General features: G+C 43.3%; 2 protein-coding genes and 1 long non-coding RNA gene across 3 annotated transcripts; all 3 read left to right on the top strand.

The window, feature by feature from the left end:
- The first annotated feature begins 27,165 nt into the window (after positions 1–27,165).
- On the top strand, positions 27,166–90,808 carry LOC311106948 (rho guanine nucleotide exchange factor TIAM2-like). The gene is made up of 26 exons (XM_084149354.1): positions 27,166–27,221; positions 41,641–41,752; positions 60,264–60,484; positions 60,777–62,111; positions 63,888–64,365; positions 66,351–66,526; positions 67,763–67,987; positions 69,922–70,107; positions 70,367–70,513; positions 73,391–73,453; positions 74,962–75,129; positions 75,682–75,786; positions 76,040–76,118; positions 76,302–76,391; positions 76,743–76,955; positions 77,947–78,050; positions 82,609–82,812; positions 83,345–83,413; positions 85,398–85,523; positions 86,452–86,560; positions 86,706–86,885; positions 87,080–87,198; positions 87,400–87,508; positions 87,640–87,698; positions 87,809–87,984; positions 88,115–90,808. The coding sequence occupies exons 4-26, from the start codon at positions 60,783–60,785 to the stop codon at positions 88,791–88,793; spliced, it is 5,193 nt and encodes a 1,730-aa protein (XP_084005480.1). The 5' UTR covers positions 27,166–27,221; positions 41,641–41,752; positions 60,264–60,484; positions 60,777–60,782; the 3' UTR covers positions 88,794–90,808.
- Positions 90,809–101,690: 10,882 nt separating this feature from the next.
- LOC311106668 (claudin-20-like) lies at positions 101,691–102,632 on the top strand (the record flags this gene model as incomplete). The annotated part of the gene is made up of 1 exon (XM_084149062.1): positions 101,691–102,632. The coding sequence occupies one exon, from the start codon at positions 101,691–101,693 to the stop codon at positions 102,630–102,632; it is 942 nt and encodes a 313-aa protein (XP_084005188.1).
- Positions 102,633–113,212: 10,580 nt separating this feature from the next.
- Positions 113,213–117,699, top strand: LOC311106421. Its single transcript, XR_014610326.1, has 3 exons — positions 113,213–113,301; positions 113,503–113,542; positions 117,211–117,699. It is a non-coding gene; the product is annotated as an uncharacterized lncRNA (long non-coding RNA).
- Positions 117,700–144,179: the final 26,480 nt, after the last annotated feature.

A 144,179-nucleotide genomic window follows, 5' to 3' on the forward strand; every position in this document is an offset into this window, starting at 1 on the left:
TCCTCCATGCAGTTCTCCTCTAGAGCAGTGAGGTTTTGGGGCTGTCGCTGGGCAACACGGACTTTCAACTCCCTCCAAAGATTTTCTATGGGGTTGAGATCTGGAGACTGGCTAGGCCACTCCAGGACCTTGAAATGCTTCTTACGAAGCCACTCCTTCGTTGCCCGGGCGGTGTGTTTGGGATCATTGTCATGCTGAAAGACCCAGCCACGTTTCATCTTCAATGCCCTTGCTGATGGAAGGAGGTTTTCACTCAAAATCTCACGATACATGGCCCCATTCATTCTTTCCTTTACACGGATCAGTCGTCCTGGTCCCTTTGCAGAAAAACAGCCCCAAAGCATGATGTTTCCACCCCCATGCTTCACAGTAGGTATGGTGTTCTTTGGATGCAACTCAGCATTCTTTGTCCTCCAAACACGACGAGTTGAGTTTTTACCAAAAAGTTATATTTTGGTTTCATCTGACCATATGACATTCTCCCAATCCTCTTCTGGATCATCCAAATGCACTCTAGCAAACTTCAGACGGGCCTGGACATGTACTGGCTTAAGCAGGGGGACACGTCTGGCACTGCAGGATTTGAGTCACTGGCGGCGTAGTGTGTTACTGATGGTAGGCTTTGTTACTTTGGTCCCAGCTCTCTGCAGGTCATTCACTAGGTCCCCCCGTGTGGTTCTGGGATTTTTGCTCACTGTTCTTGTGATCATTTTGACCCCACGGGGTGAGATCTTGTGTGGAGCCCCAGATCGAGGGAGATTATCAGTGGTCTTGTATGTCTTCCATTTCCTAATAATTGCTCCCACAGTTGATTTCTTCAAACCAAGCTGCTTACCTATTGCAGATTCAGTCTTCCCAGCCTGGTGCAGGTCTACAATTTTGTTTCTGGTGTCCTTTGACAGCTCTTTGGTCTTGGCCATAGTGGAGTTTGGAGTGTGACTGTTTGAGGTTGTGGACAGGTGTCTTTTATACTGATAACAAGTTCAAACAGGTGCCATTAATACAGGTAACGAGTGGAGGACAGAGGAGCCTCTTAAAGAAGAAGTTACAGGTCTGTGAGAGCCAGAAATCTTGCTTGTTTGTAGGTGACCAAATACTTATTTTCCACCATAATTTGCAAATAAATTCATTAAAAATCCTACTATGTGATTTTCTGGATTTTTTTTCCTCATTTTGTCTATAATAGTTGACGTGTACCTATGATGAAAATTACAGGCCTCTCTCATCTTTTTAAGTGGGAGAACTTGCACAATTGGTGGCTGACTAAATACTTTTTTTCCCCACTGTATATATATATATATATATTTGGCATTACTGCTATTAGCCCACACAAACGCATTGAATAACAGATTCACTACATGGAGCAACAGATAGTCTCCCCCAAAAAATCTAAAGGAAGATTGTTCTGAATTGTCTGTCCCATATCTGAGCGATATTAGAAAGATCAGGAAACATTTATTTTTTTGACATATATTTAAGCCCTTATTTTTTGTAATAAACAATCTAAACCCTTGAAGTATTAACAAAATGAAGTTTGTTCTGAAGTGTCTGTCCTATATCTGAGAGATAGGAGATTAGGAATTATTTTTTTTAGTTTTACATGTATTTAACCCCTTATTTTTGGCACTAAACAGTCTCAAACAGTTAATCAGTTTGGCTGATTGGACAGGTCAGAGTCTGTTTTAGGTTGTTGAGTGGTTTACAGAGTAAAGAGAACAACAGTAGCAACTGTAATTGAGTACTGGCAGTGTCTGCTGTGGCAGGTGGGAAGCTGCAAGTTACCTGAAAAATATCTAATCTCTCAATGTTCGAATCTCTCAATGTTCATCTCAAAGTGCACCAAATTCATGCATTTAGCTGTTGAAATTCATTTTGTGGGGGACCGGGGGAGAATGCCCCCAGACCCCCATACTGGCTTTGGGCTAAGCCCCCAATATCTTCAAATGCTAGAAATGCCCCTAGTCTGGAATCAAGGATTTAGGCTGACTAACTTATTGGTATACACTATGCAGGTCAGACAGGCAGGCAGCCCACGTCTGGAAAGGGGTTTAGTTGCTAATTGGAGCACAAATCCCAGATAAAGTATCTTATGAGAGGAATGCATGTAATGTAATGTGATCATATACCTAAAGAGTAAGGCCTATGTGTTCTGAAGGGAACTATTACATTTTTTTCAGCCTGCATTCATTTGATTCTCACGTACCTAGTAGCCTGCCGACAGTATGCAGACTTTAAGAACTACGGCGACACCCAGTGGCCGATGACAGAACAGCATATCATTATTAGGGCGCCTGCACAGAGGAAACTGAGCAATTTTGAACCAAATACAAGATTAAGAATAATATGTGATTGAATTTATAGAATTACATTTTATACATAAATCACATACAATTACTGATCAACTCCATAAGTTAAAAGGTAGCCTAGGCAGAGATAGTAGATTAGTGTGCTATGTTTAGGCTACCTTCTCTGGACTAGGTGATCGGGTTGTCGACATTGTTGAGCGGAATTGTGGAAGGAGAACCATGCTGAAGTCAAAGAGAGGACATTGGATAAATCACAACAGTTGGGTGGCAGACGAAACTGATTCTGACAAGAGTGAGGATGAATTAACTGCGGTGGTAGGTGTGGTGAAGACGGCCGAGGTCGAGCCTCGTCCAAATGATGATAAAGATGATTCTGGCCCAGTGGGAGTGAGATTTTTGGAGAGAATGGATCCTTGTCTTTTGGCTGATCCATATGTGGTGTCAGGTTGGGTGGAGGATATGTTGGGGACTGTTGGGTCGGTGAAAGTGACTCGAAGTGGACTTGTGATGATTTTTTTGTGATTCTACAGTTCAGAGGGAGCGGGCGCTGCGGACCACTCAACTAGGAGCAAGAACTGTGACTTGCTTTACTCTCCGGAGCAGGGCGCCGTTGAAAGGAGTGATAACTGGAGTAGCATTAAGTGTTATAGAGGATCAACTGAAAATGATGATTCCCTTTGTCTGTGACACCCGCCGTTTGGTGTGACGCAGACCCGGTGGAGAGCGTGATGAAACGGAGAAGACAATGCATGTCCTGCTGAATTTTGATGCAGAGTCTTTACCTGACAAAGTCAAGTTAGGATGTGTCAGTTATCCCACGAGAGCTTTTGTCCCAAACCCATTACGGTGTTTTAGGTGCCAAGCTTATGGTCATTTTGCAGCAGTGTGTAGGAGGGAGATTCCTAGATGTGAGAAGTGTGCAGGAGGGCATGAGACAAAGGAATGTGTAGTATCGGTGGAAAAAGTTGTGTGTGTTAACTGTAGGGGTACTCATAGTGCTGGAGATCAGATGTGTCCGGTGAGAGAAAGGCAGGTTGAGGTAGACAAGATCAGAGTAGTGCAGAAGGCGTGGTATGCTGAGGCAGTGAAAATAGTAGTAGAGGAAGATGGGTACAGGGCGAGGGATCCTGAGAGGATTCCTGTGAGTAGGCATAAGCCAATAGAGAGGGATAAGAATAAAATGTGCTTCAGTAAGGTTGGTTTCTTAGCGTTCATAGCCATGGTTATCAACTGTACCACAGAAATGGAATGTAAGTCACAGAAAATAGATGTTGTGATGGCAGCTGCAGAGAAGTACTTGGGATTATATTTTACTGCAGAAGAGTTACAAGGGGTGGTGAATGGTAGTGTCCCGTCCTCCAGGCAGTCGGTCTGGTGTAGGATTAGATAGGTTTAAAATAGTGGAATGGGGTGGTGTTTTTTAATGAGGGTTAATAGGTGGCAGGGTATTTTTTCCTTTTCCATTTTGCCATTTTTGTACAGTGGGTGGCGGCTTGCATCTCTAACGTTTGTTTGCGGACCGCCATAATACTGAAGAAGAAGAAGAAGAACTTGTTTTTTTAATATATTTTATTATTATTATTCATTATACAAAACTATCAACAACTTACATCCCTACATCAAACATGTCTAACAAACCAAAACACAAGTATAAACAAGAAAATACTAAATACATGTTTTTTTAATGCAATTGTATTCACTCAGAAAAAATCTCATTATAATGATTCAGGAAGATGTTATTCTTTTTGTTTTTCAATATGGATAATGTCTTAATAAGACGATTCAATTCAATGAAAAATATTTGTAATTTTGGTATAGAATTCTGGCTGTCACGATCGTCGACTGATGAAGACACGGACCAAGGCGCAGCGTGATAAGCGTACATTTTATTTAATTAACGTACTTAACACACAAACAAAAACAACAAACCAAACGATACGTGAAGTCCTAGGTTAACACCAAAACAAACCTTACGGAACAAGATCCCACAATGACTAGTGAAAACAGGCTGCCTAAGTATGGTCCCCAATCAGAGACAACGAGCTACAGCTGCCTCTGATTGGGAACCACCCTGGCCAACATAGATCTAAACGATCTAGAACGAAAACATAGAAAAACTAAACATAGAAAATCCACACCCTAGCTCAACATTTAAGAGTCCCCAGAGCCAGGGCGTGACAGTACCCCCTCCCAAAGGCGTGGACTGCGACCGCGCCACACAAACACAAGAGGGTAGGGACCGGGTGGGCATTCCGCCTCGGAGGCGGATTCGGCTCCGGGCGTGACCACCACTCTCTCTCCACCCCCCCCCGTTGCGCCCCTGATCTGGTCTGGCCCCGCTGGCCGGAGCTGGACTGGACACTGGTGGAGCGGATTGCTCTGGCTCCGGAGTGGAGCCGCTGACCGGTGCCGTACCAGGCACCGGTGGAACAGGCACGGGCCGTGCCGGACTGGACACACGTACCACTGGCTTGGTGCGGGGAGCAGGAATGGGCCGGACCGGGCTGACGACGCGCACCACTGGCTTGGTGCGGGGAGCAGGAACGGGCCGGGCCGGACCGGGCTGACGACGCGCACCACTGGCTTGGTGCGGGGAGCAGGAACGGGCCGGACCGGGCTGATGACGCGCACCACTGGCTTGGTGCGGGGAGCAGGAACGGGCCGGACCGGGCTGACGACGCGCACCACTGGCTTGGTGCGAGGGACAGGAACAGGCTGGACCGGGCTGGCGACGCGCACCACTGGCTTGGTGCGAGGGACAGGAACAGGCCGGACCGGGCTGGCGACGCGCACCACTGGCTTGGTGCGAGGGACAGGAACAGGCCGGACCGGGCTGGCGACGCGCACCACTGGTTTGGTGCGAGGGACAGGAAGAGGCCGGACCGGGCTGGCGACGCGCACCAATGGCTTGGTGCGAGGGACACGGGACAGGCCGGACCGGGCTGGCGACGCGCACCACTGGCTTGGTGCGAGGAGCAGGAACAGGACGGATCGGGCTGACGATGCGCACCACAGGCTTGGTGCGAGGGGCAGGAACAGGCCGGACCGGGCTGGCGACGCGCACCACAGGCTGGGTGCGAGGGACAGGAACAGGTCGGGCCGTACTGGGAACATGCACCACTAACTTAGTGCGGGGAGCAGGAACGGGCCGGACCGTACTGGGAACACACACCACTGGCCTTGTGCGGGAATCAGGAACGGGCCGGACCGTACTGGGAACACACACCACTGGCTTGGTGCGAGGGACAGGAACAGGTCGGGCCGTACTGGGAACATGCACCACTAACTTAGTGCGGGGAGCAGGAACAGGCCGGACCGTACTGGGAACACACACCACTGGCCTTGTGCGGGAATCAGGAACGGGCCGGACGGGACTGGTGACACACACCACTTGCTTGGTGCGAGGAGCGGGACTGGGTTTCCTTATAAACCTCTGCTCCCTCTGCTGCCTAACCAGTTCCTCTCGCCTTGCCTCTACACTCTCCTTCTCCCTCATGACCAATAGCCCCCGTAACCTGGTCGCCTCCTCTCCTAGTCCGCAGATTCGCCCTGTAGCTGCCTCCTGCTGCCCCATCGTCCACGCCGTGTGCCCCCCCCCAAAAAATTATTGGGGTTGCCTCTCGCGTGTCCGTCGTCGGCGCGATTTCTCCTCTCCTGCCTGGGCCTTTACCTTTGCCCATGGCCCTCTGCCAGCGAATATCTCCTCCCAAGACCACCATTTGCCCATCTGCGACATCGCCATCTTCTCCTCCTGGGCACGCTGCTTGGTCCTCTTATGGTGGGATCTTCTGTCACGATCGTCGACTGATGAAGACACGGACCAAGGCGCAGCGTGATAAGCGTACATTTTATTTAATTAACGTACTTAACACACAAACAAAAACAACAAACCAAACGATACGTGAAGTCCTAGGTTAACACCAAAACAAACCTTACGGAACAAGATCCCACAATGACTAGTGAAAACAGGCTGCCTAAGTATGGTCCCCAATCAGAGACAACGAGCTACAGCTGCCTCTGATTGGGAACCACCCTGGCCAACATAGATCTAAACGATCTAGAACGAAAACATAGAAAAACTAAACATAGAAAATCCACACCCTGGCTCAACATTTAAGAGTCCCCAGAGCCAGGGCGTGACACTGGCATTTTTGTTTGTGTATAAAGTATTTGTCAAAAACATGGGTGGTGTTCAAAAAGGTAAATAAGTATTTTCCCAAAAATCTATCACAGATTTACATTCATAGAACAAGATTTTCACCTTCTTTTTTACAGAAAACGCAGATATCATCAATATCAACAAATTTGCACAACATAGAATTACATAGATATATCTTAGGTAGAATCTTAAAGTGCACTTCCTTACATTTTTTGGTATACAATTTTTGTAAGGCATCAACCAAGCTTTTTTCCAGACAACGTCAGGAATAAGCATGTTCCAGAAAATGTTTCCTCTGGGCGTAAGTTGGTTCCATGAATGGAAAATTGTTCTCATGAATTTGTTACAACAAGATTTCTCAAGTAAGCCCACACCTTCCAAGCGGAGTTGTGGATAAGCTCTGTGATCATCACCAAAGCTAAGTTGAGTTTTCATTAGTGAAGTTAGACCACTGGGAATGGATTTGATCGCAGAAATAAACTCTCTGAAAGGTATTGGAAACTCATTCAATGTTATAAATATACCCGTTGTCGAAAACATCAAGAACAAAGTCAATATTCCTCTCATGCCAGCTAGGGTAGAACAAGTACTTATTCCTTACAGTTATGTCTGAATTATTCCACAAAAGAGCTTTATGTGGGCAAAAGTTGTGCAGGAAACATATTTTCCAGGACATTAAAGGTTGTTGGTGAAACCTAACCAATTTAGCGGGTAGTCTTTCAAGAATATAATTAAATTTCAGTAAAAACTGAAGACCGCCCAACTTATTAAACACATTGTTTGGAATGAAATACCAAATTGATTCTGTATTGACCAATCATCTTTCAACCAATTGATCTTGAAAGTGTTATTTATGTCAACAAAATCCAGACCTCCTTCAGATCTTTTATTTGAGAGAACTGACTTTTTTTAGTTTGTGAGATTTATCTTTCTAGATGAAGTCAAGAAAGGTCTTGTTGATCTCTTTACAGGTAGAGGGATCTACAAATAAAGATAATGAGGGGTACTCAAAGCGAGACAGTCCCTCTGCCTTGGACAGAAACACTCTCCCAAGTATAGACGGCGGCAGGTAGCTTAGTGGTTAAGAGCGTTGTGGCAGTAACCGAAAGGTCGCTGGTTCTAATCCCTGAGCCGACTAGGTGAAAAATCTGTCGATGTGCCTTTGAGCAAGGCACTTAACCCTAACTGCTCCTGTAAGTCGCTCTGGATAAGAGTGTCTGCTAAATGACTTTTTTTTTTTAAATAGAAAGACCCCTCTTTAGCCACTTATTAAATATATTCTTGGTTTTCCTAATTTTAGGAGAGAAATTCATATGTTGTCTGACTAAGTGGTTTTTTGATAGATGTATTCCTAAATATTTAACACAGTCCTTTACAGGAATATTTTCTATTTCTTTATCATCAGAGTCATATAAACATTTCACATTTAGAAACGTTCAGTTTTAATCCAGATGCAATAGAGAATGCAGTGATAGCATTAAGGGCATGGGCGACCTGGTCTTTGTCTTAAAAAAAAAAAAAGAGTAGTGTCATCAGCCAGTTGCAAAATTTTGATTTCTCTGTTAAAAATGGATAAGCCATGCAGATTTGCATTATTCAGAATATCTAGATAGAAGTTCCACTACAAAATAAATAAAAAGGGTGAAATTGGGCATCCCTGTCGTACACTTCTGTTGATACTGAATCTTTTAGATGTATTAAGGTTTAGTATCACATAACTATTTATATCTTTGTAAAACATGCAAATGACTTTGATAAAATGTTCACCGAAACCAAAAAGTTTAAGAGACCGAAAGATAAATTAATGTTCAATTGTGTCAAAGGCTTTACAGAAGTCCAAAAATAAAACAACAGCATCTGAATAATCTAAAAGGTCCAAGAATAAACGAATGTTGGAATTTATGTGACGGCCCTTCATAAAGCCTGTTTCGTCTAATTTATAATGGGATCTATTCCTTTCTTTCATCTTTTGGCATAAACCAGAGCAATCAATTTGTAATCAATATTTAATAAAGTAATTGGTCTCCAATTGTCAATGAGAGAAGGGTCTTTATCAGGCTTCGGAATCAGTCAAATAAAGCCCTGTTTCATAGTGGAGACCATTTCCAATGCAATCTTGAAACATTAAAAATAGGGTGTTCTAGTAACTTCCAAAACTGCCTATAGAATTCAACTGACAGGCCATCAGGGCCAGGTGATTTCCCTTTTTTCATTGAATTCAGAGCCTCTCTAATTTCTTCGATTGACACAGGTGATTCGCAAACTGAGTGGAAATCATCCTTAATTACAGGGACATAATTCTGAACGTGGTAAATGTAGCTTTCACAACCATAGAAGAAGAAGAAGACTAGGGATCAGCAGGTGTAGTTGAGTGACGTGACCAGAACTCGTTCTTCTTGACTCTAAAATAGCGTCTTTTCATGTATTTGCTGTCCTTTGCGAAGAACAAAACTGCTTTCGAAGGATGGGTTGGATAATGCACTTTTTCAAAAGTTTGTTACAGGGTAAAAAAAAAAAGATACGTTGTGTAGAAGTCATTAGTTCAAAAGAAACCCGCCAATTGTCTGATCGAATTAATTCAGCCAATCACTACTCAGAAGTACGATGTATTACGTATCCGTGTTTAATTGACCCTTTTTATGCATGACCCTCGTTAGACACTTTATAAATTATATCTAAATAACACACTGCGTTCATATTCAATGACCCCCGTCACACATCTAGACTAATATTAAGGTGTTTTAGTTTTTCTCTTATGGGTAAAGGTATTTTCAATATGTTGCCCCTTCAAACTCATCTCTGGACCTCGAAGCCAGTTCCACTGCATTTTTTAATTGTTCCCCTCTAATCAAGGGCTGATTTAGACATGGGACACCAGGTGTGCAATTATTTATCAGGTAGAACAGAACCAGCAGGCTCCGGACCTCGTAGGGTAGGAGTTGAATTAACCTGCGTTAGCCTAATGCAAGTAGAACTATAAACGCAACATGTTACAATTTCCAAGATTTTACTGAGTTACCGTTTATTTAAGGAAATCAGTCAATTGAAATGAATTCATTAGGCCCTAATCTATGGATTTCACATGACTGGGAATACATATGCATCTTTTGGTCATAGCTACCTTTAAAAAAGGTAGGGACGTGGACCAGAAAACCAGAATTACCTCATGTAGCGCGACATCTCCTTCGCATAGTTGATCAGGCTGTTGATTGTGGCTTGTGGAACATTCTCACTCTTCAATGGCTGTGCGAAATTGCCGGATAATGACGGGAACTGGAACAAGTTGTCGATCCAGACCATCTAACACATGTTCAACGGGTGACATGTCTGGTATGAATGCAGGCCATGGAAGAACTGGGACATTTTCAGCTTCCAGGAATTGTGTACAGATCCTTGCGACATTGGGCCGTGCATTATCATGCCGAAACATGAGGTGATTGCGGCAGATGAATGGCACGACAATGGGCCTCCGGATCTCGTCACGGTATCTCTGTACATTGAAATTGCCATCGATAAAATGCAATTGTGTTCGTTGTCCGTAGCTTATGCCTGCCCATACCATAACCACACAGGGCACTCTGTTCACAATGTTGACGCCAGCAAACCGCTCGTCCACACAACACCATACTGCCCAGTACAGTTGAAACCGGGATTCATCCATAAAGAGCATACTACTCCAGCGTGCACACTAAAACGACATTGGTGGTGGATTATGGTAAAGAAATTAACATTACATTCTCTGACAACAGCTCTGGTGGACATTCATACAGTCAGCATGCCAACTGCCCGCTCCCTCAAAACTTGAGACATCTGTGGCATTGTGTTGCATGACAAAACTCCACATTTTAGTGGCTGTTTGTTGTCCCCGCACAAGGTGCACCTGTGTAATGATCATGCTGTTTAATCATCTTCTTGATATGCCATCTGTCAGGTGGATGGATTATCTTGGCAAAGGAGAAATGCTCACTAACAGGGATGTATGAAAATATATGCACTCACTACTGTAAGTTGCTCTGGATGTGAGTGTCTGCTAAATTACTCAAATGTTAATGTAAAATGAGAAATGCTCACTAACAGGAATGTAAATACATTTGTGCACAACATTTTAGAGGAATGAGCTTTTTGTGCATATGGAACATTTCTGGAAACGTTTATTTCAGCTCATAAAACATGGGACCAACACTTTACCTGTTGCGTTTTATATTTTTGTTTAGAATAGTTGGACTAGGGACCTACTTGTTATAGGCCTACTCTCAATTCACCCTTGCAGTCAGCTCCTCTCACTCCTATTTGTCTCTAGAGCAGCAGGTCCCAAACGTTTCTGTTCCGGGACCACCAAATCACTGTCAAGATATTAAGGACCACCATTGGCAGAGTCTGTTTGTTTTTTACATAAAATATCTTGGCAGTCAAATGTAGTCCATTTTAGCATTGAATGTAACAAATTAAAGCCTATTATTATAAACAAATTGCATTATGAAAAGTAATGTAAAATTGCTTATAATACTCACCACAAACTGTTATTCTTTCTGGAAGAAAAAATTAATAAAATCAACAACAAATCGCAGACCACCTGCAGTACCCCAGGTTAAAAAACACTGCCTAGAATGTAGTCTTAATTTGATCTCTTGCATGTAACGCTATTTTGATTAACCTCAAATACACTGAATATACCAAACATTAGGAACACCTTCCTAATATTTAGTTGCACTGCCACCCACTTTTGCCCTCAGAACAGCCTCAATTAGTCGGGGAATGGACTCTACAAGGTGTCAAGTGTTCCACAGGGATGCTGGCCCATGTTGACTCCAATGCTTCCCACAGTTGTGTCAAGTTGGCTGGATGTCCTTTGGGTGGTGGACCATTCTTGATACACACTGGAAACTGTTGAGCATGAAAAACCCAGCAGCATTGCAGTTCTTGACACAAACCGGTGCGCCTGTCACCTACTACCATAACCCGTTCAAAGGCACTTACATCTTTTGTCTTGCCCATTCACCCTCTGAATGGCACACATACAAATCAAATGGTATTTGTCACATACACGTGTTTAGCAGATGTTATTGCGGGTGTAGCGAAATGCTTGTGCTTCTAGCTCCGACAGTGCAGTAATATCTAACAAGTAATATCTAACAATTTCACAACATATACCCAATACACACAAATCTAAGTAATGGAATTTAAGAATATATACATATATGGACAAGCAATGACAGAGCGGCATGGACTAAGATACAGTAGAATATTATAGAATACAGTATATACATATGAGATGAGTAATGCAAGATATGTAAACATTATTAAAGTGACTAGTGTTCCATTTCTTAAAGTGGCCAGTGATTTCAATAGGCAGCAGCAGCCTCTAGTGTGTTAGTGATGGCTATTTAACAGTCTGATGGCCTTAAGATATAAGTTGTTTTTCATTCTCTCGGTCCCAGCTTTGATGAACCTGTACTGACCTCGCCTTCTGGATGATAGCGGGGTGAACAGGCAGTGGCTCGGGTGGTTGATGTCCTTGATTATCTTTTTGGCCTTCCTGTGACATCGGGTGCTGTAGGTGTCCTGGAGGGCGGATAGTTTGCCCCCGGTAATGCGTTCGGCAGACCGCACCACCCTCTGGAGAGCCCTGCGGTTGCGGGCGGTGCAGTTGCTGTACCAGGCGGTGATACAGCCCGACAGGATGCTCTCAATTGTGCATCTGTAAAAGTTTGTGAAGGTTTTAGGTGCCAAGCCAAATTTCTTCAGCCTCCTGAGGTTGAAGAGACTCTGTTGCGCCTTCTTCACCACACTGTCTGTGTGGGTGGACCATTTAAGTTTGTTAGTGATGTGTACGCCAAGGAACTTGAAACTTTCCACCTTCTCCACTGCGGTCCCGTCGATGTGGATAAGGGGGTGCACCCTCTGCTGTTTTCTGAAGTCCACGTTCATCTCCTCTGTTTTGTTGAGGTTGAGTGAGATGTTATTTTCCTGGCACCACACTCCCAGAGCCCTCACCTCCTCCCTGTAGGCTGTCTCGTCATTGTTGGTAATCAAGCCTACTACTGTTGTGTTGTCTGAAAACTTGATGATTGAGTTGGAGGCGTGCTTGGCCACGCAGTCATTGGTGAACAGGGAGTACAGGAGGGGATCTCATACCATGTCTCAATTGTCTCAAGGCTTAAAAATCCTTCTTTAACCTGTCTCCTCCCCTTTATCCACAGTGACCACATGCGGACAGTATTCCGGATAGTAGCTCATATCCCACTTAAGGTTTTATTTGGGATAAGCTGTTTACATGAGTATCCCTGTACCATGAATAAACAGAATATTCCTCATTTACGTTCATATGGGTTAAATGGAATAGAAACTGAAATATGGACATCAACTGTAGGCCTATAACCTCTCACGTGTAGCATAATATCAACTCCTGCAGAATTATGCATTTCTTGCAGTGAAATTATACAACAAATGCTAATTATGTCTTGGGAACAGGAGTGGAGAAATATGATTTATTTCTTTCAGCATCTCTTGAGAAAATGTGAATGTGCGTGTAATGTGTTGTCTTTGACACTGTTATGCAAGCAGACAGTATTTCAACCGCATAAAATATGCACCCAAGATCAACTGAAGTCTTATCAGAAACAAGTTGTCGTTTTCTCAGCTTTGCATTTCCGTAAAGGTGAAACTGATGACATTTGGGAATTTTGCACAGGACCAATCTTTCCACTGTTTTGGAGCTATTGCGTTTTCTCACCGGTCCCTAAACGAAACAGCCGAATTTACCGGTGTTAACTTGATTACTAATGCATTCAGCCCTACTTTATTTAGTCTTCTGGGGCAACAAGTTATGACAGAAGAGAAGCTGCATGTATCTAACTATAGTTGACAAACAAATGGCCTGCCAAATGTCAAAAATTCTAATTTGGCCTACACAATGTAGGAAATTATAAGCAGAAACTATTACATTAATTATAGTAGGCTAAATTATTTTGGTTGATCGAACTGCGCAGGTAGCCTACTTTTTGACAATCGGATGAAAACATCACACAACACCCATGATATGCGAAACTGAGCCTGCACAGACCACTAAAACAACAGTAAACGGGATAAGATGTTTACATGCCACAGTATCCGTCTTAGATCAGCATATCCCAGGCATCTTATCCGGGTTTCTCATAACCAGGATACAAGCTGTTTCGGGTTATTGTAAACGGGATATGATGTTTATATGCGTCAAATCAAAAACAGAATATTGGAGTATCCCGAATAATAACGTGATATTGGTGTGCACATCGTCGCTGATTTCAGTAGATTTAAGAAGTTACATTAATAAGGGATCATAGCTTTCACCTGAATTCACGGTATGCTACTCGGTGTATATTTTGGTTGATAAATGCTTGAAGTATATCATTTTGTAACATTTTTGGACAAAAATTCAGAGATAGACGCTGTTGTCATATGAAACAGGATGTTCTGTAGTCTGTGAGTTTAGTGCTTGGTGGTCCAAGCATTAGGGGTGTATGTGAATGTTGGACTGTATAGTCGTGGTCAAAAGTTTTGAGAATGACACAAATACTAATTTTCACAAAGTCTGCTGCCTCAGTTTTGATGATGGTAATATGCATATACTCCAGAATGTCATGAAGAGTGATCAGATGAATTGCAAAATCCCTCTTTGCCATGAAAATGAATTTAATCCCAAAAAAACATTTCCACTGAATTTCAGCCCTGCCACAAAAGGACCAGCTGCCTTCATGTCAGTGATTCTCCCATTAACACAGGTGAGAGTGTTGACGAGGACAAGGCTGGAGATCACTCTGTCATGCTGATTGAGTTAGAATAACAGACTGGAAGCTTTAAAAGGAGGGTGGTGCTTGAAATCATTGTTCTTCCTCTGTTAACCATGGTTACCTGCAAGGAAACAAAAAGGGCTTCACATACAAGGATATTGCTGCTAGTAAGATTGCACCTAAATCAACCATTTATCGGTTCATCAAGAACTTCAAGGAGAGAGGTTCAATTGTTGTGAAGAAGGGGTCAGGGTGCCCAAGAAAGTCCAGCAAGTGCCAGGACCGTCTCCTAACGTTGATTCAGCTGCGGGATCGGGGCACCACCAGTGCAGAGCTTGCTCAGGAATGGTAGCAGGCAGGTGTGAGTGCATCTGCACACACAGTGAGGCAAAGACTTTTGGAGGATGGCAGCAAAGAAGCCACTTCTCTCCAGGAAAAACATCAGGGACAGACTGATATTCTTTAAAAAAAGATACAGGGATTGGACTGCTGAGGACTGGGGTAAAGTCATTTTCTCTGATGAATCCCCTTTCCGATTGTTTGGGGCATCCGGAAAACACCTTGTCCGGAGAAGACAAGGTGAGCGCTACCGTCAGTCCTGTGTCATGCCAACAGTAAAGCATCCTGAGACCATTCATGTGTGGGGTTGCTTCTCAGCCAAGGGAGTGGGCTCACTCACAACTTTGCCTAAGAACACAGCCATAAATAAAGAATGGTACCAACACATTCTCCGAGAGCAACTTCTCCCAACCATCCAAGAACAATTTGGTGACGACCAATGCCTTTTCCAGCATGATGGAGCACCTTGCCATAAGGCAAAAGTGATAACTAAGTGGCTCGGGGAACAAAACATCGACATTTTGGGTCCATAGCCAGGAAACTCCCCAGACCTTAATCCCATTGAGAACTTGTGGTCGATCCTCAAGCGGGTGGACAAACAAAACCCCACAAATTTGGACAAACTCCAAGCATTGATTATGCAAGAATGGGCTGCCATCAGTCAGGATGTGGCCCAGAAGTTAACTGACAGCATGCCAGGGCGGATTGCAGAGGTCTTGAAAAAGAAGGGTCAACACTGCAAATATTGTCTCTTTGCATAAACTTAATGTAATTGTCAATAAAAGCCTTTGACACTTATGGAATGCTTGTAATTATACTTCAATATACCATAGTAACATCTGACAATAATATCTCATAACACTGAATCAGCTAACTTTGTGAAGACCAATACTTGTGTCATTCTCAAAACTTTTGACCACGACTGTACAAAGCCCTACATGTAGGCTACATGTGGTTGGACTGAGGGAGGCAGGGGAATTGTATGCTTTTTATTTGAAGCCTGTTGTCATTCTGAGAGTCTGTATGAGCTGTTGTGACTAATGCCTCCAGATTTAGAATGCTGCTGAGAAGCTGCTTTAATGTGAACTATGTTCTCCTGTGCATCTCTCCTCCCTGGATCAAGCTCTCCTGCCACTTTACCTTCAGGACAGAGGTTGGAGGTCAAATGGATGCCGGATCAATACTTCTCAGCGTTTCTCTATTAAATCAAACTTGTACTAAATAACAATGCGCTACTTTCTCTAGATGGTGAATTGTTTTATTTCAACTAAAGGTCTGGATGACATTGTCACATGGTTTCAGTTAATTAATACCCTAATGAGGAGGGACATGTCGTTTTTTCCGTCTGTCTGTTCCATTGCTAATGTTGCTGTGTCTGTCTGTAGGGCCCATACCTGTAGGTGATGCAGCGATGAGCCAGCGCAGGGTGTCTGTGAAGGAGCTAGGTCAGGTGGGCTGCCAGGGCTGGCTCTACAGGAAGAAGGAGAGCAAGGGCTTCCTGGGAACCAAATGGAAGAAGTACTGGTTTGTTCTGAAGAAGACCTCCCTTTACTGGTATACCTGTCAGATAGTGAGTTGTGTTGGGGCTGAGTCAGTAAACATTTTATTAGCTAAATCTCAGAATGCTTTAGTTAAGGGGATACAGAAATGTATGCTCGTATTGACCGTCATGGCAGACACCAGCAAAATAATTGGATGAGAATGGCTTGTGTAGTATTCAAGGCTTAAAACAGTAATGTGTGCTACTCTCCCAGGCAATGTTTATCCAACCAAGCATTCACTTGTCTTGTCACAACATATAATCCTTATGCATGTTATTTTTGTTTCTCTCTGTCACTTCTTGGTCTGTAAACTGAGAAAGCAGAAGGATACATCAACATCTCAGACTTCACTGTCAACCAAGCAACAGAGTCAGCTGAAAGCTTCCCCCTTGAACAGCACACTTCCCCGGTTGCAGGGAATTGCTGGGCTTTTGCACACGTCAAAATTAAATGTAGTCTTTTGTACAGTAAGTTTCCCTTGCTGTCCAATATCTGTCCAGTATCTTTCAAACGGTGGTGTGTATTATCACACTTGGCCTGTATTATCTTGTTTCCTCTGTGTAAGTTGTCGTTGCTTTGATCTAAAGATATGCATGCATAACGCATTCAATAACTGCTGGTCTGCTGTTGACCCCATTTTGTGGTTTCACTATCGTTTCACTAAGGTTTTAGTTAAAACACTTGGCATACCACTCAAAACACATGACATAGTATTTGTTGATCTGACAGCCATTTTTGAGTCGTACCTGGCCTGTTCCAGTGCTATGAAGGCCAGCCATCCACAGGTTGTGACGCTTTACTTTGCCACTGAGAGTCTGAAGGAGATAAACAAGTGAGTGTAAAAGAGATGGAGAGAGAAGAAAGGAGGGAAGTGGATGCAGGCCGGGAGGTTGTAGCCTACTTGTGCTATGCTGAGGTCAAAGGCATACTTACTGGGACAGGATGTGGGCAGATACTGTGAAAATAGAGCTGGATTTGTGTGAACACTATGGTTCTTCTGTTCACATGGTGTGAAGGTTGCATGTTATTGTATGTTCTCTTAGTTAAACTTGGTCTCATGGGGCCATATTAAAATGTCCATTAGTTAGCCATCATGATCTGGAAGCTATTTGAGGAAGCATGTGCAAAGAGACCGTTTGTACTACTAAGTACATAAAACATTGGACGTATCGGTTAGGTATTAGGGTTTTTAAGGCATGGCTTCTCCATGTTACAGATGGCTGTCTAAACTGTCCACGGCAGCTCCTGCTACACTGAATGAGTTGTCAGAGAAGAACACCAGAGGTATTAGTCTCTCAAGGGATTACATGGATCTTTCATTACATTTTCGAAGGATTTTCCCCAGTGTTATTGATGAGGATAGACAGAAATGAGCTGGGATACGGAGGGAACATAGTGTGACGACTGGTGAGGCTGGGGATCGCATATGTGCTGAGGGCGATGGCCTTAACCGCTCGACCAACCTCGGGCGTTACATGGATTTTTCTAACAAATTACTCTCCATAATTTGTGTGGGTGGGTGGGTGGGTGGGTGGCTAGAGTGCTTCAGTGAGGCAAGTGACCAAGAAGAGGTTGTCATTGGAGACAATCTGCCCCTTTTTACTCTGAGCAGCTGACCAAAAACTCTGTTAATGTGGGTGCTCTTTGCCCCATTCAACTACTTTGTTGACACATGCTGAGTTGTAAGCATTGATGCTAATGTTTGCTAGTTGGAGTGTGATATCTTTACACAATAAGTAGACTCAGACTCCATGTCTGCTGTTTTAGATGAAACAATGAGAGCCTCATGTTAACCCAGTGTGAATGTTGTTTTGACTCTAGTATTTCTGCTCAATTTATACCCACCCAGGGATGTGTATCCCTGCCTCGCTCCACCTCGTCCCCCTGTCACTCCACTGTCCCTGTGTCTGCCCCTACCAGCATTATGACGCCAGAGAGCATTGAGTCCAACTGGCTGGATGTCCCTTCTCCAGAGAGGGCAGTGGGACAGGGTCCTCCCCTCAGACTGGAAGAGGAGGATGGTTCGGGGGCCGAGGCCCAGGGTGGAAAGGAGGGTGAGCTGTGTTAGCTTTTCTGTATCGACACCCCACATCATCCTCTGACTATCCCGGATTGACACACAAGATGGTGTAGCAGCCTAGTTAACACCCACACATCTAAACTGAGTGTTCTTATGAAATTATAATAGAGTTGATAAACTTATTTTGAATGATAACAAATGTAAATGATAGCATATTTCAATGCCAGATCTTGATATATTATTGTTATGATTTTTAGAGGCTCATCTGATGAGATGGAGGCACTGTCCATCAATCTAAAGCAGGCCAGACTATCTCCAACTGGAGAACTGAAGAGGGATGTCAGAGGGTCATTAATTTGATGCTGCAGAAATGACAAAATCAATGAGAAGCTGCATCTGGTCAGGACCCTCAACAGCACTTTAAAGGTGAGTCCACCCTTATATGATGATGTCACTATATAACAGGGTCATGTTCACTAAGGCATTCCATAGCAAAACATTTTGCAATTGAAAACGTAAAGAAGTGTTTCTCATTGAACAAGTTCAGGTAGTAGCTCCCCGTTTCACTCGTTTTCAGCGCGTTTTCTTCCTACTGGGCACAACCCTGATCAGTTGTGTAATTTGTCAATCACAAACTAAAAATATACAAAGTTGAGTCTGCTTATGTTATTAATTTTAATTCCTGGGCTACAGTATCATGCACCTGCAAATGAATTCCTGTTAAAAGTTGAGCTTGCCTGAATTTTCAACTCTGTAGTTGTCACCTGTGGTATCTGTTTCATAAGCCAAAGAAGCCGACCTGTTGGCTATAGAACAAGTGCTGGCAGATCCCATGCTCACTGCACAGAGTTATCTTCAGTGGAGGGTTGGCAACGTGTTGCTACTGCAGGAGATCAATCACCACAAGAAAGGACCACCAAGTGGCAGCAGAGAGCTGTCTTTCCCTCTCAGAGCTCCACGGACCCCCGGCATCGCTGAAACCAGCGTGGGACCTCCACAGAACAATGGAGGCATCAAGGTCCGTATGTATAAACGAGTAGGAGTGCCGATCTAGGATCAGTTTTGCCTTTTGGATCATAATTAATATGATTTTATGGACTGGGGACCTGATCCTAGATCAGCAGCCCTACTCTAAGACGCTTTGTGAACACAGTCCAGATGCTTTTGTTCAGGCAGGTGCAAAGATTCAGTAGCTTATTTAAAAGACAAACATATTGTTGAAGGTGACATTTTATTGAGGATATTCCAGAAAATGTGCAGTGGGTATTCCTAGGCTTTCTTGTAGAAATGGTTATATATGTTTTAATAAAATTATATGATTTTAAGAATGTGTTTTGCAGTGCATAATAGGGCATATTTATTCAGTCTGATATTCAACTAACTAAATGAGTTTGCTAGATAACAGGGTCCATAAAGTACACAATCCATTGTTATACTATTTTTCCCCACTGTTTGTTACACTGAAATGAGAGCAGTTTAGTCGAGGTACACACCTATTTATGTACACACCTAGTTTAATTACTGTAGTGTAACATCCCTGAGTCTAGAGTTGTAAAGGAAGCATTGGCCTAAGGTAATGTTATTTAGACAATATACTATCATAAAGAAATTACAGAATTACCTTTAATATTTAGGACTATATATATATTATCGTAATAGTTTTGTACATTGTGTATGGGTTTTGTTGAAGTAACTTGTACTGTTTACATTTTGTATCAATCTAACAAGAATATGCAGTACAAAACAAAAGTCTGCGCTTTTGAAATGATGTATTGACTTATCTGTAGGCTAGAATGGCTCCAAATAGACCTGCTGGTATTTCTATACAGCAACATTCACACACTGAAATTAGTATTAAAGCACACCATCTGCGGTGACCATGAAATGGTCTATGTATTGTAAAGAAACTGCATATAAATGCTAAAAAAACACAAAGTTCTGTGAATTAAGTTGACAGAAAGTAGCCTCGAAGATGCAGATATCTTAGCCATCTGTTGCTGGCCCTTTGTGTCAAAGCACAAAGGAGACGACTTTGCTGGCTGCCCTCCCTGTCAACCTCACCGCTCTAACACCAACTTATTTGAATGAGAATGAATGAGGAATGGGGGTGTTATTTAGTCTTTCTGCACTAGAAGTGTCATGCCTGATGGAGGGCCTGTCAATCCCAGCCAGTCAATCCTCGCTGTAGTCCTCGGGGTAGGTAGGGGGAACTAACAATGCAACTTGAAGGTAAACCGAATTTAAATGTGTTTACTAGGAAAGCACCTATGTTATTCATGGGTGTTATCCTATAGGCCTATAACTCCCCCTCAGGGCTAACACACTAGATATTTAACTGGGGTCAGATGGAAGGCAAGGCAACAGAGAGGGAAGCCTGCTGCAGTAGCGTTATTGGATGACTACCTAATATAACACTGCCATGTGTTTATTATGTTTTCAAACTGACTACTGTAAATTGGAGTGGTTGTGTTGTTCTTGGTAATGTATGCTTGCATGAGCTAGAGTTGTGAAATAAATAGTGACGTTCTGAAGACATTACACACGATATCTAAATGTACAATAGAGAGTGAGACTTAATAAACATGGCAAATCATTTAAGTGCAAGTGTTTTCAACAAACATGTTAGAAACACAAACCACGTTTCCATCCACAATTTGTACGCGTAAAGTCATACCGTATTAAAAAAAAATCATGACAGCTGCGAGGGGAACGGATCGTTTCAGTACAATTGTATAAACGCCCGACACATCATTTGTTCGTTTGACCTGGTGCGATCTTTTTGTTGGTCAAATTAATTATGCAAGAAATGGTGGTGGAAACTCCTTTATGCGCAAATATTGATATAATAACCATGATATCGAAATAAACGTGGATTCACACAATGATATGGTGTGTGTGTGGTCCTCCCACTTCGACTCTGGAAACCATGGAGTTTATTAGGCTACAGATGAAATAAATTATGATGAACTTCACTTATTCTGGTGACATGATGATTGATGCTTGACTGCCATTTGACAAATAAACATATTCTCGCTCTTATCAATAATAATCTCATGTAGACTAGCCTACCACTACAGCCTACTGCACTGTAGGCCTATCTGCAAGCTGCTGGCTAGAGCGCACCTGCCAAGACCAGAGTAGCCACATTTGCTATTGTTGGGGCCAGAGGAGTTAACACAGCCTATTCATATCCAACTATCGCACACTTTCTTACAACTGTAAAATGCAGTGGAGGCTGGTGGGAGAAGCTATAGGAGGACGGGCTCATTGTAATGGCTGAAATGGAATCAATGGAACGGTAACAAACATATGGAAATGGTCTCAAAATGATTTAATCATGAGAGGATTTGGGTGCATGGCTGCCTGTTTCCAAAGCAGTTTTCTGCATGAATAGATTTAGCAATGTCCTGTGAATCCCTGGGCTATATGCATATTTAGCAGACTCAGACCTTCTCCACTCAAGTGTACAGAGAGCAATGTCAACAGCAACTTTAATGTTGTTCCATTCATTAATCTGTATCTGAGGTGCTCAGTCACACACACACACACTGGTGGTGATGGGGTATACATCATACACTGGCACATTAGATTAGGTTAAATTAACGACATACGGTTTAACAATCCAAATAAACATTATTCTATATCATGGTTGACAATCACAGCCGGATAAAATTCCTTTCCCTAGAGTTATCGCATTATGTCAATGTTATTGGGCTCTTTGGAATGAGTAAACAGCCTTGAACAATAAATGTAATGAAAATGAAATGATACACTGTGTGAGAGAGATGTGGGCCCTAGTAATCTACATAACCATGATAATGTGAGGAAAACATCAGCTATTTGTATTGGCATGTGTCCATCCCGAAGAATGTCCTAGGTTAACATGAGGTTGGTACAAGAAGGGCTATTTCTTAGTCGTTGTTTTTTTTTTTTTTTTAGCAGACGCTCTTATCCAGAGCGATTTACAGGAGCAATTAGGGTTAAGTGCCTTGCTCAAGGGCACATCGACAGATTTTTCACCTAGTCAGCTCAGGGATTAGAACCAGCGACCTTTCGGTTACTGGCACAACGCTCTTAACCACTAAGCTACCTGCCACTAAGCTACCTGCCGCCCTCTGTAGGTTATGTTCATGTATGTATTTTGGAAACAGATTAATCTCTTGACCTCTATGTCCACAGTACCATCACTGTGTGAATTGAAGCTCGTAATAAAGACTATTCTCTAAATTACCTAAAATCAGGGCCCTATTCACAAAGAGTCTCAGAAGTGTGGATCTATGAACAGATGATATGGACAGGGGGGACCTGATCCCCTGATCCTAGATCACCACTTATATGGACAGGGGGGACCTGATCCTGTGGATCTATGAACAGATGATATGGACAGGGGGGACCTGATCCTGTGGATCTATGAACAGATGATATGGACAGGGGGGACCTGATCCTGTGGATCTATGAACAGATGATATGGACAGGGGGGACCTGATCCTGTGGATCTATGAACAGATGATATGGACAGGGGGGACCTGATCCTGTGGATCTATGAACAGATGATATGGACAGGGGGGACCTGATCCTGTGGATCTATGAACAGATGATATGGACAGGGGGGACCTGATCCTGTGGATCTATGAACAGATGATATGGACAGGGGGGACCTGATCCTAGATCACCACTCTTACTCTGAGATGCTTTGTGAATATGGGCTCAGTTAGTCTTCTTTGAGTTGATTCAGAATCAGACTTGGAGTTGCTCAGATGACAATGCCACACATTCCTAAGGATGTCTGTGGTGTAGTCTTGTGCTCCGTGTAGGGTCAGACCAGCTATTTTTCTCTCTCACTGCAATCCGCAGTGAAGGAGCAACAAAGGGATGGTTAATTCTTATGCTCTAGATGCATTGTTTACTACTTTGAACAACCTCAAAACAACAACATTCCAGACATCATTTTGTCACAGGAAATTTGATTTTCTTGGAAGATGATTTGTCAGGCTGTGTTATGAGTTTCGGCTTGCCACACAGATACAGTATGTTCATTATGATAAAGTCAACAATGACTATAGGACAGTCTAGACACGCTCATCCCAAAGGCCACAGCCTCACCCTTCCCTCTAGCTCAACCAACCAGTCTTGAATGCAAATGCAGATAATCACATGCAAATGTATGAAAAACATCCATGAGGAAAAGCACTTCCCAAGATCTGCCTAGCCGCCTGGGCTAAACTACAGTCAGTTTCCCCAGAGGGACCTCCTCAATCTGTCCTCATCCCATCAGTCAATATCAGCAGTGATGATGTTTCTTCGTAAATGGACACACAGAGTGCGTCCAAATAGCACCCTATTCCAGGGGCGGTGTGTTCAATAGGGCGATATGGGCGACGCACAGCCAAACGGGAAAAGGAAGAGATTTTTTTTCTAATCAATTATATCACGGCAACAGTAGTTATCAGTGTTCTAATCTGATCTGACTGCCACTAAATGTCAAATCAGGCTAAAGTCGTGCTTCAAATGGCCCCGCCCGTTTTTGGGGCGATTTCAGTCAAGTTGAAAATCGCCCAGAAGTCTGTCATAGACTCTGATGTAAAATCTATTTTTTTCAAATTTCAAAGCTTTCAATACAATCTCTATGTGTTTCTGAGGGCTTGCACTTACGCGCTTTCGTCATACGTGACGTAACCATGAACGTAACTAAGAAAATAGCGGCTAGCAGCGTCTCTGTTGCGACCTGCAGTGTGGCGTTATCTTATGTTTTTAATTTGTACACTTAGTGGCGTTATTTTATGTTTTTAATTTGTACACTTAGTTTACAAACATTCTGCCAACCATGGATTTCCAGTGGTGGGTTTTGGACTGATCTTGTTGATCGTGTACATACCCGCTACGAACGGACTAAATAATGAAAACGCTGCTGGCAGCGGAATCCAATACAGCTGGGAGACTTGGCTGGATGACAGAGTCCCGTACAGAGAAGTGGAGCCGGCCGGCTTCACCCTGGTCAGAGCGGACCGCGATCTGAGTGACAGTCACAGGGAAAATCGATCCTGGTAAGAGAGCGACTCTGTACCCCCGACATTGAACTGCTTTCTGTGTCACTGCGACCTTACTATCTGCCCCGTGAGTTCCCCCAATTGTTTGTTACCGTTGTGTACTGTTGATAATCACAAGTTTACTGGAGAACTGAGACCAAGTAGAGACTTTGGACAGGGTGGATATGGTATAATAAAGGCAGTTTATTCAGAGGTAAAGATATCTGGAATCGCGTGCACGGACTCGTTCGTCAAACTCTTAGGGAGCTATCTGAAGAGAGCCCCGAAAACATTGTGTGCAGACATTTTATACAATAAATGATGTAGGTTGAATCTAGTAGTTCTGATCTTCTGATTGGTCCTGATGAGTTGGGCGAGGTCCCCTCCACTGTTGCATTGGCTCTGAGTCGGGTTCTCTGTCTTCAAATGTTCAGCCTAAAGAGAGGGGATTTTTGTGTGTGTGTGTGTGTGTGTGTTTAACAGTGATGATGTGTGTGTGTGTGTGTGTGTTATCAGTGATGATGTGTGTGTGTGTGTGTGTGTGTGTGTCCTCAGAGCAAGAACTCGTGAGTTGGAAGAACTGAGAGACCTATGGCGTGGGTGTTGTCCTTGGCCACCTGCTGACAAGGCTGACAAGATAGGACTCTTTTGTCCATTGTTATAGGATAGGAACAGCATTGATTGAAAACAAACGCCCAACACAAAATGGGTCATGCACAAGATTTTAGTCAGACCAAGCTATAACATTATATATTTACTACGACAGTACATTCAACCAAAAGCTAATATAACAAAGGCATCAGAGATTATTTATAATCTGTCACAGAAACTGGAATCCATCTCCCCAGATCAGTCAATAAATGCTTCTGGTATTGACTTATATGCTGCCCCTGTCTTCATGTTGTTGCTGGACATATCTTTTTTAAAATGTGTGTAGGTCACCTAAATCATCAGAAAAATTGCCCCTCCTGAGAATTTTTTCAGGAGCCGCCACTGCCCTATTCCCTATATGGTGCACCAAATTTGACCAAAGCCTATGGGTGCACTACATAGTGAATAGGGTGCCATTTGGGACGCAACCATAGGAATATTAATGTTGATTGTTCCTAAATGCTGACAGTGCTGCCGACGGGCAGTCCAGATCCCCTGTGAGTCGAACAGGCTCCTCTCTCACTGGTTCTATATCTTTATATGATTACATTTTCTCATCATTTTTTGGGCCTTGTGTCTAAATGCCCTGTGGCAATGATTACATCGTATGAGTGTTTGTCATGCCATTAAAACAAGGTTATGGTGTTAGACAGTTAGAAGCTATGCTCAGGTCTCTGTGGGGTACAGACAATAAAAGTAAAGCCAGCTCCAATGATAGCTAGACTGTATCAGGCCCTGTGGCTTACTTGGAAGCTATGTACTGAAATATAATACATGTGGCTGTGTGTGTGGATTTGAAAGCTTGAACAGAGATGAGGGGACCTTCCCTTAGGCTGGAAATGATGACATCCTTGACAATGACAACCGTGTTGAAGGTCGAAAGACCAAAGCGGTGAACTGGATCCAGCAAACACCAGATATAAGATGTTTCAACTTGGGTGGTTTCTTTAAAACAAGGACTACAGGGACTGATGAACCAAGTCACAGTAGATAGTAACTGTAAATTCTCTATCCTTAGGGCTTTTATATTCTGTGCCGAGATGGGATCAGTGAGGATAAGTAGCCCACTCATGAGTGAACCAACCCCACTCTGACTGTGTCCCAATTGGCACCCTAGTCCCTATGGGCCCTGGTAAAAAGTAGTGCACTATATAGGGTGCCATTTGGGAACGCAGTCTCTGTCTGGTTCCATGCCCAGCCTGTCACCTCTCACCACCACTCACCTTGCCCCGGAGAACTCCACTGTAAATGGGAAACGTGAGTCCAGGTTTACACCTACCCACAGGGTTTCATTTCACAGCCTAGCCAGGTGAACAGAGCGGTTTGTGAGGACTGGAGGGGGGGAGGCGGAGAGGAGAGGAGGCTGGCACGATGTCAAGCAGGTAGCGAACAGATATATGGAGTGTTGTTGTACCTATGGGAAGATAGACATAGAAAAATGCATGAAACAAACATGAAAACATTCACTTATACAGTACACTGCCAATAAAAACAGCATTACAAATTCCAGCCCTCTGTTTTGAGTCGTCAATCATGGTTCCATCTATTCCCTCACTCCACTTGATGGAAAAAATCTCGTCCTTGATTAGTGGAAATCAATGAAATGACCGTTCAAAGTGTGTACCCAGAATGGTTCTAGTTGCCGTCTTTGTGTGTGCATTGTTGAAAGGGACTGTTGAGAGGAGCAAACCCTAATTTAGATCAGGCTTCTCTGGTTAGCAGATTACAGAACAGTTCATGACTTAATTTGTGTTTACAAGGCTAGTGTGGAATTCCCCTGCTTTTCTTAGCCAGGACCAACCCAAATGAATACATCCCTATGTAACACTTGAATTGATTTGGGAGCTCAGTTCTAGGGTCCACTTGACTTGGTCACACTTAACATTACAGTGTCCTCAAATCCTTATTACTGTATAAAGAAATACAATTATTCAACTATGACCATTTATGGGAACAGGGATCCATAAAGTCTCTATTGTCTTGTAGAAGGATGAAGAATGAGGCATAGCATACGTGAATTTGAGAAACTATATGTTGTCAATGTTACAATTCGTGTGAAAATGCATTACGTAATGCCTTTTCTCTCTAGATGAATGACGAGATGCGTCTGTCCGGTCAGAACGACGGGGGTGTGGTTTCCACCGATACAGCTACTTGAGGAAGCCTACTGCGCCCTCAATGTATTGATGAGCATAATACTGTACATTTGTTGAATAATATGATAGGCTATACTGTTCATTGCTTCGACAACATTTTAATATCCGGGAGTTGTTAAGATCGAACAGTCAGAGTTTTGTTGATTGGGACTCCAGCAAAGTTTTGTATAATTTGAATATCTTAAATGGTTGAAGAAATGATGGAGTAACTGCAATGCTAAACAACCTTCGAACTTCCCGTGGGTTAAAAACTGGTGAGTTGAACTATTGGTAAATTGTGATTATATTGTTTCAGCATAGAAACATTTATCAGGTAAAAATGTTATTTTTGCTTCTGGAAAATGTGTTTTCGGACACCTTGGTTAGGCCTGCTCTTTTAGTTTTTCTCACTGATCGACTCATATTATCCAGAAATTAGTCATCCTCTCAAGTTTGTGGATCAAATGAAGGTGTTCAAATTAAACGTAAAACCTTTCCTGGAAGTTTTTACTCTTTGAGCAACTTCACCGTGGTGTGAGGTCACAAACAGTGCGCGCTTGGTTTATGCACGTGACTGTTTCTGTTGTAAGCTTCACTTGACAGCTGTTTCAGGAGATATCATGGATGGAAGGATTCATTGATTAAAGTTGCCTTACTGTTAAATACGTGGTGAGAAACATAAAATGGTTATATAACGGTGAGAAAATTGAAGATTATTGGGTAGCACTTTTATATTAATTCCGACATGATGGCTATTGTAGGCCTAGTTGTATCTTGTGTTTGAACAGAGAGAGAGCAGAGCATAGGACATAGCGGCCACTGGTGGGTGATCTGGATGCAATTATAGGGGCCAAACCAAGACTATGAATAACGGTGGCTCTTAAAATAGTGTCCAATGAGTCTTGACAGTCTTATTTATTTTTCTGAATGGCATATGGAAAAAACATGATCAGTTAAGATGCCATTACAACTGTACTTAGATAGTTTATGCTCATTAAAAAGATACTTACAAACTGTGCCAAAGGTTAACATTGCATTTCAATGACACTTAAAAGTCCGATACTAGTAACGTACCCTTTATCTCATTAGCAAAACATAGGAGCATGAAGCCAGGTTTAGAAACCAACAAACCATTCAGCCCATTATTCATTAACTTGCTCCAAAACAATGTTGTTAAGTCATTAGGAAAAATATGGGGAACTAAGTCTTCACTGAAGGTGCACCTCCTCCTACTCAACTATAAAACTCTCATTGTGCATGTAACCTTTAAGAGTACAAGACAGGAATAACTAATGACTAATGCATCTACATAACGTTGTGATGTGGTGGGAACAAAGACATTTTTTATAGGTCAGTCAGTTTATCTAAAATGTCAAACAGGTTTGATATGCAAACTCACAAAGATGCTTCATGGAGCTGAATAGCTGGCCATTGTAATAGCTGGCCATTGACCAAATGGCCATTGAGGTGGTGACCTCTTGGACATAGAGTGCAAAGACTGCTGTCAAATGAGCAAAAAAGAGCAAGTTATCATGTGTGACCCTCTGCGGTAAGGGCAATACGGAACAGTGTAATTGAACAGTATGGCCATTGTCCAACCTTATTTCGTTGGACCACATGAAAACCAACCTCTTGAAAGAATGTTGGATGACTTGTGGTTCAAGCTATCCTAGTTGCAGAGAAACTCCTTGCCTTTGGGTCAAGTTTCATCATAATATTTATTTGGTATAGTAGAAGAAAGCGGACATAACACAAAAGAGCCAGAGAGGTCAAATCTTTGCACAACAACAATCATTGCCATAAGTCAGGGGTCGGTAACAGGTGGCCCGTGGGCCAAAACCGACCCGCAACTGATTTTGTTTGGCCCCCCAAAGTTGTATTATTATTTTTTTTTAGAAGTATTGCGTTCTCTGACACACTAGAAGTTGGAAACTGAACTGTTTACTCACTGGTCCCTTGCTGACAGCTGAGCCCAGTCAGAAAAACGGATCAGCCCAAAGCAAACAAAGAGCCAGTCCAATGTATTGGACACCAATCAAAGTGGAGGATATTGGACTCGTGCAACATTCCAACAGCTATGCTAGACCGACATATGCTTACAATCTTACAACAATAATCAGGTGAACCAACCAACCAACGTCATTAGCCAGACCTGGCCAACACTGGGCCAGCCAGGTATGCTTCCAGATAACCAGATGTAAATGGCCTGTGCTCACGCTCAATTGAAGTCAAACACTGGGTCCAATTGGCTGCAATCAGGAGATAACATCAACCAATTCGCTAAGGCAAATTTGCTTTAGTAAAGTAGAGCTGGCACCAGACTCCTTAGTACAAAATCATTATTCATAAGCACAATTTATTTTCTCAACATCTATCCTTGATAAATCCACATTATTATACACATTATTTCCAAAGAACAATAGCCTCTAAAAAGTCTACCCTCTAATCTAAACGCTGTACCCTATAGTGTGGCTAGCAGCATCCCAAATAATAGACCATGTGTGTGTGCAGATGCAGTTCCGAACTTCCAACAGATGGATAAAGCCAAGGCAGTGGAGTGGTTAGTTACTACCGGCTTGGGTTTCCACGACAGTGCTCTCTTTGTGCCCGTCGGTCGGCAGCATGCCCCAGCCTTCCATCATGTGGCGGTGTGCTGTGTTTGCTCTGCCTACCGCCACTCTCCAGGACTCCAGTGGGCCTTTTGTGTGCTCTGTCGTCTGCCCAAGCCCCACACACTCTCAGCTGCAGCACAACAAAGCCACATTAGGGGGTGGGGGTATTCCAGCCACTTATAAGAGGCTGAAAAGAAAGAGACGGTTTTACGGCCAACATGAGGTGAATTTCCTGCTGAATTTCTTTCTTCATAAATCAGTAAAAGAGAAGAGGGTGGCAAGCAACAAGCATCTTAATTGCCTTGTCATCATATGAAAGTGCACATGTTGTGTGAATGTGAATGGTTAAGTGGATGGCGTATACAGTAAAAGGATAGCAGGTGCCTTTGTCAGCAATATAATTAATGAAGAGAGATGTTGTGGCTGGGAGAGGATGGACAGAACAAACAGAGGTCTGTGAGTAACACAGTTCAGTCTTGAATCAAATATTATTCCCCATCAGTCAATGTAATTAAATTGAATATAGCTGTGAGCAGCAATGAATGGGGTTCACAGAATAAGAGAAAGGACACAAGATCAGTTGGATAACAAATCAAGCACTCTATCATGTAGGAACTATCTTCCTTTATCAGAAATCAGTGAAAGCATTACCATGTTTACAGTGGTGTAAAGTACTTAAGTAAAAATACTGTCAAGTACTACTTAAGTAGTTTTTTTGGGTATCTGTACTTTACTTTACTATTTATATTTTTGACAACTTTTACTTTTACTCCACTACATTCCTAAAGAAAATAATGTACTTTTTACTCCATACATTTTCCCTGACACCCAAAAGTACTCGTTACATTTTGAATTCACACACTTATCAAGAGAACATCCCTGCTCATCCCTACCGCCTTTGATCTGACGGACTCACTAAACACAAATGCTTAGTTTGTAAATTATGTCCCTGGCTAAATAAAAAAAACAAGAAAATCGTGCCGTCTGTTTGCCTAATATAAGGAATTTTTAATTATTTATACTTTTACTTTTACTTTTGATACTTAAGTATATTTTTGAAATTACATTTACTTTTGATACTTAAGTATATTTAATCAAATACTTTTAGACTTTTACTCAAGTAGTATTTTACTGGTTGACTTTCACTTTTACTTGAGTCATTTTCTGTTAAGGTATCTTTACTTTTACTCAAGTATGGCAATTGGGTACTTTTTCCATCACTGCAAGTTTATCTCTCAATGTCACAAGTGTGACGCAAGTGAAGTTTAGTCTAGTTCTGTAGGTTGGTTATCTTTGAATGCAGCAGGTAATCATTCTTAAAGCCATTACTTAATGTATTTAGTTTATATACCAATTATGGGGTCTATGATTTGTTAAATATTTTCAGCGTTAGTGTATAGTATATTGCAGTCATCTTTGAATTCTGGGATTTATTTTGTCTAAATCTGTTAGTCTAAATTTTTTAAATCTCAGTTTGTACACTCCACTTTAGCATTCCAAAATACTTCAATACACTCACAGCTGTAATACGCTGACTGCGCAAGTGGCAGAACCTCTGGTTTCAAATTTTCCTGAATACAATATGCACTTTCCACTATGTTCAGACCACATAATAGGGCAACAATATGAGATTATACAGATACTCACAATATTTCACATTGTTAATCTGCATTATTTAAATCTGACAATCATTTGCATGATACAAAGTACTCTTGATCAATAGGTATTGCTCTAGTATACTATGGTGCCACTGGTGCCAATGACATCTATAGTACCATCAACTGGTCTGGTGCAGCCATCTAAGGTTGCAGTTACTTTTTATTCACACAGCTTCTAAGGACATACAGTGAGGGAAAAAAGTATTTGATCCCCTGCTGATTTTGTACGTTTGCCCACTGACAAAGAAATGATCTGTCTATAAGTTTAATGGTAGGTTTATTTGAACAGTGAGAGACAGAATAACAACAAAAAAATCCTGAAAAACGCATGTCAAAAATGTTTTAAATTGATTTGCATTTTAATGAGGGAAATAAGTATTTGACCCCCTCTCAATGAGATATTTCTGGCTCCCAGGTGTCTTTTATACAGGTAACGAGCTGAGATTAGGAGCACACTCTTAAAGGGAGTGCTGCTAATCTCAGTTTGTTACCTGTATAAAAGACACCTGTCCACAGAAGCAATCAATCAATCAGATTCCAAACTCTCCACCATGGCCAAGACCAAAGAGCTCTCCAAGGATGTCAGGGACAAGATTGTAGACCTACACAAGGCTGGAATGGGCTACAAGACCATCGCCAAGCAGCTTGGTGAGAAGGTGACAACAGTTGGTGCAATTATTCGCAAATGGAAGAAACACAAAATAACTGTCAATCTCCCTCGGCCTGGGGCTCCATGCAAGATCTCACCTTGTGGAGTTGCAATGATCATGAGAACGGTGAGGAATCAGCCCAGAACTACACGGGAGGATCTTGTCAATGATCTCAAGGCAGCTGGGACCATAGTCACCAAGAAAACAATTGGTAACACACTACGCCGTGAAGGACTGAAATCCTGCAGCGCCCGCAAGGTCCCCCTGCTCAAGAAAGCACATATACATGCCCATCTGAAGTTTGCCAATGAACATCTGAATGATTCAGAGGAGAACTGGGTGAAAGTGTTGTTGTCAAATGAGACCAAAATGGAGCTCTTTGGCATCAACTCAACTCATGTGTTTGGAGGAGGAGGAATGCTGCCTATGACCCCAAGAACACCATCCCCACTGTCAAACATGGAGGTGGAAACATTATGCTTTGGGGGTGTTTTTCTGCTAAGGGGACAGGACAACTTCACCGCATCAAAGGGACGATGGAAGGGGCCATGTACCGTCAAATCTTGGGTGAGAACCTCCTTCCCTCAGCCAGGGCATTGAAAATGGGTCGTGGATGGGTATTCCAGCATGACAATGACCCAAAACACACGGCCAAGGCAACAAAGGAGTGGCTCAAGAAGAAGCACATTAAGGTCCTGGAGTGGCCTAGCCAGTCTCCAGACCTTAATCCCATAGAAAATCTGTGGAGGGAGCTGAAGGTTCGAGTTGCCAAATGTTAGCCTCGAAACCTTAATGACTTGGAGAAGATCTGCAAAGAGGAGTGGGACAAAATCCAAACCTGGTGGCCAACTACAAGAAACGTCTGACCTCTGTGATTGCCAACAAGGGTTTTGCCACCAAGTACTAAGTCATGTTTTGCAGAGGGGTCAAATACTTATTTCCCTCATTAAAATGCAAATCAATTTATAACATTTTTGACATGCGTTTTTCTGGATTTTTTTGTTGTTATTCTGTCTCTCACTGTTCAAATAAACCTACCATTAAAATTATAGACTGATAATTTCTTTGTCAGTGGGCAAATGTACAAAATCAGCAGGGGATCAAATACTTTTTTCACTCACTGTATACACTGAGTGTACAAAACATTTTCCATGACATAGACTGACCAGGAGAATCCAGGTGAAAGCTATGATCCCTCATTGATGTCACCTGTTAAATCCACTTCAATCAGTGTAGATGAAGGGGAGGAGACAGATTAAAGAAGGATTTTTAAGCCTTGAGACATGGATTCTGTGTGTGCCATACAGAGGGTGAATGGGCAAGACAAAATATTTAAGTGCCTTTGAACGGGGTATGGTAGTAGGTGGCAGGTGCACCGGTTTGAGTAGGTCAAGAACTGCAACACTGCTGGGTTTTTCACTCTCAACAGTTTCCCGTGTGTATCAAGAATGGTCCACCACCCAAAGGACATCCAGCCAACTTGACACAACTGTGGGAAGCTTTGGTGTCAACATGGGCCAGCATCCCTGTGGAACGCGTTCGACACCTTTTAAAGTCCACGTCCTGATGAATTGAGGCTGTTCTGAGGGCAAAAGGGGGTGTACTCAGTGTACATAAGGTTTACATACCAAATTTCATTGCCCCATGTGCATCGGTTCAGTTCGTATAGCCCCATGTCCATCAGTTCAGTTCGTAAATCCCATGTCCATCGGTTCAGTTCGTATAGCCCTGGTGTGATATGGTGCCATCTATTGGTGTAGCATGGCCGACTTTGAATGAAGCAACTATTTTTCCTCAAATTCATTAGAGTCTAATTCATTGAGTCTATATACCAAATCCGGAAGGCAATCTGACATATGGTTGATGAGGAGAAGATGATTGCAGATGATTTTGAGCATTAGCATTACATATACAAATAATTAGTTGTTAATAGTTTCTTTGTTTTTTGAAATATCCCATACCAAATTCAGTTTTATTCAGTTAAATAGACAGGTGTGTGCCTTTCCAAATCATATCCAATCAATTGAATTTACCACAGGTGGACTCCAATCAAGTTGTAGAAACATCTCAATGGAAGCAGAGCACCTGAGCTCAATTTCGAGTCTCATAGCAAAGGGTCTGAATACTTATGTGAATAAGGTATTTCTGTTTTAATTTTTAATACATTTGCAAACATTTCTAAAAACCAGTTTTTGCTTTGTCATTATGGGGTATTGTGTGTTGATTGATGAGGGAAAAAAAAGTATTTAATCCATTTTAGAATAAGGCCATAACGTAACAAAATGTGGAAAAAGTGAAGGGGTCTGAATACTTTCCGAAAGCACTGTATATGTTCTTGGAAGTTCTCCTATGTGAGAGCTCCTAAGAGCGCCTTCTCAGAGATGACTTTGAGTGATACATATAAAGACGATAAGCTCCATCAACAGGTGAAGTCCTTGGGTAGTGGGTACATTTTTCCAGTGGTAGTCAGCACGGGCACGTAGCCCAGCAGCCTCATCCAGCCCAGATCTAGTGGTGAAGTGCCTTGATGTCTTTTGTGGGCCCGGTGCAGAAGAAGGGTCCTCTGTGTTCAGCTATCTGAACTGCTGCCGTGTGGAATGTGCGGTGGATTTTCTACCCAATTAACGCATATTTTCTCATGCAAGCCGGCACTTTTTTACGATGGAAGAATGCGATATAGGCTTAGCTGTCCTGGGTTTTGTTGTTTTCGCTAAGTCCTCTTGCGCACAACATTAACACTGGGTGTACCGAGCATGAAGAGGCCTTGTAATCCCACAATGGAGACCCATTATACATGGGGTATTATAAGGCACGAGAGCAGCCCTGATACCATCTTATTTCACTCATGTAAAACTCAATTATGGCAGGCAGAACTATTATACTATTAAAATGCCCCTGGCCAATAAACATAATTGGATTCACATTTTCTTCATAATAAAGAGTTTATTGTTGACCTCGAAGAGGTCGGACATTGGAATGAATAATAAAACATTAAAACAAAATATTAGATTGTTTACATTAAGATCAAAATCAGACAGTGATAGTAATATAAATCTATCATTTCTCTTGGGGAGTCATCTGGATAGAAGAACAAAGGTTGTTCATTATCTTGTTGTTAATATCACGGACAAGATGTTCCACCCAATGTTGATAACCAATGTTGATATAAATTGAGACTAGTATGAAAAATGTATGCACTCACTAACTGTAAGTCGCTCTGGATAAGAGCGTCTGCTAAATGACTCAAATGTAAAATGTAAATGTAATGTAAAGTGGAGCGTTGCTCTATTGTGCTGGCTATGCCAAAGGCACGTGTCTGGCTCTAGGTAGGTGAAAAAGCCCACATTTTGGGAACCAAAGAACCCATTGAGTGTCATAGAATATATGATGCTGAAAGTCAACATTGAGAGGAAGGGAAGGGTACTGTCAGAGAGCATACCTTAACCCAAATGAAACAAGGCAAATACTGTTATTGGCAAAACACCCTCCATTTTTTTGTTCAGACGTCGTAGAAAAGCGAGTTGCTGTGAAAACATCTGAATGGAGTGTTTCAGTGTTTGAAGTCATTTCAGAGGCTGGCATTAGCCTAGTGGGGAATCTCTGACAGCAACTAAGAGCCAGACTTTAAAGGACCCTAATATGAATTAGTCATACGTAATTGCTCTCTCACTTCAACATATTATCCTTTAATGTGTAACAGCCAATCTGAGATTCTGTTACTATGGCTGCATATTCTGAAGCGCTTCAAGCTACAGGTAACTGCCAAAATAAAGGAAACACCAACATAAAGTGTCTTTGTTGGAGGGACAATTCTTCCACAAGAAATTCCATCATTTGGTGTTTTGTTGATGGTGGTGGAAAACGCTGTCTCAGGCGCCGCTCCAGAATCTCCCATAAGTGTTCAATTGGGTTGAGATCTGGTGACTGAGACATACACACAAACACATGCACACACACACACACACACCCTTTAAACCCCCTTTTCTCATTTGAGACCCCGCTTTCAAAGTAACTGATCTCTTCTTCTAGCCATGGTAGCCATAATAATTGCCAGCTGGGCATTTTTATGCATGACCCTAAGCATGATGGGATGTTAATTGCTTGATTAACTCAGGAACCACACCTGTGTGGAAGCACCTCCCACTGGGCACAGACGTCAGTTCAATGTCTAGTTTTGATTTACATTTGGTTGAGTTGTCAACTAATGTGAAATCAACGTAAAATCAACAAAAAAATACACCATGTCATTGGATTTACTTTATGTTAAACATTGGGTAAAAAAAAGAGGAAATGCCCTTACATTGATGACTTTTTGCAAATCCAATCAGTTTTCCATGTTGATTCAACGTCATCACAATTTTTTTTGGGGTTGAAATGACGTGGAAACAACGTTGATTCAACCAGTTTTTGCCCAGTGGGCTTCTTTCAATATACTTTGTATTCCTCATTTACTCAAGTGTTTCCTTTATTTTGGCATCTATCTGTATGTTGTCATGCAGTTGGTGGCGATATACACTGAGTGTACAAAACATTAAGAACACCTTCCTAATATTGAAGTTGCACTCCCTTTTGCCCTCAGAACAGCCTCAATTAATCGGGGCATGGACTCTACAAGGTGTCGAAAGCATTCCACAGGGATGTTGGCCCATGTTGACTCCAATGCTTCACACAGTTGTGTCAAGTTGTCTGGATGTCCTTTGGGTGGTGGACCATTCTTGATACACACCGGAAACTGTTGAGCGTAAAAAAACCCAGCAGCGTTGTAGTTCTTGACACACTCAAACCTGTGCGCTTGGCACCTACTACCATACACCGTTCAAAGGCACTTAAATATTTTGTCTTGCCCATTCACCCTCTGAATGGCACACATCATACATAATCCATGTCAACAAGGCTTAAAAATAGATGTTTTATCTGTCTCCTCCCCTTCATCTACACTGATTGAAGTGGATTTAACAAGTGACATGAATAAGGGATCATAGCTTTCACCTGGATTCACCTAGTCAGTCTATGTCATGGAAAGAGCATGTGTTCCTAATGTTTTGTACACTCAGTGTAGTTCACTCTCTCTCAACTATGAGACATTAATATGCACTCTCTCTCAACTATGAGACATAAAGTCTATGCCTAAAGCACGCTTAGCTAATCTGAATTTCCAAAACATAGACATGGATTGCCACAGGTCCCTCACACATATATACATTATTTCCAGGAAAGAGGAAATCACCTACATATAACTCATGATAATGTGGATTACTTTGTGGCCCACAGCTGTAATTTAGGTCATCCTCTGTCTCCATGGTCTCCACCACTGGGCCCACTGGCTTTGCTGGAGACCTGAATGGGGGAGAGAGGGGAACGAGGGGATGGGGGGGGTTTCGTTAAGGGGTAAAGTTTTTTTCCTGACTGGGCTGTAAAAACAGCCTGCGATACGTACCACAGTCCTCCATCCTCCAGCCACACTGAAAACTCATGGCTCGCATTAGGGTCTCTCCACGATGCCATTTCACAGCAAATCTTATCAATTTCCCATTTGGGATAATGAGGGTCCATTGCACCCGTGTATTCATTCTTTTTTTGTGTGCGTGCATGTGTGGCATTAGAACAGAATCGAATCTGGTCCAGCCGCAGCGCTGTAACCCACTCTTAACAAGGCAGCCGCTTGCCCAGACCAGACCAGACCACAGATGGGCCAAGGAGGTTTGTTCCCATCTCTGAAATTAGTGTCAAGTTGACTGACCCCATCAAACATGTTAATTGTTCTATTCCTCAGTGTGTATTAGTAGAGCTCCCTCAGGGAGGCATGTCATCCTCTCTTATCTTTTAATGGTGTCTTTTGAGCATTTTTCAATATAGGCACTTTTTTTTTTTTTTTGAAGTGCTTTCACAATACAACCCCGATCTCCATTCGTACTCAAAAGTAGCCTAGATTGGTGGCTTACACTGCTTCGTGCGATGAAGTTGTTGTTGTGCAGAAGTGAGGGACAGCTACTCTGTTAGGTGTCCTCCTCAGTGTTATTACATCATCACCAGGTTTTTCCCACTCTCAGACCTCCACCTATCTTCGAATAGGAGTTAGTGATGAGCGATTAGTGCTTTTTGATGTTGTTTTGGTTTGATTATTACAAAATAATAACAGTTTTTGATTTCGATAAACAAATGTAAACATGTAAGTCATCTCATCAACAAAGTCATCTCATCTCTATGAATCCAATCTATGCTGTCTGACAAAATCACTATTTTAGTAGTTGTTACTTTTATGACTGCATACTTTTCTGACAGCTGAATAATCAATCAATCAAATGTATTTATAAAGCCCTTTTTACATCAGCAGATGTCACAAAGTGCTATACAGAAACCCAGCTTAAAACCCTAAACAGCAAGCAATGCAGATGTAGAAGCACGGTGGCTAGGAACAACTCCCTAGAAAGGCAGAAACCTAGGAAGAAACCTAGAGAGGAACCAGGCTCTGTGGGGTGGCCAGTTCCCTTCTGGCTGTGCCGGGTGGAGATTATAACAGTACATGGCCATTAAGGCCAGATGTTTCTCCAAGATGTTCAAACATTCATAGATGACCAGCAGGGTCAAATAATAATCACAGTGGTTGTAGAGGTTGCAACAGGTCAGTACATCAGGAGTAAATGTCACTTGGCTTTTCATAGGTTGAAATAGCAGGTGCGGTAGAGAGAGAGAGTTGAAAACAGCAGGTCTGGGACAAGGTAGCATGTCCGGTGAACAGGTCAGGGTTCCATAGCCGCAGGCAGAAGAGTTGAAACTGGAGCAGTAGCATGACCAGGTGGACTGGGGACAGCAAGGAGTCATCAGGCCAGGTAGTCCTGAGGCATGGTCCTAGGGCTCAGGTACTCAATCACTTAGATCATGTATTTTCAGGTAGAGATACCTTGCGAAGCAACTGCTGTCTGTCTATCCCTCTCAATCACACATTCTTCTGTCTCTTTTACGTAGCAGGCGTAAAAGAAACACAGACCGGACAAGTAAGCGCACAATGTATTATGGTCATTGTAGTTAATTACCACGTTTTCTGCGCTAAACTATGTAGAATATTGGCTCCCTACTACATCGCACAGTTCAGGCTTGATCTGATTTATCTCCAGAGAAACTGCCAATGTGCGCATTGAGCTCACAGAAAAAAACCGAACTAAATGGAATTAAAATAATTGAACTGATGTTGGTCAATTAGTTTTTTTTTTAATGAAGAAAAATAACCGACATTTCGGTTAATCACTCAGCACTAACGAGAGTCTTTATGGGCCTGACTGGGCCACAGCTGCATTTCATTACTGATCTATTAGTCCTACATTATGCTCTCCAATCTCCTCTACTCCCTGTTCCCACACAAGATAAGTCCCCTCACCTCTTTTTAAGATTAAGATTAAAGGGTAATTCCACCACTTTTCAACCAATATATTAATTGTCTCCAGCACCATGCCTGTGTTTACATATGAAAATGGGGCGTTTCTATGATACGTGGGTAAAAAGATAAGAAGAAAGATCCTAAAAAATGCTTCTCAGTGACATCACAGGGTAGGATTAAAAGTAAGAAAAACAGTGATTTTCAAAACCTGCAACAAGTTTCTTGCCAGAGGGAGAGTATTTTCTTGCTCCCCACGTCATCGCGAATTTCATAGTGTTAGAAAATCACTGTTTTTAAAATGTTTTAACTTTTGATGATGCCATCGGGTAGAACTTTACTGTATCTTTTTTTTCTACAAAACGTAGAAATGCACCGTTTTTCAAATATGTACACACTAGTATTGTGCTGGAGATAATGAAATGAGGTTGAAAAGTGGTGGAATTGCCCTTTAAGATCACCCAAAATGTGCCTTCCACTTTTAACCCAAGACCCAACCCCTCTGAAAGGCATACATACTATAGGTTATGGAGAGGTGCAGGGGGCTGCCACACTTGGTGCCCGGGGAGCTGTTGTTGTGGGGGGTTAAGTGCCTTGCTTAAAGGCACAAAGGCAGGCAATAGCATCTAGGATTTTATAACAGTAGCCCTCCGGTTGCCAGCTCACTTCTTGTCGGACCCGGGATTTGGAATTGGCAACCCTCCGGTTGCTGGCTCGCCTCTCTAACCGCTAGGCAACCTGCCACCCACTCACCACACATACACACAGAGGCATGTACAAACACACATTTACGAGAACACCCACACTTCAGAGCACAAAAAGTGCCTGTGCTTATTTTCAAACAAAGACGTACGCTCATATTTATAGCCTCTATGTGTCACTTAAGCATACATCCTCAAACAAATGTCCTTTTAATGTGGACACACAGAATGTCACAGTTGTTAATATCCTGCTCTCTCTGGTCGCCCAACGCACTCATCCATCTCCCCAACCCCAGCAGAGACGCCTATTCCCTGATGAGGGGGACAGGGAGAGAGCCTAGGGGAGTGTGTCTCAAATGGCTCCCTATGTAGTGCACTACTTTTGACCAGGGCCCATAGGTTTCTGGTCCAGGGCCCATAGGGATCTGGTCAAAAGTAGTGCACTATATAGGGAATAGGGTACTATGGGCCCTGGTCAAAAGTAGTGCACTACATAGGGAATAGGGTTCCATTTTGGACACAGCCTAGATTAGCCTAGGTGTGTTATGTGTTGTCTGCTGCATAGACAGGGTTAGGGTTAGTGGCCCTGCAAGGCTGGAGCACCCAGACAACGGTCTCTCATTGAACAGAGGTTTAGCCTGAGGGGGGAAATACTGGGTAGCCTCATGAGTTTAATTCCCCCCAGATTAAGGATTTAATGTGTAGAGAACACCCCCCTCCTCCCTCTCCTCCTCTCTCTCTCTCTCCTTCCCACAGTGGATTTATGGTAACCTTGCCTGACCTATAATTTATGACTCTCTTTTGCATTTGAACACTGGGGTGGTGAGGGTTAAATGTTTCAATGCTTGGTACAAACCATGCAATAAATGCAAGGGGTTATTTATTCAGTTATTCACCTGAATAAATGAATAAATAAACAGCATGTGTTTGTGTTGGAGTGGATGAACGAGTGTATGTGAGTCAGAGTGTGTTTCCCCTGTGTGTCAGTTTTTCCCACTCCCCCCTCTTTCGTTTTCTTCTTCTTCTCATTTCTTCTCCAGCAGCACACACTGTACAGTGGTCTCGCTCTCAGTTGATTTTTTGGCAGCATGTCCTGCCCGTTTCTGGCTCCAACCCTCATTGTTTTCCATTCTGTGCGGCTGGATCTGCAGCCTCTCCCAGTGTTGCGTAAGAGAGGAGTGAGTGAGGCGCTCCTGACTTCTCTCCTGAGTTCCCATTCTCCACCCTTCTGCCAAAATGGACACTTGCACACTTTCTCGCATGTATTTAACAATGGTGGAAACTCACTCCAGCCAATGTTTACGTAAATCATATGCTTTTAAATCCATAACCGGGAGTGTGTAAGTGCAGAAAAGGGTGGAGAATTGTGACTAAGCTGCTGTGGTTACTGGTGAGCTCAGCTCCGTGACTCTCTGGATGGGCGGCCTCTTACGTAAGCCAGGGAAGGGGTTGGTTTTGGATTTGTTTACATGTTCCCCTCAAACGAGAGAAGAGTCCGAAGTCAGAAGACAACTTGGTGAAGTGCTGCTGCACTTTTCCATTTTCAGTACAGAACCTGAAGGATAATTCTAAAATCTTGAACATGTTTTTCTGAATTCCTCAAAGCAGTCAGCAGGAATAGGTGTACTGTGTGTGTACTGGGTCTGCGATAGCTCTCATGTAGGCTATTCAGATGAAGCTTCAGTTGTATTTTGTTCCCAGGTTCTACCCTACAGCACTACAATGACAGCGTCACAGGAACACAAGTGGACGGGATGTTTGACCTTCTGAGACCTGTGAGTCACACTTAGAGAAGAAGGGAGCCCTGCTATTGGTGAGTGACCAGCTGAGCCGAAGTAGCCCTACCCTGACACAGGAAGTGACTGTGTCCTGAGTGTGTATGTTGTGTGTACTGTATAGTCAGTGTGTGCCTGCGTGCCTTGATGTGTGTGTGTGTGTGCTTGCGTGCCTGTGTGTGTTTCTAGGTCCTGTAGGATTGTGTGCGCTGCAGTGCACGTGAGAAAGAGGAAAGGGAATGGATTTGTCCAGCCTCACCTCTCAGTTCTCATAACTGACCGGTCAGCAGAATTCCCAAGCTGTGTGTGCACAGTGTGTGTGGCTGGAAGCCAATCGGACTCTGCAAGCCTTGGTCTTCAGTGAGTGTCAGAGGTGTTTTTGCATAGCCGATCAAACAAGGAGAACAGGGCTGGGCCCTACTGCCCTCTCAGATCACCGTCATTTCCATGGCTGTGGACCTCTGTCAGCCATACTGCCACGCTAAGGCTGCACCGTCTACAATAGAAACGATGAACTATTAAATTAAAACCGAGCACACAATTGGGGGATGTGGTCCAGAGGTTTTTAGCTGTTTTTAGCTGCTTTACAGCACATTACCAAGTCTACTATAAAAGTCTACAGCATTCCTCTACGGCTAAATGGGTATTTACCAGTGACCTTCTGGTGAAATAGTATTAAACCTTAAGCCATTAAATCCACTTAGTTCTACAAATTTGCCTTTTCCCTGTTTTTTGTTGGTTGCACTGGAAAGAAAACACTTTTTGTTCTCTCATTCTCTCATTTGGCATCCAACCAGCAGATCAATACTGTTAATGTACTCCTTTAAGACTTCACTGACCAACAACACTGTTCCACAGAGAAAATAAATACTGAATTGACTCAAAGACCAAAGTACTTAGGTAGACTGGTGTGTGTGTGTGTCTGTCTGTGTGTGTGTTTGTGTGTGCGTTTTTGTGTGTGTATCTGTGTGTGAGGGAATGCATCGGGTTTGCCTGTGGGATCCCTATGTTTACATGGGCTTAGCCTTTTAATTTTGTTCTTTTTTTTATTTTACCTTTATTTAACTAGGCAAGTCAGTTAAGAACAAATTCTTATTTACAATGACGGCCTACACCGGCCAAACCCGGACGACGCTGGGCCAATTGTGCGCCGCCCTGGGAGCCTTAACCACCACATCCTGCTCATTAGTGTGTGTAGTGGTACACAGCGGTACATAGCTCAGACCCAGGTGCTAAGCTATTGCTGGAGCAAACCCAGCAAAATCAGCCCGTGGCTGAATCTAGTTGGGGATCCCTGTCCTATGGAATTGGGTACAGCTGAAGAACCCTTTTAGGTTTTAATCTAGATAGCAACTTTTTTTCTAAGAGGGTAGAAATGCACACCCAGAGGGTGCTGCTGGCATTTAAGTGGTTCCTAGCAGGTTTTTGTTCCAATTGCTATTAGCACATTCACTTGACAATAGGGAAAACCGCCTGAAACTGCCTCAATCGCCAGTGACAGTCCATTCAATCCTGTTCATTTTATATTACATGGGCATCTTTTGAAAGTATAGTTGCCAACATGGCTCCTCCTTTCAAAGACACTGAACAGCCATCATCATCACTGTCACCAGCAACACTGTGGCACACCTCTCGTTCAGTGAGACTGGCATTGTGTACACAGTATCCAATGTCTGAGGGTTGCCTTTACGTCACTAAGCTCATCAGTAGTTCCTATGGAGCTTCTCAGATAGCATTAACTACAAGATCCTCCTTCTGACCTACAAAGCCCTTCACCACCTTGCCCCCGCTTACCTTTCCGAACGTATTTTCTGCTCACTCCGTTCCATCACAGCAGGCCACCTTGCCATTCCCAAGTCCAAGCTCCAGAGCTTCGGCGACAGGGCCTTTTCCAGGGTTGCTCCAAGGCTCTGGAACTCTCACCCTCCAGCCATCCGTGACTCTTGAGTCCATCACCATCTTTCAGTCCCTCCTAAAGCCCCACCTCTTCACCTTGGACTACCCCTAAGCCCCCCCCCCCCACACACACACTCTCTCCCACACACACTCACTCTCTCACACACACACACCCTCAACACCTGTTCACTCACTCATACACTGACACATCACACTCTTTCCCCTTCTCTAAACCCCTCCCCCTTCTCTTTGTTTCATGTTTCTGTTTCTTCTGGCTGTTAGTCTGGCCTTCTTGTTTTGATTTCCGTTTTTTGTTTAGTTTCTACAATAGTAAAGCGACTTTGGGTCTTTGAAAAGTCCCATGTAGTATTATTAGAATTTTATTGATGGATGTTTTGAAGGGCAAAGGGGCTTGATACTGGCATCTGGACAGGAGGCTGAACAGAAGAGCCCGCGCCAGGCAGCCGTCCCTGCTTTGTGTGGCCCTCTCTGGCCCCCTCTCTCTCACTTTCTTTCTCTCTCTTCTGAGACAATGGAGCTGGAAGAAAGGAGTGTGTGTGCTCAGTGGAGAGAGAGAGAAAGAGAGAAAGAGCCAAACTACCATCCATCTCTCCCCTTTCACTATGAAGGGTATGAAGAGTTAGTTATTTATCTCTAGATGGCTTTTAGGATAATTTCTCACTGTATTTCTCACTAGTCTAAAATGTTCAGCACCAAACTGTAACATCAAGGCAAAACCTATGTTCTAAACACAGGATCTACTTACAGTATAGGACATACAGATGCAATATAAAGAGGTGCGCGTCACAAAGGGTTGGAGACTGTCATCAATCGGTGTACCAACTAACCTAACCCAAACCTGGGTCAAAATGCGCCATAGAAAGTCACCGCATAGAACTGGCCAAACACCTATGTGCCCTGGTTAAAATGAGTGCACTAAATAGGGAATAGGGTGATATTTGGGATGCAACCTGTGTCCTCAACTCACCCCCCATTATATTTGCTAACAACAGAATGCTCAGCTGCAGTGATGGATCAATGGGGTCCAACTCTAATTGACAGCTAACTTCGTTAACCATTTTCACTGGTGTTGGAGAAATTGACAGATTGAGGCAGAGGGTGGAAATGGGCTGGAAGGTGGCTAAAGAGTTTGTTTAATTTGATTTGGTACCAGGTCGAATATAGTCTGGTTAGCAGACAAGGGGTCAACATTGTTTGGTGAACAGAGGATGAATAAGAGAAGCAGTGCATACTAGTAAACCATGGGCTCTATTTTAACAAACCTAACGCAATGGTCAATCTATGCGCTGGCGGTAGCACTATAGGTCCTGGGGTGTGTCCGAAATAGTTTTGCTATTTTCACAACCGGAATTATGAGCACAATAGCTGTCAGTGGCGCGAAAGGGCTGGGTTTTGATGAATAAACAAGTTGTAGGTGTGATGAGGGCTTGGCCACTCACTGGCCAATCAACGTGTTCCATGGCTTAATACTGCATGCAGTTGTCTCAAGTTCTGTAGGTTATTGCCGGTTTTTGTGTTGTCATCGACTCCAATTCTTCTGGGGGCACAGAATATTCTCCTCCTGGTCCATTGTGGATTATACTACAGGACAGTTTATTAAATATCATAGGTTACATCAACGAGTAATAGCAACAGTAAAAAAATTATAAAGAAAGGTCAACATTGTAATTGGTGTCAATGAGCCTAGCCTACATGTCTTTACACATTGCACTTCTCATCAAATAAAAATACTAGGCTCCTGTCAATTGTATTGTATGTGTGAGGCACGTTCTCACTAAACAAGATATATCCTAGGCCTACCTTTTGATACTGCATTATAGGACTGAATAATTTAAATAAGTTGGGAGGAGCGCATCTTTGGTAACTGGATGAGAGGCACTCTTTGGAGATGTGGATGCATACTTGACCAAGCAAAATGAAGTATGCAGGTAGGCATATGTGTGTATGTTTTTGGATGTGCAGTATATTTTCAGTTCAAGGCACTGACGAATAGACCATTTAAACACTTTTTATGGATAGGCTACTTTTCCAGGCCAGGATAATACACAATGCATTGCTGTTGAACCAGCCTTCGATATAGTAGCTTAGGCCTAGGGTAGCCTATGGAGGGCTTGGTTTCTAATCATATGAAATGGAAAACAAGGAATCTGTTTTTGAAAACAACAACAATATTTCGAAGTAGGGTGGGGTCAGAAGCGCGATATCATAAATTGCTTCTCTCGTTCCATGGCACTGTGTGCACATGTAGGCCTAAACGTCTTTATGCATAACATTCGTACGTCTATACAAAATACTAGGCTCCTGTCAATTGTATCATTGCAGATTCTCAAAAAATCCACTGTTGATATGGCATTATAGGAGGAGTGAATCGTTTGGAGGAGCTGGGAGCGTGTCTTTGGTAATCAGATGAGGGGTGTTCTTTGAAAATGGGGATGGATAGTCTACTTCAACAAGTGAAATGCAGTTATGTGAATTGTGAATAATAAAAAAGCATGAGGGAAAAAAACTCAACTACTTCAAAGCACTCTCAGTAGACCATTTAAAACCCCTTTATTCATAGGCTACTTGGCTAATGACCAGGATAAAAAGACAATGCAATGCTGATAAACCAGCCTTGATTAAGGGGAGGGTAGACTATGCTTGTTTTTTTTATAAAATTAAACTAAATGGGGGGGGAAACAATACTTAATATGAGATTCAAAAGGCACATCATTCCTTCCATGGGCACTGTGCGTCATGGCTGGATAGGCTGCGCTTCCGCTCTCAAATTCCATGCTATTATTGACTGCGTTACCGGTGGGCCTTAAAACTTCCCATTAGCGCTGCATGAAATTGTCAATTTTGCATTTAAACTCAGCAAAAAAAGAAACATCCCTTTTTCAGGACCCTGTCTTTCAAAGATAATTAGTAAAAATCAAAATAACTTCACAGATCTTCATTGTAAAAGGTTTAAACCTGTTTCCCATGCTTGTTCAATGAACCATAAACAATTAATGATCATGTACCTGTGGAACGGTCGTTAAGACACTAACAGCTTACAGTTGGTAGGCAATTAAGGTCACAGTTATGAAAACTTAGAACACTAAAGAGGCCTTTCTACTGACTCTGAAAAACACCAAAAGAAAGATGCCCAGGGTCCCTGCTCATCTGTGTGAACGTGCCTTAGGCATGCTGCAAGAAGGCTTGAGGACTGCAGATGTGGCCATGGCAATACATTGCAATGTCCGTACTGTGAGACGCCTAAGACAGCTCTACAGGGAGACAGGACGGACAGCTGATTGTCCTCGCAGTGGCAGACCACGTGTAACAACACCTGCACAGGATCGGTACATCCAAACATCACACCTGCGGGACAGGTACAGGATGGCAACAACAACTGCCCAAATTACACCAGGAACGCACAATCCCTCCTTCAGTGCTCAGACTGTCCGCACTAGGCTGAGAGAGGCTGGACTGAGGGCTTGTAGGCCTGTTGTAAGGCAGGTCCTCACCAAACATCACCGGCAACAACGTCGCCTATGGGCACAAACCCACCGTTGCTGGACCAGACAGGACTGGCAAAAAGTGCTCTTCACTGACGAGTCGCGGTTTTGTCTCACCAGGGGTGATGGTTGGATTCGCATTTATCGTCCAAGGAATGAGCGTTACACCGAGGCCTGTACTCTGGAGCGGGATCGATTTGGAGGTGGAGGGTCCGTCATGGTCTGGGGCGGTGTGTCACAGCATCATCGGACTGAGCTTGTTGTCATTGCAGGCAATCTCAATGCTGTGCGCTACAGGGAAGACATCCTCCTCCCTCATGTGGTACCCTTCCTGCAGGCTCATCCTGACATGCCCCTCCAGCATGACAATGCCACCAGCCATACTGCTCGTTCTGTGCGTGATTTCCTGCAAGACAGGAATGTCAGTGTTCTGCCATGGCCAGCGAAGAGCCCGGATCTCAATCCCATTGAGCACGTCTGGGACCTGTTGGATCGGAAGGTGAGGGCTAGGGCCATTCCCCCAGAAATGTCCGGGAACTTGCAGGTGCCTTGGTGGGGTAACATCTCACAGCAAGAACTGGCAAACTGGTGCAGTCCATGAGGAGGAGATGCACTGCAGTACTTAATGCAGCTGGTGGCCACACCAGATACTGACTGTTACTTTTGATTTTGACCCCTCCTTTGTTCAAGGACACATTATTCAATTTATGTTAGTCACATGTCTGTGGAACTGGTTCAGTTTATGTCTCAGTTGTTGAATCTTGTTATGTTCATACAAATATTTACACATATTAAGTTTGCTGAAAATAAACGCAGTTGACAATGAGAGGACTTTTCTTTTTTTGCTGAGTTTATTATCCAGTCAGGTTACCTCATTCAGAATGCTGCATACAGTGGGGAAAAACAGTATTTAGTCAGCCACCAATTGTGCAAGTTCTCCCACTTAAAAAGATGAGAGAGGCCTGTAATTTTCATCATAGGTACACGTCAACTATGACAGACAAAATGAGATTTTTTTTCTCCAGAAAATCACATTGTAGGATTTTTAATGAATTTATTTACAAATTATGGTGGAAAATAAGTATTTGGTCAATAACAAAAGTTTCTCAATACTTTGTTATATACCCTTTGTTGGCAATGACACAGGTCAAACATTTTCTGTAAGTCTTCACAAGGTTTTCACACACTGTTGCTGGTATTTTGGCCCATTCCTCCATGCAGATCTCCTCTAGAGCAGTGATGTTTTGGGGCTGTCGCTGGGCAACACAGATTTTCAACTCCCTCCAAAGATTTTCTATGGGGTTGAGATCTGGAGACTGGCTAGGCCACTCCAAGACCTTGAAATGCTTCTTACGAAGCCACTCCTTCGTTGCCCGGGCGGTGTGTTTGGGATCATTGTCATGCTGAAAGACCCAGCCACGTTTCATCTTCAATGCCCTTGCTGATGGAGGGAGGTTTTCACTCAAAATCTCACGATACATGGCCCCATTCATTATTTCCTTTACACGGATCAGTCGTCCTGGTCCCTTTGCAGAAAAACAGCCCCAAAGCATGATGTTTCCACCCCCATGCTTCACAGTAGGTATGGTGTTCTTTGGATGCAACTCAGCATTCTTTGTCCTCCAAACACGACGAGTTGAGTTTTTACCAAAAAGTTCTCCCAATCCTCTTCTGGATCATCCAAATGCACTCTAGCAAACTTCAGACGGGCCTGGACATGTACTGGCTTAACATTTTACATTTACATTTTAGTCATTTAGCAGACGCTCTTATCCAGAGCGACTTACAGTTAGTGAATACAAATATATATATTTTTTATACTGGCCCCCGTGGGAATCGAACCCACAACCCTGGCGTTGCAAACGCCATGCTCTATCAACTGAGCTACATCCCTGCCGGCCATTCCCTCCCCTACCCTGGACGACGCTGGGCCAATTGTGCGCCGCCCATGAGTCTCCAGGTCGCGGCCGGCTGCGACAGAGCCTGGATTCGAACCAGGATCTCTAAGCAGGGGGACACGTCTGGCACTGCAGGATTTGAGTCCCTGGCGGCGTAGTGTATTACTGATGGTAGGCTTTGTTACTTTGGTCCCAGCTCTCTGCAGGTAATTCACTAGGTCCCCCCGTGTGGTTCTGGGATTTTTGCTCACCATTCTTGTGATCATTTTGACCCCACGGGGTGAGATCTTGCGTGGAGCCCCAAATCGAGGGAGATTATCAGTGGTCTTGTATATCTTCCATTTCCTAATAATTGCTCCCACAGTTGATTTCTTCAAACCAAGCTGCCTACCTATTGCAGATTCAGTCTTCCCAGCCTGGTGCAGGTCTACAATTTTGTTTCTGGGTCCTTTGACAGCTCTTTGGTCTTGGCCATAGTGGAGTTTGGAGTGTGACTGTTTGAGGTTGTGGACAGGTGTATTTTATACTGATAACAAGTTCAAACAGGTGCCATTAATAAAGGTAACGAGTGGAGGACAGAGGAGCCTCTTAAAGAAGAAGTTTCAGGTCTGTGAGAGCCAGAAATCTTGCTTGTTTGTAGGTGACCAAATACTTATTTTCCACCATAATTTGCAAATAAATTCATTAAAAATCCTACAATGTGATTTTCTGGAAAAATATTTCTCAATTTGTCTGTCATAGTTGACGTGTACCTATGATGAAAATTACAGGCCTCTCTCATCTTTTTAAGTGGGAGAACTTGCACAATTGGTGGCTGACTAAATACTTTTTTCCCCCACTCTATATAAGAAGGGTCCCAAATCACACCCTATTCCCTATATAGTGCACTACTTTTGACCAGGGCCCAGAGGGAGAATTGGGTGCCATTTTGGACACCGCCATTATCCCTCTGCCCTGAATGATCTGATGCAGTCCAGGGGCCCCACCCATCTGCCCATGCTGGGAGCACAAGAGGCCTTCTCAGACACAGCTGGGCTGGGGAGGAAGCAGGCCCTCTCTCCCTCCACTTCCCTCCAGGCCCTCTCTCCCTCTCCCTCCACTTCCTCTTTCTGACAGAGAGCAGTTCCCTGGATGCTGGGTCCCTGGTTCCAGGCGCCCAACCTCCCTCCCTGCCTGCCTGTTTGACTCTTATCGAAGCTACTTTGTGCTTTCCCATGGGAAATGGAGCGGTCACTGCTCTCTGCCCTCTGTCCCCAAATAACCGACCCACAACCCAGGCTGCGTCGCAAATGGCAACCTATTCCCTACATAGTGCAGAACTTTTGACAAGGGAACATAGGGCTCTGGTCAAAAGAAGTGCACTATATAGGGAATAAGGTGTCATTTGGGACACAACCCCAGTCTACCCTCTTCGCATAGCCCCAACTCAAAGTCTACCCTCTCCCAATGTAACCTAGCCACAGCATCTCCCACCCCCAGCTACCAGCCTGGGAGGTGAGCTAAGGCTGAGCCAACCCACCTCACTCAGAGTGACAGCCGGGAGAGTTGAGTATAGTGGTTTCAGATTGGGTTGGATTGTTGTCTGGTTCCCATGGCTGGTTTCCTGTGGCTGTGTAAGAGGATACGATGGAGGTGAGAGTTATATCTGCTTGCCCACACACTGCTGCCAGATATGACTTCATTTGAGTGAGAACAATGCACTGCAGCAACACTAAATATGCGTCCAAATGGCACCCTATTCCCTAAGGGCCCTGGTCAAAAGTAGTGCACTACATAGGGAATAGGGTGCCATTTGGGACGGAACGTAAAAGTGTTTGTAAAACTGTTGTTGGCTATTTCATTAGTATGATGCTATTCGATACTTCTCTTAGAGAGCTCTGTTGATACACATGCTGTCTGCCCACCCTGACAGCTAGGCAATTGTTTGGAAATGAATAAATGTACTGGCTGGCAGAGCGCGAGGGGGAAATCATTTCCTGGATTGTCTGGTGTTTTTTGTCCTGTGTAGTCAGTCAGTCACCCTCTGGCTTGGGAGAGATACAGCAGGATAATATAATTTACAATTAGTTTCTTTGTCTGAATAGAGAAGCTTAAAATAACAGACTAATATGTGTGAGAGGAGAGATGGACTTTAGGTATGTCCTCTTCCTGTCTGTGCCCTTTCATCTAAACCAGGGGTCCAATCCTGCCCATGGGTGGTTGGAGTGGGGGGAAAAAAAGGGGGGGGGGGGGGGGGGGGGGTTGTACAGAAGATAGCCTTATTTGGTAAAAGACCAAGTCCATATTATTGCAAGAACAGCTCAAATAAGCAAAGAGAAACGACCATCCATCATTACATTAAGACATGAAGGTCAGTCAATACGGAAAATATCAAGAACTTTGAAAGTTTCCTCAAGTGCAGTTGCAAAAACCATCAATCGCTATGATGAAACTGGCTCTCATGAGGACCGCCACAGGAATGGAAGACCCAGAGTTACCTCTGCTGCAAAGGATAACTTGTTTTTAACTAGGACAGAAGAATTCATAACTGATTTTTTCCGACATAACATAGGTACAGCAACTCCCCTTATTGTATCGGACACCTTTAAATGTGCCTTTAGAGGCCATGCAATTCAGTACTCATCTCAAAAACAAAAGCAATTTAAGTCAAGAGTCCATAGTAACAAAGGTAATAGAAGGTCTAACAGAACAGATAGATAGCAATAAAAACTGTAACATAGAGGCTCAGAATATATTAGAGGAAAAACAAAAAAAAATGGAGAAACTTATTCAAGAAAGATCAAGTGTAATATATTATAAAATAAAAAATTAAGCAAACTGGATGGAATATGGGGAAAAATGCACCAAATTCTTCTTTTTTAATCTTCAGCATAGGAATGCTACCAAAAAGAATTCACTGAAACTGGTTACAAATGACGGAGTCACCCATGATTCACCAAATTATATTTTGAAGGAGGAAACAAAGTACTTTAAGCATATGTTTTCGTTTCAGTCGCCTCCATCTCCTCTAACTGAAGCTAATTGTATAGATTTGTTTTCTATTGATAATGCAAAATTAACAGCCATACAGAAAGACTCATGTGAAGGTGAAATTACAGAGGAGGAACTTCTGGATGTAATTAAAGACTTTAAGTCCGGGAAAACTCCAGGGTTGGATGGCATACCAGTCGAGGTATACCAAACCTTTTTTGATATACTCAGAGGACCGTTATTAGCATGTTTTAACCACTCCTATGTAAATGGTAGATTATCAGACACTCAAGAAGAAGGTCTGATTTCATTATTACTGAAACAGGATACAAGTGGAAAATACAAAGATCCAGTCCGTTAAAAAAATTGGAGGCCCCTTACACTTCAGTGTTGTGATGCAAAGATTCTAGCAAAATGTATAGCTCATAGAATTAAAAAGGTATTGTCGGACATTATTCATTCTAATCAGACAGGTTTTTTACATGGAAGATACATTGAAAGATAATATAAGGCAAGTACTGGAAACAATAGAACACTAATAAAAAATGTGGGAAACCAGGACTGCTATTCATAGCAGACTTCGAAAAGACATTTGATAAAGTACGACTAGGGTTTATATATAAATGCCTGGAGCATTTCAATTTTGGAGAATGTCTAATAAAATGGGTTTAAATCATGTACAGTAACCCTAGGTGTAAAATAGTAAATAATGGCTATTTCTCAGAAAGTTTTAAACTGTCAAGAGGAGTGAAACAAGGTTGTCCACTATCGGCATATCTATTTATTATGGCCATCGAGATGTTAGCTATTAAAATCAGATCCAACAATAATATCAAAGGTTTAGAAATCCAGGGCTTAAAAACAAAGGTGTCATTGTACGCTGATGATTCATGTTTTCTTTTAAATCCACAACTTGAATCCCTCCACAGCCTCATAGAGGATCTAGATACATGTTCTAACCTCTCTGGATTACAACCAAATTATGATAAATGTACTATATTACGTATTGGATCACTAAATAATAAATCATTTACATTACCATGTAGTTTACCAATAAAATGGTCTGATGGTGATGTGGATATACTCGAAATACATATCCCAAATGAAATAAATGATCTCACTCCAATACATTTTAATAGAAAGTTAGCAAAAATAGATAAGATCTTGCTACCATGGAAAGGTAAATACCTGTCAATTTGTGGGAAAATCACCTTGATTAACTCTTTAGTATTATCCCAATTTACCTATTTGCTTATGGTCTTGCCTACACCTAGCGAACAGTTTTTAAAATTATATGAGAAAAATATATTCCATTTTATTTGGAACAGCAAGCCAGACAAAATTAAACGGGCCTATTTATATAATGAATATGAATTCGGAGGACAGAAATTATTAAATATTAAAGCATTAGACCTATCACTAAAAGCTTCAGTCATACAAAAGTTATACTTAAATCCGAACTGGTTCTCTAGCAAATTAGTAAGATTGTCTCACCCAATGTTCAAGACTGGCCTTTTTCCCTTTATTCAGATTACAACCTCACACTTTCAGTTATTTGAAAAGGAAATAATCTCCCAAATATCACTATTTCTAAAACAAGCCATAGAAAGTTGGTTGTAATTTCAATTTAATCCTCCAGAAACGACAGAACAAATAATGCAACAAATATTGTGGTTAAACTCAAATATAGTAATTGAAAAAAAAACATTTTTTTTACACAATGTTTAAAAAAGGTATAATCTTCGTAAATGATATCATCGGTAGGACTGGTGGAGTTATGTCGCACATGCAGCTAACAAAAACATATGGAAATGTCTGCTCTACCCAAAATTACAACCAAATAATTGCAGCATTACCGCAAAAATGGAAGAGGAAAGTGGAAGGGGGAAAATGTAAGGAACTTGTCTGTCGGCCTTGCATTAAAGAACATAATTGGTTAAAGAAAACTGTGATAAATAACAAAGTATTCCAGTTTCATTTAAGGACCAAAGGATTGACAGCCATCCCATATACAGTGGGGAGAACAAGTATTTGATACACTGCTGATTTTGCAGGTTTTCCTACTTACAAAGTATGTAGAGGTCTGTATTTTTTATCATAGGTACACTTCAACTGTGAGAGACGGAATCTAAAACAAAAATCCAGAAAATCACATTGTATGATTTTTAAGTAATTAATTTGTATTTTATTGCATGACATAAGTATTTGATCACCTACCAACCAGTAAGAATTCCGGCTCTCACAGACCTGTTAGTTTTTCTTTAAGAAGCCCTCCTGTTCTCCACTCATTACCTGTATTAACTGCACCTGTTTGAACTCTTTACCTGTATAAAATACACCTGTCCACACACTCAATCAAACAGACTCCAACCTCTCCACAATCGCCAAGACCAGAGAGCTGTGTAAGGACATCAGGGATAAAATTGTAGACCTGCACAAGGCTGGGATGGGCGCAATTATTAGAAAATGAAAGAAGTTCAAGATGACGGTCAATCACCCTCGGTCTGGGGCTCCATGCAAGATCTCACCTCGTGGGGCATCAATGATCATGAGGAAGGTGAGGGATCAGCCCAGAACTACATGGCAGGACCTGGTCAATGACCTGAAGAGAGCTGGGACCACAGTCTCAAAGAAAACCATTAGTAACACACTACGCCATCATGGATTAAAATCCTGCAGCGCACGCAAGGTCCCCCTGCTCAAGCCAGCGCATGTCCAGGCCCATCTGAAGTTTGCCAATGACCATCTGGATGATCCAGAGGAGGAATGGGAGAAGGTCATGTGGTCTGATGAGGCAAAAATAGAGCTTTTTGGTCTAAACTCCACTCGCCGTGTTTGAAGGAAGAAGAAGGATGAGTACAACCCCAAGAACACCATCCCAACCGTGAAGCATGGAGGTGGAAACATCATTCTTTGGGGATGCTTTTCTGCAAAGGGGACAGGACGACTGCACCGTATTGAGGGGAGGATGGATGGGGCCATGTATCGCGAGATCTTGGCCAACAACCTCCTTCCCTCAGTAAGAGCATTGAAGATGGGTCGTGGCTGGGTCTTCCAGCATGACAACGACCCGAAACACACAGCCAGGGCAACTAAGGAGTGGCTCCGTAAGATGCATCTCAAGGATCCTGGAGTGGCCTAGCCAGTCTCCAGACCTGAACCCAATAGAAAATATTTGGAGGGAGCTGAAAGTCCGTATTGCCCAGCGACAGCCCCGAAACCTGAAGGATCTGGAGAAGGTCTGTATAGAGGAGTGGGCCAAAATCCCTGCTGCAGTGTGTGCAAACCTGGTCAAGACCTACAGGAAACGTATGATCTCTGTAATTGCAAACAAAGGTTTCTGTACCAAATATTAAGTTCTGCTTTTCTGATGTATCAAATACTTATGTCATGTAATAAAATGCAAATGAATTACTTAAAAATCATACAATGTGATTTTCTGGATTTTTTTTGATTCCGTCTCTCACAGTTGAAGTGTACCTATGATAAAAATTACAGACCTCTACATGCTTTGTAAGTAGGAAAACCTGCAAAATCGGCAGTGTATCAAATATTTGTTCTCCCCACTGTAGATTGCAAAATATTTGGGAAGAGATTTTTGATGTACCGATCCCATGGCATAGTGTTTATGAACTGATACGCAAAACGACGCCGGATTCAAAACTTATAATTAAATTATTATATAAAATTCTTGCTACCAATAAAATGTTATTTATATGGGGGATACAATCTTCCCAGCTCTGCAGATTTTGCTGCGAAGAGACAGAATCATTAGATCATTTGTTTTGGTACTGTCCATTTGTAGCTTGTTTCAACAGTACAGTTGAAAAATATATGGCAAATAGAAATCCAATATGGATGGTGTTAAGAGATAGATGGGTGGTGTTGAATGGAGTTGAAGGATGGGACTAATAACAACTAACAACAACTAATAACAACAAGATAACTAATAATGTAAGCATACTGTGTCCATAATAAGTATATAGGTTATAGGTTGAGAGCTTTTGTGAAAGAGCACAGTTAGAAAGATATGGCATATAGAAGCAAACCGGATGGACATCATGAAAATGATCGGAGAGGTTGAGGGTAGAGGAAGTTCAGGAGTAAAAATAAACAAAATAGAATTATTGTAAAATTGACTGTGTCCATAAAATGTATATAGTATGTATAAGCTGGAAGTAGAGGCCTAAGCATTGTTGTTCACTAGTTTACTCCAATTAGGGAAGGGGTGGTGGGGTTGGAAAGTAATAAAGGGAAATATATTTTTAAAAAGGAAATGTATATGTATGTGTGTGTGTGTGTATATATATATATATATATATATATTTGCGAGAAAGAAAAACATATGAGGGATTGGAAATTATGCAGACAATTACATTGATGGAAGTTACAATCTATCTGCAATATTAAAGCTGATCTACCCCCCCCCCCAAAAAAAGGATACGTTTATTAAAGTTATCAGCCTCAGAAATTGCAGCCCAAATAAATGCTTCACAGAGTTCAAGTAACAGACACATCTCAACATCATCTGTTCAGAGGGGACTGTGTGAATCAGGCCTTCATGGTCGAATTGGTGCAAAGAAACCACTACTAAAGGACACCAATAAGAAGAAGAAACCTGCTTGGGCCAAGAAACACGAACAATGGACATTAGACCGGTGGAAATGTGTCCTTTGGTCTGGAGTCCAAATTGGAGATTTTTGGTTCCAACCGCCATGTCTTTGTGAGACGCGGTGTGGGTGAACGGATGATCTCCACATGTGTAGTTCCCACCGTAAAGCATGGAGGAGGAGGTGTTATGGTGTGGGGGTGCTTTGCTGGTGACACTGTCTGTGATTTATTTAGAATTCACACTTAACCAGCATGGCTACCACAGCATTCTGCAGCGATACGCCATCCCATCTGGTTTGGGCTTAGTGGGATTATCATTTGTTTCTCAACAGTACAATTACCCAATACACCTCCAGGCTGTGTAAGGGCTATTTTACCAAGAAGCAGAGTGATGGAGTGCTGCATCAGATGACCTGGCCTCCACAATCCCCCGACCTCAACCCAATTGAGATGGTTTGGAATGAGTCGGACCGCAGAGTGAAGGAAAAGCAGCCAACAAGTGCTCAGCATATGTGGGAACTCCTTCAAGACTGTTGGAAAAGCATTCCAGGTGAAGCTGGTTGAGAGAATGCCAAGAGTGTGCAACGCTGTCATCAGGGCAAAGGGTGGCTATTTGAAGAATCTCAAATATAAAATATATTTTGATTTGTTTAACACTTTTTTGGTTACTACATGATTCCATATGTGTTATTTCATAGTTTTGATGTCTTTACTATTATTCTACAATGTAGAAAATAGTAAAAATAAAGAAAACCCTTGAAAGAGTAGGTGTGTCCAAACCTTTGACTGGTACTGTATATATAATCACAGGCGGCCGGGTGGCGAGTTGGGGGATGGGGGGGGACAACCTCAATATACTTTAAAATGACTAAAATATATTGTCCAGCTCGCTAATAATCACTTAAATGAAGGCTAGACAGTCAGGGAGCATCGAAAATTCCCAAAACGATGGATAGAGGACTATTAATTTTGACGGCGAGGAAATACAACCAATTTTTAATGCGGCCCTCGGGACCTCATTGAAGAATGAATGCGGCCCCCGGGGCAAAATGAGTTTGACACCCCTCATCTAAACCATCATAGCCAAATAACAACAATGGCCCCCTTCTTCTCTCTCTGTTTTTCTTCCACTGACTCCCTGATCCTCCTCCAAGTGTATGTGCGGAACTGCACTATTGCCTGCATGTGCGTGATGTCCTCTACATTCCTTCCTGAGTGTTTGTGTGTGTCCAGTCTCCTATGCTGTGGCATGATAGTTTGTATGAGAGAGAGAGCGAGAGAGAGACACCATAGCATCAGTCCTGAGGGAGGTAGGTGTCTCTGTTTCCTTCTCTTTATGATCTATCTGTTCTTCCTGCTTCCTCTATCCGGTTGCTGAAGGAGAAATGATGCACTGGGTTTTGGCTCCATCCATAGTAGGCTACACATGCTGCTGCTGCTGCTGACACAGTGTGGGGATTTGAATCTAGCAAACATATTTTTTCTTTAAAAAAACATCTACATTCATGCCTCCTACAGTTTTGATCTGTTTGAAAAAACGTTATAAGTTTCATTTATTTAATCATGTTGAATTTTGCTGTGAAAGTGACCGTTTACAATGAACAATTCCATTGTACGATGACTCATATGTACTGTAGTCGTAAACTTGGGCAGTTGGGCTTTTGTGTTATTACAATATTAGATCATAGCAGTAGATTTTTAGTCGGGAGTTCTTGGCCGCAGCAGATGTGCTCTAACGACATTCATGTGACAAACATAAAGTGGATGAAGAGAAGGGCCTGTACCTTGTTTTAACGGTCTGTTTTGGAACACTGTCAGGATGCTCTCTCTCTGTGCTTTATCCCCTTATGGAAGGTTGTGTGAAGTATGTGGGGCCTGGCTGATACAATGGGTGCTTCCCAAATGGCACCCTATTCCCTATATAGTGCACTACTTTTGACCAGGGCCCATGCCCATATAGTGCACTACTTCTGACCAGGGATATAGAGCCCTGGTCAAAAGGAGTGCACTATATAGGGAATAGGGTGCCATTTGGGACGTAGTTAGTGTTTAGCAGGCCCATGTAAGCACAGCAACAGGAAAGGGATCAGGAGGAGGAAAGAGGCATAGAGGCTGCTGGGACAAGAGAGAGAGCAAGATAGTAAGTGGGATTCAGATTGAACTTGTTTCGTAGTACTGTATTTGGTGAACAAAAGACAATTATGTTCTTCACTGAAATAGAAATGAAAGGTTTGAACTGTTGGTTTTGAACTGCTCTGATATCATGGAATAAATAGTGCAGGTGGCATTCCTCCACATGAACACACACGCACCCCCCCCCCCCCAAAAAAAAAACTTCAAACAAGAGCACGTCCCTATTTTCAGCCCTGATGCATTCCACTGCAGTATGGCTGGCCTGGAGTTCTGCACGGGGGGCTCATTGTGCTTGAAGAATGCCAGGGTCGAGGGTGACAGGGCTTCCCCAGCGAGGGAGCAGATGGCCTATAGGAGAGGCACAACAAAAGTGTCGACCACCGCCTCTACCTTTAGCCATTCACGGCCTCCTTGTCTGCCGCGCAAGCCGACAACCGTGTCACAAAGCACCCCGTTCCACGGTTCCGCCCAGCCCACTGCACAGGCCCATAGTCTGGAGCCCTGGCTGAGTGGCAGACCATTGGCTGGCTGAAAGCGTTCGTCTTCTTTTTACGCACACAGCGAGTGTCGAATACAACCTGTCACACTGCTGGCCATTCTTCTGTCCTCCTCAACATTCTAGCTTAATGACTGGAGACAACAAGTTGCTCTTTCCTCTGCCGTCTGACTGGGTGTTTCAGCTTCCAAGGTTTCCCCATCGGTGCTTCCTGTTGGGTTTAAATGAAGGGGTCAAGGGTCGTTGATGTGTTTAGGGTCAGCAGTGTGATGTATTCTCACCCTGCTTTGTGTAGCCAGGGCTCTGTCCTCCTCTCCTCTACTCCTCCTCACCTCCTCTCCTTCCGTTCTTCCTTTCCACTCCTCTCCTCCTCTTCAGTATGAATGAACCCAGGACAGGATAGGCGTAGTGCTGCTATAGTTTACTGCTGGAACAGTGAACCTTGGGCCACTCTAACCTCTGACCCCTCTCTGTCTCTCAGGAAATGAGAACTCTGGGCAAGATGTAAAAAGTCTCTGAGGCTTTATCTGTTTCAGGAAAGACTGGGGTTGATGTAATTTCTTTGCAATGTCATATTGTATTTCAAAATGTCCGTAATGGTTTTACCTTGAGGATATGTTCTCTGTCATACTTCTTGGCTTGAACTTGATCTGATGTGAGATTTCTAACTTGTGTTATTTTTTGAAAGTTTAAATCTGACTTTATGAAGCGCTAAGAGACATTGCTTGCGGTGACGCTCCAAATAGCCTTGTCTGATGACTTCAACTCAACCGTCTTTTTTTTTTAAAGAAGAGAAAATTGCTCCGAATTCCTGAGAACCAAAATAAACATGCGACAGAATGAAGTCTGCTTTTAAAAAGCCCCTTCAGCAGCTCAGTAGTAGTACGTCATGGAAGGAGGCTGAGTGGAGTGGGGGGATGGCCAAGCCAAGGAAGAAGGGGTGTTTAGATTTGGGGTGGGGCTCTAACCACAGTAGGCTCACACACAAGGCAGACTGTGTGTGGAACTGACCGAAGCCCCTCCCTCCTCTGTTTCCCTACAGATGAGCCGGAGAGAGAGAGAGAGAGAGCGAGCGAGTGAGAGAGAGTGAGAGTAGGAGAGAGAGTGAGCAGCTGTGTGAGTGTGAGTGTGTGAGAGAGAGAGGTGCTCAGTCCTGAAGAGATCACACAACGGCACAGAGCCCAGCTAGCGCTGCTGAGACGTAGCCCATAGGAGTATGCAGAGTAGTATCTAAGTTTGTCCTGAGGACAGACACCGCAACTGGTAAGATAACTTTACAGCTGGTGTGTATAAAGTCATTTTTTTATGTGCTTTCATTTCATTTACCTTATGTGATTTCATTTTGTTTTATTTAACATTGTCTTTATGTGATTTTATTTCATTTTATTTTTTGTGATGTCATTTTATTTTGTTTAACCTCATGTGAGTTCATTTCCTTTCATATTTTTTTTTTTTACCTGGGAAGTCAGTTAACAACCTATTATTTTTCCATTACAATGAAATGCATCCTCTCTTGATTATCTCTCATTCTGATGTTTTGTCTTCTGCCCAGCAGATCAGAATGGGAAACACTGACAGCCAGTACAGCAGCTTTAACGTCCCTGGGAAACCCAAACCCTGCTCTCTAAAGTTCCACTCCACTAAAGAGGAGGCCCTGTCCCCCCATAGCTGGTGGAGGGGCAGCGAGGGGAGCAGCCAGGGATACAGAACCAGAGGCAAGGGAGGGAGGGGCTGCCTGCCCCAGCACAAGATCACTCACAACCAGCCTTATGGCTCTTCGCAACACTATGAGCACCACATCACTAAGGAGGGCAGGGAACTGGGGGGGTCCCCGGGAGCCAAGCTGAAGCATAGCTCTTCACAGAGGTGTGGCAGAGGGGACGGTTCCCAAGTGACCAGGAAAAATGTCTGTCATACCGGTTACAGTTACCTGGAGAGTAGTGGGGAGAGTGTTAACAGTCTCGGGGCTAACGGACAGCGCACCCCCGAAAGGACTTCTCCGTGTGAGCACGGGGGGCCCCTAGAGAGCCGCAGCAGCCCCAAGGTGCTCCTCAGTAAGGACGGCAGCATGCGTGTTGAGTTCACCAACGGCAGGCGGATGTCACTGGAGCCCCAGGGTCTGTCAGGCCACAGCCACCCTGTGGAAGCCGCCCCAGAGGCCTCTCTGACTAGGACCAGCAAGGGCAGCTCCCTGAGCTCCGAGGGCTCCTGGTACGACTCTCCCTGGGGGAACGCCACGGAGCTCAACGACAATGTATTCACCTGTAGTCAGACCGTAGCGGGGGACAACAGCAGCGGCTACACCACCTACTCCTCCACGCGCACCGAGGAGACTGGCTGCGGCTACAACACCTTCTCGTCCGCCCGCACTGAGGACATCTCCCCGGGGTTCAATCCCAGCCTCCTCTTCCAGACTGTGGATAGTAACGGTCAATATACAAGCCGAGGGTTTAACAGCAACGGGTATAACACTTGCTCTTCGGGCCGCACTGAGGACAGTGGTATCGGGGACTCCATGATCCTTCACCCGGAGCAGAGTCAGTTTAGCCTCATGTCCCCTCCCGTGTCCCTGTCTGACCTCTACTCTGACCCCAGCGTGGCGGCTGTGTTCCCCACTACTCAGTTCCAGGACGTTCCCCAGCAACGGGGGTCGCTGGCTTCGGTACTGACCCTGGACGCGGTCATCCAGGAGGAGAGTTCGGGGTTGTACGACCAGCGCTACTCCTCCTCTCACAGTCACACGCTGCCATGCAGGAGGGTCGCCGCCACGGCGGCCACCGAGCCCTCCGCCATCGTGGTCGGTAACAGCAGGAAGGACCACCTGAAGAGCCGCATCAGGCGCCTCAGCGACTGGACGGGAAGTCTGAGCAGGAAGAAAAGAAGACTACAGGTGAGGGAAGAGGGGAAGAAAGAGGGGATGGGAGGAGGGAAGGGTACACAGTGAAGGGGGGAAGACTGGGCATGTAGTGTAGACTCTTTATCAGATGACGTGTCCCCAGTTGTCTAGGAGATGAGATAAGACTGCTCGCTGAGTCTGTGTGATGGTAATCTCATTGTTTTGGTCAACGTGATTGGCTGATGGCGGTTGGCTCTTAAATCCAGTCTGACGATGCAGATCATTGCAGTGCCACATGAATGTCTCTCTGTCACACGTCATCCTATGGCTCTTTAATACCCTCAGTTTACATCTGACAGACTGGATCTTTGGAGATACATGTGTAGCTTGTTCTTTAAACAAAATCAAGCCATTGAGATAAACACTACTTTGAAAGGAAAAAACACCACAAAAGAACTTATTCTAACAATAGTTACCCGCTGAAACATTTTCAGAACCTTAGATAATTTTGACAGATATTATGTAAGACTATAGGCCAGTCTCCCTAAGGCTTTGTGTAGAATTAGATAATATTTACATGGGAAAGATTTCAAAGATCGATGTTGTCGGTTCAGAAAGGAAACCTTCCCCGCTCCTTTTGTCGCTGGAGAATATTACATTGGTATTTCCTTACTTTAACAGAACTTTTCCTAAAAGTTCAAACATGGTTACATTTAATTTCAATTTTGGTAATGTTCTCCAACTGGTTTGACATTGGGAATTTTCTAAAATAGTTCAGAGAACGTTAAGAAAAAACGTTATTCTGTGGGAATTTCAGTTCAATCGAATACAGGCTTAACTGAATGGACAACAAAGACAGAATGCAATATGGAATTTTTATTAAATAAATTGGGGTAGGTCTCGTCTCCGGGAAATGCTCCTCGGAACCAGATGTGGATGACAGGTAACCCTTTGCTGGGACAGCTGGCATCGACTAATTCCATGGACAGAAAACAGAAGATCATGGTTTGAATCTCACTGACACTGTGCCACAATAAAAAATAAATGTGTTTGCATGATTAATACATTTTTACATTTACATTTTAGTCATTTAGCAGACGCTCTTATCCAGAGCGACTTACAGTTAGTGAGTGCATACATTATTTTTTATTTTTTTTCATACTGGCCCCCTGTGGGAATACCTAAGCAAATTAATTTCCATGTGCTCTATCTATGTTTAGAGTTCAAAACAGTTAACCTAAGCTAGAAGTGTTATGAAAAGTCTTATTGAAACATGTTCTCAGAAAGTTATTTAATTACCTTCAAATAAATTATAATGTCCATATCACAGAATGTTCAGTTTTACCGGTCAGGAAACGTATTGTTTCGTTCCCAGAACCAATGGGAAACCAAAAACGTACGTTCCCACAACTTCCAATGAACCAAATGTGCTAGCTGGGTAGGCTCCTGCTCCTATGAGCGGTTCCGGCTAGCACAAGCCAAGGCCAAGTCGCAAGAATGTTTGCTCTAGATTGGTCTGTATAATATCCATGTCTTCTGTTACCCGTACCAGCAACATTCCAGGGTATTATTGTATTATATAATGTTAGAGTATCATATTAGAGTATCTCACAATACATCTCATATTATGTTCTAATACAAATAGAAAATCATTACATCCTGTCCAGGAAATGGTAAATCGAGAAATACATGAGAATGTTGCTCTTCTGTGTCCCTGATATTGCGATATTGTTAGATGATCGTTCAACTTTAATGGTATTTTTAAGGTCTAGCTAGATATTCATACTTTTTTTCCTCTCCTACCATCCTGCTCTGTCTCTCTCTCCCTAGGAGCCTTATGGTAGCGAGACCAGTGAGGGCTTTAGCAGTGGAGTGGACCCTGGGTTAGGTAACTCTAGCTCCCAGTTAACTGGTCCACTATGGAATCCCCTCCACACCCAGACCTACACCCACACCAAGGGCCAACAGTGCCACAGTGACGCTCTGCGCCAGAACATCTACGAGAACTTCATGCAGGAGCTGGAGACAGGACGCTACAGTGGGCCGGAGCGGACTGAGCCCTCGGAGGAGGGAGAGGAGGAGGAGATGGGGGGAGGGGTGGGAATAGGAGAGGGAGAGCAGGGGGAGAGCAGTGGCAGTGGCTCCCTGGGTTCCCTGGAGCAGCTGGACCTGCTGTTTGAGAAGGAGCAGGGGGTGGTGCGCAGGGCCGGCTGGCTCTCCTTCAAGCCCATCCTCACCCTGCACAAGGACAGGAAGCTGGAGCTGGTGGCCCGTAGGAAGTGGAGGCAATACTGGGTCACACTCAAAGGTAGGGCTCCCTCCTCCTTCCACCTGCACTCGCTGGAAATAACCTGTGCTACATACAGACAATAGGTGTGCATCCCAAATGGCACCCTATTCCCTATATAGTGCACTTCTTTTGACCAGAACCCGAGTGCACTATAAAGGGAATAGGGTGCCATTTTTAGGGTGCCATTTGGGATGCAGTTTAGGTCCACCTTGGGAAAGAAGTCTTCTGACCATAATGGGACAACCTAGTTAAATAAAGGTTAACAGAATAGCATTTGCTACTACATGCATTTTGTTTGATATACATTGCATTCGGAAAGTATTCAGACCCCTTGACTTTTACCACATTTTGTTATGTTACAGCCTTATTCTAAAATGGATTTAAAAAAAAAAAATCATCATCAATCTACACACAATACCCCATAATGACAAAGCAAAAACAGGTTTTTAGAAATGTTTGCACATTTCAAAGAAAAATAATAATAAACTGAAATATTTAATTTACATAAGTATTCAGACCCTTTACTCAGTACTTTGTTGAAGCACCTTTGGCAGCGATTACAGCCTCGAGTCTTCTTGGGTATAACGCTACAAGCTTGGCACACCTGTATTTGGGGAGTTTCTCCCATTTCTTCTCTGCATATCCTCTCAAGCTCTGTCAGGTTGGATGGGGAACGTCGCTGCACAGCTATTTTCAGGTCTCTCCAGAGATGTTCGATCGGGTTCAAGTCCGGGCTCTGGCTGAGCCACTCAAGGACATTCAGAGACTTGTCCCAAAGCCACTCCTGTGTTGTCTTGGCTGTGTGCTTAGGGTCGTTGTCCTGTTGGAAGGTGAACCTTCGTCCCAGTCTGAGGTCCTGAGCGCTCTGGAGCAGGTTTTCATCAAGGATCTCTCTGTACTTTGCTCCGTTCATCTTTCCCTCGATCCTGACTAGTCTCCCAGTCCCTGCCGCTGAAAAACATCCCCACAGCATGATGCTGCCACCACCATGCTTCACTGTAGGGATGGTGCCAGGTTTCCTCCAGACGTCACGCTTGGCATTCAGGCCAAAGAATTCAATCTTGGTTTCAGCAGACCAGAGAATCTTGTTTCTCATGGTCTGAGAGTCCTTTAGGTGCCTTTTGGCAAGCTCCAAACGGGCTGTCATGTGCCTTTTACTGAGGAGTGACATCCGCCTGGCCACTCTACCATAAAGGCCTAATTGGTGGAGTGCTGCAGAGAGCGTTGTCCTTCTGGAAGGTTCTCCCATCTCCACAGAGGAACTCTGGGGCTCTGTCAGAGGGACCATTGGGTTCTTGGTCACCTTCCTGACCAAGGCCCTTCTCCCCCGATTGCTCAGTTTTGCCGGGCGGCTAGCTCTAGGAAAAGTCTTCGTGGTTCCAAACTTCTTCCATTTAAGAATGATGGAGGTCACTGTGTTCTTGGGGACCTTCAATGCTGCAGACATTTTTTGGTACCCTTCCCCAGATCTGTGCCTCGACGCAATCGTGTCTCTGAGCTCTACGGACAATTCCTTCGACCCCATGGCTTGGTTTTTGCTCTGACATGCACTGTCAACTGTGGGACCTTATATAGACAGGTATGTGCCTTTCCAAGGTATGTCCAATCAATTTAATTTACCACAGGTGGACTCCAATCAAGTTGTAGAAACATCTCAAGGATGATCACTGGAAGCAGGATGCATAGCAAAGGGTCGGAATACTTATGTAAATAAGGTATTTCTGTTGTTTATTTTTAATAAATAAAAACCTGTTTTCGCTTTGTCATTGTGAGGTATTGTGTGTAGATTGATGAGGATTTTTATTTATTTCATCCATTTTAGAACAAGGCTGTAACAAAAAAAAAAGGTGGAAAAAGTCACGGGGTCTGAATACTTTCCGAATGCACTATGTTCGGTAGGTATTCCCCTTACAAGGCTATTGTTGACATTGAGTCATTGTGTCATAATATGGTTCTAGAGCTGTGTCTTAGATAAAGCCTCCTCTCCTCTCTGGTGCATACAGGGTGTACCCTCCTGTTCTATGAGACCTATGGGAAGAGCAGCTGTCCCGAGCAGGAGCTGTCTCCGCGCTACGCCCTGCTGGCCGAGGACAGCATTGTCCAGGCCGTCCCCGAACACCCCAAGAAGGAGAACGTCTTCTGCCTGAGCAACGCCTATGGAGACGTCTATCTGTTCCAGGTACGTTCTACCCTCGCACACCAGGATTCTAAAGCTCGGAAGTATAGTATATGCCTGTGCAATAGCCTGGGGACGAGGTTAGTTCTACACAGACTGTTGTGCCGTCAACAGAGGCACCTGTCATGGAGGCCCTCATTCACCATTGTTGTTTGAGATCTGCAGTACATCGTCATTTTGATGCAGTCGTTACAAATTGGACATTGCAATACCGTGAGCTTGTTTCTTTCTCTTAGAGCGCAGTGTGAATGTAAGAGGGAACATTTTAGGGTTTTCTGCTATATGCCCTGCTCCTGCCTCATGGACCCCTTGTGATGGAGTTGTGGTTTCAACTCAGTCTGTTTCAGTCTGTTGCATTCTTTTTAGAACGGTTGTATATTTTAACAACTCCATATGCTATGGGACAACCACAAGTATGGACTGGGCTGTCGTCTGCTTTTTAGGATGGAATGTGCTGCTGTTCTGGTTGGTAATGACTATATTGGTGTTGGTTATGTCCTGTCTGGATGTATTGACAGCTTTAGAGCTCCATTGCTATTTGTTCTATAAGGGAGTGAAATGGTAGGGTTGGGAAAAACGTCCCTACTGGCTGGTCTGAGTAGACTAGTTGTGTATAGGTGCGTCCTAAATGGCATCCTATTCCCTATATAGTGCCCTATGGGCCCTGGTCAAAAGTAGTGCACTGTGTAGGGAATAGGGTGCCATTTGGCATGCATCCTGTGTGTCTGTTTGGCAATAGGGTTGTTGACCTCTTTTTCCACATTTGAGAGGGAAAGTGTTGTCTCTTTAATGTTCTCCGCACTCAGTTTTACGAGTGTTGAAAACACCTTCTTATTCCCAGAGAGTAACGTTCATTTGATTCAGTCACCAAGTGTTTACTAGACACACAAATCACACTTCAGGGCAGTATCTACCCAACGCACCATGGCAACGAGGGGGAAACTGAGGGGAGTGAAGCTTTGTAGCATAGTCATGAATGTGTCAAAGAGCTTTTGTCTGGCACTTAAAGATCCCGGCGTCTGGGTAGAGAGAAAGAAAGACGGGTAATGAGAGCCATGTTCTCCTGCCCTTGCCCTGGCCTGGCACTGTGTCACCTGGCCCCATGTTCCCCCGCCCTACCATGGCACTGTGTCACCTGGCCCCATGTTCCCCCGCCCTACCATGGCACTGTGTCACCTGGCCCCATGTTCCCCCGCCCTACCATGGCACTGTGTCCTCTAGCCCTGTTCCTCCCCGCAGGCTGCCAGTCAAACAGACCTGGAGAACTGGGTGACGGCCATCCACTCTGCCAGCGCCTCTCTGCTGGCGAAGAGACAGGGGAAGGAAGACACGGTGCGGTTACTGAGGAGCCAGACCCGCGCCCTGCTGCAGAAGATAGACATGGACAGCAAGATGAAGAAGATGGCTGAGCTGCAGCTGTCTGTCATCAGTGACCAGAGGAACAGGAAGGCCATCGAGAGCCAGGTGAGGCACTGAGATGGGTTAGTGGCTGTGTGTATTTTTGTTTAACTATCCTTGTGGGTACCAGAAGTCCTCACAAGGATAGTAAAACAAGGAAAATTCAGACAAGTGGAGACATTTAAGCTATTTTAGGCTTAGGGGTTAGGGTTACAATTAGGGTTAGGGTTAGAATTAGGGTTAGGGTTAGAATTAAGGTTAGGGTTAGAATTAAGGTTAGGGTTAGGGGTTACGGTTAGGTTTAGGGTTAGGAGTTAGGGTTAAGTATAGTTTTAGGGTTAGCAGTTTGGGGTTAAGGTTATGGTTAAGTTAAGGTTTAAGGTTAGGATTAGATTTAGGGTTAGGGGTTATGGAAAATAGGATTTTGGATGGGAATCAATTCTTTGGTCCCAGCAAGGATAGCAATACAAAACTGTGCTTGTGAGTCTTAAGCATGGCCGGACTACCGCATTTGGGGCCCCGTCCTCCAGGGAGCCCCCCCAAAATATATAATGCTATTCAACACATTTTGTCATGAGTCTATGAGAAAATGTTGCAGTTTTAAAGTTAATTTCCTCCTGCAATTCTACACATTTTGCTATCATATGATATGATTTTGTCTTCTTTTTTTTTATTTATCTGGGGGGTCCTTGACCACCAGGGGCCCCACAACTCCCCCCAAAAAGAAAAAAAAGAAGACAAAATAAATGGTTGGGGGCCCCCTGGAGGTCGGGGGCCACGTGCACGTGCCCTTCGTGCCAGTTTGGTAATCCGGCCGTGGTCTTAAGATCAAGGGCCACCCTTAGGCTGAGCCATTCAAACAAGCAGTTAGTTAAATTGGCCTATTAGGTCATTAGTGTCTCAGCTCCAATGGAAACCAGACCATTCTCTCCTGTAGAACCATACATATTTTAACACCTGCATGACATCTTGTTTCTGTCCATAATCTGCGAGTTACAACCTCCATGTAATGGCAAAAATCATTACGCTATAACAACCTTCCTTGTGGTTGTGGAACATAGTGACATGAGCTTAGATGTGTTGGCAGCATCATTTGTTGAAACTGGAGCTTTCTGAACCAAGTACCCTGCCACCATGACATTTCTATTCCAGATGTTCTCAGTCTAATAGACTAGTACGATCAACATATTCTATCCACTCCTCATAGAAGTCTGTTGTAATGGGAAACCCAGATGAGGGGGACATTTTATAGCGTAGCAAACCAAATGCTGATGTGTTGACAGACAGCAGTGGTTCCCGGAGCAGCATTAGGGGTAGTTAGGGGTCCTTTCTTCTTAATGGCAGGACAGGGGGTGGGGGTGGGTCATCATGCCCAGTTTGTGAGGTAATCAAGGTGGGGGGGGAACCACTGCTGCAGCTGGTCTCATCTCCAAGCCCACCGGCCACTTTGATGTCTGACGATCGGTCTCTCTGAAAGTGATACTAGCTCTCTCTGCCATTTGAAGTGAACCTCTTAAGCCTCCTCTCTAGATTAAATCCTGATCTCACAAACAATGACTCTGTTATAACACATGCACCCTCTGTGAAGGAGAGAGAGAAGAAAGGAGGATTGAGAGAAGAGAGGGGGAATGAGAGCGAGAGAGCGATAAGGGTGATTATGTAGCTCCAATTAGCCATGTGGCTCGTTCTGTAGTTAGAGACGCCCTTCTGAATGAGAGGGTGGAGGCCATTCTGTCACCATGTCACCCTCACATAGAGGTGCTCTGGTATTGTCACATCACCAAAAGTGTGTGAATAAAGCCGCTAACATGGCGAACTGTGTCAAACTTGGCCAAACTCGAAATGACTCTGGCTGTGACTATGAGTCTGTGTTGCTCCCCTGCCTGGTCTCTCTTTGTCAATGAGAGGGTGGAGAGGCCATTCTGGCACCTTGAAAGTGACCGTAACCTTTATGTACTGTGGTGTAACCCTGCGTGTCTGTCCTGTCTGTTTCTCCCCAGATTCAGCAGTGGGAGCAGAACCTGGAGAAGTTCCACATGGATCTGTTCCGGATGCGCTGTTACCTGGCCAGCCTGCAGGGCAGTGAGCTCCCCAACCCCAAGAGTCTCCTGGCCGTGGCAGGACGCCCCTCTAAGACCGCTCTGGGACGCCTGGGGATCTTCTCTGTCTCCTCATTTCATGCCCTGGTGAGGCCTGATCTACTGCCTCACATCCATATCAACCCTCAGCTTGGGACATTGGATTTCGCACATTCTCTGGAACAGTTCCATTGAAAACACCTTTATTTATCACCCTAGGTGCAATTAAGAATGTTATTGAATGCCATCTATGTTTACTATGATCAGAAAACATCAGCATGCTCTCTGGTCAGATTTGTAATACAGAGACTTGGGATCTTTAAAGTCTCTAACCACAGAAGTGATGTCTTTTAATGTCTGTTCTCAGATCTGCACCCGTGACGAGGCAACCCTGCGGAGACGTTGCCAGTCTTTTTCCAGAGGGGCTCGGAATAAGAGGGGTCTCTTCTCCTCCCTCAAGGGTCTGGACAGCTTGACCAAACGCAGCAAGGAGAAGGGGGAGTCCGTGTCCCAGGTACTGTACAAACTCCCCGCGAGCCTCCTTACAACCTTCCTACAACCTCCCTACAGCCTTCCTACAAGCTTCCTACAAGCTTCCTACAACCGCCCTACAACCGCCCTACAACCTCCCCACAGCCGCCCAACAACCTTCGTACAACTGCCCTACAAACTCCCTATAACAACGTCCATACAAATGCCCTACAACCTCCATACAACCTTCCTACAACCTCCCTATACCGCCACACCACGTGAATGGGAAAAGTATATAGGTAAAGAATATCTCATTGAGGAGGTAATGAAGTTCTGTGGTGCTCTTGGATGAACCTCCCAAAATCCTTTATTAGGTGAACTGAACGATCAGCTGGGAAAATATCTGTGCTGGTTACCCCGTTGCCCCCTGGCTGCTGCACTCCCATTTGCCTTTTGCCTGTTCTCCTTTTTATCACCTGTATAAACAATCCTTTACAAGGGACCACTTGGCTCCCAACCCGATGGCACGTTTCTGGAGCCCTTCTGTTTTTAAACAGAGAGCCTGTTTGTTAAATCCATTGGAGAAAAAGAAGCGGGTTGGTTCATGGAATGCGTTTTAAGCACTGACTGACTCCTCACGAGCCATGACCCATAAATTAGCCAGACAGAGGGAGTTGAACTTTTCCAGCGGGAGGGAGACGGGGTTGCTCATCGTAAAACTATCTTTCCTGTACGTTGTTTGGGAACATTCCAAATAGAGGTGATGAGTGAGGGAGTTGTTTTCCCCAGTCAGGGGCAGAGCTAGCAACCTGCTGAAATCCTCATCAGTCATTGAAGTCAAGTCAGTCTCTCCAACACCCCAGCCCCTTTCTCAGCCCCAACCCCCAGCTCTGTCCCATCCACTGGCCCTGTCTAAGTCCCTGCCCCAACCCCTGTCCCAGAGCTAGCCCCAGACCCAACCCCTGTCCCAGAGCTAGCCCCAGACCCAACCCCTGTCCCAGAGCTAGCCCCAGACCCAACCCCTGTCCCGGAACTACCCCCAGACCCAACCCCTGACCCAGAGCTAGCCCCAGACCCAACCCCTGTCCCAGAGCTAGCCCCAGACCCAACCCCTGTCCCAGAGCTAGCCCCAGACCCAACCTCTGTCCCAGAGCTAGCCCCAGACCCAACCTCTGTCCCAGAGCTAGCCCCAGACCCAACCTCTGTCCCAGAGCTAGCCCCTGCCCCAACCCCTATCCCAGCCCAAGCCCCACCCCCTGGCTCTGGCCCTGTCTCTGTTTGATAAACAGCACTCAGAGAGTGGTCTATTTTGGGATGTTGATAGGATCTGTTATCCCTAGGACTTCAGTGAAGGACAAACTACACTGGGCCCCTCTGCTTCCATCATTGTTTAGTTCTGTCCAGTGTGACATTACATTAGACAGACTGGCTGTATTGTAAAATAGGATAGACATGGTAAGCCCACTTCACCCCTGACACGTGCTCTGTGTTGACATTCTGAAAGATACATCTCACAGTCATAGTCACAGGCATACCTAGCGTCTGTGTACTCACATGGCATATCCATATGCTGCTGATCCAAACGGCATACGTTGGTAATGCCCAGGGGTGCCTGGGTAATCATCGGAACCATCGCTGTAATACACATATACCATGGTTATACAGATTATGTCTAATGTGAACCATCACTATCTAATATAATACACACATATAACATGACGGTCCATAGATCTCTGTACACAGGTTAAACGTAGTGCCCAAATCCGTACATGATTCCCTCCTTACTCATGGGGCAGATAGGGATACATTTCCCAGCAGTGAAGTTCTTTGTTATGAGCCTGAGTCAGAGAAAGTCTAATCTCACTATAGAGAGGCCAGCTAGACCACTCAATGGAACAGACATTACTAGAAGCCACATGTGGTTAATTGTTGCAAGCTGCAGCATGCCAGCAGCGACAAACAGATGGTCTGTGTAAACCACCGCGCCGTCCACTAAACGTCCTACAGCCCCACATTTACCGAAGGGACTCTACTCTACCCCCTTCTCTCTGCCAGCCCAGCAATTTATTTTTATTGTAGCGTGATTGGGGGTTTGTCACTTTAAGAGCCTTGTTTTTGCTTCCAGAGAGCTGTGATGTCAAGGTGAGGAGTCAGTCAGTCAGTCAGTCAGTCAGTCAGTCAGTCAGTCAGTCAGTCAGTCAGTCAGTCAGTCAGTCAGTCAGTCAGTCAGTCAGTCAGTCAGTCAGTCAGTCAGTCAGTCAGTCAGTCAGTCAGTCAGTCAGTCAGTCAGCCAGTCAGTCAGTCAGTCAGTCAGTCAGTCAGTCAGTCAGTCAGTCAGTCAGTCAGTCAGTCAGTCAGTCAGTCAGTCAGTCAGTGTCACTCAACCCCCGCTTCTGGAAACAGAATAGGTCAAAATGAAAAATGACTAAAATCCTACAACTATCCAGCACTCAAGCATTTTGTGTGCTTTTTGAGTCCCTTGTACTGAGGTTGTTGTTTAGTTCCAGCAAGCCGTTGACATAGGCATGGCCCCTTGTCTCTGTGGTGGTACTGCCTGCCACTGGTAGTGGGCTGAGGGCGGTGGTATTGGTAGCGTTATCTCTGCTGAGGGCAGACTGGTATCTGGGTGGAGGGGAGACAGTCTCCATCCCCACCAGCCTGATGAGGGACGTTCCATCTGCCTGACTGTCAGACCTGTAATTTCAGCATCACCAAACCCTTTATTTCTTCCCATGGATCCTCCAAGTCTTATTTAGGCCTCAATCTGGATCAGAATAGTATCAAAGCCTTTGGTTTTAGATAGTTTTTAATTATATGTATTACATTGTAAATATAGACCGAGTTAGTTCTTTTTAGTGTGCATTTTTCTCCTGAGTCACTGAGTAGGCTTAATGTGCGTGTTCTTTTTTCCATGTTGCAGGTTTTGGAAGGACAAAGTATTGGAGTGCTTGCTGGCTATATCCCCAACCACTGCAGCTTCGAGGTACAGTAAGCACTTTGTCCTGAAAACATTTCCCAACATGTTACCTCATCATTTCCTGCAACCAGTGGAAATATGTATATTTATCATATTTCACTAGCTAACCGCATTACAATATTCTATTCAATAACTTTAGGTTGTCATGGATACATTTGTCAGCAGGGTTGGGGAGTAACTGATTACATGTAATCTGATTACCAAAAAAACGACCTGTAATCAATTATGTTACCAGTGAACAGATTGTAATCAGATTACAGATACTTTTGAAAAACTAGATGATTACTTCTTTGATTACTTTAAAATTCATAAAGGATGATCGCGCGAGAAGAAAATACATTATGACACCTTTCTGTTTTCTCAATGACATTCAATTCAGCATTGAAAAAAGGCGCATGTTTAAGTTTGTTCCACCTGAGCGAGTCTGACCACAAGTCAGAGACCAGTATGATGACAGAACAAATGTGTTTGATGGATACTTTTTGTCTTCTTCTAATGCCTCTTAAGGGGAAAGTAATCAAAAAGTAACTGAAAGTAATCAGATTACGTTACTGAGTTTGGTTAATCAAAAAAGTACCTTACTGATTACAATTTTGGACAGGTAACTGTAACAGATTATATTTAGAAAGTAACCTACCCAACCCTGTTTGTCAGACCTTGTCAAACTTGATGTAAGTCGCCTAAAACTGCCCCTAAATTTGCACTAGAACCAGGTGCTAGGGAGGGCTTGCGTCCAAAATGGCACCCTATTCCCTATAACGTGTACTACTTTTCACCAGGGCCCATAGTGACCAGAGCACTATATAGGGAATAGGGTGCCATTTGGGACGTATTCGAGGAGTATTGTAGTCGATCAATCTCAGCCTCAGACTAATCCTCTTATATGGGAGAATGAGGATGGAGGGATGGAGGGATGGAGGTGGGGGTCTTTCTATTCACACAGGGTCGGGGCTAGCACAGCTGTCTCAACAGCATGCTGATCTGTTGACACTGCTCCATGCAAACAGGCAGGCGTGAGGCGGCCGAGTTCGAGGGTCCGGGGGGTGGGGAGGGTTAGGCCGACCGAGGGTCTTTATTCTCCCAGAATTCCATTGTCACCCAGTGTTAATCCCTCTGTACAGCCAGTGAATGGGGACACCTATCAGTGAATGGGAGACACCCCCGACCTCCCCTTTCACAGACCTGTTGCTGTGTACTTTCACTGTCTTTTGGCTTTAGTTCAATACACCCGTACGTCAGCTGAGATTGGGGTTTTCGTGGGGTTTTAATTAAACATCTTTGACTGATTGATTTTGAACAGATGTAATGAAAGTTGTAGTTTTTTGTCATAGTGTATAAACATTTGCATCATGGGGCAGAAGTCACAGAATACACAACTTTTCACCACATTGCCAAGAGAGATGTTAAATTCCTGACAGAATTATTTAGTAACCTGTTTAATATAAGAATGTATTATCAGTTAAGAAACCTAAATAAACATAATTATTCTCCATCTTTGTCTCTTTGTCAAACAGAGATTGGACGCTCTTGCCAAAATGCAGTTGATAGCACCACCTGAAGGCAACCCTTGGTACAGCAGTTTGGAGACTCCCGTCTGTGTGAATATGCCTGACAGCCAAAGCATTACTCTGCACATCAAACCCGATTTTCTCGTATCGGACGTGCTATCTTTGGCCTGTAAGGTAAGCAGACTGCATCTATCGCCTCATTATTAATACATTTCAACACTCTCCTAACTCATAACTCCCATGTCAGCATTTTGCCGTGAATTCTCCAGTGACTGATATGGTTGTTAAAGGCAAAGAGGAAATGATAGGAGGGGATTGCTGTAGGGGTGGTACGGAACAGATACTAGTTAATTTTGCTCTCGATACCTCAATAATTCATGCTTTCTCTCCGTAGAAAGTTCACTCACGGCATCCTTTTAGCTGATAGGGAACAGGATGAGTGTTAGTGGTTCTGTCGGAGTGTAGCTAGCTACCATTGCTGAAGACACTGAAGATATGACACACTGAGGCTACGTCCCAAATGGCACCCTATTCCCTATTTAGTGCACTACTTTTGACTAGAGGCTTATGGGCCCTAGTCAGGCTTTGATCAAAAGTAGTGCACTAAGTAGGGAATAAGGTGGCATTCAGGACTTTACCTCAGTGTGACCTGGTCAAAAGTAGTGCACTAGATAGAGAATAGGGAGCCAATGAGACCCTGACTCATCCTCTTGGGTCTTGTTCTAGGAGAGGCACCTGGACCCGAGCCAGCACTGCCTGCGTTTGATGAGGCTGGTGGGTCAGGACACAGAGACCATCTCCCCAGCGCGCACAGACCCACTACGAGACCTGGTGAGGCCCCGGCCGTACAGTCTCTATGGGAAAACACAGGATCCAATCACTGATACAAGCATTCATCAATTTATTCAGTCACTCATTGTGTTATCTCTGAGTCAATACTGTGTCAACTTGCTACATTTCAAGATTCAACCATAATCCACACATTTATTTGAATATAGTTTCAGTGATATCTGGCCTCTTTAGTACGCACATTGAGGTATGTGATGAGTATTTTTTCACTCTTCAATGTGCTTTTTCTGAACAGGTGTATGAAGAGCTTGAGGTCTTCCCACTCAATGTTTTCACCATACAACTGTCCCGCCCTGACACAGCAGTGGACTTTGGTGAGTAGGGATCCTGTGAAAAGGAGATTGTGTGTCTGTGTCTGTGTGTGTGTTTGCAGGTACGTGTTTGTTTGTGTATCTGTGTGTGTTTGCGGGAAAGAGCACATTTACACTTGGGTTGTGTTATTACAGTATAATTTCATGTATTACTCTGTTTTAACCTCTGATCTCTCTCGCTTGTAGGCTTTGCTGTGACAGGCCATGTAGACGGAGCCAGGAAGAGCCATGTCTATGTGAGTGAGGTCAACCCAGAGGGACTGGCTTTCACTAAGGGTACGTCAATTCATCTTTATAATACATTTGACAAATATACTGACTTTGTATCAGAGATAGAACAATACAGTATTGATGTATTTTACTTAAGAGTACATAGTGGTGTGCCGGGGCTGGGGTAGTGGTAGTGCTGCCATACCCGGACCACACATTTCCCCCTGGAGGCAGCGGTTCAATCCCCTGTTCCGCCTCTCACTTTCTATCCATCCCATCTATCTCCCCATCCCATACATGTCTATCTATAAAAATGTTCAAAAGGACATGGAATTCCATTCTCATTTAGAAAGAGGCCATAGTGGTCAACACTTTGAGGAGATAACTGTCTGATTGATTGATGTGTCCTTCCCTCAGGTCTGAGAGCGGGGGATGAGATCCTGGTTCTGAATGGGACCAGTGTGTCCAATCTGGACCTGGGGCTGATGCACCTGTTGTTCAGCCACCAGATCCTCCACATACTGCTCAGACGAGAGGAGCAAATCCCTGACGACCACACCTCTGTCTGGCCCGACTGTGAGCCCTGGCAGCCGGCACCACCGCCACCCAGCCACTGTGTCTGGCCTACAGGTAGAGACTACAACTTTGTATTTACACCACTTCTTGATACGGGCTACGTCCCAAATGGCACACTATTCCCTTTATAGTGCACTACTTTTGACTAGGGCCCATAGACCTCTGGTCAATTGTAGTGCACTATGTAGAGAACATGATACCATTTGGGACGCAGCCTTCCCACAGATACAATTCTTTAGACCCAAAAATATGTTGTGTTTTGGAAATTGCGGGTATTATTGAGTTACTAGATATTTTTTTACCTGTTCCAAACTTCGCATTACATTTGGTTTACTGTCTGGAGGGCATTGTGTTTTCTCACCGCGTATACGTTTTATTTCTCACCACTAGAGGGCCTCAGGCCAAAGTGTTCTCCAGCCTTTGTATCTTGTAGTACAGAACCAGTGAGTCTACCACAACATCATGTTGAGGGGAATGCCATGCTACCCTGCCAATGCCCCAGGGTGATAAGGCCTGGATGGAGACATTAAAATGCCTCATGCTGATTCAATTAAGACAATGTGAAGAGAGCTGGCAAATTTCACTGGGCAGCACAGCACGGTCATTGTTGGAATGGCCACATGCTATTTATAACACCATGGCAGTACAATCATAATTGTCTTGATTACATTACGCAATATTGATTCATTGTGTGTAGTGTAAGGATGTGTGTGCGTGTGTGTTTTTACTTTAAAAAGCATGATACTGTTATTCCTGTTGGTGTGATGCCAAGTAAGCTGTGCAAGACCCCGGGGAGAGGGGGAGTGAGGCCAAATGAATTGCTCCTACCTGCTGGGCTTGTAGTGAAGCCAGATCAATGCTGGTTGACACCAGTCAGGTGCACTTAACCTGTAAAACTGCCTCCAGTGCTCTAACCAGGAATTCTCTCGCAGCACCTGTAGATGTGTGTGTGTGTGTGTGTGTGGGGGGGGGGGGTTACTGTGTGTGAGTGTGTTTCCTTTGGTCCATCTCTTTAATCATACTGACCTGTCTGCTTCTCTCTCAGATATGCCACTACCCCAGGAGCTTCCAGAGAGCTCTGTAGCGGCTCCCTTTGATGAGGTGTCACAACAATCACGACCCGCTGATGAGATGGTGCAGCTCGGCCAGGTGAGATGGAGGGCTCTATTTTCAACTGGCATTAAGCCAGCGCAATTTTCAAATGTATGTTGGCAATTTCAACCGGCGCTCTGCCATTTTCAAACACTTGCGCCAGGATTGGTAAACCTGTCTTATATGAACAGGGTGGAAGGGGTGTCAATATCTGAGGTGTGTCCTTAAAAATGTGCGCCAAAGTGCCAATTTCAAAGTGCTAACCAAAAGCTGTTCTTAGCGGTAACGCGGGTTGGTTATGGCATGGATTTTGACAGCAGAAGCGCAGCCTATTCATCCGTGATGTACAGTGCCTTCAGATGTAGGATCTAAATTGGCTACAGCAGCAAAAGAATCCTGCAGAAACAGGAAATGTGAATGATAATTAATGGACATTTTTTGTAGGGGTTGATACATTGTTCGTCAGGGCAAATCATGTCTGACATTTTAAAGTGGAAATTACAAACTTTAGAAGCCTTTTTAAACCTCGAATACACTACAAGTTTGCATTTCCTGCTGTGCAGGACAATTCTCAACAACAAATGAGTGATCAAATTGAGGTCCTACATCTGTATATGCGTATGGAACAAGAGAGATATTATTTTTGTATGCTACATGTCCATATGCCCATCATGGAAAGAGAGATGAGCTGATGCCGGTGACCCTATTTAGAAACATTTCAGTTATAGGCTACCCTTACCCTACAATAACAGAAGCTGGTTCAACAGCAATGCGTCGGTTGTATTTCTTATCCTGGCCATGCATTAGCCAAGTAGCTAACTATCCATAAAAGGTTTCTAAATGGTCTACTCCTGAGGCTTTTGCAATCATGCTTTTGCATTATTCACAATTCACATAGGCCTACCTGCAGTGTATACTCCATTCGGCTTGTATCCATCCCCATTTCCAAAGAGCACCTCTTGTCTGGTTACCAAAGACGCACTCCATCAAACATATTCAAATTATTCAGTCCTATAACACCATATCAACAGCAGGCCTAGGCTATTTCTTGCTTATTGAGAATGTGCCTCACACATGCAATACAATTTACGGGAGCCTAGTATTTTTTTATTTGAGGAGAAGTGTGATGTAGGCCTATACTTGTTGAAGCCAATTTCAACTCTCCTAACATATTGAGCAAACACTGATATATTTTGTTACTGTTGTTATTAGGCTACTAGTTACTGCAGCCTATGCTATTTAATAAACTGTAGTAGCAATCCACAATGGACTATGATGAGAATATTCCGTACCCCGAGCCGAATTGGAGTTCATGACAACGTAAAGACTGTCAATAACCTACAGAACTTGAGACAACGGCATGCAGTATTAAGCCATGAAAAGCGTTGATTGGCCAGTGAATGGCCAAGCCCTCGTCACACCTCCAATTTATTAATTAATCTAAACCCAGCACTTTCACGCCACCGCCAGCTATTGTGCTCATAATTCCCGCTGTGAAGATAGCAAAAAATATTTCTGACACACCCCCAACCTATAATGCTACCGCCAGAGATTTACCATTGCGTTAGGTTTGTAAAAATAGAGCCTGGAGTGTGTGCGTGTGTGTGTGTGTGTGTGTGTGTGTGTGTGTGTGTGTGTGTGTGTGTGTGTGTGTGTGAAAATCCAAGTTTATTGGTTGCGTACAGAGATTTGTATATGTTATCGCAGGGTGCAGCGAAATGCTTATGTTTCTAGCTCCAACAGTGCAGTAATATCTATCAATGTGTGTGTGTCAGTGGAGTTTTAAGAGCAGTGAGTGGTGTGTTTGATCACATGCCGTGTGTTGGTGATCAGGGGTTACTCTGTGGTGATCAGGACATCTGCTAAAATGAGATGAGGTGCCAGGAGAGTACTGGCTCAGGTTCAAGCCCAGGTCATACACGCCTGCCCTGCCATGGCCTCACCAGGTGACAACAACACCATCACACTGTATCAACTGGTATCAATAACTATTGGCTTAGAACAATGGCCTGAGAGAGAAGAGTCCCTCACTTCAGGAATTCACTCACATCAAATGACACTGCCTTAGGGTGTCGACGAATGGTGGCGATTCAACCCGTAGAATCATTGCGAAATGGACAGAAAATGGCGGCCGATGTTGTGTGGTCAGAGGCGATAGAATGGCCGCCCGCTGCACATTACTGACATTTGAATTGGTCTGTCATGTCCTTTAGATTTGAAGGCAGTTGCTGCAAATACAATATCCTCCATTACTCGAAGTCCATAATTCCCTTCCTCTGCTTTAACTTGAAATCCCCTCGGGCCAACTGTCTTTCCCAGCCAGCTAACGCCTCCCTCCCTGCCTCCTCCAAGGCTCCTAAAGCCCACAGACACTCCAAGCCCTGTCAGCACACATGACCCTGAGTAGACTGCTAATCCAATCCATGCTTACTACCTAAGTGTGTGTGACAGATAAATATATTGAGAGAGAGAGAGAGAGAGAGAGAGAGACAGAGAGAGAGAGACACAGAGAGAGAGAGAGAGAGAGAGAGAGAGGTGTAGTACGACAAACTGCAGGCTTACTCCCTAAGTGTGTGTGACAGAGAAATATATTGAGAGAGAGAGAGACACAGAGAGAGAGAGAGACACAGAGAAAGAGAGAGAGACACAGAGAGAGAGAGAGAGACACACAGAGAGAGAGAGAGAGAGGTGTAGTACGACAAACTGCAGGCTTACTCCCTAAGTGTGTGTGACAGAGAAATATATTGAGAGAGAGAGAGAGACACAGAGAGAGAGAGAGACACAGAGAAAGAGAGAGAGACACAGAGAGAGAGAGAGAGACACACAGAGAGAGAGAGAGAGAGGTGTAGTACGACAAACTGCAGGCTTACTCCCTAAGTGTGTGTGACAGAGAGAGAGTGACAGAAATAAAGAGAGATAGAGAGTACGGAAAACTCCAGGAATGAATGGCTACCAGCGGATGTCAGAACGCCCAGCCGGGCATGTAGCATGTTGTTTCTATCCAGCTCCACCAACAACAGCCAGAGGTTCACCCCAGGAAAGCAGCCCCGGGCGGCCCAGTCGACCAGGGCTATGTGCTGGGTGCTGCCCCAGGAGGATGAGGGCGAGGTGGGGGAGGTGGAAGTGGGGGTGGGAGATTTCATCCCTGGGACTTTCACCCTGCCGTCTCTCAGGCAGTCCCTGAAGGACAGGTTGGCCGGGCTGCTGGACGAGGTGGCCTCCTGCGTAGCCTGCGAGCAGGCAGCCGACGGGATCGCTCTGCTGGTAGTACTGTAGCTACTGTACTGTGGTGTCTCTCTGTATCGTAGTTACTGTATTGTCCTGTACTCTCTCTGTGTTTGAGCTGGTGATGCATTGGTGCTGTAACTAGTGTTGCATTGTTTTGATTTGATGTTGTTGCCTAGAAACAATCGTTTTTTTAATGCACTGTTTTTACTGTTGAGGTCTTACTGTAGTTATAAGATACATAGGCTACACGCTCATGTGAGACACACAGAGAGCAAATGTTACGGGAAGTAATAAGCCCATAAATATTAATGCTTAGAATATTTTTCACCTTCTCTGTCCACCCTTGCTTCTAGTTCAAAGGGTATTTTAAAGCTGGATTGCAGCACAGCACAATAATCCTAACCAGGGGATTTATCAGTTTGTCAGCACTTTATTATTGCCTGACAGGAGACATTATGATGACAAATGAACAAAGCCATGGCTGGGGATCCTTTCTGTTTTATCTGCTACTAAGGGTTGCCTTGGGCCGTGTGTGTGTTCACCACTGATTATTCTACCTTTCTTTGAGAGCGTGAAAGTGTGGTGTCATATGGATGGATGGGAAGTCTGTGATGTGAAATGCTTGTTCATAAATTTGACACCAGATTATTAGTTTGATACCTCGCTGCTAGACGCTCTCTCTCATGTCTTATGAAAAACTGTTGACAAAATAAGTATTTTCTAATTTAATCTAATTGATTAATTGAGGTTGAATCATTATTGTAATAACACAAATATCTAAAACTCCTAGATGACGTGTGCACCCAAATGACACCCTATTCCCAATAGAGTGCACAAGTTTTGACCAGAGCCCTATGGCTTAAACCTGGGATGCATCTCAAATGGCACTCTATTCCATTTATAGTGTGCTGGTCAAAAGTAGTGCACTATAAAGGGTGCCATTTGGGATACAGACCCTGACCCTCTGCACTCTCTGCCTCTCCAAAAATACAGAGGGAGTGGTTTGACACCCTCTTAAACTACACAAGGGGTTGATGATTTAAACTGACTGATTATTAAAGGGGAATGTCATTCAAAAACTATATTTTGGTATTTCTTTCATTATTCCACTGTTGATACAGTCCCAAAATGTTTTGCATGTCAGCAGTCAAGTTGTCAAGATATTGGACTTTTAAGAAGAAATGTGTCTCCATCCACATCATGATGATGCAAAATGTTTCATAGGAGGCAAAAAATATTGTGATATTCCCCTTTAAGATTAGGTGCTTGTCACAGTAGATTCCGAGCTGAATTGTAATCTTCACTCCCCTGAGTAAAGGGCAGTCATTTGATATTCAGAGCTGAAATTAGAATATATCCTAACTCATCTCTCTTCTGTTTCCTTCAGAATGTGGAGACGGTGTGCTCGCTGTACCAGACCTTCCCAGAGGGCCGTGGGGCGGTGGTGGTAGAGGGCCAGAGGAACCCGTACTCCATGGAGCCCCTCGGGCCCCAGATCCAGAAGCCCCCCTGCCCCAGACACATGTCTATCTCTGAGAGGCTCTGTAAGGTCATACAGGAACTGGTGGACACAGAGAAGTCCTACGTCAAGGTACATACCTGGCCATATTTATGGTGTTTTGTAATATTTCAAATACTTCATATTTAATCATTTCTTTGTAAATTGTACTTGTAATTCAACGTGTTGCTGTCATTTATACAATTATTTGTGCTGATCTTGGATCAGTTTTGCATTTTAAATTGTAATGACTGGGCAGAAGGGATCTGATCTTATATCAGCAATCGTGCTCTGAGACACTTTATGAATACGGGTCCTGGTCACTCACATTCTGCTGCCTTATCTAAGAGAGTGCTGGAACGTCCTCTCTGGGGATTTATAATTGATGGTCTCTCTTTATTAATGGTAATTAATGGTCTCTAAGTGCCTGTTTATTAATGATCTCTAGTAGCATTTAGTGTAATGCATATTTACCATCTGCTACTCTAACGCCCATGTGTCAGGCTGAGGAGAATTATGATTTCTCAGTCGGATAGTGATGATGTCACAGTCTGATAGTGATGATGTTATAGTCGGATAGTGATGATGTCACAGTCTAATTAAGTTTCCCCTGTCTGTCCCTTAGGACCTGGGTTGTCTTTTTGACATTTACCTGACCCCTCTACAGAGTGAGACCTTCCTCAGCCACGACGAGGTACAGCATGAAGGGCGCGCAATGGAAAAACATACATGTAAAATGTGTAAATGTATTTTACATGTCTAAACACATGTGAAATACAATAACATTTCATTATGGCTTGTTAGTGTGACCGACCAGGGTTGGAACCTGGGTCTCAGGGAATAAAACGCAAGTGTTCAGATCTCAGACAATGCTAACCACCACATGAGCGTGGTTCCCAACCACCTCTGTTACATTAGCTGTAAACCTCTTCCCGTCTTCTATCCTGTACTTTTTGGGCATTTGAATTAGCTACAGTGGGGGGAAAAAGTATTTAGTCAGCCACCAATTGTGCAAGTTCTCCCACTTAAAAAGATGAGAGAGGCCTGTAATTTTCATCATAGGTACACGTCAACTATGACAGACCAATTGAGAAAAATAAATCCAGAAAATCACATTGTAGGATTTTTAATGAAATTATTTGCAAATTATGGTGGAAAATAAGTATTTGGTCACCTACAAACAAGCAAGATTTCTGGCTCTCACAGACCTGTAACTTCTTCTTTAAGAGGCTCCTCTGTCCTCCACTCGTTACCTGTATTAATGGCACCTGTTTGAACTTGTTATCAGTATAAAAGACACCTGTCCACAACCTCAAACAGTCACACTCCAAACTCCACTATGGCCAAGACCAAAGAGCTGTCAAAGGACACCAGAAACAAAATTGTAGACCTGCACCAGGCTGGGAAGACTGAATCTGCAATAGGTAAGCAGCTTGGTTTGAAGAAATCAACTGTGGGAGCAATCATTAGGAAATGGAAGACATACAAGACCACTGATAATCTCCCTCGATCTGGGGCTCCACGCAAGATCTCACCCCATGGGGTCAAAATGATCACAAGAACGGTGAGCAAAAATCCCAGAACCACACGGGGGGACCTAGTGAATGACCTGCAGAGAGCTGGGACCAAAGTAACAAAGCCTACCATCAGTAACACACTACGCCGCCAGGGACTCAAATCATGTAGTGCCAGACGTGTCCCCCTGCTTAAGCCAGTACATGTCCAGGCCCGTCTGAAGTTTGCTAGAGTGCATTTGGATGATCCAGAAGAGGATTGGGAGAATGTCATATGGTCAGATGAAACCAAAATATAACTTTTTGGTAAAAACTCAACTCGTCGTGTTTGGAGGACAAAGAATGCTGAGTTGCATCCAAAGAACACCATACCTACTGTGAAGCATGGGGGTGGAAACATCATGCTTTGGGGCTGTTTTTCTGCAAAGGGACCAGGACGACTGATCCGTGTAAAGGAAAGAATGAATGGGGCCATGTATCGTGAGATTTTGAGTGAAAACCTCCTTCCATCAGCAAGGGCATTGAAGAAGAAACGTGGCTGGGTCTTTCAGCATGACAATGATCCCAAACACACCGCCCGGGCAATGAAGGAGTGGCTTCGTAAGAAGCATTTCAAGGTCCTGGAGTGGCCTAGCCAGTCTCCAGATCTCAACCCCATAGAAAATCTTTGGAGGGAGTTGAAAATCCGTGTTGCCCAGCGACAGCCCCAAAACATCACTGCTCTAGAGGAGATCTGCATGGAGGTATGGGCCAAAATACCAGCAACAGTGTGTGAAAACCTTGTGAAGACTTACAGAAAACGTTTGACCTGTGTCATTGCCAACAAAGGGTATATAACAAAGTATTGAGAAACTTTTGTTATTGACCAAATACTTATTTTCCACCATAATTTGCAAATATATTCATTAAAAATCCTACAATGTGATTTTCTGGATTTTTTTCCTCATTTTGTCTGTCATAGTTGACGTGTACCTATGATGAAAATTACAGGCCTCTCTCATCTTTTTAAGTGGGAGAACTTGCACAATTGGTGGCTGACTAAATACTTTTTTCCCCCACTGTATGTACAGTAGATAAAAAGGTGCCAATACAGGGTTTCTAAAAATAAAGAATCTTCTGTCCTTTGGGTCGTTTCTAACTGTTGTTCTCTCCTCCCTCCACTAGATGGAGTCTCTGTTTGGCAGTCTGCCTGAGATGCTGGACTTCCAGAGAGTATTCCTACACACACTGGAGGAGCGCATCGCCTCCTCCCCCAACTTCAGCTCTCTGGAGACCCCGGAACAGTTCAAGGTAGAGTCCCCAGTAGTTTGGGGTTGCGTGGCAAATGGCACCTTATTCCATATCACTGAGTGTTTAAACATTAAGAACACCTTCCTAATATTGAGTTGCACCCCGTTTTGCCCTCGGAACAGCCTCAATTCATCGGGGCATGGACTCTACAAGGTGTCGAAAGCGTTCCACACGGATGCTGGCCCATGTTGACTCCAATGCTTCCCGCAGTTTGGATGGTGGACCATTCTTGATACACACGGGAAACTGTTGAGCGTGGTCCTCTGTAGCTCAGCTGGTAGAGCACGGCGCTTGTAACGCCAAGGTAGTGGGTTCGATCCCCGGGACCACCCATACACAAAAATGTATGCACGCATGACTGTAAGTCGCTTTGGATAAAAGCGTCTGCGAAATGGCATATTATATTTATATTATATTATATTATTATATTATATTATTATATTTATTATATTATAAAAAAACAGCAGCGTTGCAGTTCTTGACACAAACCGATGTGCCTACTACCATACGTCGTTCAAAGGCACTTTAATCTTTTGTCTTGCCCTTTCACCCTCTGAATGGCACACATACACAATCCATGTCTCAATTGTCTCAAAGCTTGAAAATCCTTCCTTAACCAGTCTCCTCCCTTTCATCTACACTTATTGAAGTGTACATCAATAAGGTATCATAGCTTTCACCTGGATTCACCTGGTCAGTCTATGTCATGGAATGAGCAAGTGTTCTTAATGTTTTGTATACTCAGGGGCTGTGGTCAAAAAGTAGTGTCCTATATAGGGAATAGGGTTTAATTTGGGACACAGCCTCGAGGTCTAGTGGAAAAGCTTCAAGCTTTATCAACAGGATGTTACTTAACCTACTGACTGCAGTGATAGTCAGTGGTAGGCCTATTTGACTCTGCATTCTCTCTTTCTCTCTCTGCATCCAGAAACTTCTCTTCTCACTGGGCGGCTCCTTCCTCTACTATGCTGACCACTTCAAGCTCTACAGCGGCTTCTGTGCCAACCACATCAAAGTCCAGAAGGTTCTGGAACGAGGTAATGGTGATTCCTACCTCATGTACAGTAGAGCTGAATATCCCTGCTCAGTTAATCATTAAATGCCATCTGAAAAGCCAGTGCAAAGGCAGAAAAGCAATGCCTGCATCAAAGCCTGCTTTAAGTCCTCATTTCCTGTTTACAGCAAAGACGGACCGGGCTTTCAAGGAGTTCCTGGGAGCGAGGAACCCCACCAAGCAGCACTCGTCCACCCTGGAGTCATACCTCATTAAGCCAGTCCAGAGGGTGCTCAAGTATCCCCTGCTGCTCCGAGAGCTGGTCTCCCTCACTGACTCCGAAAGCGAGGAGCACAGCCACCTCACAGGTAGGACTACATATGGGGGCTTATGTGTGAGCACGCATAGACACACACAGGGACATGCACATACACACACACACACACACACACAGAAACCATAAGACCCACAGACAGCAGTCTTTCCAGGTTTGTCTGATGTGTTAGGGGTGAGCTCTATTGACGTGTACCTCTCTGTGTGTCTATCCGTCTCCGTCCTTCAGAGGCCCTGAGAGCCATGGAGAAGGTGGCCAGCCACATCAATGAGATGCAGAAGATCTATGAGGACTACGGCTCTGTGTTTGACCAGCTGGTGGCAGAGCAGAGTGACCCTGAGAAAGAGGTACAGTACAGTAATCACCACCACACATAACTGACAAATGAAACTATAATACTGATATTATTGATTATATGAATATTTGATTCTATTAATTCAAGTAATTGTATGAATTATATGAATGTACTCATTGTAGAGCGAGTTCATTAGAGGAATCTCCTCCACCACCAGCCTCCCAGACTAAGTGCTCTCCTCTCCCCTCTCCAGGTAACAGAGATCTCCATGGGGGAGTTCCTCATCCACTCCTCTTTAAAGTGGCTCAACCCTCTCCCCTCTCTGGGACGCATGAGGAAAGACCCTGAACTGACGCTGTTCGGTGAGTGGGGCTTTTTACAATGACGAGTTGAATCAGAATTACTTGACAGGATGATGTCAACATTTTCATCCTTATTACAACAATCAAGAAGTATCGGACTAAAATCGAGTTGCTCCTGCCTCTGTCCTCAGTTTTCAAGAGAGCAGTGATTCTGGTGTACCGTGAGAGCAGCAAGATGAAGAAGAGGACGGTGAGTTTCACTCTGCTTAAACACACCTCTCCCGATAACTTTATGTTGAACACTGGATATCACACAAGTTCTAATGCGTGTGAACATTTTGGTTTCTTTGTATGCTACAGACCACGTCACGCTCCGACCAGGACCCCTTCAAGTTCCGCTGGCTCATCCCAGTGTCGGCGGTGCAGGTCCGTCTGGGGAACACAGCAGGAACAGAGAACCCTTGTGTCTGGGAGCTGGTCCATACCAAGTCTCAGGTGGAGGGGAGACCAGAGACTGTATTCCAGCTCTGCAGCAGGTGAGAGATTACATGAAAATGATAGAGATAATGGATGTTTTAAAGATCATGAAAACAAAATATATACTGTATATTTGAATTAACAGGGCATGGCCTAATTGACTTGATCTCATATATGGGTATTTTCCAGTGGTTTGGAGAATAAGGCCAGTGTAGTGAAAGCTCTTCGTTCCCTTCGAGACTGTACCCGGAGGCCTCTCCTATCAGAGAGGGGTTCTAGAGAGCACCTAGGCTCCCTCCGCAGGACCCAGCCTGCACCTGTCAGAGACGGCTCCTGGAGGAGAAGACAACAGCGCCAATCAGAGACCAGGAGGACTGCAGGCCACCAGCACCACTCAGATGACAGCAGTGTGTCCAGCGGCGGCCCCTACCCCGGTCCAGGAGACACCCACTCGGAGCCCCAGCTCCCCAGCCGCTCCTCCACGGGCCTCCCTAGCCTGGAAGGCACCACACTGGGCAAGAGGGCCTGGCTGTGCTCCCTGACCAGCACCCTGGAAGCCCAGCTCCAGAGACTCAACTTCACAGAGGAGGCAGGGCCGAGGAGAACTGGGACCCAGCAGGAGCACCTCAGACAGGGGGTTCCCCAGCCCCACCAGCCCCACCCTGCTGCCCAGAGGAGGGTGGGCAGTCTACAGGGGGGCCAGGGGAGGCAGTGTCCAGGGAGGCAGGATAATGACTCCCAGTGTGTGGACCTCAACGCCCTACTAGGGAGGGACTTCAGTGTGCAGAGCCTGACCTCTGTGGTCAACGAGGACTGCTTCTACGATACGGTCATGGGAATTCAGAAGGCTGCCATTCCAACACTATAGGGCCCCTAGAAGTTGCCCCTAGATGCTGATCTTGGGTCAGTTTTGCATTTCCCCCACTAATGGTTAAGGTTAAGATTGGGGGACAGGAAGTTGATCCTGGATCTGTAACCTAGGGGAAACTTCACCCCGGAGAACTGATGAACACCCGTCTAGGCTCTTATCACACTGACTACATTAGAGCCTGGTCCAGGTGCTATGGACTAAAGGCTGAATCTCCTTAATGTGCTTACTCTGACTCTGGTGAGTAGGCTTTGACTGAAGAACTGCGCTCTGATCACAGTTACTTGACTTGGACTTAATCCTTTTAGCTCCTAGTGGAGCGAAGGCCTTAAGGTCCCACAGTTACACACCGTCACAGTGCATATGTAAATGGCTGCCCGTTGGACTATCCTGTCTGTCCCTTGTTTTACTGCACTCTATAAGCTATAAACACAGTTAGCTACATTCAATAGCATTCCTTTCACTTTTTTTCTACTTAATCTTGTTTGTAAATATAATGCAGTATCTCAATCACGAGTAGCTTTCTATTTTCTTGGCTTTTTTGACAAAAGCAGTTGTTAGTTCAAGACTGGAATTGCTTGATAAAAAATAAATAATGAGTTTTATTTTTAACCTTGTTACTATTTATATTTTCTCTCGATATTATTTTGTTCATGTGTTAATTTCCACATAAAAACTAAGATTAAGTGTCACGTTTCTATTTAATTTTAAAATCCCTTTTAAAGCTCTTTCATATTTCAAGTGATTTGATGTATCACTTTAAGAATTCAAGACCTTAGGACTATAAGGTTTTATCTGCACAAAGCTCAGTTCTGAGATATCAACTGAGCACCAACATTTTCACATCTCAGAACTGTTTTGTAGTGAATGATTCTTTCATAACCCATTAAGGTCCTCATCTAAAGGTACCTAAAGTGCAGAGTATCCGAATCCTAAGACATTTGGAAATCTGTTTTTTTTAGGAGGTGCAATCGCAGATAGAACCGTATGGCTCTGAAATGTCAATCTGTGTTCAGCCATAAGGTTCTGTCTGCACAGAATGTTAAAATTAGTTGAGTTTCAATAGAAAATTACAGACATTTAATGATCAAATAAAGAGAATACCCTTCTTTCTTTCTCATCAGATCATCAAATATGTTAATTCATGTTCATCACACATTTGTTAAAGCCATAGTTCCTTAAAATGACAAGGACTTTATATCCTATGCATAACTAGCAACATTGCTAAAGCTTAGCTCTGAATGAGTAAACTGATGTATTTTTCTGGTCTCTGACACCTAAAGTCAGTAAACTACTTGCTATTAATCAATCAAATGTGGTAAGTTTGTAATTTTGGTGAAATACCCCTTCCATGGTTTTCGTATTGATATAGAACAAGACAAAAACAGCAATGCCTCTCCTGTGAGCCTTAGACATGCTCTAAGGCACCTGTATTTATTTGTTTTTACCATAAAAAGCTTACATTATGGCCATTCTTCTGGAAAAGTGGTGAAAAAAAATCTAACTAATTGAAATAGAGGACCAGAACCTATGATTATGAATAATCAAGGACTTGGTACAATAAAGTTATATCTGCAAAATGTATAGTTTTGAGATTATGAGAATTTTTAAATCCCAGATCTCATAACTGTTTTGTGATGTCTTCCTCTTTCATTACTATATATACTAGTATATCACCTTACATACAATAATGTTTTATTGACAACCCAGCATTGTGTGATTGGATTGCTGATAGAACCATATAGCACCAAGTTAAAAGGTGTTTGTGCAGATAGAACTTTCTGATGTAAAGGACCACCTAAAGTGCAACTCTATATGAATAACACTTTTTTTTAACCAAAATGTCAGATAACCTTATAGTCCCAAGGTCACAAATTGTTGAAATGTTTGTTATCATTATTCAGAATTAGCTGAACTGTAATTTATTCTCTAATAATGTATATTCTTTTCATATACTTGACATTGTACAGGTAACGTAAAATGATGTAATATTTAATTTAAAAAACTGTCTCTTACACTGGAGTTGTCCTGATTGATAGATAATAGATGCTTTGTAATTAGGTTATTGGCTAATCAAGGTCTTATCCACTAGACACCAAACGGAAGAAAACTGACTGAAACGGGGACCACCTACCTGAACTTGACCAAGAACAAACTCTCATTTTTGTTGCAAAACGTTTTCTCTTGCAAAATGTTTCGCTACGGTTTGCTACGGCACTAATATATACTGAATGAGAGAATACATTAGAAATTCTGAGTGGTACAGAAGAAGAGCGTAAAGAAAGAGGCAAAATATTCGTACACTTTCTTTCTTCTTACTGCTCCATCCATTAGCTAGAGGGAGGTAGGGCCCAAATGTAGACTTTGGAGCCCTGGACCAGAGCTAGTCACAACAACCACAGCCACACCACAGAGACTGTAGGGCTATGGACCAGAGCTAGTCACAACAACCACAGCCACACCAAAGAGACTGTAGGGATATGGACCAGAGCTAGTCACAACAACCACAGCCACACCAAAGAGACTGTAGGGATATGGACCAGAGCTAGTGACAATAACCACACCATATAAATGTAGCTGCAGCATCCTTTGCCCAAGCCTCAGTTTGGTGTGTGACTCACACAGATTCTTCGTCCTTCAGACAGTGGAGTTCAGGCTCTGGTGAATACAGACACTGTAGCTAGCTAGCGCAGGGCGAGAGCTTTTTTATTCAGTCTATCAGCACCAACACAATGAGTCATAATTGCTGGCCCTCTTTCCAGGTCTTTTTGTTCACAGGTCTATGTGCGATGTTAATCATGTGTATGTGTAGGGTGTCAGCCAGTCTTTGTCACATAAAATGGAGGAATGGAGGGAGTAGTAGAAATTAAAAGGGGAGGAGATTTTTTTTCCTCTCAGTTGGTGCAGTTCTCTAAGGGGGGAATGTCCTTGGTCACTGTAGATACAGTACCAGTCAAAAGTTTGGACACACTTTTTAGTCATTTAGCAGACACTCTTATCCAGAGCGACTTACAGTTAGTGAGTACATACATTTTCATACTGGCCTCCCGTGGGAATCGAACCCACAATCCTGGCATTGCAAACTCCATGCTCTACCAACTGAGCTACACGGGACCTACTCATTCCAGGGTTTTTCTTTATTTTTACTATTTTCTACATTGTAGAATAATAGTGAAAACATCAAAACTATGAAATAACACATATGGAATTATGTAGTAACCAAAAAAGTGTTAAACAAATCAAAATATATTTTATATTTGAGATTCTTCAAATAGCCACCCTTTACCTTGAAGACAGCTTTGCACACTCTTGGCATTCTCTCAACCAGCTTCATGAGGTAGTCACCTGGAATGCATTTCAATTAAAAAGTGTGCCTTCTTAAAAGTTAATTTGTCAAATTTCTTTCCTTCTTAATGCGTTTGAGCCAATCAGTTGTGTTGTGATAAGGTAGGGGGGTATACAGAAGATAGCCATATTTGGTAAAAGACCAAGTCCATATTATGGTAAGAACAGCTCAAATAAGCAAAGAGAAACAACAGTCCATCATTACTTTAAGACATGAAGGTCAGTCAAAACGGATAGTTTCTTCAAGTGCAGTCGCAAAAACCATCAAGCGCTATGATGTAACTAGCTCTCGTGAAGACCGCCACAGGAATAGAAGACCCAGAGTTACCTCTGCTGCAGAGGATAAGTTCATTAGAGTTACCAGCCTCAGAAATTGCAGCCCAAATAAATGCTTCACAGAGTTCAAGTAACAGACACATCTCAACATCATCTGTTCAGAGGGGACTGTGTGAATCAGACCTTCCTGGTCGAATTGCTGCAAAGAAATCACTACTAAAGGACACCAATAGAAGAAGAGACCTGCTTGGGCCAAGAAACACGAGCAATGGACATTAGACCGGTGGAAATTTGTCCTTTGGTCTGGAGTCCAAATTTGAGATTTTTGGTTCCAACCGCTGTGTCTTTGTGAGACCCGTGTGGGTGAACGGATGATCTCTGCATGTGTGGTTCCCACTGTAAAGCATGGAGGAGGAGGTGTTATGGTATGGGGGTACTTTGCTGGTGACACTGTCTGTGATTTATTTAGAATTCAATGCACACTTAACCAGCATGGCTACCACAGCATTCTACAGCGATTCACCATCCCATCTGGTTTGGGCTTAGTGGGACTATCATTTGTTTTTCAACAGGACAATGACCCAACACACCTCCAGGCTGTGTAAGGGCTATTTTACCAAGAAGGAGAGGGATGGAGTGCTGCAACAGATGACCTGGCCTCCACAATCCCCCGACCTCAACCCAATTGAGATGGTTTGGGATGAGTCGGACCGCAGAGTGAAGGAAAAGCAGCCAACAAGTGCTCAGCATATGTGGGAACTCTTTCAAGACTGTTGGGAAAGCATTCCACTTTTGACTGGTAGTGTACAGTCTTGGCTCTAAAGGTCCTCTGTAGCTCAATTGGTAGAGCATGGTGCTTGTAACACCAGGGTAGTGGGTTCGATCCCCGGGACCACCCATACATAAAAATGTATGCACACATGACTTTAAGTCGCTTTGGATAAAAGCGTCTGCTAAATGGCATATTATTATAAAGGATGAGACACAGCATTCCTGGGCCAGATGCAAAAGAAAGACAGACATGCAGACGGTTTGACAGACAGGCGAATGGACACACACACACACTCAGGAGATGGAGAGTTTTAAGGTCTTTGAGTAACAGATTGCTTTAAAGGGAAAACAGGAGGCTGTGTGTGATGGCAAGCCGGTCCAGTTCCTGTTGCCACAGTAACACTTTTGTGAAGGGCCATAAACACAGCCCACTCCACACACACACATAAATTCAACATGAGCCTCCACCCCCTGAACATACTGCCACACTACCGCCTGACAGCCTGAGGAGAGAGGGAACACACTTCAGTATGCCTACTGCTTACTCTTCACAAAAAAAGGCCTTGGAAAAGAAGTAAATGTTGGTCTCAGCAGTGGGTGGATTAAAGGAGGAGTGGATGACAGAGGAATGGGCAATGGCTGAATGTGGATCTATCTCTGAGGGCAGAGTGCAGAAGGACTGGAGGCTGGGCTCCACAGATACCACAGCCCACTGACACACTGTTGAAGGCAGTGCCTGGACCTCCTCCTCCTCTCAGAACTCCCTCTGCCTGCCTACTACAGCACCACTAGACTCTCTTGTCTGTCAGCCTCGTGCTCTTTTTTCTACCCAGAACAATAGAGGGGGATTGCCGTTCCACAAAGACCACAGCAGCAGCAACACAGACCAACAGACAGGCAGGCAGGTGTGCTCTGCTCTCTGGCATGCTCCAACGCAGCTGGGTCTCTTCAGCCATTAGTGGATCAGCCGACTCCTGCCTCCTGCCATTCTTAGATGATATGACTGGGATCCTCCTGGACCTACAGCGCAAAGGGAAGGGAACTCTGCCGCTACCTCGCCAAGGTGCATGAATTGAGGAGCAAACTGAAGAAGGAGGGAGGGAGGGAGGGAGGGGGGGAGGGGGAGGAGAGAGAGAGAGAGAGAGAGAGAGAGAGAGAGAGAGAGAGAGAGAGAGAGAGAGAGAGAGAGAGAGAGAGAGAGAGAGAGAGAGAGAGAGAGAGAGAGAGAGAGAGAGAGAGAGAGAGAGAGGGGGGGGGGGGGGGTTTGGGTACTACTGTGGGAGAGAGAGATACTTGGAATCTAGGAGCTCCATCACAGATGACCAGTGTTGGGATACTGTACTTGTGACCAGGCTTGTTTTTTTCTTTGTTCAAGCCTCAACTAGCACTCGCTGACCTGACATACTCACATACGCGTGTGTGTGTTTGTGCAAAGGAGAAACGTTCCATTGAGAGTTGTGCGACTGGATGGATAGAATAGCGGTAAGTTTCCTCTTTCTTCTCTCATTCTCATGTGAGCTTGATTACAACACATTAGGTAGACTGCCATTGTTTGAAAATATGGACCACATCTATTCACAGTAATCTACAGTTGGACTGAGATATGTCTATGGATGACAGTTTGTGTACACTACCACATCTGTTAGCAGCTTGGACATGTTGAGTAACACGAGATAGATTTACATCATCCTTGTTCAAATAACTTTTTTGACAGCTTGTTTAGTTGCACTTTCCATCCCAGCTAATGTAACTTCCTTATTATGGCTTATCCAATCAGGGAGCCGGAAATGGGTTCCATCATTTCCATCCTCATTCCATTACTCAGATGTCATGGCAATGAATTGAATTTTTCAGAGAGAATAGAATTTCTAAACACCTAGTTATTTAACCATCCACATTGATTGTATATGCTGTGCGAAAACAGTCAATGACCTTAGGAGCCTGTCATTAATCATTTCATGGTGATGCCCAAGCTCTTGACTGTGGGAGTAAATCTGTAATTTATATTCCTGTCTGTTTGATGATTTCGGGAGGGTTGATTCCTCCAGGCTGCTCATGCTCAAATATTTCAGCCTATGGAATGAACTCTCAACTCAGAAATCCCATTTCACCTGGTGTTCTGGCGACTGCAATAGGGTGATAAGGCTTAATACCTTTAGTTAATCCTTATTACATAAGAAGTTCCCTTTTCCCCTTCTCTGGCTGTGGAGTTTTGCTATTCCAACTTCATCTGAGAGTGGTGTAGTTTAGCAATGAAAATGGAAAGCAACAAATAGCCTAGTTGCCTAGTATCACAAATTAATATTCTAACAGCACTCCAATGCAACATTTCTCATTGCTGGACAGCTTGTCATCCCAGCAAACATCAGTGAATTTGGTAATCATAAAGGGACTTCTAATAATATATATCTTTAGGGCATTTCAGATCAGAAACAGCAGGGGAGACAGATTAGGAAGGGTGGAGACAGGGATTGAATCCCAGTCTTAAGGGTTGCATACATGTGCCTAGACCACCAGACCATAGGGTCTGCACATAAAGGGATATCTAAGAAGAAAATATGTTTCTTACATTTGTTTCTTAGCTAAAATACTTCAATAGGTATTTGTTAGTCTGCTGCTAATAACTTTTTCCCTTTAAAAATAGATTTGCTGAATGAGCTCAACACAGGGTTTTTTATGTGCTTGTATGAACAACGCTTTAAAGAGGGAACAATAAGCAGAACAGAAACCTGTAATTAATACCAGACTAGTCGTGCAGTATCTTCATTACAAGCCTATAAAAACTATTTGGCTATCTGACCAATTTCAACATTTCTTTTTTTTAAAGACTTCTAACAAACAGGCAATGAATTCTGGGTAGGGCCTCCTTCTACACCATCATTACATAAATGTACTTTTGGCTTTGAATTTGTATTCCTCTTTGGAAGTGCCAACATAATTATTGCCAACAGTCTGTCAGTGCCCAACGATGGTCCTCAGTTATGCTCATCTTCCACCATTAAACATGATCAATCTTAGATGAGTATACAGTAATGAGCAAAATTGGGAAGAGCAATAAGGGAGTGAACGTTATTTATAATAAGGGTTACATAGAGAAAGTCGGACCTCTCTGAAATGAAAATGAATAGCCCTCCCGTCAGCAAAATATATTTTACATAAACCCCCCCTGAAAGCTTGAAAAAAAGCAAGTGACCCTCCTCTATAACCAAAATCATTATTAAAACAAAGTGGATAGCAGAGAACATGTCTACCATTTTCCCTCACTCCTAGTACAGACCAGAGCCTGTAAGCATTATATGGTAACACAATCATTTTGATAGGGCACAGGGCTGTAGGCCAGAAGGTTGTGGGTTCGCAGACCACCATATACAAGAGTAGGGGTGGAAAGATGTCCTTTATAGTAAAAGCATTGCATAAATCTATCTTATTTGCAGGTCCGAGAAAAAATGTCCTTCTATAAACATTTCATGCAAATCTATGTCATTTTACATTATAGCAGAATCTACACACAAATTACCGAAATTACAGGCTAAGAATGGACAGAGAGATAGGCCTATGTGTTCATCTTATCATATTTAAATGTAGGCCTGCCCAGTCAGAGTAGGCCTATCGACACAGAAAATGTTTAAATGCTGGCTACTCTTCTTCCGTAGCTTAACCCAACGAGAGAAGGTCACAAGTGTTTCCCTAAAGGCTGTCTGGGTTTAATCATCTTTTATTGTACAGAAAGTGAATAGCTTAATCAATTGATAGTGACAGAATTAGATTCCTTTCCAAGTGTATTTTCTGTCTCCTCGGATATAGAAAGTTGTAGCTCAGCCTCTGAATGTCAAAGAGACTAAACAATGGCATTCCCATATGCATCGGAGCCACGTCTTTCTCGGGTATTTTACAGTTTTGTTTCTAGCATAAAGCATTGTGGACCAAAGTGCTGTTATAGCAGGGGTGTAGGCATGGGTGGGCCTGGGTGGACACAGGCCCACCCACTGGGGAGCCAGGCCCACCCAATCAGATTGAGCAGAAAACTAAACATTATACATTTTTATTATATAATCGGATCTGTTATATTTTCTTCAAAATCCTAAGCTAACAAGGGGTAGGCCTGTGCTTTTTGCCATTTTCTTTAATAAAAGGTAGGCCTATGGCATACCCCCTCAATTCGATAGTTTTAACTTAACAGCCTTTCACTGACACATAGGTATGCTATTTAAAGAGTGTATAGTGGGTGGAGGAATTCAATGACAAATGTATGGATATTTCAGCCGATAGCCTAATTTCTTCTGTCAAACAGGTAGGCCTACCTCTTATTTCTTAAATAGGCTCCAACACAAAGCCCTCTTGTTGGTAGTAAAGTCAAATTAAAATGAAGATGGTTTGAATGTATTATGCCTATTCAAATGTGCCTACTTTCAGCACCATGAGCTGTCCATTTCCAATTGATTGTGCCACGATGCTGATTCAAGTTTCATGGATAATTTCATCATTGGATCATTTCATTGAGACCACACTAAATAGCCTATAGTCGCACTTGATATTGCGCACCCAGCGGAGAATCAGAGATGAGGGGTGGCATCGGGCACACATCGATATATAGCCTAATAAGAAATGAATTCTAAAACACTGAGAAATATTGACATTTCATCAATTATAAATGACATGACCCTCCCCTGGACTATATTAAAAAAATACTAAACCCTCCCTTGACTGAAATTGAACCATTCTGTACATTTTGATCCATCCCTGACAACATCTCCTCAGTACAACACAGTACTACTGTCACATAGGAATGATGGGAGTGAAAAGTAAACAAGCAAAAGTAAAGAAGGAGTAGTAGAATGTTCCTTTTGAAAGCTAGCCTACACATCAGCAGCTACTTCTCCGCTTAGTGGAGGCCATGAACCTAGACCTAGAATAACACTGCTCTACTGAGAGTTGCCTTGGTTCCCATCTCCCTCCTCGTCTGCGTCCCAAATTACACCCTATTCACTTTATAGTGCACTACTTTTGATCAGGGCTCTGGTCAAAAGTAGTGCACTATAAAGTGAATAGGGAACCATTTGCGAGCCAGCCCTCCTCTTCCCACGCTCCCCTCTCAGCCCAGGCTAAACATGCATCAAATACAATACACTACACACTCAAAGGGTTAGGCTGGTAAAGGACTTTATAGTCTGCTCATATGGTAAATATCTATCGAAAGGAGTTTATTAAAAATATCCTATTAACCACAGACATCACATAACATTAATGTTCCGTTCACCTTGTAGCGATGTTGTGTTAGTAGATGTTTACTTGTCCTTAGGGTCACTCTGGGGAAACTGCATGACCTTGCCTGCCTGTGTACTTAGTAAACTTTTGACAACGTAATGGAGGAGAATTCCATACAACATACAGCCTTGGGAAGAAACACATTTCAGATGAGAACTCCAAATCCAAGTCTGGGACAAATATATGGGACAAATATATGGAACTGCATGCTTTTAATAGCCTGCCATGTCCTCTCACATCACACACACTCACACACACAAAGCCTGCAATTCTACAATTTTAATGACTTCAATGTGACTTTCTGTCTGAGGCAGGAGGCCCAAAGTTGGTCCTCCAACTAGAGTCTACGCTGGGGGCGGGAGGGAGGGTCCTACTAAGCTAACATATGGAGTTGTTTTAAGATGGTCATACCAAGGATCATCTAGCTATTTGATTTTGAATTTAGGACCCATTTAGGTATCAAAAAAATATATAAAAAAATTATTTGATGAAACATTGGATTTGGCCTTTGGATTTGGCCTTACTGCTATTAGCCTATAGAAACACATTGAATAAAATATTAATACACGGAAAAACAAAAAGTCAAAAAAATTATCAAAAGGAAGTTTGTTTTGAAGTGTCTGTCCTATAGCTGAGAGATATAAGAAAGATGAGGAAATTATTTATATTTTTATATTTTTTTTATACATTTATCCCCTTTTTTAGGCACTACATTTTTTTGAACTGGTCCTGGGCTAACTTCAGATGAGTCTTGTGAGGCTTGTGGGCGTCCTAGAGCAAAACAACTGTTCGGACACTACAGACAGAAGTTGGCAGTTCGGCAGTACCGACTTCATACGCGATGCTTGTGGGGTTCGTAGAACACCAACGTGTTCATGAGAGTCTCATCTTTCCATAGAGGGGTCATAATAGTTTTTAGGCCAAACCGTTCAAATGTTACAGACGTGTTCGTGAGAAAGCCGATTTTCGGGATGTCTCCTGGTCTGACAAACACCAATGCAGCTCTGCCACCTTTCACCACAGATGCGGAAGGCTGACATCGGCGGATGCGGTGGATTGAGACACAGCCCATGCAAAAAAACGCATATCTCAAGGTTAAACAGACAGATTTTTATGGGGATTTTGCTAATTCGATTTCCGTGGGGGCGCGGACATCGACTCTAGGGGGTCCATTAAACCCACTCCTGCGGTCATTCACCTCCGGATGCTGCTGTTCTTGGGGGTAGGGTGGTGGTGGAATGTAGAGGATCTGTGTGCCTTTAGGAATGGATGGGGTCTCCTAATGAGGACTACAGCTGTGGTAATGATCACGGTGGCATTTACCCTCCACACTCCCCCCTCAGGGGGTGGCAAGGTATAGGCCTGGGAGGGAGCCTGCTACCTGCCATCACCGGTCTGGAACAGATAATGTAATGGGATAATGGGAATACGAGGACTGGCTAAGGTCAAATGATTGCTTCTCTTCCAGTACTATTTTCCTATTTTTCAAATTAATGTAGTCTTTCTCTCCACACAGGACAGATAAGGGAAGCGTGGTAGGGGAGGCAGTTTGGTAGTGGTAGAGTCTGATAGGGGCCTGGGGAGGGGGTAGGAAAATTGATATTTTCTGCGTCCCAAATGGCACCCTATTCCCTATGTAGTGCACTACATTTGGTCAAAGCCCTATGGGCAGCCTTTATGTTCAGCCCTCTGGTAATGGTTCCTGTTGGGGCAGGTCTGCCACGATAGGGTGCTTTCTTTTTGCTGTCACAGTGTGTGAATATATAGACACAGGATTACTATACGGATAGGTTGTGTAACTGTTGTTGGGATACTGCTGTGTGTGTTCCCTGTGTGTGTTCCATCTCCACAAAAGGAGGGGGCTGTTCACAGTCTTATCTGTGCATTGCAGTCGGCCATAGTTCATGCGGTCACTTGAAGGGCGACACCTTCGTATTGGCTGCAAGGCAAAAGGATGGGGATGCAGGTCTTTGTCATCTGTCGGTTTCTATTGTGCTCTGAGTGACGATTGACGAAACACACAAAGCCACCACCGAGCGAGCACCAATGTCAAATCAAACCTCAATACTCTCGGCTGTCTAAATGATATATTGAACCAATTAAAGGAACACCAACAAATCTTGAACTGTTCATTTCAGTCAGACATTCAAATATTGCCGTGATGAAAAATATTTGCTTATTACTGTATTTTATCACATTCTCTGGCTGCCCCTTTGCTGAGAGGACATTAGCTTGATCTAAATCAATGACCTTCAGGTTAGTCTAGTTCTTTAACCACTCTCACACCACATTTCTCTCAGTCCACCACTCAGTTCTCCTTAGTGGAGATGTAGCTCAAAGGCAACAAGGATGTGTGGCTGGCACGTATTTTATGGGACACTGAAAAGGATGGAATTGTATGTTCTGTTGCTAAGGAGATGGAAGGAGGAAGTGCAAATCGCTAAGCTGCTCACCCTATTTTATTGTTGTTGTTTTTTCTCTTTTGTGCCCAGACAACATTGAGAAGAGACTGACGCACCATGGCACGCTGTCCAAGACACACAAAAGGTAAGGGTGCTTTTTTTTTCTCTCGAAGCACTGCATTACAGACAAACTATACACTTATTCACTTTAACAATGCATTTACATTATCATCAATGTCAGAACGTCACTAACATAAAGAAGACAGAGTAAAGAATTTAAGAAATGACAATTTATTTGAAATAGCTTATGCATGTTTCAATGAGAGATATTGTATATATTCAGTTTTTTGTATAGAACCAGCATTTACCTGACGGCTGAAGTGAAGTAAACTAGCTGCTTGCTGTAAAAAAGTAACCCACTTTCAGAGGAAGGACACTGCAGCTTTAAATGCACATAATTGAGCCTTTAAATGAATACCACAAAACTCAGTCATACAAAGCCAGGGATGCAGAGTCAAAATACAGGCAAACAGAAAGCGCCCTCACATGCTTCCCCCCCCTAAAAAGAAGGAGAAAAAAAGAGCAAAGCGCAGTCTCCTCTCCCCACATTACCAGCCCTTGTGCCTCATCCGTCTGATCGTCACGCTTGCTCGCCCAGTTCAATTCTCATTTCGCTTTTTATCGCAGCCCACTGGAGCCTGCACTGAGGAATTATCTGCTGTCAGGACCCGCGCCTGCACCGGGGTGATAGGGAGAGACGGAGCCAAGGAGCCAGGCTCAGGCCACCGCAAGGTGAGGGTGGCGCCGTGCCGGAGAGGAGGGGACTCGCAACTCGCCGATGGCGTCCTCCGCCATGCAGATCCTCGCCTTTGCCCTGGCGCTGCTGGGTGTCCTGGGCGCCACTGTGGCCACGCTGCTGCCCAACTGGAAGGTGAGCGCCGACGTGGGCTCCAACATCATGACCGCCATCTCCCAGATGCAGGGGCTGTGGATGGACTGCACCTGGTACAGCACCGGGGTGTTCAGTTGCACCTTGAAGTACTCTGTGCTTTCGCTGCCTGCCTACCTGCAGACCGCCCGGACAACAATGGTTCTGTCGTGCATGATGGCTTGCCTGGGCCTCTGTCTCGCCGCCCTGGGGCTCAAATGTACCCGCTGGGGGGGCAGTCACCGGGCAAAGGGGCACGCAGCCATCGCGGCGGGGGGTTGCTTCATCTTGGCTGGCATCCTCTGCCTGGTGCCCGCTTCCTGGTTCACCAACGAGGTAATCACTACCTTCCTGGACTCCAACGTACCTGAGAGCAGTAAATACGAGCCTGGGGGGGCCGTGTACATGACCTTTGTCTCTGCCGGCTTCCTGCTGGCCGGCGGGGTCATCTTTTGTTTGTCGTGTCCTGAGAAAAGAGCGGGGCAGTTGGACTACACCTCAACATCCACCTCTACCACCTTTCCTGACAAACTACTGCAGCAGCAGATAAACCAGGAGCAACTACAGCGCGACCAGCTCCAGCGTGACCTGATACTGCGGGAGCAACTGCAACGGGAGCAGAAGGACTTTGAACAGCAGACGTCGCCTAATGAGCAGTCGAGCCGCGAGCAGCTACACCGGAGTGACAAAGGGCCCCAGGATGAGGCCCAAGCAGCTGACAAAATCCAGCAGGAGAAGCTTCTACAGGAGAAGCCTCTACATGAAGACAAGGGAACGCAACAGTTCTACTCTCCATCTAGAGTCCCTCCAAAAGACGCCCGGGCTGGCTACAGCCTGCAGGACTACGTTTAATATGTTTTATCCCTAAACCCTGCTCTTGTTAGTGGGGTGGGGGGAGAATCCTGAGGACAATCTACTGGCTGCCTTTGTGAGAGGGATCGAGTGGAGGAGAAAAAAAGGTTGATGAAGGAGGGTAATGACTTTGACAGCCTTATCACCCCCTCTCATCTCTTCTCTCTCGCTACTGCAAGCGCAAGCAGTAAAGGTATTCCCAAAGTCTTGGAGAAAGGCAGCTTGTGGATCCAGAATCCTGGGGCAAATGCCTCCTTGACTGCTGCTGTGGTGGGCGGAAAGACACAAGGGTAGGGTAGGGTAGGGAGGGTAGAGGAGAGGTGTCATAAAAATGCACAAGCGCAGCACAAGTACTGTAAATCCTGTGACAAGTTCCTTTAAAAACGGATGCGGAGGCTTTTCCATACCAAAGGTTTCAATGAGAAAGAAAGTGCTGAGGATAATTAGCTGCTAATAATATGACATCATTACTTTTGCATAGTAAGTTACCCACTGGGCACACACTGGTTGAATCAACGTTGTTTCCACGTCATTTCAACCAACGTGGAATAGACGTTGAATTGACGTCTGTGACCAGTGAGTAGTGTCGATATGTCTGAAAAAGGCATGTAAAAGCCATTCTTTGCAAGCTTGTATCTCTTAGACCCCATTTGCCTTGTGAGATTAAAATAATAATCTTTTTCAAAAGATAAACAGACTGATTGATATTCAGTCTCCTTAGCATGCTTGTTAAATAATGCAGCTTGTTAAATTATCTGTAGCTTGTTAAATAATGCAGTTGAATGCAGAGTAGTTACTGAAACATAGCTACCAACGCTTGTGCCTAGAATTTGTTTGTAGAACTTCAACTGTTTGTAAAGGAGAATTAGAGAATATTAAAGAAGTGAAAGGGAGTTCAGATCCCCACCAACACCATACACACACATCCAGTCCATATTTTCCTAGTCGTGGAGGGGAATAAGGTGCATGGCAGCAGGGGCAGAGGCCAGTCTGAGCCCTCCTCCTAAAAAAACATGAATGGGATTTATAGTAAAGACATTTTAACTGTAAAAATGTATTACCTTTTAATGTGCCATGAACACAACCAGTTATGATGTTTTCATCTGATTGTCAAACAAATCACTTCAAAAGTAGGGTAGCTTCGCATGTTCATCTAAAATAATTCCAGCATCCGAACAGTGCACTGTACACCCACCAACTTTCCTTAAATTCGCAAGTGGCTGAAACGATCTCATCGGAATAAGCATCCGAGCGAGTAAAACAGTGCCCCTCTGCCTTATTATATGACATGCCATAATATTTTTGTCCAGACAGCATCAGATACAGTGTATATATAAAATCTACACCCCCCTAGGATTTCTGCACATTTTATTGTGGTACAAAGTCGGATTAAAATGGATGTAATTGTAGTTTTTTGTTAACAATCTACACAAAATGCTCTGTAATGTCAAAGTGGAAGAATATATTTATTTATTTATTAACGAAAATGTAAACACTAATATTCCTTGATTAGATAAGTACCCCCCCCCACCCCCCTGAAAGATTCCCCAGTCTTTGCCGATATCAAGCATACCCATACCATGATGCAGCCACCACCATGCTTGAAAATAAGGAGGCAGTTACTCAGTGATGTGTTGTGTTGGATTGCCCCAAACATAAGGTTTTGCATTTAGGCCAAAACTTTCATTCCTTTACCTTGTTTTTTTGCAGTATTACTTTAGCGCTTTGTTGCGTACATATTTCACACAGAGTGAGTCCATATGTGATTTGTTAAGCCAAATTCTACTTCTGAACTAATTTAGGTTTGCCAAAACAAAGGGGGTGAATACTAATGCAACAACTATATTTTAGTTATTACATTTGTATTAATTTGTACAAATGTGTAGAATTGTCTTTTCACTTTGACATTATGGAGTATTTTGTGTAGATCAATTACATTTTTTTTTTTTTACAATCAAATCTATTTAAATCCCACTTTGTAACATAACAAAATGTGAAAAAACGTCAAGGGGGTGTAGACTTTCTATAGGGCTACACATAAATCTGCCTCGGCCTTGACGATGATAGTAGTATTATCAGCAGCACCTGTCTTTTTACTAAAGAAATGTGTATTGTATCCCCCTAGAGTCTAGGTGCCTGGGGCTGGGTTTCTACTAAGCTAACATATGGAATTGTTTTAAGATGGTCATACCAAGGATAATTTAGCTATTTTATTTTGTATTTTAAGACCCCTGTAGGTATAAAAAAAATATATATATAAAAAAAATATTTCATGAAAATTTGGATTTGGTCTTACTGCTACTAGCCCATAGAAACGCACTGAATAACAGATTCATACATAGAAAAACAGATAGTAAAAGGACTCCTAATATTGAGTTGCACCCCCATTTTGCCCTCAGAACAGCCTCAATTCGTCGGAGCATGTTCTCTACAAGGTGTTGAAAGCGTTCCACAGGGATGCTGGCCCATGTTGACTCCAATGCTTTTCACAGTCATGTCAAGTTGGCTGGATGTCCTTTGGCTGGTGGACCATTCTGGATACACACGGGAAACTGTTGAGCGTGAAAAAACCAGCAGCGCTGCAGTTCTTGACACAAACCGTTGCACCTGGCACCTACTACAATACCCCGTGTTCAAAGGCACTTAAATATTTTGTCTTGCCCATTCACCCTCTGAATGGCACACATACACAATCCATGTCTCAATTGTCTCAAGGCTTTAAGATCCTTCTTTAACCTGTCTCCTCTCCTTCATCTACACTGATTGAAGTAGATTTAACTTTCATAGCTTTCACCTGGATTCACCTGGTCAATCTATGTTTTTTACACACAGTGTATGTTTTAAAGTGTCTGTCCTATATCTGAGATATATAAGAAACCTCAGAAAGAAAAAAAAGGTTTACTGTGGAATTACCCGTAAACCTTTTTAGTGGAAATGCCCTATTCACTTCCATGACTTTTTTTGGCCGGGTACCAGTTTCCTGGTAAGTCCCGTTACACTTATGGGGTAGAGCAAAATTTAGAGTCTCATCTTTCCATAGAGGGGTCATATTAGTGTGTAGCCCAAACCGCTCGGATGCTACAGATGTTTTTGTGAGAAGACGATTTTCGGGATGTCTCCTGGTCTGACAAACACCGCTGTAGGTCGGCCACCTTCCACCACAGTTGCGGAAGGCTGGCGGATCATAGACATTAAAATCGGTGACGGATACGTTGGATTGAGACGCAGCCCATGCAAGAAAACAGATATCGCTAACTTAAACAGACAGATTTTGATGGGGATTTTTTTTTTTTATTATGCCTAGAGCGGATTATGGGGTAGTATATATATATATATTTTTTAATGTTTTATGCCCAGCTCATGAGGCCCATTGATGATGTGAGGCCTGAGGCAATTTCCTCTTCTGCCTAATGGTAAGTCCGCCAGTGCATGGCAGCGCAGGCTGTCGGAGATAATGATCCTCTTTGTTTTGCCATTATCGCCTCGCTACGGCTAGATGCACACTACTCATTTACTGCACCCCCCTGAACACACACACAGACAGAGATACACACACACACTCTCGTCCTTCCTCTATCTGCCTCTCCCCCTAGCTCCCTCCCTCCCTCTCTAGCTGCGAGGGTAAAAGGGTCTTGTACCCAATCATCTTTACGGTGTGTGCCCTTGTGTCATTCACAGAGGGTTCTAATCTACATGGAACCCAAAAGGGTTCTACCTGGAAACAAAAAAGGTGATCCTATGGGGACAGCCGAAGAACCATTTTGGAACCCTTTTTTCTAGATTACGGCAAGAAAAATCCAGATGTTTTTTTGTAGGTTTTTTGTGTTGTTGTGTGTTTGCCTCACTTGACAGGATATATACTCTGTATTTTTCACTACCTGTATGTGAGTGAACAAAATAACTACAAGGGCTCTACTGGGAAAATGTTTCCTAATCTGAAAGTGTTTGTTTCACAAAGTGTTTGTTTCACACATCTAAAATGTAATTCTGCCTGTGATCAGAGAGGAAAGTCTAAGTACAGTTGATGTCTCAGAGAACCAATACTTTACTATGCTCTTATCGATATTCATGTTTGCAACATGGAATACAAATATCTAGGCTAGATTCTAGAATAATGCTTAAAAATAATGCTTGATAATGCTTGTGCTTTTGCTTTTTAAAGAGGGAATGTGAACTCTTTGATTAAATATGGTTTATATTTATTTTTTCTCTTTGAGAATGGTTTGCTTTATTATGATTCAGGGCATAACTTTAGTGAGTGTGAATTTACTGTGGATATCAGGTTCTTATTAAAATAATGTTTCCATGTGATTGTCAATCCACAAGTCATTTCAATTTGAGCTATTGTTAAGAATGTTTTTGAATGTTAATTGCTCGAAATTGCTAAAAAAAATAGAGAGATTTGTTAAGCTGTCAACTTGTTTCATAAAGGATGTCGGAGAGACCAACGCCTACTACAATGAAGATGAATGGGATGTACATAACTGTAACAAAACATCATGACTGCAATATCCTAGTCTGCCTCTCTCGCTCAAAACAATGGATGTGCATGGGCATAATAATCGGTGCAACAATGCAAAAGCCTGTGTGTTTCATTAAAGCAAAAGCCTGTTACTGTGCAAAACAAATAAAAGTGTTGCTTTTTCTCTGTACAAGAATGGAAATAAATCCATACGTGAAGGAAGAAAATACGTAATATTTTTTTGACAACCAGATTAAAGGATGTGATTTAAATTTAACGTCTCTGTTCCTCTCCTTTCCAAGCGGTTTCAATAGCTTGACTTGCACATCATCAGATTCTGTCAAACTTGATCTTCCCTCCCTTTAATATTGCTCTTTGTTGTCTGTCCGTGCTCTGACTTCCAACACCTACAGATAATAGGAGCATGTGATATGAGGCTAGTCAGGCGGTGGGCTCTGCTGGGACTGGGAGTCAGGCTTGTCCAAATGAAAATCTACATACTCTTACAGTGGGTTCACTCAGGCATCAAATCAGCTCAATGCACAAACAGCTGAGCACTGTGTCACACACACACTCACACACACACACAGTACACACAGTGTTTATGGTTAATCATCTCGCTTGGTGCAATGCCCATCTAATTAATCAATTCGATTCATTTTGTGCCACAAGGGTGCTTTTCATTTTTCCCCTAGATACGTTTCTTCTGTGTTGTTTTCTAATTAGCTGCCAGCCCTATCACCTACAGTCGTGGTCAAAAGTTTTGAGAATGACACAAATACTAATTTTCACAAAGTCTGCTGCCTCAGTTTTGATGATGGCAATTTGCATATACTCCAGAATGTCATGAAGAGTGATCAGATGAATTGCAATTAATTGCAAAGTCCCTCTTTGCCATGAAAATGAACTTAATCCCACCAAAACATTTCCACTGTATTTCAGCCCTGCCACAAAAGGACCAGCTGCCATCATGTCAGTGATTCTCTCGTTAACACAGGTGAGAGTGTTGACGAGGACAAGGCTGGAGATCACTCTGTCATGCTGATTGAGTTAGAATAACAGACTGGAAGCTTTAAAAGGAGGGTGGTGCTTGAAATCATTGTTCTTCCTCTGTTAACCATGGTTACCTGCAAGGAAACACGTGCTGTCATCATTGCTTTGCACAAAAAGGGCTTCACAGGCAAGGATATTGCTGCTAGTAAGATTGCACCTAAATCAACCATTTATCGGATCATCAAGAACTTCAAGGAGAGAGGTTCAAATTGTTGCGAAGAAGGCGTCAGGGCGCCCAAGAAAGTCCAGCAAGCGCCAGGACCATCTCCTAAAGTTGATTCAGCTGCGGGATCGGGGCACCACCAGTGCAGAGCATGCTCAGGAATGGCAGCAGGCAGGTGTGAGTGCATCTGCACGCACAGTGAGGCGAAGACTTTTGGAGGATGGCCTGGTGTCAAGAAGGGCAGCAAAGAAGCCACTTCTCTCCAGGAAAAACATCAGGGACAGACTGATATTCTGCAAAAGGTACAGGGATTGGACTGCTGAGGACTGAGGTAAAGTCATTTTCTCTGATGAATCCCCTTTCCGATTGTTTGGGGCATCCGGAAAACACCTTGTCCGGAGAAGACAAGGAGAGCGCTACCATCAGTCCTGTGTCATGCCAACAGTAAAGCATCCTGAGACCATTCATGTGTGGGGTTGCTTCTCAGCCAAGGGAGTGGGCTCACTCACATTTTTGCCTAAGAACACAGCCATGAATAAAGAATGGTACCAACACATCCTCCGAGAGCAACTTCTCCCAACCATCCAAGAACAGTTTGGTGACGACCAATGCCTTTTCCAGCATGATGGAGTACCTTGCCATAAGGCAAAAGTGATAATTAAGTGGCTCTGGGAACAAAACATCGACATTTTGGGTCCATGGCCAGGAAACTCCCCAGACCTTAATCCCATTGAGAACTTGTGGTCGATCCTCAAGAGGAGGGTGGACAAACAAAAACCCACAAATTCTGACAAACTCCAAGCATTGATTATGCAAGAATGGGCTGCCATCAGTCAGAATGTGGCCCAGAAGTTAATTGACCAGGGAGGATTGTAGAGGTCTTGAAAAAGAAGGATCAACACTGTAAATATTGACTCTTTGCATAAACTTAATGTAATTGTCAATAAAAGCCTTTGACACTTATGGAATGCTTGTAATTATACTTCAGTATACCATAGTAACATCTGACAAAAATATCTCATAACACTGAAGCAGCGAACTTTGTGAAGACCAATACTTGTGTCATTTTCAAAACTTTTGACCAGGACTGTACTAACAATACTTAGGCAAAACCAAAGAGGTATTATTGTAATTTTCTTTAATAATAATTAAAGTAATTATTTAGTCATTTTTTAATGAAAAAAAATAAAAAAAATAAAAAATCTCTCAATCCATATGATTTACACCGAGCACATCCAAAAAGTAGACAAACGTATGATTACACCTATGAGAAGACATCACCAGTTCATTATTCTGGATCAATAACATCCCTTGGGATTTCACCATATATCTGCTTAGTATTCACACGTCTACTAAACTAATACAATCACACAGCAGTACATTTTGTGGAATAAATGGACGCTCTGCATCATAGCGAAGGTGTGAAACCAAATAACAGTCAGCCATCATCAACTGTTTTAGTGCATTGAAGTGAAAGCCCCAATGGAAAAGTTCCTCACAGTGAACAGGATTTGGGTAATGGAGTGCAAGTTGCAATCACCACAGCTCTACAGTGTCAAGAGAATTCTCTCTGAGGTCTAATATTCCCATGGACATAGAATTCTAGTTCTGTGGATGTTCCACTATGACAGACAACAGCAATAACTGTGCAGTGCCCATGCATGCAATGTATCACAGAAGCAGTAAAAACGCATCTTAAATCTTTTTTTCGATGTTCTTGCTGCCTACACTCTGTCTGTATTTCATTCTGAAGGCAGTGCATGTCATATTTTTTTTAAACTTACTGTAGCACTGTGGTATATTGAGATTCTGCTTACCCTAGGGGCATTACATGACGATGCCAACGTAGTGAATCCTTGCTCCTAAGCATTTGGTATCTTGAATGACCCCAACTAAAACTGGAGGAATTAAGGGAAGCGAAAACATGTTTGAGTCAGCAAATTCTGTATGATTAAACTCTAAATTCACCTATTCAGTATAAGACAACTTTATGGCCTATATAATTTATACTACCACTACACAAATATGTTTGTATGTCTCTTTTGTTTCTGTTCTTTATGAAGATATTTAAACTTCCATTTTGTGGGGATACTTGAAGACATCTTGGATTCTTGCTCACCAAGAACTCTTACAATTCACCAATAACATTTCCAATGCAATCTTGACTATGGGGTTTAACTTGGGGATTCAAGCCATAGGAAACAACAAGCATGTATAGCCTAATAAATGCTATTCCAGTTAATCCAACCTGGCTACACCAAAACATAAAACATTTATTTCCTGCAAGCAGCCATCCATTATCTTTCAATGGTATACAATTAGTGCTGTTGTTTTCCTTAGAGTGTGGCCTTGGCCTACTGCCACTGAGGATCAAAGCCTTCAGATGGAATTAACTGTGTTCTGCAGATTCCCGCAGCATCATTCGTGGAGGACGGCATGTTTACTGTTATTTCTCATGGCTTTCTGTCATTCTCTGAGCAGTCCTCTTGAATCTAAAATAAAATTGAGGCATGACTTATTTGATTGCATGCACTTTTTGCACACACAATAACTGCAGGTGCATATACACACTGAATAGAGACTTGTTTAAATGTTCTACCAGTAGGCCTACACAAAAGCTGGTGCACGTGCCGTAGAATAATACATTTTAATTACTTATAGACATTTCAGGTGTAGCTTACATTTGGCAAGTTGATCGAGGGACATAGTTAGCTAGCTAAGCGCTAGATGGCTAACCAAGGCTAGCATGTGCGTGCTTCAACAAAGATGATCTAATATATTGGCTTCGCCTCTTCCTCTCTGGCTTCAATCAGAAAAATATTCTGATTACATGACTCGATCAGAAAATCCTGAAAAGAATGACACAGTGGCCACTTTCTTTAATATTAGATCGGTTTGGTCAACCTTTGAAAGCCAAAGTAAAGTTAGCGACCATTGAGCTATAGGAACAAGTTTATATATATACGAGGTTAGCAACCTTGTCATACTTAACCAGCACCATGGTGGCAGAAGATAGTGGCATTTCGGACATTTTTTCGTAGCAGGTTAGGAGAACTTACACATGTCAATTTGACATAAATTTTGATGTCAATTTGACATAAACTGTATCCCATCCAGCCATGACCCACGTGACTCGCGACGGCGCGAATAGAAAAAGAGAAATCATCCAGAAAAATGCATGCAATAAGGGCGCCATTGAAAGGAGTGATTACCGAGGAAGCGGTAAATGTGAAAGTGGACCAACTGAAGGGGAAGATTCCAGGTGTTTGTGATGCTCGTCGTTTGGTGCAACACAGACAGGGTGGCGTGAATGGGGAAACAGAAGAGTCATTGTCTGTTCTTTTGAGTTTTGATGTTGAGTCTTTGCCCGACGTGATGTTAGGATATTTCAGTTATCCCTTATGAGCTTTTGTGCCGAATCCATTACGTTGTTACAGGTGTCAAGCTTATGGAAATGTGGCAGCAGTGTGTAGGAGGGAGGTTCCTAGGTGTGAGAAGTGCATGAGACAAAGTAATGTGTAGTATTGGGGAAACAAGTGGTATGTGTTAATTGTAGGGGTGCCCATGGGGCTGGGGATCAGAAGTGGCAGGGTGCAAGAAAGGCAGTTTGAGGTTACCAGGGTTAGAGTAGTGCAGAGGGTGTCCTATGCTGAGGCAGTGAAGAAAGTAGAGGAAAATGGGTCGGTCAAGGGGGGAGGGATCCTGAGAGGATTCGTGTGAGTAGTAGATCTGTGCCAGTACAGAGGGATAGGCCAACGAGTGATATATGCTTCAGTAAGATTGGCTTCTTAGCAATGGTTATCAACTGTACCGCAGGGATGGAAGTAAGTCACAGAAAATAGAGGTTGTGGTGGCAGCTGCAGATAAATATTTGGTGTGCGAGATTTGATGTCAGAAGAGCGTGTGTTGAATGGTGGTGTCCCATCCTTCCAGGCCGTTGGCCTGAGGTAGGACTACATAGGTTTAAATAGTGGAATTGGGTCGTGGGTTTTTTATGCGTGTATATATATATTCCCCAGTCTAGTTGGTGGCTGTAACGCAACATTGATAGGATGCCAACCGCTGTTAAACCTCATCGAAGAAGAAAATGCATGCAACACAGATCGATTGTTCGCGAGAAGAAAATTGGCTATTTCTTCGTGGCTAGCTGGTAAACTGTTTTAACGTTGATTACCTACACACATCAAACTTTTTGTTGAATTGTTTTAACTTTTTAAAGGGATTTTTAACTAGCGCCAGGCTAACCAGCTAGCAAGTTCTCGGTTTTGAATAGAGGAAATGTTTTGAGTCTTCGCAGTGGAACTGTCGCAGAATTGGGAGAAACAGAGGATACACCTTGTCAGTGCGTTTCAAGGACTAACAGAATGAACACTAACAACCCTGGTCCAAGCGGTATCTTGAAACATAGAGCAACGTCAGATGTTTGGAGCTCAACCACAGCTGATCAACCATCAGCCTGGGCAGCCGCAGTAGGCGCTATGGATCTCCACTATCGTCTGGGCTTAGTGTGCCCAGCCGGTAGTACACTTGTGTCCCCCGGCGACTGGTTCGTACTTAAAACGTTCTCCATTCAGGCTGCAAAGGCTTCGATTGCCTCGTTAACTCCATTTAATGGCGAGAAGACGGAAAATATGCATACTTTCTTTATGAAACACAATTTTCCACCAACTTGCTAAATGCTATTTCCGCATGTTGCATATCGCCTTCAGCAAGTCAGGTTGCAGCAGTCTGTTTTTTCACCCCTACGTAACAGGCGTAAAAGAAACGGAAATCATGGTCTGATAGTTTCAAAATAAAAGTTGTGCTTACTGAACATACAGTTTTAAATGTATGTGTTGGATTTGTTGGATGCTGGTTGACTCTATTGATGTTCCTAACATTTCCTGTTTTTTTTGTTTTAGTGGACTGTCTGCCACAGAGGTTTTCCCGAGCAACAGAAGTTGCAACAGAGGCAGAAAGGGAAATGGCAGAAATGTCACGGTCTCTTCCAGGTAAACCATTGTGTCAATAATAAAAACATCGAATTTCAGTATTGATTAGAAATGTTGTCACATCTGTCACTGTTGTTATGTTTTAGGAACAACACTGGACACCATTAGGGATTGTATGTAATTCATTTCAAATGACTAAATAAAGTTTTTCTTTTTCGGCATACATTATTTTATGCCCTCTAATCCATTTTTTATTTTCAGGGCACAGCAGGAAAGTGGAGATGGAACAGCTGTTCGAGAGGTACTTCCTCAGTTAGTTTTTAACAGTGCAATTGTTAGATCAATGAATATAATTGATCTCCCTGGTGAAAGTATTTAGAACCTTTCTGATTACTGAAAACTCAAGACAATGGAGAGGAAGAACAGCATCCTCCATCGATGGGCCCCCACCAGCAGTCGCTTCCATACTGCACTCCACAGACTGCAGAATAACAGATTGAGGACCAATCTGGAGGGAACCTTCAGTCTGGTGCTAGAACGGAGGTTCCTCTGTGGCCTGATGAGAAAATATGCAGGTTATATACACTACCAGTCAAAAGTATGGACACCTACTCATTCAAGGGTTTTTCTTTATTTTTACTATTTTTTACATTGTAGAATAATAGTGAAGACATCAAAACAATGAAATAACAAATATGGAATCATGTAGTACACAAGAAAGTGTTAAACAAATCAAAATATATTTTACATTTGACATTCTTCAAATAGCCACCCTTTGCCTTGATGACAGCTTTGCACACTCTTGGCATTCTCTCAACCAGCTTCACCTGGAATGCTTTTCCAACAGTCTTGAAGCAGTTCCCACATATGCTGAGCACTTGTTGGCTGCTTTACCTTCACTCTGCGGTCCAACTCATCCCAAACCATCTCAATTGGGTTGAGGTTGGGTGATTGTGGAGGCCAGGTCATCTGATGCAGCACTCCATCACTCTCCTTCTTGGTAAAATAGCCCTTACACAGCCTGGAGGTGTATTGGGTCATTGTCCTGTTGAAAAACAAATGATAGTCCCACTAAGCCCAAACCAGATGGGATGGCGTATCGCTGTAGAATGCTGTGGTAGCCATGCTGGTTAAGTGTGCATTTAATTCTAAATAAATCACAGACAGTGTTACCAGCAAAGCACCCCCACACCATAACACCTCCTCCTCCATGCTTTACGGTGGGAAATACACATGCAGAGATCATCCGTTCACCCACACCGCGTCTCACAAAGACACAGCGGTTGGAACCAAAAATCTCAAATTTGGACTCCAGACCAAAGGACAAATTTCCACCGGTCTGATGTCCATTGCTCGTGTTTCTTGGCCCAAGCAAGTCTCTTCTTCTTATTGGTGTCCTTTAGTAGTAGTTTCTTTGCAGCAATTCGACCATGAAGGCCTGATTCACGTGGTCTCCTCTGATCAGTTGATGTTGAGATGTGTCTGTTACTTGAACTCTGAAGCATTTATTTGGGCTGCGATTTCTGAGGCTAGTAACTCTAATGAACTTATCCTCTGCAGCAGAGGTAACTCTGGTTCTTCCTTTCCTGTGGCGGTCCTCATGAGAGCCAGTTTCATCATAGCGCTTGATGGTTTTTGCGACTGCACTTGAAGAAACTTTTAAAGTTTGACCTTCATGACTTGAAGTAATGATGGATTGTCGTTTCTCTTTGCTTATTTGAGCTGTTCTTGTCATAATATGGACTTGGTCTTTTACCAAATAGGGCTATCTTCTGTATACCACCCCTACCTTGTCACAACACAACTGATTGGCTCAAGTGCATGAAGAAGGAAAGACATTCCACAAATGAACTTTTAACAAGGCACACCTGTTAATTGAAATGCATTCCAGGTGACTACCTCATGAAGGTGGTTGAGAGAATGCCAAGAGTGTGCAAAGCTGTCATCAAGGCAAAGGGTGGCTACTTTGAAGAATCTCAAATAGAAAATATATTTTGATTTGTTTAACACTTTTTTGGTTACTACATGATTCCATATGTGTTATTTCATAGTTTTGATGTCTTCACTATTATTCTACAATGTAGAAAATAGTAAAAAAAATCAAGAAAAACCCTGGAATGAGTAGGTGTGTCCAAACTTTTGACTGGTACTGTATATATACAGTGGGGAGAACAAGTATTTGATACACTGCCGATTTTGCAGGTTTTCCTACTTACAAAGCATGTAGAGGTCTGTCATTTTTTATCATAGGTACACTTCAACTGTGAGAGACGGAATGTAAAACAAAAATCCAGAAAATCACATTGTATGATTTTTAAGTAATTAATTTGCATTTTATTGCATGACATAAGTATTTGATCACCTACCAACCAGTAAGAATTCCGGCTCTCACAGACCTGTTAGTTTTTCTTTAAGAAGCCCTCCTGTTCTCCACTCATTACCTGTATTAACTGCACCTGTTTGAACTTGTTACCTGTATAAAAGACACCTGTCCACACACTCAATCAAACAGACTCCAACCTCTCCACAATGGCCAAGACCAGAGAGCTGTGTAAGGACATCAGGGATAAAATTGTAGACCTGCACAAGGCTGGGATGGGCTACAGGACAATAGGCAAGCAGCTTGGTGAGAAGGCAACAACTGTTGCCGCAATTATTAGAAAATGGAAGAAGTTCAAGATGATGGTCAATCACCCTCGGTCTGGGGCTCCATGCAAGATCTCACCTCGTGGGGCATCAATGATCATGAGGAAGGTGAGGGATCAGCCCAGAACTACATGGCAGGACCTGGTCAATGACCTGAAGAGAGCTGGGACCACAGTCTCAAAGAAAACCATTAGTAACACACTACGCCGTCATGGATTAAAATCCTGCAGTGCACGCAAGGTCCCCCTGCTCAAGCCAGCGCATGTCCAGGCCCGTCTGAAGTTTGCCAATGACTATCTGGATGATCCAGAGGAGGAATGGGAGAAGGTCATGTGGTCTGATGAGACAAAAATAGAGCTTTTTGGAGGAAGAAGAAGGATGAGTACAACCCCAAGAACACCATCCCAACCGTGAAGCATTGAGGTGGAAACATCATTCTTTGGGGATGCTTTTCTGCAAAGGGGACAGGACGACTGCACCGTATTGAGGGGAGGATGGATGGGGCCATGTATCGCGAGATCTTGGCCAACAACCTCCTTCCCTCAGTAAGAGCATTGAAGATGGGTCGTGGCTGGGTCTTCCAGCATGACAACGACCCGAAACACACAGCCAGGGCAACTAAGGAGTGGCTCCGTAAGAAGCATCTCAAGGTCCTGGAGTGGCCTAGCCAGTCTCCAGACCTGAACCCAATAGAAAATCTTTGGAGGGAGCTGAAAGTCCGTATTGCCCAGCGACAGCCCCGAAACCTGAAGGATCTGGAGAAGGTCTGTATGGAGGAGTGGGACAAAATCCCTGCTGCAGTGTGTGCAAACCTGGTCAAGACCTACAGGAAACGTATGATCTCTGTAATTGCAAACAAAGGTTTCTGTACCAAATATTAAGTTCTGCTTTTCTGATGTATCAAATACTTATGTCATGTAATAAAATGCAAATGAATTACTTAAAAATCATACAATGTGATTTTCTGGATTTTTGTTTTAGATTCCGTCTCTCACAGTTGAAATGTACCTATGATAAAAAATTACAGACCTCTACATGCTTTGTAAGTAGGAAAACCTGAAAAATCGGCAGTGTATCAAATACTTGTTCTCCCCACTGTATATATTCAACAATAAGGACAAGTCAACTCATATCAGTTCTATGATATTTCTGGGTGGACAAACACAATAATACTTTTTATTTTTAGCTGTTTCTGAAATTATCTATTGTTAGATGGTAATAGAGTAATTGTATAACAACTTTTGTCATTTTTGAAAGTTTTTTTGTTTAGATTGGATTACCTTTAACATATATATTTTTGTCTGTTTTATCTGTTATCAATAGATGGTCAAGGTATTGCCAACCGCCTGTCCAAAAGGCTTGCCATGGTCGGTAGTAGCATTAAAAAAAATGTGAAGGACTACACCCTGAGGAGACAAGGTTTGTCCTCACAGCTCCCACAGACCCTGGTGTATGAGGATGCAGTGCAGGTGGACAGCGCTTTCACCTAAAGCAAAGGCTTTTTTGCGGGTGTGTGAAGAGAAGCGGTACATTGAGGATGATGTCTTCACTACCAAGAAGTTCTACTCACATGAGCAGGAACTGATCGTGGAGGCCTTACGACATTACACAGAGCAAGATCGATTTTGTCTTGGGGCAAGAGCTGTCCTTGCTGGAAAGCTTGATGAGCACTAGCATGCAGAAGGACAATGTGAATTGTTCAGAAGGGCTTTTAATTGAGGGCAGTGGCAGAAACTGAAGTGGAGGACATCAAGGAAGTGGATGAGGATGATGACTGTTATGACTATGACGATTACAACGATGGTGATATTGATGGAGGAATAGCTTAATGAGGCTGAGAGTGCGGCGGCGGGGGGGGTGGGGGGGGGGTTGCATTGTCTATTTGTTGTTTGAATCTTGTTTCTTTGAACATGTCCATTCTGTTTTAATTCATGCCATTGTATTCCTACCCTTTGTTTACAATTGTATGTTTTATTGCACTTTTGGGGTTAAAAGAAGCACTATAAGCATCTGTGGACATTTCTGTTTAATTGTTCGATGCGATACACTCCATTGTTGCATGTCATTTCCTATTTATGTCATGGTGAGGAGAACCTGACCTGCGCCTGGTATACCCCAACCTGAGTCTAATGGAATAGACAGTTTGCTTCCTCCAAAGTATTGTCTTTTCGTTGACCTGTTAGTTGTGGAGTTTGTAAATATCAATTTAGATTATTTTGTAAATATTATCATTTGAACATCTAGATCAACATTGTCATCTTTAAATAAAAGAATAACTTCTGCACCTGATCCTGCCTGGCTCCCGTAACATTTAATGGTTCAAAAATGGGTTTAGCGACTAAGGACTCAAGCTTTAAGGGTTTAGTATGTAGCCTACAGAGAAACAAATGTAGAGATCAAGCCTTGTAGACTCGTTATATCTGATAAATTGACTTTACTGGAGAGAGGAGACTCGGTGTGGTCGAAGTAGCACATTTAATAAATAATTATTCTAAACAAACCACAAAGGTGTTAGAACTACTATTTCGCCGCCATTTCCGGTTGCCGCCACTGGATGCGATGCAACGTGAAACGGAGTTGTAGATCTTCAAAGAAAGCGCAGGTGTTTTCGAACCATTACAGTTCCTAAGCGCTGGAACATTTTGCCGTTTTTGTTTTGGAATCACAATCATAAAACTTCCCTTAAACATATTACACAATGTTCTCAATACAATTTAGGACTCAAAGAATGAAAATAAATAAATGTATGCACTCACTAACTGTAAGTCGCTCTGGATAAGAGCGTCTGCTAAATGACTCAAATGTAAAAATGTAAAGTGGTGAACTTCATTTTTAATAAATAGATCTATAGGCTTTTAGCTAGGGTTGAATTTATCATCAGTAAACTTTGGAAACAGCTTGATTGTACTACTACAGACTTTTAATGATAAGAATAAGCACATATTTGATTGATCAGAGGGTTTATGTCCAAGCCAACAGGCTTTGGGCGAGAGCTTCAAACGCTTCAGTTTTCACTATCTGAATGCCTGAATCACTACAAATCAAATCACATTTTATTTGCCACAGGCGCCGAATACAACAGGTGTAGACCTTACAGTGAAATGCTTACTTACAAGCCCTTAACCAACAATGCAGTTTTAAGAAAAATAAGTGAAGTAAAAAATTACAATAATAATAATTAAAGAACAGCAGTAAAATAAAATAACAGTAGGGAGGCTATATACAGGGGGTACCGGTACAGAGTCAATGTGTGGGGGCACAGGTTAATTGAGGTAATATGTACATGTGGGTAGAGTTAAAGTGACTATGCATAGATAATAAACAGAGAGTAGCAGCAGCGTAAAAGAGGGGATGGAAAGCCATGATTAGCAGTTCAGGAGTCTTATGGTTTTGGGGTAGAAGCTGTTAAGAAGCCTTTTGGACCTAGACTTGGTGCTCCGGGTACCGCTTGCCGTGCGGTAGCAGAGAGAACAGTCTATGACTAGGGTGTCTGGAGTCTTTGACCATTTTTAGGGCCTTCCTCAGGAAGCTTGGCCCCAGTGATGTACTGGGCCGTACGCACTATCCTCTGTAGCCCATTGCGGTCGGAGGCCGAGCAGTTGCCATACCAGGCAGTGATGCAACCAGTCAGGAAGCTCTCGATGGTGCAGCTGTAGAACCTTTTGAGGGTCTGAGGACCCATGCCAAATCTTTTCAGTCTCCTGTGGTGGATTAGGCTTTGTCGTGCCCTCTTCACGACTGTCTTGGTGTGTTTGGACCATGATAGTTTGTTGGTGATGTGGACACCAAGGAACTTGAAGCTCTCAACCTGTTCAACTACAGCCCCGTCGATGAGAATGGGGGCGTGCTCAGTCCTCTTTTTTTCCTGTAGTCCACAATCATCTCCTTTGTCTTGATCACGTTGAGGGAGAGGTTGTTATCCTGGCACCACACGGCCAGGTCTCTGACCTCCTCCCTATAGGCTGTCTCATCGTTGTCAGTGATCAGGCCTACCACTGTTGTGTCGTATGCAAACTTAATGATGGTGTTGGAGTCGTGCCTGGCCATGCAGTCATGGGTGAACAGGGAGTACAGGAGGGGACTGAGCACGCACCCCTGAGGGGCCCCCATGTTGAGGATCAGCATGGCAGATGTGTTGTTATCTACCCTTACCACCTGGGGACGGCCCGTCAGGAAGTCCAGGATCCAGTTGCAGAGGGAGGTGTTTAGTCCCAGGGTCCTTAGCTTAGTGATGAGCTTTGAGGGCACTATGGTGTTGAACGCTGAGCTGTAGTCAATGAATAGCATTCTCACGTAGGTGTTCCTCTTGTCCAGGTGGGAAAGGGCAGTGTGGAGTGCAATAGAGATTGCATAATTTGTGGCTCTGTTGGGGCGGTATGCAAATTGGAGTGGGTCTAGGGTTTCTGGGATAATGGTGTTGATGTGAGCCATGACCAGCCTTTCAAAGCACTTCATGGCTACAGACGTGAGTGCTACGGGTCGGTAGTCATTTAGGCAGGTTATCTTAGTGTCCTTGGGCACAGGGGCTATGGTGGTCTGCTTGAAACATTTTGGTATTACAGACTCAGTCAGGGACATGTTGAAAATGTCAGTGAAGACACTTTACAGTTGGTCAGCGCATGCTCAGAGTACTTGTCCTGGTAATCCTAATGGCCCTGCGGCCTTGTGAATGTTGACCTGCTTAAAAGTCTTACTCACATCAGCTACAGAGAGCGTGATCACATAGTCATCCGGAACAGCTGATGCTCTCATGCATGCTTCAGTGTTGCTTGCCTCGAAGCGAGCATAGAAGTGATTTAGCTCGTCTGGTAGGCTCGTGTCACTGGGCAGCTCGCGGCTGTGCTTCCCTTTGTAGTCTGTAATAGTTTGCAAGCCCTGCCACATCCGACGAGCGTCGGAGCCGGTGTAGTACGATTCAATCTTAGTCCTGTATTGACTCTTTGCCTGTTTGATGGTTCGTCTTAGGGCATAGCAGGATTTCTTATAAGCGTCCGGCTTAGAGTCCCGCTCCTTGAAAGCGGCAGCTCTACCCTTTAGCTCAGTGCGGATGTTGCCTGTAATCCATGGCTTCTGGTTGGGGTATTTATGTACGGTCACCGTGGGGACGACGTCCTCGATGCACTTATTGATGAAGCCAGTGACTGATGTGGTGTACTCCTCAATGCCATTGTAAGAATCCCGGAACATATTCCAGTCTGTGCTAGCAAAACAGTCCTGTAGCTTAGCATCTGCGTCATCTGACCACTTCCTTATTAACCGAGTCACGGTTGCTTCCTGCTTTTGTTTTTGCTTATAAGCAGGAATCAGGAGGATAGAATTATGGTCAGATTTGCCAAATGGAGGGCGAGGGAGAGCTTTGTACGCGTCTCTGTGTGTGGAGTAAAGGTGGTCTAGAGTTTTTTTTCCTCTGGTTGCACATTTAACATGCTGGTAGAAATGAGGTAGAACGGATTTAAGTTTCCTTGCATTAAAGTCCCCGGCCACGAGGAGTGCTGCCTCTGGATGAGCGTTTTCCTGTTTGCTTATGGCCTTATACAGCTCATTGAGTGCAGTCTTAGTGCCAGCATCGGTTTGTGGTGGTAAATAGACAGCCACGAAAAATATAGAAGAAAACTCTCTTGGTAAATAGTGTGGTCTACAGTTTATTATGAGATACTCTACCTCAGGCGAGCAAAACCTCAAGACTTCCTTAATATTAGATTTCGTGCACCAGCTGTTGTTTACAAATATACACAGACCGCCACCCCTTGTCTTACCGGAGTCAGCCGTTCTATCCTGCCAATGTAGCGTATATCCCGCCAGCTGTATGTTATCCATGACGTCATTCAGCCACAACTCGGTGAAACATAAGATATTACAGTTTTTAATGTCCCGTTGGTAGGATATCCGTGATCATAGGTCGTCTATTTTGTTTTCCAATGATTGTACGCTGGCTAATAGGACTGATGGTAGAGGCAGATTACTCGCTCGCCGTCGGATCCTTACAAGGCACCACGACCTACGTCCACGATATCTCTGTCTCTTTCTCATGCGAATGACGGGGATTTGGGCCTTGTCGGATGTCTGTAGAATATCCTTCGCGCCCGACTCGTGGAAGAAAAAATCTTCGTCCAATACGAGGTGAGTAATCGCTGTCCTGATATCCAGAAGCTCTTTTTGGTCATAAGAGACAGTGGCAGAAACATTATGTACAGAATAAATTACAAATAACACGAAAAGACACACATAATAGCACAATTGGTTTGAGGGCCGTAAAACGGCAGCCATCTCCTCCAAAAGACATGGGCTAGGGTTGAATTTACTCATCATATAGGCCAGGCTACACATATTCATATACAGCATACGTAGGCCTACAAGTTGTTGAAATTTAAAGGAAATGTTCCCGCTTTTGCAGAGACTGCATTCACGGTAAATGCTGCATAAATCGGCTCAATCTGAAATTACCTTTACATTTCTATCGCCTATGTCTCAGCTGTGATACTTTCTGAATTTTCTGATTAATAAATTATTGTTGCTCCATCGTTCTTTTGTTTGAATCACAGCTACGTTTTCGTATATAACGTCGGATTGTTTTAAATAATGTATGTAACAAATAGGCTAACAACTGACAGTGTTACAGAAACCAGAAGAGTTGTGAACTACAAATATGGCGCCAGTCTGTAGTTTTCTTCCTAACCCTAACCCTAGCTCGGTTGATCTTCTTTATCAATATCTTCACCAATATCATTTCAATTGACGTGTAACATAACATGTACCTTCATTAATACCTAAATAAAGCTGTACTACATCAGCACATGCCATTTCAATGTTTTAAGTGGTGCACTTTTTAAATGGGTTTTTCAGTCATTAAAATTCAAGCATGAAATGTGGGGCTGACATTATTTAGTAAGTGTCCCTTAGTGAACCTTCATATGTAGCTACGTTACGATATTTCAATCTATTCATGATTTAGAAATAATTAAAGTGTGGTTAAAATTGACCTTTGGGGGAGACCACTGAGCCCCCCATGTGCATCAGGGTTGGAAAATTATCTCAGAATCATCCCAAAGATGTATTTGTGCCAAACCTCAAGTCTGAGCTACAAAAGACAATTAAGTCAATTTTTTGCATACATGACCAGATCTGGCTTGATAAACACATAGGGTTTAAGTGCATCAAACACTGAATAATAGGTCAAACAAGTATGTAAATGTATATATAAAACCGAAAAGAGATCGTCATTAGAGCCTCAACAAATTATTTAGTCTATATCATATGTGTGGCCATTAAACACCCTATAATCTATACCATAGCCTATACAGGTGCATTATCATAGGCCCTATGTCTATTCAGGATATTGCTTGACAATGACGCACAGAATTCATTATCATGCAGATGGAAGTGCCATGATTTGTGTTTTAACTTTTGATGATGTTTGCCAAGAACAAGTAGGGCGCAAGCAGATGGACTCATGTTCTCCACTCGCATAAATTGCCTATATACTACGGCGCCATATGATGCAAGCAGCCTATCACCATACATGTTAGAACATACACTTATTTGCATGGTTTTAATATAGGCTGTGTTGACATATAGACGTAGGTCAATGTGAAGAAGTAGCCTATAGAGCCCAAGCAGATAGATGCACCTGTCGCATCCTTGGGCCTATAATAAACTCCACTATAAAGATGTGCTTATTATCGCATAGGCCCATAGGCTGTTGCGTAGGTTATTTGAAGGAAAGTCGGCCATGTAATAACATCGACTGTTGTTCCCTGTTACGAATCGATTACACATATTGGCCTTAAGTAGACTACAATTTCTACAAGTAGGCTAATATAATGGAAAGTGGACTACCAGTGGATCATACTGTTGTGCAGCTGCATGTTTCGGATGTTAGGCCGATCATTTGTCTTTATCATCCTTTTTTGACGTTGCTTACTGACTGTATATTTCGGACTTCTTGTCTGTCTGTCATACCCATGCAAATTCATCAGGAGAAAGTAGTCCCACGGGAGGCTCCTGTAGCCTAGGCCTAAATGGTGCAACATTCAACCCCTAATTCATCTGACACACCCCTCACTCAGGTCCACTGATGTCAGAATCACTATTTCAATTTCCCTACAGATTCAATAGTATTTGCATTTCAAAATGCAATATTCTCATACATTTTGATGATTTTTTCTCTCATTAATAGACATTCACTAAGAGGCTATAAGTTGTTCAGACCAATGTGCTGCTCTAACATTTTAACATCAAACATCGTGCCGTGTGACTATACAGTAGCCTACATCTGTAGTCTACTGTAAAATCATATGCTGCTTTAGGCTAAATACTATAGTTTTCTGTGTGTTTCAATAGGACAAATGGAAAGAGTTCCTACTGTATTCAAAATGGTGGTGTAGTGTACCTACAATGCACTGCTTTAATGAAATGTTGGGTAACATTCCACTCAATAGGAGTGAAACGGTTGGATAGGTCTTACTAGTGTTGGATTTGGAAAGTTGCATTTTAAAAAGGTGTTATTGCATAGTGTTGCAATGGGCAGAACTGTCTTTATACGTCAACGCGAAGTGCCTGGATACAGCCCTTAGCTGTGGTATATTGGTAATATACCACAAACCCCCGAGGTGCATTATTGCTATTAGAAACTGGCTACCAACGTAATTAGAGCAGTTAAAATACATTTTTTGTCATACCCGTGGTATACGGACTGATATACCACGGCTGTCAGCCAATCAGCATTCAGGGCTCGAACCACCCAGTTTATAATTACAAATAATTTGTAGACTGCATATTATCTGCAAACAGATATGTTTGACTAAAACATAATCAAACCTTGCTTACATTTGTATACGATCACTCGTCTCTCTATTATGTGTGGGAATACTTGGGAACAGATTTCTTAAATTAAAATCACTTGGACCTCATTTCCTGGTGTTTTTACAGTCTTTTATGTCCTACAATGAAAATGTAAAAAATAAAATAATAACAATAATTTTGTTTCTCAGAAAACTTGAGGGGCCAAATAAAACCACCTGCCAGTTGGGGAACCCTGTCCTAAATCATCATTTGAGAAACATGCAGTTTAAAGTCCTTTGCCAATGGAAAGGAAGACGCTACGTCCATGGTAATAGATCAACACATGATTCATATCTGGGTTTTGCATCCCTAAATACATTGTGACATTTTCATTGTTTTCACAGCCCTTTAAGTAATGCCAATAAGGACAGTGACCGGAGTAAAGGTATTATTGCATGTGTGCTATGCCTACTGCTTCCAGAATGTATAAGATTATAAGAAACGTTTACAGTAAATGTCATTCTATCTGTACCATGGATGACAGAGCTGACAGTTTTAAACATATGGCTCAGTTGGTATGAGCAATACGAACACTTACATGCCAACAAAAACAAAGAATGGGCAGGTTGTTTAAAAATGGTATTATCTTTATTAACAATATTCTGAATAGGATGTTTACATACTGTACATGCAACCAAGTGACTGCAGCATTACTGCAAAATGGAGGCAAGTGACGAGAAAGTAGAGAACGTGTTTGTCTGTCCTGTATTAACCACCAAAATACTAATAGGAAGATTTGTTCTATTTGAAATGTTCATAAAGTTGGGCGATGTCCAATGTCACCAGGGTGTCTGGGGCTATCTGGAACACAAATGTATGTATTATGACTCCTTATAACCAACTGCATATTTCATGTATAGTTATGAAATGGACTAAATACTAACATGTACTGCCATGCAGTTAAATACTATCACACGCATAACACATAAACAAAACAATTCATTTGACTTTCAATCCTCTTTCTGTCTCACATAAACATCAGGTAGATTACTTATCCTCATGAGATGGAAGCATTTCAATTCAATATACTGGACACTTGGTTTCAACATATTTTTGTGACTCAATTCCCACCATTAAAAACAAAGTAAATAACCATATTTTTCCGACTCACATCTGACACCAGCATGGCGTTGGGCAAGAGTGTCAGTTATGGGTCCCACTGACCCAGCAAATGCAGGACCTGGGGGCCAGGGGGGTACTGGCAAGACACATCTTGATTTGTGTACACTTCATTTTGGCCCATTCTACCCCTCACATTCCCATGCATGCAAATGGTCCGCAGTTTGTTGCGCTTCGTAAAAGAAGGGCCAATAAAGAAATATAAACTGCTGAAAGATAGCTAAAAAGGAACATATCAATTCCTAGATTAGACAAAATACAGCTAGGAATCCACTGGGGCCCGGCTGGCCCTCGCCACTTCTTGGGGGGACTGGAGGTCCACTGGGGCCCGGCTGGACCACGCCACTTCTTGGGGGTACTGGAGGTCTACTGGGGCCCGGCTGACCCTCACCACGTCTGGGGTGGACTGGAGGTCCACTGAGGCCCGGCTGGCCCTCGCCACATCTGGGGGGGACTGGAGCAATGTGCAAAAGGACTATTGTTAAGTTACACTAATAGGCTATCAAGAAAGATCTGAAAGTTTAATATCAAAGGTGAATATTGAATAACAAGGCAAAACCATAAGTTACAGGACATTACTTCCATTAATAAGGCATTATTCTACACCTGATCAGAGAGGGAGAGAGACATTAACCCCTTTACCAAAAGAGCAACTTCTATCTACAAAAATCGATTATTGTGCAGAGCTTCCCTTACTTCTTTTTCACCCAATAAAACCTCTTGCATACAGTTGTTAAGAGTCATTTCTGGGGCCGGCCTACAATATCTATTCAGTTATATCAAGTAATAATTTCATGGGAAAATTGAACAATGACAAGATAGAATGAGAGAAAGATATAATTAATTTACACCTACTCATTTCAAATTTGAAGTCCCCTGCCTTTGCCAGTATGTCTTCCAGCTTTCCAAAAGATGCCGGTCGCTTGATGGTTAACATGCCCCAGACATCTAATGAAGATGGTCCCCTCCTCAAAAGAGCGGTAGGGGAACCAACCTTTTCCACCACATTCATCTAACAGGGAAGACACAGAGAGCTTGGCATGGATAACATACATACTGTATATATCAAACATCAAATGTTACATACTACATTACTGGTAACACTAAACAATACAATTACATTTAGTCTGTAATCTATTGATGTGACTAAATGTATCTTCAATCTATTGATGTGACTAAATGTATCTGTAATCAATTGATGTGACTAAATGTATCTTCAATCTATTGATGTGACTAAATGCATCTGTAATCTATTGATGTGACTAAATGTATCTGCTGTTTGCTATTGTCAGAAAGGAAATCCCTTTAAACATAAAGATACTAAATTTAGAATTGAAGACGTCTTTAACCGCCTGACCTAGATCTGCTCGGCTCCTCCCACCCTCCTGTGGTCCAGTTGTGTTCACACCTATGAAAAATTAAAAGAACATGGTGCAGAGTGACACTTGACACAATATAGGACAAGTATAAGCACCCACCTAATTATTATTTTATTATTATTATTATTATTATAGGTATTTATGGTAAATCTGTTTTTCAATAGTACTTTACCTGCGCTCCACTAGTGGCCAGGTGCTGCACCTCCTTTTGTTCTCAATTTTAAAATCAAGATGAGGACAACAGCTTCCACCCCCAGATCCTCGAAATCGGACAACTTAATAAGAATAACATTTATTAAAACTACATGAGGAACCAGACATTCCATTTATTTTATAAGAACTAGTAAATTGTACACTTTCTTTTTATACTGAAAACAAATGACTAATTGCATTTTCTGTAACACAATCATTCTGTCTAAGTAATCTCTGAACCTATATTAACCTCTTGTCTTCTTTCATACTTCTTATCTTACCCTATGTGAGGTTCTAAAACAGTAACACTTTATTTAAGCCCACACTTATCAGCAGCTTTTAAGTAAGAGCCAATAGCTGCAAGGTCACTGGTTCAAATGACTGGAGGGTTGCTGAAATCGAATTTAAGTAAAACCTAATAAGGGTCCAATAAACTACCTATGAAACACTTATAAACTACAAATTAGTGGCTAAAAGGTGTGGGCTAAAATATAGTGTTAGGTTGCAATCCTACTCTGACCTGGGCTTTAAATGACTTTATGTGGTCATCAACTCTTCTTGCCCTAACGTCTTCAGTCACCAGTCCTTTATCCCTTGACTCCCTGAGCTCCTCAGACATCTTCCGGAATCTCCTCCTCTCCATCTCACCTAAACTCCCCCACCTGCCACTGAGGTTTGTCAGGTCACCTGAGATGACAATATGGTCTACTGATGTCAACTATAACAGAGGATATTGTCGTGGTGAAAGTGTCGTCAGCTATTGGTTTCCTTGAACGATACAGGATCACCTTCAAACTCCTCATGCTCACCTACAAAGCGCTCAATGGACTGGCGCCCTCATACCTCACTGTTATGATGAGTTTCTGGTATCGAGAGGTTCAGGATGCAAGAGAGTATTCGACACTCAGCTGGAGAGTTGATTCATCTTTATTTAATGGTTACAGTACTGGATTCAATGTGACAGGCGGTACGGGCGTAGCCTCTTGTCATCTGAATGACTTCCATAGAAAATCTCTCAGTTTATATAATGCTCTCTGAGCTACTTCTGTCCATCAGCTGCCAACCATTATTGAGTGTCACTCATCTACTACAATAGGATCCCCATACATGGTATCGTGTGGCACCCTAGCCAGGCCAGTCCCTCACGTACCCCTCCTAAGATTAGCAACAGAGGCCCCCAATCTATCTTGGCCCACCGACCCTCTGTCACTCACCCGTGACATCAATAACACATGGCGTGCCCTTGTCCTCTCTATATGAGATCAATCGACATGAACCAATACTGTATCAAAAGACGTCATATCACTCACTGACCTTCTGCACTCCTACATTCCGACCTGCTCACTGCACTCCTCTAACAATGGCCTCCTCATCATCCCTTGCACCAGGCTCCGCTCCATAGGAGACGTTGCTTTTAGCAGTGCAGCCCCCCAAAATAACACACAAAAACGTATAAAAACTGGCACGAATCTCTGGTTTATTGTACAGATGCGGTGGTACAAGACAATGGGCGCTCTTGCTCCAGCGCCACAGGACACAGTTCTACCGTGACAGCGCTAAGGCGAGCACACCGTGTTGTTTCACTATTTAACCAGATATTCAACTGACTAACAGGCCAGATACGGTAGGTTATAAACACACAATAACACACGTGACCCATGACTGTATCAATATTATAGTCTACATATAATATCATCTAATAATATGATAATATACACCATTAAGCTGACACTTTTAAGCGACTTAGTCACGTCATGCGTAGCTTAACCTCTTTCTAAATATGTTGGAAAACAAATTGCTTTATGTAATGAAGAGTACATGTGTAATAAAACAAATCACTTTTAAATTATTCTCTAATTAAACATTACGGAATACCCAAGTCGACTGTTTTATTGGTGTGACATGCGTCACCTAACTTGTTATTGGTGGGTGGGGTTTTCCCTATAAATTTCCAGTGTTTCCCAGTGGCCAGAAGATTCCCATTATAGCTATAAATCCACTCTCTCCAAGCATCACCACAGATGGTTTCCCCGTCCCTCTGTAAACACAAGCCAAGAGCCTCGGTGTCTCCCTGGATAGTTCCCTCTCTTTCGAACCCCTCACAAAAACCAGCACCCGGACAGCATTCTTCCACCTCTGAAATATCTCCAGGCTGCACCCCTCACTGTCACACTCCAGCACCGAAACCCTCATCCATGCCTTGGTTACTTCCTGACTAGACTACTGTAACACTGATCACCAGATGCCTTGGTTACTTCCTGACTAGACTACTGTAACACTGATCACCAGATGCCTTGGTTACTTCCTGACTAGACTACTGTAACATTCATCACCAGATGCCTTGGTTACTTCCTGATTAGACTACTGTAACACTCTCATCACCAGATGCCTTGGTTACTTCCTGATTAGACTACTGTAACACTGATCACCAGATGCCTTGGTTCCTTCCTGACTAGACTACTGTAACACTGATCACCAGATGCCTTGGTTCCTTCCTGACTAGACTACTGTAACACTGATCACCAGATGCCTTGGTTCCTTCCTGACTAGACTACTGTAACACTGATCACCAGATGCCTTGGTTCCTTCCTGACTAGACTACTGTAACACTGATCACCAGATGCCTTGGTTCCTTCCTGACTAGACTACTGTAACACTGATCACCAGATACCTTGGTTACTTCCTGACTAGACTACTGTAACACTGATCACCAGATGCCTTGGTTCCTTCCTGACTAGACTACTGTAACACTGATCACCAGATGCCTTGGTTCCTTCCTGACTAGACTACTGTAACACTGATCACCAGATGCCTTGGTTCCTTCCTGACTAGACTACTGTAACACTCATCACCAGATGCCTTGGTTCCTTCCTGACTAGACTACTGTAACACTGATCACCAGATGCCTTGGTTACCTCCTGACTAGACTACTGTAACACTGATCACCAGATGCCTTGGTTACCTCCTGACTAGACTACTGTAACACTGATCACCAGATGCCTTGGTTACCTCCTGATTAGACTACTGTAACACTGATCACCAGATGCCTTGGTTACCTCCTGACTAGACTACTGTAACACTCATCACCAGATGCCTTGGTTCCTTCCTGACTAGACTACTGTAACATTCATCACCAGATGCCTTGGTTACTTCCTGACTAGACTACTGTAACACTGATCACCAGATGCCTTGGTTCCTTCCTGACTAGACTACTGTAACACTCTCCTCACCAGATACCTTGGTTACTTCCTGACTAGACTACTGTAACACTCATCACCAGATGCCTTGGTTACTTCCTGACTAGACTACTGTAACATTCATCACCAGATGCCTTGGTTCCTTCCTGACTAGACTACTGTAACACTCTCCTCACCAGATACCTTGGTTCCTTCCTGACTAGACTACTGTAACACTGATCACCAGATGCCTTGGTTACTTCCTGATTAGACTACTGTAACACTGATCACCAGATGCCTTGGTTCCTTCCTGACTAGACTACTGTAACACTCATCACCAGATGCCTTGGTTCCTTCCTGACTAGACTACTGTAACATTCATCACCAGATGCCTTGGTTCCTTCCTGACTAGACTACTGTAACACTGATCACCAGATACCTTGGTTCCTTCCTGACTAGACTACTGTAACATTCATCACCAGATGCCTTGGTTACTTCCTGACTAGACTACAGTAACACTCTCCTCACCAGATACCTTGGTTCCTTCCTGACTAGACTACTGTAACATTCATCACCAGATGCCTTGGTTACTTCCTGACTAGACTACTGTAACATTCATCACCAGATGCCTTGGTTCCTTCCTGACTAGACTACTGTAACATTCATCACCAGATGCCTTGGTTCCTTCCTGACTAGACTACTGTAACACTCATCACCAGATGCCTTGGTTACTTCCTGACTAGACTACTGTAACATTCATCACCAGATGCCTTGGTTACTTCCTGACTAGACTACTGTAACATTCATCACCAGATGCCTTGGTTACTTCCTGACTAGACTACTGTAACATTCATCACCAGATGCCTTGGTTACTTCCTGACTAGACTACTGTAACATTCATCACCAGATGCCTTGGTTACTTCCTGACTAGACTACTGTAACACTGATCACCAGATGCCTTGGTTCCTTCCTGACTAGACTACTGTAACACTCTCCTCACCAGATACCTTGGTTCCTTCCTGACTAGACTACAGTAACACTCATCACCAGATGCCTTGGTTCCTTCCTGACTAGACTACTGTAACACTCATCACCAGATGCCTTGGTTACTTCCTGACTAGACTACTGTAACATTCATCACCAGATGCCTTGGTTCCTTCCTGACTAGACTACTGTAACACTCATCACCAGATGCCTTGGTTCCTTCCTGACTAGACTACTGTAACACTCATCACCAGATGCCTTGGTTACTTCCTGACTAGACTACTGTAACACTCTCCTCACCAGTTCCCCACCAACCTCATCAATAGACTCCAACTGGTTCTGAACTCTGCTGCCAGAATCCACGCCAGCACCAGATCAACTGAACACATCAAACCAATGCTGGCTCCCTGTGCAATCCTGTATTAACTTTAAAACACTCCTCCTCACCTACAAAGCCCACCACAACCTGGCACCCACCTACGTCTCTGACCTTCTCCCAGTCTATGCCCCCTCCCGCTCCCTCCGCTCCTCCTCTGCTGGTCTCCTTGTCTCCCCCACCATTCCACCATGGGTGCACAGGCCTTTAGCTCCTATTCCCAACCCTATCACCTTAAACCAAACCCTTACCCTAAACCGGGTACCCTACCACCTTAAACCAAACCCTTACCCTAAACCGGGTACCCTACCACCTTATACCAAACCCTTACCCTAAACTGGGTACCCTACCACCTTAAACCAAACCCTTACCCTAAACTGGGTACCCTCCCACCTTAAACCAAACCCTTACCCTAAACTGGGTACCCTCCCACTTTTAACCAAACCCTTACCCTAAACTGGGTACCCTCCCACCTTAAACCAAACCCTTACCCTAAACTGGGTACCCTCCCACCTTAAACCAAACCCTTACCCTAAACTGGGTACCCTCCCACCTTAAACCAAACCCTTACCCTAAACTGGGTACCCTCCCACCTTAAACCAAACCCTTACCCTAAACTGGGTACCCTCCCACCTTAAACCAAACCCTTACCCTAAACTGGGTTTGTATCCTCTTCCCAACCCCTCCCTCCTCTTTTTATCTGTCCTATTTTGTCTGGTCCTTTGATTTTAGATAGTTTAGATGTTATATTGCTGTTGATTGATGCACTTGATTTTATGACTTTATGTATTGCACTTCATTGTATGTAGGCCTACTTTTAATGTAAGATGTTATTGTGTGTCCTGAAAGGCGTCCGCCAAATTAAAAAATGAATTACTATCAGTAGTAGTAGTGAATCGGGAAGAAAACACCCCATAAAAATATGTAATTGGCCAGTTAATATCATTATTTAAATACTACTCTTACTTTAAAACCCCCTTTAAAAATAATCCAGCAGGAAACAGTCTTATTTGAAATTAGGAATATATCATATTTTTCGGACTAAAAAAGGATTCCTGTGGAAAGACGCATTATGGAATGGAGGTGAAAGTGATAGAGCAATTGTCAACATTGGAAAACTAGATTTTTTATGTTGGAATAAACATTAATCTGAGAATCCATACCTTTCCCCTTCAGCACCTCTGCGCAGAACAAGTTATAGACAGACACACTGCGCTTATAACCAGCAGCTTTGCGGCGCCGGGTGTTGCAGGACGTATTAAGTGAACGCCCATAGTTACCAATTCTGTTCTGTAATTTGAAAGGAAAGCATTGTCATTAGATGTAACTGAAAGCATTGTCGTTAGATGTAACGCAACTATTTCACAATATTCGAATAATACAGGGGGTTAGGAAAGAAAACACTGGGGTCGTTCAGTGGTCTTGTGCTGTGGTGGAACGTCTCCCCATTATGCTTGAACCAATCCAATGCTTTTAAATGCATGAGGTGAAATGAAAGTGTGAACACTTCTGGATGCAGGGTATCAGAACACAGCCTATTTCTTTCCCCGAAATCAATTTGTCCCCCCAATCCCTCTTGCCACTAACCCCTCAAAATCCACCAACCTTGTAGTCACATGTCCCTAATTCCACCTTCCTCTCAACCCCCACCCCCCCTTCCCTCCATTTCATACCCTAACTACAGACGCAGGTAGCCCTGTAGTTGCAGCAGCCTCCGTCACCAGGGCTGAGGACCTCCTTTTCATACCCCGTTCATGATAAGACACAAGGGTGCCCCTGATGTTAGCCGTTAAACAACAGCAACAACAACAAAGATATATGAAATATTACAATTGTGACATGGGTGTATGTAAGTGTTTCCTAGTCTTTGAACAAGAGCCTTCAGGCCTTTTGGTCTAACTGAAAGGTAATTAGCCTTTGCCAGCACGACCAAAAGCCCTTGGTGAGGGTAGTAGGAGCCAGTCTTGTCATTATACTGTACTCATATAGAGAGCCTACTGCAGGTTACAATATGAAGCAAATGAAAAGCACTTAAAGGGGCAATCAGCAGTAGAAACAATAAAGCATCTTCCATGTTCCTGTTTGGGTAAAAAGCTATGGGACGGGGCTGGAGAAATGTTACCACCCTCAAATTCATAGCCAGTGCTATAGATGCAAGGACTGACCATCCATGATATAGCTTGAGGCTATACAGTGTTTGTTTACCTTTACTTTGTTTACAAACATTGGAGTAAAACAAGCTTTTATTTGGGGTTCTGGTGGAGTATGACAGTTGAACTAAGCTCATAAGGCATTTATAAGTTATATATTCAAGAATCAATGGGTACATATAATTAATTTAAGTCCAAAGATGGATGTTTTAACTCCTTTAAAAGCCTAATGACAAGTAGCTAGCTAATCTGACTATATATTTCACCTGTTGAAGTGTTTTACATATGCTTTTGAGACAAACATTGAAGGGAATTGTTGAACATACAGTACCAGTCAAAGGTTTGGACACACCTACTCATTCAAGGGTTTTTCTTTCTTTCTTTTAATTTTTCTACATTGTAGAATAATAGTGAAGACATCAAAACTATGAAATAACACATATCATGTAGTAACCAAAAAAAGTGTTAAACAAATCAAAATATATTTTAGATTTTAGATTCTTCAAAGTAGCCACCCTTTGCCTTGATGACAGCTTTGCACACTCTTGGCATTCTCTCAACCAGCTTCACCTGGAATGCTTTTCCAACAGTCTTGAAGGCCTTCCCACATCTGCTGAGCACTTGTTGGCCACTTTTCCTTCACTCTGCGGTTGAGGTCGGGGAATTGTGGAGGCCAGGTCATCTGATGCAGCACTCCAACACTCTCCTTCTTGGTCAAATAGCCCTTACACAGCCTGGAGGTGTGTTTTGGGTCATTGTCCTGTTGAAAAACAAATGATAGTCCCACTAAGCGCAAACCAGATGGGATGGCTTATCGCTGCAGAATGCTGTGGTAGCCATGCTGGTTAAGTGTGCCTTGAATTCTAAATAAATCACAGACAGTGTCACCTGCACACCATGACACCATCACACCTCCTCCTCCATGCTTCACGGTGGGAACTACACATGCGGAGATCATCCGTTCACCTACTCTGCGTCTCACAAAGACACCGCTGTTGGAACCAAAAATCTCTAATTTGGACTCCAGACCAAAGGACAAATTTCCACCTGTCTAATGTCCATTGCTCGTGTTTCTTGGCCCAAGCAAGTCTCTTCTTATTATTGGTGTCCTTTAGTAGTGGTTTCTTTGCAACAATTCGACCATGAAGGCCTGATTCACGGAGTGTCCTCTGAACAGTTGATGTTGAGATGTGTCTGTTTCTTGAACTCTGTGAAGCATTTATTTGGGCTGCAATCTGAGGTGCAGTTAACTCTAATGGACTTATCCTCTGCAGCAGAGGTAACTCTGGGTCTTCCTTTCCTGTGGCGGTCCTCATGAGAGCCAGTTTCATCATAGCGCTTGATGGTTTTTGTGACTTCACTTGAAGAAACTTTAAAAGTTCTTAAAATTTTCCAGATTGACTGACCGTCATGTCTTAAAGTAATGATGGACTGTCGTTTCTCTTTGCTTATTTGATCTGTTCTTGCCATAATATGGACTTGGTCTTTTACCAAATAGGGCTATCTTCTATATACCACCCCTACCTTGTCACAACACAACTGATTGGCTCAAACGCATTAAGAAGGAAATAAATTCCACAAATTAACTTTTAACAAGGCACACCTGTTAATTGAAATGCACTCCAGGTGACTACCTCATGACGCTGGTTGAGAGAATGCAATGTGCAAAGCTGTCATCAAGGCAAAGGGTGGCTACTTTGAAGAATCTCAAATATAAAATATATTTTGATTTGTTTAACACTTTTTTGGTTACTACATGATTCCATATGTGTTATTTCATAGTTTTGATGTCTTCACTTTTTTTCTACAATATAGAAAATAGTTTTTTTTTTAAGGAAAACCCTGGAATGAGTAGGTGTGTCCAAACTTTTGACTGGTACTGTACCTTGAGTGATGGGATAAGTCATCATTGAGTGGGAAAAGACTAGAATGGGAACAAAGAAATTACATGTAGCTACAATGTGATGAGGATAGCTAGTTAATCTTTTTCTAGCTTGCTAGTGTAACTCACATTCTTCAGGTGATATTAGCTATATTAGCTAGCTCAGAGCCTATGAAAATCAGGGTCTAAACAGCTCTCCAAGTTATAATTAAAGCATGCTTTTATAAGCACCATATGACATAATTAAGTTGTAGAATAACTGTCCTTACCTGTAAATATCACACAGTACACTCCCCATCAAAAGCTCAAGGACAATTTCCCGCGAAACCCAGGACTTTCACACTAAGAACTCCCGGGAAAGGTTTTGGGTTTGGCTTCTATGCTGAACATGCGCACTCAGTCTCAGTTAAAATCACCATTGAAAATGTCGCGTATCACACAGTACGATGTGGGGTTCTGAATCACTATTCAAAGGTAACGCGTACCACATTCACCATTTTAATGGTGTAATTGGTAAAATGTTTCCACCTTTTAATGGGGTGATTGTTGTCTAATCGGGTGGTTTAAATGACTAGCAGAATGAACACGAACAACCCTGGTACATGCGATCAACCACAGCTGATCAACCACCAGCCTGGGCAGCCGCAGTGGGCGCTATGGATCTCCACTATGGTCTGGGCTTAGTGTGCTCACACCTACGGAACAGGCGTAAAAGAAACGGAAATTCCCTGGTCTGATAGTTTCAAAATAAAAGCTGTGCTTTTTTATTTTATTTTATTTCACCTTTATTTAACCAGGTAAGCTAGTTGAGAACAAGTTCTCATTTACAACTGCGACCTGGCCAAGATAAAGCAAAGCAGTACGGTAAAAACAACAACAACACAGAGTTACATATGGAATAAATAAAACGTACAGTCAATAACACAATAGAAAATCTATATACAGTGTGTGCAAATGTAATAAATTATGGAGGTAAGGCAATAAATAGGCCATAGTGCAAAATAATTACAATTATAATGTAGTATTAAAACTGGAGTGATAGATGTGCAGAAGATGATGTGCAAATAGAGATACTGGGGTGCAAATGCGCAAAATAAATAAAAATTTAAATAACAATATGGGGATGAGGCAGTTGGGTGGGCTAATTACAGATGGGCTGTGTACAGCGCAGTGATCGGTATGCTGCTCTGACAACGGATGCTTAAAGATAGTGAGGGAGATGAGTGTCTCCAGCTTCAGAGATTCTTGCAGTTTGTTCCAGTCATTTGCAGCAGAGAACTGGAAGGAATGGCGACAGAGTGACACTGAAGACAACTTTTCGGGTGGACATCTGAAGGAGAAACAGATATGGTGAGACCACGTCCCCTTGTTGCACACCAGAGGTGACCTCTGACCAAGGGCTAAATGTGCCATTTGCCATCACCCTCTGCCTTCTTCCAGTGGTGTAGCTGTGGAGCCAGGCTAGTAACCTTGGACACAGTTCAATGTCAGACAGATGTTGCAGGAGTTTTGCGTGATCTACTTTATCAAAGGCTTTGGACATACCAGCAAGTAACACCCTCACCTGTTGGTTTTCTGGAGTCTGTAGCTGTCAGCCAGGAGGGTGTGGCTTTCACAAGGGCAGTATTACAGTCGTGGTCAAATGTTTTGAGAATGACACAAATACTAATTTTCACAAAGTCTGCTGCCTCAGTTTTGATGATGGCAATTTGCATATACTCCAGAGTGTCATGAAGAGTGATCAGATGAATTGCAATTAATTGCAAAGTCCCTCTTTGCCATGAAAATGACATTAATCCCCCAAAAACATTTCCACTGCATTTCAGCCCTGCCACAAAAGGACCAGCTGCCATCATGTCAGTGATTATTTCGTTAACACAGGTGAGAGTGTTGACGAGGACAAGGCTGGAGATCACTCTGTCATGCTGATTGAGTTAGAATAACAGACTGGAAGCTTTAAAAGGAGGGTGGTGCTTGAAATCATTGTTCTTCCTCTGTTAACCATGGTTACCTGCAAGGAACACGTGCCATCATCATTGCTTTGCACAAAAAGGGCTTCACAGGCAAGGATATTGCTGCTAGTAAGATTGCACCTAAATCAACCATTTATCGGATCATCAAGAACTTCAAGGAGAGAGGTTCAATTGTTGTGAAGAAAGCGTCAGGGCGCCCAAGAAATCCAGCCAGCGCCAGGACCGTCTCCTAAAGTTGATTCAGCTGCGGGATCGGGGCACCACCAGTGCAGAGCTTGCTCAGGAATGGCAGCAGGCAGGTGTGAGTGCATCTGCACGCACAGTGAGGCGAAGACTTTTGGAGGATGGCCTGGTGTCAAGAAGGGCAGCAAAGAAGCCACTTCTCTCCAGGAAAAACATCAGGGGCAGACTGATATTCTGCAAAAGGTACAGGGATTGGACTGCTGAGGACTGGGGTAAAGTCATTTTCTCTGATGAATCCCATTTCCGATTGTTTGGGGCATCCGGAAAACACCTTGTCCGGAGAAGACAAGGTGAGCGCTACCATCAGTCCTGTGTCATGCCAACAGTAAAGCATCCTGAGACCATTCATGTGTGGGGTTGCTTCTCAGCCAAGGGAGTGGGCTCACTCACAATTTTGCCTAAGAACACAGCCATGAATAAAGAATGGTACCAACACATCCTCCGAGAGCAACTTCTCCCAACCGTCCAAGAACAGTTTGGTGACGACCAATGTCTTTTCCAGCATGATGGAGCACCTTGCCATAAGGCAAAAGTGATAACTAAGTGGCTCGGGGAACAGAACATCGCCATTTTGGGTCAATGGCCAGGAACCTCCCCAGACCTTAATCCCATTGAGAACTTGTGGTCAATCCTCAAGAGGCGGGTGGACAAACAAAACCCCACAAATTTGGACAAACTCCAAGCATTGATTATGCAAGAATGGGCTGCCATCAGTCAGGATGTGGCCCAGAAGTTAATTGACAGCATGCCAGGGCGGATTGCAGCGGTCTTGAAAAAGAAGGGTCAACACTGCAAATATTGACTCTTTGCATAAACTTAATGTAATTGTCAATAAAATCCTTTGACACTTATGGAATGCTTGTAATTATACTTCAGTATACCATAGTAACATCTGACAAAAATATCTCATAACACTGAAGCAGCGAACTTTGTGAAGACCAAAGTACAGTCATGGTCAAAAGTTTTGACCACGACTATAGTGCTGGACTTTGGGAGGTAGGCATACTGATTCGTGCACTTCGAAAGAACTGTTGGCATGAGTGTTTTTATGATGAAGCTCTCCTGGAACCTTCTAAGGCATGAAGTTAGAGAGATGGCCCTCCAGTCACTTGTTGTACATGGGTTTGACACTTTAGGTATGGGACACACATTGGCAATCTTCCAGGCAGCAGGAACAGTCCCATGCCAGTAGGAGGTTTTAACAATGTGTGTGATGACAGGGGCTAGATATTCTGCATGCTCTTTTAGTAGCCAGGCTGGACTGCCATCAGACCCACACACTTTACATGGGCTGGCCAATGCTGCACAGCTCAACCAGCCTTGTAGGCATGGGCAGGGGGAAGATGGCAAGAGGTGTGGTGCTTGTCCATGCCTCAGCAAAGAAGCCATTCAACACATCAGCCACGTCGTCGTCTTCAATTCCCTCAACCTGTATTCTCCCTCCTGATGTTTTCTTTTGTCCCAGTCCTTTGTTAATGAAGTCCACCATTCCTTTAGGGTTTTTATTCTTTAAGTCCTGGATTTCAGATTTGTAGTAGTTTTTCTTTGCTTCCTTGATAAGCATTTGCACTGTGTTTTCTGTATTTTCTCAATTTCATTGTTTTTTCCCCAATCTGTTGAAAATCTTCTGTCTTTTCCTGATGCAGTCTTTATCTGTTCAGTCATCCAGGGCTTTTCCAATGTTGTTTTTTTCTTATTATTTCTGATTGGCATGCATACATCAAGAGCAGTTTGAATGCAGGAGTTGGATGTCTCCACCTTTGCATCAATGCTCTCCACCTCATATGGCAGACCAGTCAGTACTGGCCATACACTCTTACTGACGCTTGTGGGTGGTTCACATGATGCATTGTTGTCTCTACCTGTTTGTGCTGTTGTCTGTGCCCAATAATATTTGTACCATGTTTGTGCTGCTACCATGTGTTGCTACCATGTTGTGTTGCTACCATGCTATGTTGTCATGTGTTGCTGCCATGTTGTCTTGTTGTCTTAGGTCTCTCTTTATGTAGTGTTGTGGTGTCTCTCTTGTCGTGATCTGGGTTTTGTCCTACATTTGTATTTTTAATCCCAGCCCCGGTCCCCGCAGGAGGCCTTTTGCCTCTTGGTAGGCCGTCATTGTAAATAAGAATTTGTTATTAACTGACTTGCCTAGTTAAATAAAGGTTTTAATATATATATATATAGACCATGCTAAGGCCTCCTTTCTGTTCTGGGTTACCAGACGTCCTTTTTTCCTACGCACCTCGCTTTTCCCTCCTGATGTTGTTTGGGGAGAACAGCAGACATTTGATCATCAGATCTGAGAGGAGCAAGTACAGTGGGGGTGTTGTAGTGATTCTTCAGATGTGTAATGATCAGATCTAGGATGGAGTTCCCTCTGGTCTTGTCTTTGACCACTTGTTTCATGTCTGGATGAGAGTTTGTCAGCATCTTGATGGGCAGGTGATTAAAGTATCCACACAGGATGAGACCCATTTGGGGAGAGGACATCCTGATCACATCAACTGTGTTTATGAGATAATCCACAGTGTTCTGCTGAAGTGTTTTCTCATTTGCCCATGGTGGATGGTAGAGTACTCCCACTTCCAGAGTTGAAACTGAGCTGGGGAGTCGTTTAGGATTAAACTGAAGCCACTTACACTCAAACTCTTTCTCTAGGTCAGTTCTTCTCTTTGCCTTCATACTGTGATTCACATACATAGCCAGGCCACACAAGCACATTCGGAGACTGTGGCATTTTTTGATATATTTGCGACTTCACATAATTCACTTAGAACTCTGCATTCACGTGAGCGATTGTAGTTTCGACATCTTTTAGGTCGAAGTATGGCTCTGATAACGATGTACAATCCATCGTTATCAGAGCCATACTTAATCCGTTTAAATAGCAGGAAAAGTATGCAGTACGACAAAAAATAAACTATAAAAAATAAACATTTCAAACATTGTAACGCATGTTACTCTCGAGCGGCTGCCTGGAAACGCCACCAAGAAGCTTCCTGGCAGATTGTTGAGCCAATGCAGTTCGTCTCCAGTTAGCTAGCTAAGTGGTGGCAAATTTGTTTAGGCTATTACACCATTATTTAACATTGCGCATGAAAAAATTGCCAATTGACTTGAAACCGGATGGTATACGCTCCAAATTGCGTTGTAGTTCGACGAGAACACTTTCATTTTGCCAAGGCTGAGATGAGTGGCAAGGTGGCACTGTTGGGTTTTGGATGCTGTAATCATTTTTTGAGTGTACCAACGTGCGCGGGTAGCCTACAGTGATTGTTTGACAATCAGATGAAAACATCATGACTGGTTGTGTTTATGCCACATTAAAAGGTATTGCTTGTTAAAAGTGATATGACACATCTTTACTAGGTATAGGCTAGCTACTAGGCCCACAGAGATTAAATATGAAATTAATAGGGATTCTATAGCCCTATGTAATTCTATGATTACATCTAGGCTATTTAATGATTACACCTAGGCTTTTTAACAGATCGTGATATATATATATATACACTGAACCGAAATATAAACGCAACATGCAACAATGTCAAAGATTTTACTGAGTTACAGTTCATATAAGGAAATCAGTCAATTGAAATAAATTCATTAGGCCCTAATATGTGGATTTCACATGACTGGTAATACATATATGCATCTGTTGGTCACAGATACCTTTAAAAAAAAAGGTAGGGGCATGGATCAGAAAACCAGTCAGTATCTGGTGTGACCACCATTTGCCTCATGCAGCACTACACAGCTTCTTAGCATAGAGTGGAATGTTGTCCCACTCCTCTTCAATGGCTGTGCGAAGTTGCTGGATATTGGCGGGAACTGGAACACGCTGTCGTACACGTCGATCCAGAGCATCCCAAACATGCTCAATGGGTGACATGTCTGGTGAGTATGCAGGCCATGGAAGAATTGTGTACAGATCCTTGCGACATGGGGACGTGCATTATAATGCTGAAACATGAGGTGATGGTGGAGGATGAATGGCACGACAATGGGCCTTTTATTGCTCCCAGCACAAGGTGCACCTGGGTAATGATCATGCTGTTTAATCAGCTTCTTGGTATGCCACACCTGTCAGGTGGATGGATTATCTTGGCATAGGAGAAATGCTCACTAACAGAGATGTAAACAAATTTGTGCACACATTTGTGCGTATGGAAAATGTCTGGGATCTTATATTTCAGCTCATGAAACATGGGACCAACACTTTACATGGTGCGTTTATATTTTTGTTCAGTTTAAATATGCAGGATTATTTGCATTCTTTGTTGTATTGATCCAGTCACAGTGTAATATTATTATGGAAGTTGTATACATACAATCCCCACCAGAGGGCAGTGTAGACTAATGCATTTCGGAACTTGAATCTTACACTTTCAAACATTTACTGTTCCATTCAGCACAGTGACCTGAAGAAGTATAATATAATATGCCATTTAGCAGACGCTTTTATCCAAAGCGACTTACAGTCATGTGTGCATACATTTTTGTGTATGGGTGGTCCCGGGGATCGAACCCACTACCCTGGCGTTACAAGCGCCGTGCTCTACCAGCTGAGCTACAGAGGACCACAAGTACAGTACCAGTCAAAGGTTTGGACACACCTACTCATTCAAGGGTTTTATTTACATTGTAGAATAATAGTGAAGACATCAAAACTATGAAATAACACATATGGAATCATGTAGTAGCCAAAAAAGTGTTAAACAAATCAAAATATATTTCAGATTTTAGATTCTTCAAAGTAGCCACCTTTTGCCTTGATGACAGCTTTGCACACTCTTGGTATTCTCTCAACCAGCTTCATGAGGAATGCTTTTCCAACAGTCTTGAAGGAGTTCCCACATATGTCGAGCACTTGTTGGCTGCTTTTCCTTCACTCTGCGGTCCAACTCATCCCAAATCATCTCAATTGGGTTGAGGTCGGGGGATGGTGGAGGCCAGGTCATCTGATGCAGCACTCCATCACTCTCCTTGGTCAAATAGCCCTTACACAGCCTGCAGGTGTGTTTTGGGTCATTGTCCTGTTGAAAAACAAATTATAGTCCCACTAAGCGCAAACCAGATGGGATGGCGTATCGCTGCAGAATGCTGTGGTAGCGATGCTGGTTAAGTGTGCATTGAATTCTAAATAAATCACAGACAGTGTTACCAGCAAAGCACCCCCACACCATCACACCTCCTCCTCCATGCTTCACGGTGGGAACCACACATGCAGAGATAATCCGTTCACCTACTCTGCGTCTCACAAAGACACGGCGGTTGGAACCAAAAATCTCAAATTTGGACTCATCAGACCAAAGGACAGATTTCCAACGGTCTAATGTCCAATGCTCGTGTTTCTTGGCCCAAGCAAGTCTCTTCTTATTATCTGTGTCCTTAGTAGTGGTTTTCTTTGCAGTGATTCACGCAGTCTCCTCTGAACAGTTGATGTTGAGATTTGTCTGTTACTTGAACTCTGTGAAGCATTTGTTTGGGCTACAATCTGAGGTGCAGTTAACTCTAATGAACTTATCCTCTGCAGCATTGGTAACTCTGGGTCTTCCTTTCCTGTGGCGGTCCTCATGAGAGCCAGTTTCATCATAGCGCTTGATGGTTTTTGCAACTGCACTTGAAGAAACGTTCAAAGTTCTTGACATTTTCTGGATTGACTGACCTTCATGTCCTAAAGTAATGATGAACTGTCATTTCTCTTTGCTTATTTGAGCTGTTATTGCCATAATATGGACTTGGTCTTTTACCAAATAGGACTATCTTCTACAATGTAGAAAATAGTAAAAAATAAAGAAAAACCCTGGAATGAGTAGGTGTGTCCAAACTTTTGACTGGTACTGTATGTGAGACACTACCGTCTGCCTGGCAGCCTCCGCCTTCACATATTTGACCACCTGGAGAATTGTTACCAGGGAAAGTGGTTTGATGAAAAGGCCATCCTCATGGAGCTTTCAGAACCCCTCAGACAGGT

Source organism: Coregonus lavaretus, assembly GCF_964263955.1.
Source record: "Coregonus lavaretus genome assembly, chromosome: 31".
Classification (NCBI taxonomy): Eukaryota; Metazoa; Chordata; class Actinopteri; order Salmoniformes; family Salmonidae; genus Coregonus; species Coregonus lavaretus.

What these genes read in the sequence shown, in the direction of transcription:
- LOC311106948 (XM_084149354.1), top strand. Translation starts at nt 60,783, where the DNA reads ATGGGAAACACTGACAGCCAGTACAGCAGCTTTAACGTCCCTGGGAAA. An exon ending in ATACTGGGTCACACTCAAAG is followed by an intron (nt 64,366 to 66,350) that starts GTAGGGCTCCCT and finishes TGGTGCATACAG; the next exon opens with GGTGTACCCTCCTGTTCTAT. An exon ending in GTATTCCAGCTCTGCAGCAG is followed by an intron (nt 87,985 to 88,114) that starts GTGAGAGATTAC and finishes GGTATTTTCCAG; the next exon opens with TGGTTTGGAGAATAAGGCCA.